A 144,179-nucleotide genomic window follows, 5' to 3' on the forward strand; every position below is an offset into this window, starting at 1 on the left:
TACTGTTTTGATATTCAGCCTCTCCTTTAATTAAAAATGGTTGTTGCATTCTGAACAATTGGTGAATTGATGCTGTAGGAAAAAGGACTTAATTGTCTGTAGTAGCAGGGTTCAAGAGCAAAAGGAATGCAGGGTGGAATCCTGCTGTTGATCCTTATCTCCCGAGAATGTGAATATGTGTGTGTGTGTGTGTGTGTGTGTCTGCTCAAGGGGGCTGGGGAAAGGTGAATCGGAAAGTGCATTTACCCTGAGACAGGCAATACATTACATTCTCTTCACCTGTGAGGCACTATGCAATCTAGGCAGGGGTGGGTCTCCTCAAATGTATGGCTCCTATCTTAGACAGGCCATCACGCACGCGCAAACACAAATGTGCAGCCGCATATTGAAAAGTGCAGCCATACAACCAGGTTTGAGCCTCTTGCAGTGTGTGGTCTGAACATTGAACATAATTACCATTTCCTCCTGCTACTCAAGGCTTGATGCCAATAAGCAGAATCATTAAAGCATGTCATAGTGGGAAGGTGGGCGTCTGAGCTGCTCTGCTACTCTGAAACCACAGCCTACAGACGTTTTTAAATGACATAGAGAGACAAAGGGTCTATTAAACACAGTAATTAAAGCCACCCGCTCTAGCATCACCATCACGTAGCTAATTTAATCTTACAACCCACAAAATAATTAATTATTGTCAATACAAACACACATATTCTCTATTTTGCCTATCAGGAAGACGGAGGTCTAACGGATGTGTGTGTGTTTGTGTGTGTGTGTGTATCTGTGTCGGTGTGTGTATCCGTGTGTGTGTTTGTGTGCAGGCGTGCATGTTTAGCTAGGTGAGCCCAGCCTGGGAGAACAGGTATAATTGGGTGTGGAAAAAAGGGAACCTTTTGGTCTCTCTCGCTAAATTAGATCAGACTATCTTCTCCTCTCCATTTCCCCCTCAGGCCTGTTATTATTGCTTTGATCACGTCGGAATCTACGATCGAGGAAACACGTATGACAGGCTAATGATTACGTGTTGAAAACAGCCCTCCTTTGATAGCATGAAAACCCCTCTCCCTCTATGCATTTTCTCTGGCCAAAATCTATTTAGCAGAGGAAAAAAGTCCCCACTAAAAGGGTTTGAGTGCTTTGGTCCACTGACACTCAGCAGTGGTTTAGCCAGGCCTGGGGATCAATGCCTCCTACAGTAAGTCATTAAGGCCCATTATTTCTATAAAGGGAAACAGGTGAGGAGAGAGAATGCAGAACCACATACACTCCGGCTCCAGCTAACCATAACCAATTGTTAAATGAGTTTCTAGCCGTCGATATCTCAACGCAAAGACATTGGGAGGTCTGCTGAGACAGCAGCACCACACTTAATGGAGCGTTCCATCTCCGCTTGAAAGCAGGTGTGAATCCGCAGTGCATGCTGCACCCCGATTATGTGAAGGCATAAAAAGGAAAGTTGGGGGAGCGGAAGATGAGACAGTGTTTTTGATCACGTCTGAGGGGATGAGAGTGGTTCCTTCTTGGCGAGGTCTAAGGGAATCTCTCCCTGGCTGTTGACTGCATTTAAAAGGTGCTAGCTGTTAGAAGACAGAATTTAAGAGGACCTCTCCTTCTCCCCTTTCCTCCATTCACCCAACCCCATCGGAATGAAATGGTGCCATGAATCTTGAAAAAGGAAAGACTGAAATATACTCCCTTCCTCACCCAGCTCATCTACTCCTCCCTCCCTCCCAACGTTTGCTTGTGAGGTGGCGAGAAGGAATGGCCCTCACATATGCTGCATTAGTTTATGTGTCGGGGGGCTAGGGTCAGTCTGTAATATCTGGAGTATTTCTCCTGTCTTATCCGGTGTTCTGTGTAAATTTAAGTAAGCTCCCTCTAATTATCTCTCTCTCCCTCTCCCTCCCGGAGGACCTGAGCCCTGGGACCATGCCTCAGGACTACCTGGCCTGATGACTCCTTGCTGTCCCCAGTCCACCTGGTCATGCTGCTTTTACAATTTCAACTGTTCTGCAAGTGGCTATGGAACCCTGACCTGTTCACCGGACGTGCTACTTTGTCCTGGACCTGCTGTTTTCGACTCACTCTACCGCACTTGCGGTCTCTAACTCTGAATGCTCGCCTATGAAAAGCCAACTGACATTTACTCCTGAGGTGTTGCAGTCTCTACAACCACTGTGGTTATTATTATTTGACCTTGCTGGTCATCTATGAACGTTTGCACATCTTGGCCATGTACTGTTATAGTCTCCACCCAGCACAGCCAGAAGAGTACTGGCCACCACTCAGAGCCTGGTACCTCTCTAGGTTTCTTCCTAGGTTCTTGCCTTTCTAGGGAGTTTTTCCTAGCCACTGTGCTTCTACATCTGCATTGCTTGCTGTTTGGGATTTTAGGCTGGGTTTCTGTACAGCACTTTGTGACATCGGCCGATGTAAAAAGGGCTTTATAAATCCATTTGATTGATATGGGACTGGAAAACACCTCTTCACAGGACTCAGCTTGTGTAACACATTACTAAGGGAGACAATAGGCTTCTGAAACCATTATCTGTAATTTAATTTATTAATTAATTTAAGGCAACAACAAAAATTAAAACAATTTATTGTCTTGAATATTTTCCTTTCACCCTCTTTACTCTTACCATTATTGCTGAATAGAAACAATCAATGCATCTCTTTCTAGAAATCATTATATGACTGCTACAAAATAACATGATCCATTGGGTAGGGCTGAGTCCTGTTCACAACTCAAGTCATATTGATTAGGTCAACGGTCACCTTCTCCTTTAACATTAAGACTTGTCTCTAGATCATATCACAAACAAAACACACACACACACACACCCTCTGTATGTGAATATTGAAAGACATGATGGAGTATGACATAGTACTGCGTGAAGTTAGTCATCAGGAGTCAGGACTGTACTGTCTGTGCAGATTGTCTCTGGGGTAATGAGGCGTGGTATTAGAGAATGCTGACACTGCACAGAGGACTATTACATACAGGCAAAATACACTTTGATTTTCACCTAGCATGTACTCCGCAGCTCTCACAAATTAATAATGTGTCAATGCTTCATCTGATGGATCTGACAAACACACACACAAGAGGAGGGTGTGGGGAGAATTTGAAGGAGAGGTAGAATAAGAAGAGGAGAGGAGATGAGAGGTGAGTGCTAGGTTGTGTTTATACGTCAAGGAAGATTTTTGAGACACCTGTAATACATTTCCCTTTAGAGTATAAAACAGGAACACCCACCTTGTACTGTACATTCTATATTCCTCCTCTGATCTAAGTCCTGTCACCAGTCAACTTTTCTATTTTCAAGACTGCTTGTCAAAACATAATATACAAAAGAAATTAAAGTAAAGCACAGCGTGTCACATTCAGGATTTCATGTTCTATTCCTGACCTCAGCTGGGTTTTAGCAGGAACTCAGCCGCTACGCTTTCCTACCCACAGTCCTCTCTAAGCCAAGCTCACCAGCCAAGGATCTGATTGGGTGTGAAAACTGAGCCTGACGGAAATTGATTGCATGGATGTCATGCTCCTCAATTAAAATAGTTATTGTAGTTTTAAAAGTTCTGAAAGCAATAAGATCCATTTTGTTACACCACCAGCAGCCTTCTTCAAGGTCACTCCAACGTCAGCAGACATGAAGAGGAAAGGAGACTCTCTCTAGTGTTGGTCTCCTGGACAGAGGTAGGAGGAGAGAGAGGAGTGGGAGGTGATTTGTCAGGGGGCGTGTCCCATTGAGGATCCGGATCTGCCCTCTCCGTAGTCCCTGGGGTCTCGTCTCGGCTCAGGGAGTCTGATGGAACGAGACACACAAGAACATCTTCGTGAGAAGAAAATCTCTCTCTCTTTCTCTCACACACACAAACACACACAGACGCACAAACTACATGTCACCAATCAAATCTTAATTTTGACATTTTGTATAGAAATCTTTCTACTTAGTGGCTGTCGAGTGACGCAGATAAAGTGATTGCCAAATTGGTGGAGCCTGTAGCAATCAGATAGAGTGTAATAGATTCCATTCCACTGGGGACAGGCTGCACTAATCATATCCCTTAATTGGACAACGTTCTGAGGGTGATAGAACGACAGAACCGAGAGAGAAGGGAGAGGAAAAATACATAGTTCTCCCCTCCTGCTCTCATCCTCCTCCTCTCATCCCTCCTCTTACGTCTCCCCGTCCTCCCTGAGAGAGAGAAGACAAGAAACAGACATACTCCTCCTCACGTCTGCACACTTATCCTCCTCTTTTTCTCTATATCCTTTCCTCCCTTCCTTCTACCCACTTCCTACTCTTCCCCCTCAAACGTTTTATATCCCCACTCTGCTAACTGATCTTTCTCTGTACTTCTAACCATTCTCTCTTCTTACCCCCTTTCCCCTCCGAAAGACCACATCTCTGCTGGCGCTTACTCTGTCTGATTCCAAACATCCCTCTCTCCCCTCTCTCTCCTATCCTCTCTTGTTGGGATCTGGTCAAAGAGCCTATCCTCTGTTCTCACTTCTTTTAACAACCTGTACCAAGCATTCCTCTGTCCTTCCTCCCTCTCCTGCTCCCCAGCCTTAGACTGAGGTGCTGTCTCAGGCAGCAGAGCACCACATCCATTAACCAGGAGCAGGCATGCAGCTATCTCTGAGCCCTACTAAGCCCACCTCTGTGTGTGTGTGTGTGTGTGTGTGTGTGTGTGTGTGTGTGTGTGTGTGTGTGTGTGTGTGTGTGTGTGTGTGTGTGTGTGTGTGTGTGTGTGTGTGTGTGTGTGTGTGTGTGTGTGTTTGTTTGTTTGTTTTGCTCTGCAGTGTGTGTATGTATATGTGAGTGTACATGTGAGTTTGCTCTGCAGTGTTTGTGTATGTTCTGTTATGTGTATGTGCATACTTCTCTTCTGGCTGCAGATACAAATACCTCTGGTTCTGCACCTCAACACACCTCTCAGCCAACAAGGGCACCTCATCAAAGAGTAGACACTCAAACAAACACACATATGCACACGCACACACAGACACACACACACACCATTCCCCCATGCCTGACATGAGGGGGAGAAGCTGAGTTAAGGGAGAAACTCAGAAAGGCTTTTTTGTGTTAGGCAAATTCATCTTTTATCTCCAGTCAACCAAAAAGTCTCCCTGCTGTTTGACATAATTACAAATATATTTACATGGCTCCCCTACGTTGATAAATGAACTATTTCTATTGCAATTGTCCTGGCTCAGCCCTAGGAGCCATGGATGTAATAACGTATACAGTATATTCTACCCGACCCACAGGAGAGGCCATTTTGTCTAGAGAGAAAGAGAGAAAGCAGGGATAGAGTTAACATGGAAGAAATGTCAGAATAAAGAGATAAATATTCCCTACAAGGTTAGAATACCTCTTTCTTTTTACCTGTCTCTCTCTGTTTCTCTGGAAATGCACACATGCACATGCACGCACACTTCCCCATCGTCTCTCTCTCTTTCTCTCCAGCTCTCTCCACCACCTCTCCATCTCTCCCTCCGCTCTGCCCTGGTTAGAACAGTCGAGTTGTGGGGAAATGCTATCTTAAAGAGGACTTCCGGGTTCTTACCAGCCATTTCTTATTTATGGGCTTTAATGTAGTCGATGCATTATTGATCACAGCCAATCATTTCCTCCTCCCCTTGCTTGTGACCGTGGCCCATGGATAGGGGGCAGGCTGAGCTGAAAAGCCCAATGTGGAGGTCACTGCAGAGTCTGGGGTTGGGACAGTCCTGGGGCTCCTGGGTGATGGACGGAGAGATGGGGTCTAAATGGATGGGGTCGGATGTGTATCTTGTGTGAGTGTGAGAGACAAAGCTGAGAGAGAGAGAGTGCTGTGGGGGGAAAAATTAGCTGAAAGTGTCAAACGTCTCCAAATCGTACTAATATCCACTGACTGGTTAAATTGGAAATGCCTAGCCAGTCACCCCTAAAACGAACCCATCACTCATTTTGGAAAACTTTAGGTGCCCTGCGAGGAACCAGAGAGTAGGATCAAGCACCATGTTGCCGACACACTTTTCTCTCTCTGTTCTTTTTCTGGCGTCGTTGCTGAGGTCTATAGAGACAGACAGAGAGGGAATGAGGGAGGGAGAGATGCAGAGAGGGAGGAGGGGAGCGAGCTGTGCCCTGATTGAGTTTGAATTCCCTGCTCTTGGCCTAGAAACGCAGGGCTTCTAAGTCATCTTCCGGAAATGCGCCCATCACGCTCCAGCCTTGCCTCCTCAATCTTGTCACAAGTGTAGAGAGGAGTAGGCAGGATGCAGTCGCAGGTTTAGAACTACTGAGATAAATTAAAGCACCATATAGAAAAGCGGGACGAAACCCAAAGTGCAAAATAATAAAGTACTCAGGAAAAACTAGGAGAGATTCCTCTCAGGAAAACAAGCAACATATACAATGACTGAGTATATATACAGTGATAGAGTGGGGGTTTGGAACCAGGTGTGTGTGTAATGATGACGAGACAAGTCCGGGGTTGATGAGTGAAGGGCGTTTGCCAGCAACAGGTTCGGCAGCAAATAGAAGGCCCGGCGATGTCTTGACTTCCACCGAAGGTAGTCCCTCTCCCTGTTCAGGCGGCGCTCAGCGGTCGGCGTCGCCGGCCTACTAGCCATCACCGATCCTTTTTTCCTTTTCTGTTTGTTTTGTCTTTGGTTCTTTCACACCTGGTTTCATTTGCCTTAATTTCTGTGTGTATATATTTACCCTGTTGCCTGCCTAGGTTTGTGCAGGATTGTTTTATTTTGTGATGTAGCTCGGTGAGGTTGTGCCCATTTTTTTTGTTTCACGCATTAAATAAGAGTGTGTTATTTAGGAGCTTTGTTAGTTCCTCCTTGCGTGAGGAACGGGTGTCTCTGTTGTCGATGGCGTTTGACTTTTGGATTGTGCCATACCTGTATTTGGTGGACTTGCCTATTAAAAGTACGCATCTCAGACATCTCTGCTCTCCTGCGCCGGACTCCTTCACCTACCTCCTAACGCAACATTGTCACAGGCGACGCCTGAGCTGGACAGGAGGGGGAACCAAAGCGAAGGCTGGTGTGACAGTACACTCCGATCCTCTGGGTCATGCACCCGGGACAACGCATCGGCCTTGACGTTCTTAGATCCCGGGCGGGAGGAGAGGGTAAAGTCAAACCTGGCGAAGAATAGGGCCCACTTGGCCTGACGCGGGTTCAGCCTCGCTGCTCGAATATACTCTAGGTTCCGGTGTTCCGTCCAAACCAGGAATGGGTGTTGACCACACTCCAGCTAGTGCCACCATGTTTTCAGCGCCTTCTTGACGGCCAGCAACTCACGATCCCCCCATGTCGTAATTCCGCTCCGGGGGAGACAGCTTCCATGAGTAGAAGGCACATAGATGGAGTTTAGGTGGCGATCCAGTGCGTTGGGAGAGAACAGCCCCTACTCCAACCTCGGAGGCGTCTACCTCCACGAAGAAGGGAAGAGACGGGTCAGGATGAGCCAGAACAGGTGCGTTCGTAAAACGTTCCTTTAGCGTACGGAAGGCTTCATTGTCCTCCTCAGTCCAGTGCAGCTGTCGTGAACCTCCCTTCAGGAGAGAGGTGAGAGGGGCCACCACTGTGCTGAAACCCCAAATAAAGCACCTGAAATAATTGGCAAAACCTAGGAAGCGCTGCACCGCCTTTATGTTGGATGGAACAGGCCACGACCATACTGCACTGACCCTCTGCTCATCCATCTCCACTCCCGCGTTGGATATCCGATAGCCCAGGAAGGAGACCTCCTGCTGGAAGAAAAGGCACTTCTCCACCTTGGCGTACAGGCGATACCCTATCAGCTTCTCCAAAACGGACCTGACATGAGAGACATGTTGCTTGCATGTAGTGGCGTACACCAAGATGTCGTCTATGTACACCACTACACAGCGATCCAACATGTCTCTAAACACCTTGTTAATGAAGGATTGTAACACCAAGTGTGCATTTGTCAGGCCGTAGGGCATTACCCTGTATTCATAGTGCCCGGTGCTGAAGGCGGTCTTCCATTCATCCCCCTCTCTGATGTGCACCGGGTTGTAGGCACTGCATAAATCCAGTTTGGTAAAGTACTGAGCACCGTGCATCTGTTCGATCACAGTGGGTATGAGAGGCAGGGGATAACTGAATTTAACAGTTGCCTTATTCAGCGTCCGGTAATCGATACGGGGTAGAGACCTCCGTCCTTTTTCTTCAAGAAAAAGAAGCTGGAGGAGGCCGGAGAGGTGGACGGACGGAGGAATCCTTGGGCAAGTGCCTCCTCGACGTAGACCTCCATGGCTTTGGTCTCTGCATGCGAGAGACGGTAGATGTGCCCCCGCGGGAGGGTAGAACCAGGCAGTAGGTCGATAGTGCAGTCCCATGGGCGATGAGGGGGCAGGCATGTGGCAAGAGTCTTCAAAAAAGCCACCTGTTGGTCCCGGTATTTCTCAGGGATAGGGACGTGGGTGGCCTGGTCCGGACTTTCCAAAGATGCGGCACAGATTGACACAGAGACACCTTCCCTGACACTCCTGCAACCAACCCAATAGCCTCCTCTCTGTCCACGATATCCTGGGGTTATGCAACTGTAACCAGGGGAAACCTAAAACTACGGGGTATGCAGGAGAGTCTAAGATGAGGAAAGTGATGCGTTCATGGTGGTTGTGAGCAACTGTGAGGGAAATGGGAATTGTGGTCTGGCACACCAGTCCTGTTCCTAGGGGACGGTTGTCTAGGGCATGGACTGGGATAGGGGGTTGTAAAGGGACTAGAGGAATGTGTAATGATAAGGCCACTGACTGGTCTAGGAAATTGCCTGCAGAACCTGAGTCCACTAGGACAGGACTCAGTGGGGGGCCAGGATAGTCCGGGAAGGTGACAGGAAGGAGGACGGTCTGGGTGGACAGAGAAGATCAAGGCACGTCCACGCCTACCTGGGAAGGTGCAGGAGCGCTTCTTGGCCTGTCGCTTCCTCGCCTGGTTCTCCTTCTGGGACATGTGTTCCATTGTGGTCCGACTCCCTGCAAAAGGAGCAGAGACCCTGTTGATGCGTTGACGTTCCTCTGGGGAAGGTGCATTGTGCCCACTTCCATGAGCTCAGTCTCGCTGGAGGTTCCTGGGAGATACTCAAAACCCTGGGATGGGGGACGGCATCCAGGAGATTATCCAGGCGGATGGCCATGGCGATGAGCTGGTCCAGCGTGAGGTCCTCATCGCAACAGGCCAGCTCGGTCTGGATGTCCGCCTGTAGCCCGCTGCGGAAAATTATCAACAGGGCCTGGTCGTTCCATCCAGTGAACGCAGCTACCGTCCCGGAAATCCAGAGCATACTCAGATGCTGTCTTGCCCCTGGTGCAGATGGAGGAGACGCTCATAGGACTGCAATTCTAGTCCGTCCCTTTCCCAGACTACGTGAGCCCACTCCAGAGCCGGGCCTGTCAGCACCGAGATCACCAAGGCCCCATGGCCCTCTCGTAGGCCGTCCCGGCATAACGGGCAAGGTGGAGGTCCCACTGCAGGAGAAACCCCCTAGCTGGCGTGCCATCAAACCGCTACGGGAGGGGCAGGTGGACGTTGCTGATTGGACTGGGTGATGTAAATGGTGGTGGGGTGGCTGGAACGACCACATCGAGCTGGGAAGGTGGTGGTGTTGCCTGCAGGTGGCGTACGGTCCGGAGCACCTTGTCCATGGCAGTCCCGATGTGCTCCAGGCACGAGTCGTGGTATAGGCGCTTCACTCCGATAGCGGAGAGGTTGGGATGTCCTGCTGCTTCCTGTTCTGTTGGGTCTGTCATTCTGTCACAAGTGCAGAGAGAAGTAGGCAGGAGGCAGTCGCAGGTTTAGAACTACTGAGATTTATAACCTCACTAGGGTATGTGAGACGGTAGCGTCCCACCTCGTCAACAGCCAGTGAAACTGCAGGGCGCCAAATTCAAAACAACAGAAATCCCATAATTTAAAGTCCTCAAACATACAAGTATTTTACACCATTTTAAAGATACACTTGTTGTAAATCCAGCCAAAGTGTCCGATTTCAAGAAGGTTTTACGACGAAAGCACCACAAACGATTATGTTAGGTTAGAGCCAAGTCACAGAAAAAGACAGCCATTTTTCCAGCCAAAGAGAGGAGTAACAAAAAGCAGAAATAGAGATAAAATGTATCACTAACCTTTGATGATCTTCATCAGATGACACTCATAGGACTTCATGTTACACAATACATGTATGTTTTGTTCGGTAAAGTTCAAATTTATATCCAAAAATCAGAGTTTAGGCGGGATGCTACAGTCTCACTTGGCAAAAAGCCAGAGAAAATGCAGAGCGCCAAATTCAAATGAATTACTATAAAAATTACTATAAAAATCTAACTTTCATTAAATCACACATGAAAGATACCAAATTAAAGCTACACTGGTTGTGATTCCAGCCAACATGTCAGAATTCAAATAGGCTTTTCGGCGAAAGCAAACGATGCTATTATCTCAGGATAGCACCATTGTAAACACAGAGAGAGAAGCATATTTCGACCCTGCAGGCGCGACACAAAATGCAGAAATAAAAATATAATTCATGCCTTACCTTTGACGAGCTTCTGTTGTTGGCACTCCAATATGTCCCATAAACATCACAAATGGTCCTTTTCTTCGATTAATTCCGTCGATATATATCCAAAATGTCAATTTATTTGGCGTGTTTGATCCAGAAAAATACCGGTTCCAAATTGTGAAACGTGACTACAAAATATCTCAAAGGTTACCTATAAACTTTGCCAAAAAATTTCAAACTACTTTTGTAATACAACTTTAGGATTTTTTAAAATGTAAATAATCGATAAAATTGAAGACGGGATGATCTGTGTTCAATACAGGATTAAAACCAACTGTAGCTAGCTTTCTGGTCACGCGCTTCTAACAAACAGGACACTTCGAGTGACCCTCCTTCAAGATGGCCGTACTTCTTCATTACACAAAGGAATAACCTCAACCAATTTCTAAAGACTGTTGACATCCAGTGGAAGCGGTAGGAACTGCAAGAAGGTCCCTTAGAAATCTGGTTTCCCAATGAAAATCATTGAAAAGAGAGTGACCTCAAAAAAAGATCTGAATGGTTTGTCCTCGGGGTTTCGCCTGCTAAATAAGTTCTGTTATACTCACAGACATGATTCAAACAGTTTTAGAAACTTCAGAGTGTTTTCTATCCAAATATACTAATAATATGCATATCTTATCTTCTGGGGATGAGTAGCTGGCAGTTGAATTTGGGCATGCTTTTCATCCAAAATTCCCGAATGCTGCACCCTACCCAAGAGAAGTTAAGGAGAAGTGGATCTAACATTCCATGTATAACACTTGATCTTTGATCAACATTTATTATGAGTATTTCTGGAAATTGTTGTGGCTCTCTGCAAAATCACCGGATGTTTTTGGAACTACTGAATATAACGCGCCAATGTATACTGAGATTTTTTGATATAAATATGAACTTTACCGAACAAAACATACATGTATCGTGTAACATGAAGTCCTATGAGTGTCATCTGATGAAGATCATCAAAGGTTAGTGATTAATTTTATCGTTATTTCTGCTTTTTGTGACTTCTGTCTTTGGCTGGAAAAATGGCTGTGTTTTTCTGTGATTTGGCGGTGACCTAACATAATCGTTTGTGGTGCTTTCGCTGTAAAGCCTTTTTGAAATCGGACACTGTGGTGGGATTAACAACAAGATTAAATTTAATATGGTATAAGATACTTGTAGGAATTTAAATTATGGGATTTCTGTTGTTTGAATTTGGCGCCCTGCACATTCACTGGCTGTTGTCATATCGATCCCGTTAACGGGATTGCAGCTATAAGAAGTTTTAACATCACAAACAGCTCTGAGACATGGACCGACCGAGAGGGAAAGTGGTAGAAGGAAGGAGAAAGGGAGAGAGAGAGAGAGAATGAGAGAAAGTATGAGTGATGAAGAATGAGTGCGGGTTAGCAAGAGAACAAGAAAAGAAAGAGTTAGTCCACCCACATAAAATAACTAAAGTTTACTATAGAATATTACAGTACTTACTATAAAATGTTGTAGTAAACTGTACTATACTGTAGAATACTATACTACACACTGTAGTATCCCCCAATCATGTGTAGTATTTAGTATATAATTTTGCAGTATACTGTAGTAAATACTACAGAATTGTCCACGATAACACTGCAGTCCGCAAAAACACTATATTTTTTAAACTATAGTAAATACTACATTATTCAATTTGCATATACCCTGCCCATTCCCCTCCCCCATATCCCAATTTGTGCAACCCATAACTGAGAAACTTACATGCCAAGTATATTTCATATTGTGTTCCCTACAGAAGCCCTGAACTCTCCATTCAGAACCCAGTCCTACCTACAGGCTATGGAACATTTGCTCTTTTATTCTTTCTCCAGTAGGTTTCCTCAAGGAGAAAGCCACCCACTTCTACATCAAAGATAATAAAACACTTTAGTAAATGTACCCCAAAAACACTACAGTAAATCCTATCAGCGCTGCAGATTTTGCAACAAAGAGACAGAATCATGAGATCACTTGTTTTGGTACTGCCCTTATGTAGCTTGTTTTTGGTCGCAGGTTCAGGAATGACTGAAGAATTGCAACATTTACCTGGAGCTAATTCTGCAAATAGCACTCCTGGGTGTGTCTTAATCCATTATATAACACTCTTAGCAAAAATGTTTATCTGTAGAAACTATGAGAATAGAAAGCTTTTCGAACTTTTCTAAAACATCACAGCACAGTTGAAAAAAGATGGCAATTAGAAATCAAAATTGGATGACCTTCAGAGATAAATGGGAGGGGTTGAGGGTAGCTGAAGGGTGCGATTAAAAAACAGTAAATTCAACAGTATACTGCAGTAAATACTACAGTATTCACTATTGTGTTTTTGCAGACTTCAGAGGCACTATAGTATTTTTTACATTGGGCAGATGGCGGTCCCTTGTGGAAAACGAAAGCAGGGGTATGATGGGTAATTTGACTTATCACAGCGAACGCTCCACTGGGTCTAATTGACCATTGTCCTGCAGGACACCATCTCTCTTTTCCTCTCTCGGTCTCTCTCTCTTCCTTTCTCTGTCTCTCTTTCTCTCTCCTTTCCTCTCTCTTCCACTCACCATCCCAATCTCTCTCTCTTTTCTGGTTAATGTCAGTAGATCAGTCCTCCACCATTCATCCGACAGCTGTTCTGTGGAAAATGTGTAATTTAGAAATGGCCCCTGCTCATCCACCTGTCCCTGGGAAACCCTGTGCCAGTCCCCAGCACTTTGTACTGCAATCATCCTACCATGGAGAATATCAGCTGGGGATGAAGTGTGATGAGAAGAAATGCAGAGTGGAAGGAGTGGATGGAGGGAGTGAAGGATGGAGGGAATGAGTGAGAGAGAGACATGGAAAGGTGGAGAGGAAGAGAAAAAAAGATCACAGCTTCACATGAAGCCTGGGGAGGAAATGGATTCTCTGTCAGAGTGATTCAGAGGAAGCAGGAGGAACTGCAATAATGTAAATTGGAGATTGTGTGTGTGTGTGTGTGTCTGTGTCAGCGCGTAGAGTTTCATATGTTGAAAGGGAAGAGAGGATTTTGTAAATGTATGCTTCCACCACATCACCTCTAGATAAGAGCTGTGAATAGCTATTCAGTAAGTGGATCTTTCTACATACAGCTGTTATTGACGTTGGAGTGTCTATTATAAACTGAAGCGGCTTGCTGAGGCAACCTTCCCCGACCTGACAGGGAGTGAACACCTGCCGGCCAGTCCACTCACTCATCATCATCTCACTCTTCACTTCACAGCAGCCACCACACATACACATACTGTATACACACACACGCACCCACGCACACACCCACTAAAATAGAGACAAAGACAGAACAGAAGGCCTAATAAAGCTGTGAAACAAAGCCGCAGAGGGAAAAAAGACATGAGTAGAGGTACTACTCCATGATAAAGGAGATATCAGCGCAAACCATTCAGAGCGTTGCTTGACATAATTCCCAGAACATTCTTTTCAACAATTCCTTTGATAAAGCTATCTGAAGACTGAGTTGCAGTAGAGAGAGAGAAAAAAACAAAAAGCTATCTAGCCACCAATCACATCCTGAATCTACAAGGAGAGTCTCAGAAACATGACTTTAGGCTTCAGCGGTGATTAGGGTCTGGTTTCAATGACGGACACTTTTGGCAACTTCAATAAGGGTAAAAAAAATACATCTGGGGTGGGTCCTCTTCAGACAGACAACTCTCCCAACAAATCACAAGGCAGACATGTCAGAACATTGCGAAATGCAGTTATTAAAATACTAGGGTTGGAGCGAAAACCTAAAGGACGATAACTCTCCAGGAACAGGGTTGAGGAGCCCTGCTCTATGCCAATTGACGTTCTATTACTACAGACATGTTCAGCTGGAACATTTGAAAATTGTGGGAGGCAACCCAGATGGGAGCCTGTCATATGATGTAACACATACAGTATCAGTCAAAAGTTTGGACACACCTACTCATTCAAGGGTTTTTCTTGATTTTACTATTTCCTACATTTAGGAATAGTAGTGAATACATCAAAACTAGGAAATAACACATATGGAATCACGTAGTAACAAAAAAAGTGTTAAACAAATAAAACATATATTTTATATTTCAGAGATTTCAAAGTAGCCACCCTTTACCTTGATGACAGCTTCGCACACTCTTGGCATTATCTCAACCATCTTCATGAGGTAGTCACCTGGAATGCATTTCAATTAACAGGTGTGCCTTGTTAAAAGTTAATTTGTGGAATTTCTCTCCTTCTTAATGTGTTTGAGCCAATCAGTTGTGTTGTGACAAGGTAGGGGTGGTATACAGAAGATAGACCGATTTGGTAAAAGACCAAGTCCATATTCTGACAAGAAAAGCTCAAATAAGCAAAGAGAAACGACAGTCCATCATTACTGGCATGCCACACAACTGATTGGCTCAAAAGCATTAAGAAGGAAAGAAATTCCACAAATTAACTTTGAACAAGGCACACCTGTTAATTGAAATGCATTCCAGGTGACTACCTCATGAAGCTGGTTGAGAGAATGCCAAGAGTGTGCAAAGCTGTCATCAAAGCAAAGGGTGGCTACTTCGAAGAATCTCAAATCTAAAAAATACTTTAATTAGTTTTAACACTTTTTTGGCTACTACATGATTCCATATGTGTTATTTCATAGTTGTGATGTCTTCACTATTATTCTACAATGTAGAAATTAGTAAAAATAAAGAAAAAAACCTTGAATGAGTAGGTGTGTCCAAACTTTTGACTGGTACTGTAGATGTATACCAATCTATTTTACTAGCCATGTTATCACAGCAATATTGATACTGCTTTCCCTCATACATACATGTATACAGTACTGTACTGTTAATGGTGACTGAAGTCTATTCACTCACAGGGCCAGGAGAACATCTTCTCATAGGTAAATAATGCACCTATGATTACACTGGCACGGTGCGTGTAAGATATAATCTGTTCGCTACAGGCAGAGAAGCGGAGGGTGCTGCCGCTTCTTATAACCTGTAGTTTACATTGCAAGTGATTGATGTGAGCAAAACGCTGCTGAGTACAGTAGGGAAAGTATCCATATCTTTATCTTACTGATCCACAGCCTCCAGCGGCCCTGATTCCAGCTCATGTTCATGCATGCCATTACGTAAAAATGTACATTATAAAATTCACTGGATACTACCACTCACTTGCCCAAGAAGATATCCATGCAATCTACCCACCACGTGTAGCATACAATAGCCTGAATATGCCTCTGTGTGCTACCGGCTCTAAACCACAACGCTGGAACACATAAGGTCAGTGATGTGGAATTAAATCAAGCGTAGTTGATGTTCATCCAATCTGAATAATCATTGAGGAGATAGATTGTGTGTATTAGTAGCAGTGTTACAGCTGTTATCCACCAAGAGCCAATTTCCTGTGCGCGTCGACAATGTACACACCTGCCTTAATTGTTTACAGGAATGAACAAAGAGACATTCTGATAAGAGCATTAATCATGGTAAAGAGTCAATCTGACATAGGTTCATTTAGTGCTTTATCAATCACTGTTGCCACAGAGGCAATTGAGGAGAGTTGCATCGAGAAATGCTGCCGCCTGCGTAGGGCGAAGAAATAAAATCGCTCATTAATTAGTAATGTGAAATAAAAATTGGGGCTAAACAGAACGACACAAAGCGGCCTAGCGGCTCGGCAGGGAGGGATGTTTGTGTAGCACGTGTCACGTGGCTGATAATTCCCCCATAAAGCCATTCTTCACAGACATGTAAATAGACGATAAACAATTAGAGTACATCCTGGGCTGAGCCTGCGCCTGCCTCCTATACCACCTCCAGAGTCTTTAAAGTCCTATTAGCCGTCATTAGTTTCTAAAGAGCTTCCTATAGAAGAGGGGAGAGAGAAAAACAACATAAAAGTGGAGGCCTAGGTATAAAAAGAGGAGAAGGAGGAGAAACAGGAGAGAGAGAGAAGTCTCTAGTGGAAGCTATGGAGCAGGCCTGAAAAGAAGATGCCATTCGTTTCATTCTCCTCCATCATTCTATCAGGGGCCAGATGGAGAAATGGAGCATATCAGTGCTTACAGTAATAATGTAGTTTAATGTAGACCAATGTGTCGGGATCCCCCAAGCAAGCAGCCTGCAGAACACACCAGACAGACAGGCAGGCAGGCAGGAAATAGGGAAGTGAAGGACCCAAAACAACCAAGGCCTTGCATAGTACTGGAGCCCTCTGTGTTCACGATGCACTATAAAGACTTGTCCCCAGAGTGTGCAATGCCGTTTGGTCCTGGGTTTCATTGGGACTGCATATGGGAACAGGGCCTGGAGTAGTATGGTATTGTACCACTCACCACCTCCCAGACGATGACTGTAAGTTGCGTCCCAAATGGTACTCTATTCTCTATATAGTGCACTACTTTTGACCAGAGCCTCATGGACCCTGGTCAAGAGTACTGCACTATAAAGGGAATAGGGTACCATTTGGGACACACCCGATGACTGTAGAGTGTAGAGTCCCACCCTATGTCAGAGGGTAATAGAGCAGAGGCTATAACCAGCTTGGACAAGTCACTCCTATGGAACTGCTGAGAGGTCACAGAACGGTCACACTGGGTTCTGGAACATTGTGGAAATGATAAGCTGTAGCACATGGTTGAATGGAGAAAAAGTTATTTGGAGTGACGAGGGGGTCATGGGAATTCCAATGTGACCAAGTGCCGGTGTCGCAGCCCAATGCTGCCAACTGTGTTGTAGTGTAACCGTAGCATTTGATCACAACATTAACCATTTAGTTATAGCAGAGATGGACCTTGATTAGCTGAATCAGGTTTTTCGGAGAAGCACTGGAACAAAATCCTTCACACTCAGTTAGCGCTCCCTGAATGTGAGTGTTTGTGTGGGCTGCACACCTGAAATGGGTGGCAAAACGTGTCAGAAGAAAGTCTTATGCCAATCAGGAGTAAAATAAAGTATTTGGATCTTTCTGCGGTTAACTTTGACATTTCTACCGAGGAGAGCAGAGTTTGGAGGAATCTGTCTTTTCTCTCCAGTTTCTTGCCAAGGATCCAAACTTTAAACCAGGTTTATTTTCCTCATCTCAGTTGAAAAAGCCTCTTTCTTCACTACTTCTCTAAATATATCTTAAACTTCTCTCCAGAAAGTTGGAGATTCAAGGACAGCTGAGAGAAAAACAGCATGGAGATAAACTTGTATCTATCCCTCTATTAAACCACACCTCTGTTGTGCTGAGAAATCAATAGCTAACAGGGGATAAATAACAGTAAAACCATCCCCCATCCCCACACTCCCTCCTCCTCTCCTCTTCTCTGTGCTTATAAGAGCCATCAATCTTGCTCTACTAGAGGGGAACTCCCCCTGGTGTGATATGAATATCAGGCCCATGTGATGTATGTTATGAGATGTATAGGCGCCGGGCCATTATGAAGAGTGACTGGTCACAGCGCCCTCCCGCCCACAAACATGGCACGCACTTACTCACGCACTCACTCACTCACGCACGCACACACGCACTCACGCACACACACACAGAGAAAGGGTTAAGCAGACTGGCACATCTGACTGGCACAGATTACTGGCGCCACCACCATTGGAGAATCACCCAGGTGCCGAGGCAAGCTGTCCGGGAATGTTTCAGAATGCTGTCTGAGTGTGCTCTCTCGGCGCGATGTTATGGAAATCACTTTCTCACCTTCTCTCCCTTCGTCAGAGATGGAGAGATGGCAGAGGCACATATGGTAGCAGAAAAGGAGGAGAGGGAGAGAGTGTGGCGGAGAAGTGACAGCCTGGCTATTAGGCAAAGCCTTCTGTCATGTGAACACTCCCCCCATACAAGTCCTGTCATCCACACATACATAGCCCTAGTCTGAAGGACACACAGGAAGCCTCTACCATCTTCTCTGCCTGCCTGTGTGCTGCTGTCTAAACGTTCTTCTCCTGATAAATGTCCCCTGTCCCTCAGTTCCACATGTCCTCTGATAAATATATATTTTTTAATCGACTGACAGAATTTGCCCTGAATACTAACCACTGGGGATATCATTGATTACATAACTTTTCATGTTTGAGCATACAATCAGTGCCCTCATAATGAACCAGACAGAACAGAATAGAGCTGTGAGAATTTGTGTATGCCTGGTCCCAGTGTCTGTGGTTCCTGTAGTAGTAGCTGAGACAGGAACAGAAAGAGAAACATGCAGAGACACTGCCACTGGGGCCTGACAGCTCCACAGTGTTAGCTGCTAGCTGGATGACTAATAAACTTTTATGTGTGCTAATGCATCTTGTAAAGCGTCTGTCATAAAAGCATGCCAACTCCTGGAGTTAAACCCCCCGATGATATTTCAGGATAGCACTAGACAGAAGGCAATTGAAGTGTTTTGGGAAATCCAGTGGCCTGTCCATCCATGCCTGTTAGTAAAAACACATCCCTACTACCAGGGCACAACCACATAAATACCTTCAGTGGAGGCTAGGGGGGAAACAACGACGCTGTCATTTAAATCAGTCCAAGTCCACAGCAACCAGAAAACATTCACATCTACAGTATAAAAACTACCACGATAACAACCTCCTTCTCACCTCAAACATGTCATTCAAACGAAGAAAAACTAATCAGCAATCTGCCTCAACAGCCCCGCTCAATCCAAAGCTGGAAAAAAACAACACACAAAGTGAAAATAGTAAAAAAGAAATAAGCTGTCTGGATGTTTGACTAGTGAGAGGATGTGTGCTATGTGGTGTGCATATTAACACACCCTCTATAGCAGGGTAATTAAGAACTGGCCCCTCCACTCGCTCTACTCCTCCCTGCCCCTACATTCCACTCAAGGTTGCCTTCTCCCTCCACCGCCGAATACTGATGCTGAGGTGGGAGGCAACACAACGCCACGGCAACACATAAATCGCCACTGCGACAGCGACTGTCGGGAGGCTGCTGAATTAAACATGCCATGACAATCGTCACGCTGTCCCTCTCTCTCTCTGGACGGAGGGAGGGAGGAAAGGAGAGGAGGGACAGAAGTCTTTGGCCTTTCTACCCTGCTGAAGTGTGTGTTGTGATGTCACGCGATTCGGCGGGCCCCTGCCTGCAGTGGGACGGGAGTGGGGCTGCGGCTGGGGGATGAGGGGTTGTGATGTGACACTGCGGTGGTGCTGGGTGATAATGTCGCTCTGCTGCTGCCGCGTTGACAGGTCATTCGAGGGGCTGGAGTTTGATAAGCAGCTGATTCATCAGCCTTTGTTCAGCTCATCGCTATCACCCTCCAGCATCTCCACTGAGCTGACACCAAACCTAGAACACTACCCCGGGGTGTCAAGGTTTGTTGCACTGTGTGTTTCGATCGGTCGCAGTGTGTGTATGTGTGAGTGAATGTGTGTGTGAGAGAGAGAAATCGAGAGAGAAATTGAGAGAGAGAGACAAAGAAAGACAAAATATGAGCATGAACACTCCAGTAGTGTTTGTGCGTGTTGTGTTCAGTCTTGTGACTGTTTGCATGAATAATGTTTCTGTGTGCTGTAACTTCTAGAGTGTGTATGTGTGGGAGTACGCTCTACAGAGATACAGGGTGGCAATCTGCTTTGGGAAGCACACCGGCACTCAAAGAAAGAAAGGAGAGAGAGAGATTGTGCACTTGCTTTTTTCTGTATCTGTTTCTGTACGTGTGTGTTTTCACAGACAAAAGAAGAGGGAGTGTTATCCCCAGTTACTGAGTGCCCAGTTATTCCAACTTTAAAAAACTCTCTGTCCCAGAAAACACTAAAGCAGACATTGACTGTCTTTTCACAACCAATAGGCCTGCTTTGTGTAAGACCCACAGTTCTACCAGCCTGGAGACTTAGACTGCTACACTGACCTTTAGCTGCTAGTTGAAATGGATGCTGTACGTAGCCAGTGCTCCGCTCCGTGACGATGATGACCCTGCCTGGTCTCGTCACGCTGTAACAGAATGCTTCCCTCCAGATGTTGACTAGTCAAACTACACAGAGAATCACAACACATCTGTGTTCTACGATATACTGCTCCCACCTTCGCCTGCTGTCTACCTCTCTCTCTTCCTGGGGGGGGGGGGGGGGGGGGGGGCAAGATAGGCCACGAAACCAAATGAATGGTTTAAACATATTTTAAATAGTCTACACACGCAAATGACAAAACACATTAACAATTGTTCAATTTGGTTTCATGGCCTGCCAGCAAACAAGAAAACGATCATCCAGAGGCGGTGCTCCTAGTAGCCGGGGACTTTAATGCAGGGAAACTTAAATCCGTTTAACCAAATTTCTATCAGCATGTTAAAAGTGCAAGCAGAGTTTACTTTACTCCACACACAGAGTTGCATACAAAGCTCTCCCTCGCCCTCCATTTGACAAATCTGACCATAATTATATCCTCCTGATTCCTGCTTGCAAGCAAAAATTAAAGCAGGAAGCACCAGTGACTAGATCAATAAAAAAAAGTGGTCAGATGAAGCAGATGCTAAGCTACAGGACTGTTTTGCTAGCACAGACTGGAATATGTTCCGGGGTGGCTCCGATGGCAATGAGGACTACACCACATCAGTCATTGGCTTCATCAATAAGTGCATCGATGACGTCGTCCCCACAGTGACCATACGTACATACCCCAACCAAAAGCCATGGATTACAGGCAAAATCCGCGCTGAGACAAAGGCTAGAGCTGCCGCTTTCAAGGAGCGGGACTTTAACCCGGAAGCTTAGAAGAAATCCCGCTATAACCTCCGATGAACCATCAAACAGGCAAAGCATCAATACAGGACTAAGATTGAATCATACTACACCGGCTCTGACGCTCGTCGGATGTGGCACGGCTTGCAAACCATTACAGACTACAAAGGGAAGCACAGCCGAGAGCTGCCCAGTGACACAAGCCTACCAGACGAGCTAAACTACTTCTATGCTCACTTCGAGGCAAATAACACTGAAACATGCATGGGAGCATCAGCTGTTCCAGAAGACTGTGTGATCATGTAAGACCTTTAAACAGGTCAACATTCACAAGGCCGCAGGGCCAGATGGATTACCAAGATGTGTACTGCGAGCATGTGCTAACCAACTGGCAAGTGTCTTCACTGATATTTTGAACATCTCCCTGCCCTAGTCTGTAATAACAACATGTTAAAGCAGACCACCATCATGCCTGTGCCCAAGAACACTAAGGTAACCTGCTTAAATGACTACCGACCCGTAGCACTCACGTCTGTAGCCATTAAGTGCCTTGAAAGGCTGGTAATTGCTCTAATCAACATCGTTATCCCAGAAACCCTAGACCCACTCCAAATTGCATACCACCCCAACAGATCCACAGATGATGAAATCTCCATTGCAATACACACGGCCCTTTCCCACCTGGACAAAAGGAACACCTATGTGAGAATGCTATTCATTGATTACAGCTCAGCGTTCAATACCATAGTGTCCTCAAAGCTCATCAATAAGCTAAGGACCCTGGGACTAAACACCTCCCTCTGCAGCTGTATCCTGGACTTCCTGACGGGCCACCCCCAGGTGGTAAGGTTAGGCAACAACACATCCGCCACGCTGAACCTTAACATATGGGCCCCTCAGTGGTGCGTGCTCAGTCCCCTCCTGTACTCCCTGTTCACTCATGACTGCACGGCAAGGCAATACCATCATTAAGTTTGCCGATGACACAACAGTGGTAGGCCTGATCACCGACAACGACAAGACAGCCTATAGGGAGGAGGTCAGAGACCGTGTGGTGCCAGGACAACAACCTCTCCCTCAACGTGATCAAGACAAAGGAGATGATTGTGGACTACAGGAAAAAGAGGACCGAACACTCACCCATTCTCATCGATGGGGCTGCAGTGGAGCATGTTGAGAGCTTCAAGTTCCTTGATGTCTACATCACCAACAAACTAACATGGTCCAAGCACACCAAGACAGTCGTGAAGAGGGCACGATGAAAACTATTCCCCCTCAGGAGACTGAAAAGATTTGGCATGGGTCCTCAGATCATCAAAAGGTTCTACAGCTGCACCATCGAGAGCATCCTGACTGGTTGCATCACTGCCTGCTATGGCAACTGCTCGGCCTCTGACCGCAAGGCACTACAGAGGGTAGTGCGAACGGCCCAGTACATCACTGGGCCAAGCTTCCTGCCATCCAGGACCTCTATACCAGGCGGTGTCAGAGGAAGGCCCTAAAAATTGTCAATGACTCCTGCCACCCTAGTCATAGACTGCTCTCTCTGCTACCGCATGGCAAGCGGTACCGGTGTGCCAAGTCTAGGTCCAAGAGGCTTCTAAACAGCTTCTACCCCCAAGCCATAAGACTCCTGAACACATAATCAAAAGGCTACCCAGACTATTGCCCTCTCTCCCCCTCTTTTACACCGCTGCTACTCTCTGTTAACTTCTATTCATAGTCACTTTAAAAACTCTACCTATATGTACATATTACTTCAACTAACCGGTGCCCCAGCACATTGACTCTGTACCGGTACCCCCCTGTATATAGTCTCGCTATTGTTATTTTACTGCTGCTCTTTAATTACTTGTTACTTTTATTTCTTATTCTTATCTGTATTTTTTGAAACGGCATTGTTGGTTAGGGGCTCGTAACTAAGCATTTCACTGTCAGGTCTACACCTGTTGTATTTGGCGCATGTGACCATTTGAGTCAAACAGTTGTACTGAGCTCACAAGGCCACAGTACAGTACTTGGACTTGGTAGGAAGTGTAATACTTGGTAATATATTGGATACCACAAGCTTATCAGCAAGAGCATCCCTGGAGGCAGATACAATGCAATGTGCAACACAGGAGAAGATAGCAAACTGTTTATACCACCGTACACACTGGAGTTTGCTGTCAGACTAACCTATTGTTGTTGTTTTGTGCACTGGAGCCCTATGTGATACTGTATGATTCACTAGGCTTGCTCCCATTTTTCATCCCCTATTCCTCTATATTACTGCATGCCCAGAAAGCTACAATCTCCCCCATTTTACCATCTCCCCTCTTTCCCTTCTCTGTTCTGAGTTAAACAGGATCTCATCTTCTTGAATACTTAAAGCGGTACGCTCTTGATCCCCTTGTTAGATAGTTGAAGTACATCCTCTCCTGGCTCCTTTTCAATGTCACCAGAAAACGCTGAGGATAACTGCGTTCAAATGAATGAGTAGGCAAACACGGTGTGTTTGACACTGACAAACCGACAAACACACTCAGAAATAGACAATCCATTATTTACAGACACTATATGCTTATTTCATTTTATTTAACCAGGAAAGTTCACTCAGTACACTTCCTAAGATCACAGTCCTGGTACTACAGTATACTAGTCTGCGATTGGTACAGATGTATGATCTTAATTTGAGCCAGTTTGCTACAGCAGGAAAATAATCATGCAGCAACAGAAAATGTGAATTATTATGTGAATTATAATTAATGGACTTTTTTGTCGGGGTTAATACATTTTTTGTAAGGGAAAATACAAACTTCAGAAACCTTTTAAAACCTCAAATACACTATTAAATGTTAAATGTCCTGCATTGTAAGAAAGTTATCCTGCAACAGGGTGATCAAATTAAGATCCTACATCTGTACTGGGGGTGATGGTCAATGCAGAAAACAACACCAATATTGTCCAGTATTGACTTCAAATACACGGGCTACTGCTAGGCTGTGTGTTGTTGTAAGTCTTCCTATCTACAACTGAACTCAACCAGAGTTATCAGGCAGCTAGTCCACAGCAACATCCATTATAGAACCAGACACTGTCTGTTGCATCTTTTATGAAAAAACATTATCTTAGATCATTTTTTTGACGTGGGAGAACACATTTTTATGATTCAGATTGTACCATTTCAGAAACTCTATTCATCTGAAAAGCTTTAATTTTGCAGCACTACCATTTCCATTTAAAGGCCCACGTCTGTAGAGGGGAACAAAATACAAAACCATAATGTGCGGGTTGCTATGGCAACTCCCAACATTAAATTGCGATGGTTATCAGAAGCTTTCTTGTTGTAAAATGACCTTTTATGTATTCCAGTGAATCCCTGAGAGATAAAAAAAACTGACCATTAGTCATCTTCTAAAGGAAGACATGAAAGATCACACACACATGCACATGTGCATAAGATATGTGTCTTCCTTAGGCTGCCTTGTTGATGTTTTTTGATAGTGGCCCTCAGAGTGAGTACTGGTGACATGAGCCTTAAGAAGTGTGTGCGCTGTGTCTTGTACATGTGAGTTTTTCAATGAATAATGCATGTTTATTCGTGGCGTGATATTCAATGAGCGGTGTTTGTGTGTGTGAGTATTTGTGCATGCACAGAGAACGAAATGAAAGGTGTTAAACCAGTGTGCATGTTAGTGTGCACATGCCAGTGTGTGTGTGTATGGTGTTAGCAGGATAGTGCAGTGTGAAAAGTAGAATGTGACATCCACAGTCCCACAGGAGTGTGAATAAGAGAGGAGAGGAGTGTGAGGTGGAGGAGAGACACATGATCCTCCATCACCAACCACAGCAGCTACCTGGGCCCATCTATATATATATATATATATATATATATATATATATATATATATATATATATATATATATATATATTTATATTTATATTTATATATATATATACACACACACACACACACACACACACACACACACACACACACACACACACACACACACACACAACATACACATACCAGCAGCACTTACTAAAACCCTGTTGGCTGATGTTAAATAGCCTATAGCCACTTAAGTGAGGGCATGTTGATTATACCGCGGCATACAGCACACATGTGATGAGGTGGGGAGAATGGAGTGATGAAGGAGGGGAGGGGGAGAGAGAGTGGGAGGCCGCAGTGCCTTTTCTTCTCTCTGGGTAATGTAAATATTTCACTGTGTTTCCATCTCTGGGGTCCATTCCCTGTCCTCTACCATTTGACTCCTCTCTCACTCCTCTCTTTCTTCCCGTCCTCCACTGGTCTGTTTGACCATCTGAAGGGCAACTCATCTCAACACCACACCCTTCCTTCTCCTGACCCTGGATGTGTTGACTGAACTGAACATCAGGAAGGGAAGGCCAGAGAGCTCCAACTTCTTCTCCATGTACAGCCTCCATCAACAGAACCAGACCTCAACCAGAAAACTACCAACAAACCATCCATTCAACCAGAACACTACTAACTAACCATCCATTCAACCAGAACACTACTAACTAACCATCCATTCAACCAGAACACTACTAACTAACCATCCATTCAACCAGAACACTACTAACTAACCATCCATTCAACCAGAACACTACTAACTAACCATCCATTCAACCAGAACACTACAAACTAACCATCCATTCAACCAGAACACTACTAACTAACCATCCATTCAACCAGAACACTACTAACTAACCATCCATTCAACCAGAACACTACTAACTAACCATCCATTCAACCAGAACACCACTAACTAACCATCCATTCAACCAGAACACTACTAACTAACCATCCATTCAACCAGAACACTACTAACTAACAATCCATTCAAACAGAACACTACTAACTAACCATCCATTCAAACAGAACACTACTAACTAACCACCCATTCAACCAGAACACTACTAACTAACCATCCATTCAACCAGAACACTACTAACTAACCATCCATTCAACCAGAACACCACTAACTAACCATCCATTCAACCAGAATACTACTAACTAACCATCCATTCAACCAGAACACTACTAACTAACCATCCATTCAACCAGAACACTACTAACTAACCATCCATTCAACCAGAACACCACTAACTAACCATCCATTCAACCAGAACACTACTAACTAACCATCCATTCAACCAGAACACTACTAACTAACAATCCATTCAAACAGAACACTACTAACTAACCACCCATTCAACCAGAACACTACTAACTAACCATCCATTCAACCAGAACACTACTAACTAACCATCCATTCAACAAGAACACTACTAACTAACCATCCATTCAACCAGAACACCACTAACTAACCATCCATTCAACCAGAACACCACTAACTAACCATCCATTCAACCAGACCACTACTAACTAACCATCCATTCAACCAGAACACTACTAACTAACCATCCATTCAACCAGAACACTACTAACTAACCATCCATTCAACCAGAATACTACTAACTAACCATCCATTCAACCAGAATACTACTAACTAACCATCCATTCAACCAGAACACTACTAACTAACCATCCATTCAACCAGAATACTACTAACTAACCATCCATTCAACCAGAACACCACTAACTAACCATCCATTCAACAGGAACACTACTAACTAACCATCCATTCAACCAGAACACTACTAACTAACCATCCATTCAACCAGAACACTACTAACTAACCATCCATTCAACCAGAACACCACTAACTAACCATCCATTCAACCAGAACACTACTAACTAACCATCCATTCAACCAGAACACTACTAACTAACCATCCATTCAACCAGAACACCACTAACTAACCATCCATTCAACCAGAACACCACTAACTAACCATCCATTCAACCAGAACAATACTAACTAACCATCCATTCAACCAGAACACTACTAACTAACCATCCATTCAACCAGAATACTACTAACTAACCATCCATTCAACCAGAATACTACTAACTAACCATCCATTCAACCAGAACACTACTAACTAACCATCCATTCAACCAGAACACTACTAACTAACCATCCATTCAACCAGAACACTACTAACTAACCATCCATTCAACCAGAACACTACTAACTAACCATCCATTCAACCAGAATACTACTAACTAACCATCCATTCAACCAGAATACTACTAACTAACCATCCATTCAACCAGAACACTACTAACTAACCATCCATTCAACCAGAATACTACTAACTAACCATCCATTCAACCAGAACACCACTAACTAACCATCCATTCAACAGGAACACTACTAACTAACCATCCATTCAACCAGAACACTACTAACTAACCATCCATTCAACCAGAACACTACTAACTAACCATCCATTCAACCAGAACACCACTAACTAACCATCCATTCAACCAGAACACTACTAACTAACCATCCATTCAACCAGAACACTACTAACTAACCATCCATTCAACCAGAACACCACTAACTAACCATCCATTCAACCAGAACACCACTAACTAACCATCCATTCAACCAGAACACTACTAACTAACCATCCATTCAACCAGAACACCACTAACTAACCATCCATTCAACCAGAACACCACTAACTAACCATCCATTCAACCAGAACACTACTAACTAGCCATCCATTCAACTAGAACACTACTAACTAACCATCCATTCAACCAGAACACTACTAACTAACCATCCATTCAACCAGAACACTACTAACTAACCATCCATTCAACCAGAATACTACTAACTAACCATCCATTCAACCAGAACACTACTAACTAACCATCCATTCAACCAGAACACTACTAACTAACCATCCATTCAACCAGAACACTACTAACTAACCATCCATTCAACCAGAATACTACTAACTAACCATCCATTCAACCAGAACACTACTAACTAACCATCCATTCAACCAGAACACCACTAACTAACCATCCATTCAACCAGAACAATACTAACTAACCATCCATTCAACCAGAACACCAATAACTAACCATCCATTCAACCAGAACACCACTAACTAACCATCCATTCAACCAGAACACCACTAACTAACCATCCATTCAACCAGAACACCAATAACTAACCATCCATTCATGGAGAGAATGATCAAAACAACAACAAAATAGGTAGTTGGATGTGAGGCATTACAGCTCAGACTGTGTGTGTTTAAATAAATGTCCTGCTGTTAGTGTGTGTGTGTTTGAGAGAGAGCGAGAGCGAGAGGGAGAGAGTAGGAGAGAGAGATAGTGTTTGTGTTTAAAGGCTCTGGTGAGAGCGATAGCCCTTAGCCCTCTTATCTCAATTCTCTGAGGTAACGCTACTTCTCCTCAGGTCCTATGCATGATAAAAACAGAGGTTGTGTATGTGTGTGTAGGTCCCATGCATGATAAAGCAGGAGAGGAAGTCAGGGGATGTTTCATGGCTCTAGAGACAGGGACAGAGCAGAGAAACGTGACAGAGTGGAGGAATAAGTGGAGGGACCTGCTATCATCATTAGAAGTGCCAGACACCCCAGAGTGCCTATCATATTAGTGTGATTACATTGCATGATTTATATGCTTGCCAAGCCTCCCCTGCTAAGCAGACTTTATGCACATCACAGTCCCGTAGCTCTTTGACACACATACTGTATGTCCTTTGTACCTGGAGTGGTTGCTTAAATGGAGCAGTGTTGGCTAAACAGGGTGTGAGCCAACGCACTTTAAAAGCTCCACCACAGCAATGCCTTCTGGTGAATATATATTTTTTATTTTATTTAACTAGGCAAGTAAATTAAAAACAAATTCTTATTTACAATGACGGCCTAGGAACAATTTGGGTTAACTGCCTTGTTCAGGGGCAGACATACAGATTTCTACATTGTCAGCTCAGGGATTCGATCTACCAACCTTTCAGTTACTGGCCCAACGCTCTAACCACTAGGCTACCTGCCGTATATACAGTGTACAGTGCCTTCTGAAAGATTTCATACCCCTTGAGTTATTCCACATTTTGTTGTGTTGAAGCCTGAATTCAAAATATATTATATGTATTTTGTTTCTCACCCATTTACACACAATAACACATAATGCCATAGTGAAAACAAGATTTTTTGAAAATGAAATACAGAAATATCTCATTTACATAAGTATTCACACCCTTGAGTCAATACATGTTAGAATCACTTTTGGTAGTGATTACAGCTGTGAGTCTTTCTGGGTAATTCTCTAAGAGCTTTGCACACTTGGATTGTACAATACTTGCACATTATTCTTTTAAACATTCTTCAAGCTCTGTCAAGTTGGTTGTTGATCATTGCTAGACACCCATTTTCAAGTATATTTACGTCAAAACTGTAACTAGGCCGTTAAGGAACATTCAATGTCTACTTGGTAAGCAATTCCAATGTATATTTGGCCTTGTCTTTTAGGTTATTGTCCTGCTGAAAGGTGAATTTGTCTCCCAATGTCTGTTGGAAAGCAGACTGAACCAGGTTTTCCTCTAGGATTTTGCCTGTACTTAGCTGTATTCCTAAAAAACACTGTAGACCTTGCCGATGAGAAGCATACACATACCATTTAGCCACCACCATGCTTGAAAATATGAAGAGTTGTACTCAGTGATGTGTTGTGTTGGATTTGCCCCAAACATCTTTTTTTTTTTTTTTTTGCAGTTTTATTTTAGTGCCTTATTGCAAACAGGAGGCACATTTTGGAATGTTTTATTCTGTACATGCGTCCTTCACTCTGTCATCTAGGTTAGTATTGTGGAGTAACTACAATGTTGTTGATCCATCCTTAGTTTTCTCCTATCACAGCGATGAAACTCTAACTGTTCTAAAGTCACCATTAGCCTCATGGTGAAATCCCTGAGCGGGTGTCTTTGTTGTATCTTTGTTGTATCTTTGTTGTGTCTGAGTGTATTGATACACCATCCAAAGTGTAATTAATAACTTCACGTTTCTCAAAGGGATATTCAATGTCTGTTTTAAAAAATATATATTTAATCTACCAATAGGTGCCCTTCTTTACGAAGCATTGGAAAACCTCCCTGGTCTTTGTGGTTGAATATGCGTTTGAAATTCACTGCTCAACTGAGGGACCTTAAAGATAATTGTATGTGTTGGCTACAGAGATGATGTAGTCATTCAAAAATCATGTTAAACACTATTATTGCACACAGAGTGATCCCATGCAATTTATTATGTGACATGTTGAGCAAATGTTTACTCCTGAACTTATTTAGGCTTGCCATAATTAAGGGTTTGAATACTTATGGGTTATTGTGTTTAGGCCAGTGATACAAAATCGCAATTTAATCAATTTTAAATGTAGGTTGTAACAACAAAATGTGGAAAAAGTCAATGGGGTGTGAATACTTTCTGAAGGCACTGTTTGTAGAAGTACATTTCATCCCTCGGGGCCATCGCTCAGTGATGTCATTGACAGCTAAAAAGGGATACAATGATATATAACCCAGAAAAAAAAGAAAAAGAGATGCTGTAAGTAGCATAACTGCAATGGAAGACACAACTGTCAACCCAACCCTGTAAAACAACACATTTCCCTGAACCTATGCGGTGTATGTGACAATAAAATGTCGTATCTTATTAAAATTAGAAAAGTTTCCCAAATCTTATATTGGATAAAGCTGGTATATTCTTTGACTGGATCTCATTGTTTTCTCTTCTCTTTATTTATAGACTGTATCTGATTGAACCTTTAATATGGAAAGACACCACACAGAACAAGGGGTGGAGAAAGATGAACGGACAGAAAGAGACAGAAAGAGAGAACGATTATAACATGAAACGGGAACAGCTTGTGACGCAAGTGTTCCTGATCCTCTGCAGCCTTGATCGAGGAAAAGCTCAAGATTTTTGAATAATCCCAGAATATTCTATTAGGGCATTCTTATTCCAAAACTCTGAATGGGGAGATCTCAACTACTGAATAGAGGGAGCCGAAGAAAGAAAGCATTCCAAGTGCCATAGGCCTCAGTGAATGTCCTGCCTCTGTCTTTATCAGAAAACTAACAGAAACCTTATCCCTAAGGACAGACTCCCTAAACGCCTGTCTGTCATCACTTGCAACTCACACAGTGTGAAAAACATCTTAAAAAGACAAGCAATTATCAACTTTTAGAGACAGATAGACTCGATTGATTGGAATGTTTTATTTGTTTTCTTAAAAAAAAAATCCCCCTTTCTTTCTTTCTTTCTTTCTTTCTCCCTCTCCTCCCTCTCCCTCTCCCTAGGTCATGGAATTGATCACTTCTCCGCAACAGGTAACACTCATTGATTCTTGTTTTAATCCATGTCCTAGTTTGAGGCATAGACAAAATGGCACAGTTCTAAGCAATCTTGTATCTACTGTACTGTATACCATTTCAAGACAACCCCATGGCTATTTGATATAGAGGGTTATCTACTGATCATAGCATGTTTGTATTAGAGACTCAGTCTGATCTGAAATACCACAACTGTGGCCTGGGACTGATTCATGTAAATGTTAGAAGTTTGATTTAGAAAATGGATCTGATTGTAATTCTGGCTTCTCAGACCAAAGCATACATTTTGATAATTACTGAGAATTGGTTAAAAAAGTCTGTGCCAGACTCTGATGTGTCTCTGAATGGATATAATGTTTATATATCTGACAGAGCTGGCAGAGGTGGGGGTGTCGCCATTTCATAAAGAACAACTTGAATGTTGCTGTGTGTATTACCACCTCGGTCCCCAAGCAATTTGAATATCTTGTCCTAAATGTGTGCCTTGGTAATAATGCCCAACTAACGTTAGTGGGAGTTTATCATCATCCCTCAGCCCTCCCAATTGCTCTTAGCAAATAGCTTGACTTGCTGTTTAACTATGCTAAATCTGAATGATTAATATTTGATGATCTTTACCTGTATTGGTACAAATAGACTGAAAGATATTTGTACTGAGCTAAATTTAACTAAACCAACCTGTCCCAACTAAACCAGCCTGAAAAATATACTATTTTGGAAATCATACTGACAAACGCCCCTGTTTGCTAATAAACTCAGTGACCAGTGACCATTGTCCCATTGCCTGTAAAATATCCTAAATCATGTCGGCGCATTTTTTATTTTTTTAGGTTCAATGAGCAACCATCCCTGTATGACCTGCGGTTGTATGATGGGAGGGTGTGTCCTCAATCTCTGATTCGGATCAGGCCCTTAACTCTCTGTTAACTCGCTTGTAGATTAGCATGCCCCATAGAAAATATTAAGGTTAATAAAGGACCGATCTAAATCCCGCTTCACGCATTAATTGTCTGAGAGATTTCATGAAAGAAACTTAGCTTGGGCCAAAGCTAGATTGACTGATTCTACCTCTGACTGGCAGTCCTTCAGACATTTGAGAAATAGATGTCTTACTCGGGTTAGAAAAGCATCACAGTGCTAGAGGGGTCATTACAGAACCTGGTTTGATCCCGGGCTGTATCACAACCGGCCGTGATTGGGAGTCCCATAGGGCAGCGCACAATTGGCTCAGGGTTGTCCGGGTTAGGGGAGGGTTTGGCCGGGTGGGATTTACTTGGCTCATTGCGCTCTAGCGACTCCTTGTGACGTGCTGGGGACCGGCAGGCTGACGTCGGTTGTCGGGTGAACAGTATTTCCTTCGACACATTGGTGCGGCTCGCTTCCGGGTTAAGTGGGCGGGTGTTAAGAAGCACGGTTTGGCAGGTCATGTTTCGGAGGACGCATGACTCGACCTTCACCTCCCGCCTCCCCAGGAAATGGGCATCAACTAACCGGTGCCCCCGCACACTGACTCTGTACCAGTACCCCGGTAAATAGTCACGCTATTGTTATTTTACTGCTGCTCTTCAATTACTTGTTACTTTTATTTCTTATTCTTATCTGTATATTTTTGAACTGCATTGTTGGTTAGGGGCTCGTAAGTAAGCATTTCACTGTAAGGTCTACACCTGTTGTATTCGGCGCATGTGACTAATAAAATTTTATTTCATTTGAGCCCATTGGGGAGTTGCAGCGATGAGACAAGATCGAAATTGGGGAGAAAAGGGGGTAAAATACAACTAAAATATATAAACTCCTCTCACTGTCAACTGCGTTTATTTTCAGCAAACTTAACATGTGTAAATGTTTGTATGAACATAACACGATTCAACAACTGAGACATAAACTGAACAAGTTCCACAGACATGTGACTAACAGAAATGGAATAACGTGTCCCTGAACAAAGGGGGGGGGGGGTCAAAATCAAAAGTCACAGTCAGTATCTGGTGTGGTCACCAGCTGCATTAAGTACTGCAGTGCATCTCCTCCTCATGGACTGCACCAGATTTACCAGTTCTTGCTGTGAGATGTTACCCCACTCTTCCACTAAGGCACCTGCAAGTTCCCGGACATTTCTGGGGGGGAATGGCCCTAGCCTTCACCCTCCGATCCAACAGGTCCCAGATGTGCTCAATGGGATTGAGATCCGGGCTCTGCGATGGCCATGGCAGAACACTGACATTCCTGTCTTGCAGGAAATCATGCACAGAACGAGCAGTATGGCTGGTGGCATTGTCATGCTGGAAGGTCATGTCAGGATGAGCCTACAGGAAGGGTACCACATGAGGGAGGAGGATGTTTTCCCTGTAATGCACAGCGTTGAGATTGCCTGTAATGACAACAAGCTCAGTCCGATGATGCTGTGACACACCGCCCCAGACCATGACGGACGCTCCACCTCGATCCCGCTTCAGAGTACAGGCCTCGGTGTAACGCTCATTCCTTCGACGATAAACGCGAATCCAACCATCACCCCTGGTGAGAAAAAAACACGACTCGTCAGTGAAGAGCACTTTTTGCCAGTCCTGTCTGGTCCAGCGACGGTGGGTTTGTGCCCATAGGCGACGTTGTTGCCAGTCCTGTCTGGTCCAGCGACGGAGGGTTTGTGTTCATAGGCGACGTTGTTGCCAGTGATGTCTGGTGAGGACCTGCCTTGCAACAGGCCTACAAGCCCTCAGTCCAGCCTCTCTCAGCCTATTGCGGACAGTCTGAGCACTGATGGAGGGCTTGTGCATTCCTGGTGTAACTCTGGCAGTTGTTATTGCCATCCTGTACCTGTCCCATAGGTGTGATGTTCGGATGTACCGATCCTGTGCAGGTGTTGTTACACGTGGTCTGTCACTGCAAGGACGATCAGCTGTCTGTCCTGTCTCCCTGTAGCGCTGTCTTAGGTGTCTCACAGTACGGACATTGCAATTTATTGCCCTGGCCACATCTGCAGTCCTCATGCCTCCTTGCAGCATGCCTAAGGCACGTTCACGCAGATGAGCAAGGACCCTGGGCATCTTTCTTTGGTGTTTTTCAGAGTCAGTAGAAAGGCCTCTTTAGGTTCCTAAGTTTTAATAACTGTGACCTTAATTGCCTACCGTCTGTAAGCTGTTAGTGTCTTAACGACCGTTCCACAGGTGCATGTTCATTAATTGTTTATGGTTCATTGAACAAGCATGGGAAACTGAAGTTATTTGGATTTTTAGGAATTAGCTTTGAAAGACAGGGTCCTGAAAAAGGGACGTTTCTTTTTTTGCTGAGTTTAAATATATACATTTTAAAAAGTCAACATACTTCTTGAATTGTATATCTGAGAGTGGTGGAAATTCTGCTAAATTCTGGAAAGTGGTAAAATCTTTGAAACAAAACTCACCCACTAATTTCCCCAGCAGGTTGTGACAGCCTTTGGTCCCATAACAGTTAAAAATGAAATGTATGGTGCTTTTAATGACCATTTTGCCTCAGCTGGTCAGCTATTTCAAAGAATAGTTTCTGAAAACACCTCAAGTTATTCACCTCTAAACAGATAGCAGAGAATGATGCACTTCCAGGCTCTGACTCTTTTTTCTTCTTCATTTGAACCATTTGATGTCAATGAAGGGCCTTGCAAAAAATGTATGTAAAAAAAATCATAGGAGCTGATTCGCTTAATCCCTTTTTACTGCAGCTTTCTGCCCCCTCATTGTCAAACCTTTGACCCACATTTTTTGTTTGTTTAACGATTGCTTCTGGTGCTATCCCTAAGATCTAGAAGGCAACGAATGCTCTTCCCCTTCACAAAGGCGGGGATCCTTCTGACCTATATACTGTAACTACTGCCCAATTTCTAAACTATCTTGCTTTGCTCAAATATTGGAATCACAAACACTCAGCTAATAACTTTGTTAATTTCTAATTATATTATTCATGTGCACCAGTCTAGTATTATACCTGGACATAGCAATGTTTCAGCAGCTATGTTTGTCTTAAATTATGTGTTAAATTGCTTAGATCACAGGCATCAGTGTGCTGCCATATTTATAGACCTATCCAAAGCCTTCGATAATGTCGACCATCCCCTACTCATTCATAGGTTGTCTGAAATGGGCCTCGACCAGGCGTCTTGCAAGTGGTTTGGGAACTGTCAGACAGGACACAATGTGTGCTTTCTGATGGTGTCAAGTCAAGTTACCTCGATATTACTAAAGGTGTCCTGCCGGGGTCGATTTTGGGACCTGTCCTCTTTAATATTTATATAAATAATATTGGTCTATCTGCAAAAACCTGTAACATTCATCTGTATGCAGATTACACATATGTATGCTATTGCACCTACTGCTGACCAGGCTATGTTAGAGCTGCAATCTGATTTTGTTGCCTTGTAGAAAGCCCTTGTTGATTTACAATTGGTACTTAATGTAGGAAAAACTAAATAAATGTTGTTTTCTAATTCTCGTAGAAATATTTAATATGGTTTACACATTAAATTTAAAAAACATACGGATGAGCTAGTTATGAAGAGAGTCTATTGACGCACCCGTGTGTCAATCTAAGTAACACAATAAAAAAAACTATCAAAATGTGTCAGTTTAAACTAGAGAGATGTTTTTTTGCATGGGCTGCTTCTCAATCCACCACATCTGCCTATTTCTGCATTCCACATCTGCAGTGGAAGGTGGCTGAGCTACAGGATGTTTGTCAGAACATGAGACATCCCGAAAATCGGTATTCTCATGAAAACTTCTGTAGCGTCTGAACGGTTTGGCCTACAAAACTAATGTGACCAATCTATGGAAAGATAAGACTCCCACGAACACGATGGATCCGTTTTGCTCTACGACTCCCACAGTTGTCACGGGACTCGTCAGAAGGTAACCCATACAAATGAATGGAAGTATGGAGGTAGTTTTGTGCCAACAAAAATAAGGGTTTAAATATGTGTAGAAAAAACCCCACAAATATTTCCTGAGCTTTCTTATACCTCCTAGATATAGGACAGACACTACAAAACTTTATTCCCTATGATTTATTTTTTCACAGTCCTTTTTTCCACTTATGAATGTGTTATTCAATGCGTTTCTATGGGTTATAATACTAAACGCCAAATTAAATATTTTATCAAATAATTGTTATACCTGCAGCATCCTATAATTCAAAATCAAATAGCTAAATGATCCATGGTATGACCATCTTAAAACAATTCCTCTCTCTAAACAACAGGAAGCAGGTTGTAAAGGCAACCTTTCTGCCAGCTCTTGATTATTGTGACACCATTTATCAGAAAGCAGCAGCCACTACTCTAAAACCCTTGGATATAGTGTACCATAGCGTGCTTCGCTTTTTCACAGGTGATAGGTTTAATACTCATCACTGCATCCTTTATCAGAAGGTCGGCTGGATTACTCGAAATTCCCGTAGATCACTTACTTTCTCTCTTTTTGTTTCCAAAGCTCTGCTGCACCAGCTTCCAACATATCTTACTTCTCTGTTAAAGTATAGAAATAGGAGGCACCAAACCCGCTCACAGGGTTGGTGAACTCTTGAGGTCCCTCATGCCTCTACCAACCTAGGCAAATCAGCCTTTAGTTTTAATGCCCCTCCATAACATACAAATCCCTGGTGCCAATAGGGCAGCTTAGAACGCTGATGTGGAAGGAATTCACTGAGGTTTGCGAGTGTTTTGGTTGATTGTAAGAATTTATTTGTGTTGTTGAATTGTAATGCATCTGTAACTGCTGCATCTGTAGTTTCTTTTTTGCTGTTTTATTGAATTATAATGTTGATTTGTGAATTGGTTCTTCTCAGGGCACCATTGAGATTGAGACCCTGGTCTTAATTGGATTCCCCTGAATAAATGAAAGTTAATACATAAATACAAATCTTTCTCTCCCATTCTTCCTCCAATTAATTTTCTCCTCTCCACTGCCTCAATCCCCATCTTCCCAAGCTTGTAAACTAACCCTTCAGACAATAAAAATATTTGCATTCCCTCCTCTCCCCCAGTCACATTCCTCCCTTTCTCATCCCTCTATCCTCGTCCTTATTGTATGATGAGTTCATTATGTTTTATACCAGTCATTATCTGATGTCTTTATCCAGGCAGGGAGCTGGGCTGGATTCTGCAACCTAGGCGTTTTATGAAGATGGAGAAAGGTGGTGTGTGTGTGTGCGTTCATGTGTGTCTGCGCATACTTTTATGTGTATGTGTGTATGTCTGTGTGTGTGTGTGTGTTAACCTTGACCAAGGGCATTGCAGAAGCGTTATGCCACCCTGGGGTCCCAAATTGCAGCCATCTGGTCTGGAGTAGAGTGTAGTGGATTGTGCTTGGGTCTCAGTATTACCATTGGCAGGTTAAAGCTCCTACAGGCCCTGAGATGGCAGTTATACTGGGCTTCTCCATGACTGGGTCAGGGCCGTTAAAAACAAAACACTAGAATCTGCAAATATCTACAAATACTGTATATTCCTCCAAAATAAATACTCAAACTCCTATATTTATTTGTTACACTGGCTTTTTCAGTCATAAGGAGTGTAGCAGAGCAAGGCAATGCAGGCTGATGTTAGTGTGTATTCAGTTTCCCCGTCATAGCTGTTATTTGGTTATTTTTGTTATCATTTATACATACGTTCTGAAAATCCAACAACATTCCAAAGATAAAACACTGAGCACTCTGTTATTTTTCTAAACTTTTAGCTTAAAGCTTGTAGGTGTCTGTCTTATCAGACATTTTCTTCTTTAACCATTATTCACCCAGATAGTACCTTTCAGATAAAGCATTTCTTTCCCACCCGAGATGCTGAGGCTGACATTTGCACAGCTCTGCCTGTGTCTCAGACCATTACTGAGTGTGTGTATGTGTGTGTGTGAGAGATGTGGTGAGGTGGGAAGCCTGACATCAAGGCCTGGAGAGACACACACCATAGGGACAGGACACAGCAGGGGGTGATGGGAAGGCAGCCGCTCCGGGCGAGCGACTCCTGAAAGCCATGTCAGTGTCAGGGGATCAATATGTGTGTGACTGGGTAAAGGCTATCTGTTACACCTACTGTTTTACACACTGTCTCACAAATAAATCTACACACACCGCCTCACACACTAACATACACACACACCGTCTCACACACTAACCTACACACCTCTACAAGTGAGACAGACAAAATGACAGTCAGACAAATGAACTAGAGGATGAACAGATGGACAGAGATACAGACAAGTAGACAGGCATTCAGGCAGACAAGCAGGCAGGCAGGCAAGCAGACAAGACACAGACCTTTCACACGACTACCTTCTAGACAAGCTTAGTACAACACAGCCCATGCTGCCTAAGCACGGTTGTTCCACCAGAGGGCTTGGGTTGACCCCAATAATCAAACTACAGCTTGACCACACACTAGTGGACATTGTGTCTCTCCATTTGCCCAGCCTGGCCCGGCTTGGCCCAGTGACCAGTGGAGCGGGATGGGGCAGGTCACTGCGTGGCCGTGTGATTGGAGCAGGGAGATCGTTACTTCTCTGAGCGTTAAATTCCAGCGGGCATAGAGATTAGAGCAGCTAAATGCTGGCTGGGCTATGGATGTGACACACATAAGGCGCATTCATAAAGTCTCTGCTAGGTAAATCCCTGCCTTATCTCAGCTCACTGGTCACCATAGCAGCACCCACCTGTAGCACGCGCTCCAGCAGGTATATCTCACTGGTCACCCCCAAAGCCAATTCCTCATTTGGCCACCTTTCCTTCCAGTTCTCTGCTGCCAATGACTGGAACGAACTGCAAAAATCTCTGAAGCTGGAAACACATCTCCCTCACTAGCTTTGAGCACCAGCTGTCAGAGCAGCTCACAGATTACTGCACCTGTACATAGCCCATCTATAATTTAGCCCAAACAACTACCTCTTCCCCTACTGTATTTATTTATTTATTTATTTTGCTCCTTTGCACCCCATTATTTCTACTTTGCACATTCTTCCACTGCAAATCTACCATTTCAGTGTTTTACTTGCTATATTGTATTTACTTCGCCACCATGGCCTTTTTTTGCCTTTACCTCCTTTATCTCACCTCATTTGCTCACATTGTACATAGACTTATTTTTCTACTGTATTATTGACTGTATGTTTGTTTTACTCCATGTGTAACTCTGTGTTGTTGTATGTGTCGAACTGCTTTGCTTTATCTTGGCCAGGTCGCAATTGTAAATGAGAACTTGTTCTCAACTTGCCTACCTGGTTAAATAAAGGTGAAATATATATATTTTTTTATAAAAACAAAAATTGGGCAGACAGCCAAACATCAAGGTTTGTACGGTTTATACAAACCATCACTGTTAGAAATCAAATGCTATGCTCGAAGCTAGAGGAACTAATGTGTTAATTAATGTATTGTTTATAACATTGGTTGCGTGTCGAGATAGAATGTTGGTTGCATGTTGTGTTTGTCCGTTAGCCCAGGTCTTTGGAATACAAGTATGATTAAGCTTAGCCCCGGGATAAAAAATGCTTGTTTGAACACAGGCTAATCTAGCCCAGGGCTAAGAACAATGCAGTGTGAAAAGGTCTATACAGGACTACAGGGGAGGAGGAGAGGAGATACAATGTTCAAATCAAATGTTATTTGTCACATACACATGGTTAGCAGATGTTAATGCGAGTGTAGCGAAATGCTTGTGCTTCTAGTTCCAACAATGCAGTAATAGCCTAACAATTTCACAACAACTACCTTATACACACAAGTGTAAAGGGATGAAGAATATGTACATAAAGATATATGAATGAGTGATGGTACAGAACGGCATAGGCAAGATGCAGTAGATGGTATCGAGTACAGTATATACATATGAGATGAGTAATGTAGGGTATGTAAACATATAAAAGTGGCATTGTTTAAAGTGGCTAGTGATACATTTTTTACATCAATTTTTCCATTATTAAAGTGGCTGGAGTTGAGTCAGTATGTTGGCAGCAGCCACTCAATGTTAGTGGTGGCTGTTTAACAGTCTGATGGCCTTGAGATAGAAGCTGTCTCTCGGTCCCTGATTTGATACACCTGTACTGACCTCGCCTTCTGGATGATAGCGGGGTGAACAGGCAGTGGCTCGGGTGGTTGTTGTCCTTGATGATCTTTATGGCCTTCCTGTGACATCGGTTGGTGTAGGTGTCCTGGAGGGCAGGTAGTTTGCCCCTGGTGATGCGTTGTGCAGACCTCACTACCCTCTGGAGAGCCTTACGGTTGTGGGCGGAGCAGTTGCCGTATCAGGCTGTGATTCAGCCCGACAGGATGCTCTCGATTGTGCATCTGTAAAAGTTTGTGAGTGCTTTTGGTGACAAGCCGAATTTCTTCTGCCTCCTGAGGTTGAAGAGGCGCTGCTGCGCCTTCTTCACCACGCTGTCTGTGTGGGTGGACCAATTCAGTTTGTCCGTGATGTGTACGCCGAGGAACATAAAACGTACTACCCTCTCCACTACTGTCCCATCGATGTGGATAGGGGGGTGCTCCGGCTGCTGTTTCCTGAAGTCTACGATCATCTCCTTTGTTTTGTTGACGTTGAGTGTGAGGTTATTTTCCTGACACCACACTCCGAGGGCCCTCACCTCCTCCCTGTAGGCCGTCTCGTCGTTGTTGGTAATCAAGCCTACTGCATGGTCACGCAGTCGTGGGTGAACAGGGAGTACAGGAGAGGGCTCAGAACGCACCCTTGTGTGGCCTCAGTGCTGAGGATCAGAGGGGTGGAGATGTTGTTACCTACCCTCACCACCTGGGGGCGGCCTGTCAGGAAGTCCAGTACCCAGTTGCATAGGGCGGGGTCGAGACCCAGGGTCTCAAACTTGATGACGAGTTTGGAGGGTACTATGGTGTTAAATGCTGAGCTGTAGTCGATGACCAGCATTCTCACATAGGTATTCCTTTTGTCCAGATGGGTTAGGGCAGTGTGCAGTGTGGTTGCAATTGCGTCGTCTGTGGACCTATTGGGGCGGTAAGCAAATTAGCTCAGTTACCTTAGCTTTCTTGGGAACAGGAACAATGGTGGCCCTCTTAAAGCATGTGGGAAGAGCTGGGATAAGGATTGATTGAATATGTCCGTAAACACACCAGCCAGATGGTCTGCGCATGCTCTGAGGACGCGGCTGGGGATGCCGTCTGGGCCTGCAGCCTTGCGAGGGTTAACACATTTAAATGTTTTACTCACATTGGCTGCAGTGAAGGAGAGTCCGCAGGTTTTGGTAGCGGGCCGTGTCAGTGGCACTGTATTGTCCTCAAAGCGAGCAAATAAGTTGTTTAGTCTGTCTAGGAGTAAGACATCCTGGTCCGCGACGGGGCTGGTTTTCTTTTTGTAATCCGTGATTGACTGTAGACCCTGCCACATACCTCTTGTGTCTGAGCTGTTGAATTGCGACTCTACTTTGTCTCTATACTGACGCTTAGCTTGTTTGATTGCCTTGCAGAGGGAATAGCTACACTGTTTGTATTCGGTCATGTTTCCGGTCACCTTCAAGGACTGGAGAAAGAAGTGTGTGTGTGTGTGCGTGCGTGTGCGTGCGTGTACGTGCGTGAAAGAGATAGAGAGAGCATGCACGTTTACTGTACAGGTGAGTCTGAGCATGGATGTGTGTGGTATACTGATCCCTGTAAACCCACTGTAAAACCACCTGAGTGTGGGGATTTGAAAATGTATTTTTTTCTCCCTGCTCTGCTAGATGCTGAGAATGTTATTAATCAGACTTACCTTGGCCTGGCCTCAATGTTGCGCTGCTGAAAAAGACAAGGGAGACAGCAGTTTTAATACAGGGGCCAATAACACAGAGGTGCTGTAGCTACACAGCTGGTATGCCTTCACAAATCAAAAGCTATTCACAGACAGTTCTTTAATACATTCACACTGTAGGAATATGTATATACTTACTATATCACTACCTGTAGATGACGTATACTACCCAAGGAGAAAAAAGGGTTTAAGAAAGTGTCTGAGTATGAGTGTCTGTGTGATACTGGCTTTGAGACAGTGCCTTAATGACAGCTTTACAATGTGACTTAGTAAGCGTGTGACCGTGTTACTGAGTGACTGTGAGTGTGAGACAGTGGCTTTCACATATCATTGTGTCACATAAGAGGAGAGTAAATTAATACAGCGGTGGAGCTCTACTCTGACAGTAGACACTGTTCACACTTTAATTAGCAGCCACCAGCCCAGACACCAGCTAGTGGAGGACCACAGAGACTAACTATACAGCACTGTACTGTATCTTCCCTCAAAGGGCCCTGAGCCGCTAACGCCATCGCTCTGCTTTTCATTAAAACAAGACAACAGAATACTGCCATATTTCTTCCCACTTAGTTCCCACTTCCCACTTTCTTCCCACATCTCATTGGAATAGATGCAGAATTCAAATGAATTCAAAAGGTGAATGTAAAAATAAGAACATATTGTGAGGCCGGGTGGTATTTAGTTTACTATTAAACAACTGGTGGGTCTAATCCTGAATGCTAATTTGTTAAAAACACATTCCAGTCAGTGTCTATTCCACAAGTTACCACCGGATAAATCTATGACGTTAAAATGCCTATTTACTCTGTTCCATCTGACTGGATAATCCACTGTCTCATCAGCCCAGCCAGGCAACGTATAAACTTCATCTCCACTATAAATAGCATCTAGACGTTATCTCACATTTCTTTTATACTAACATTTCGTTTTCAACAGTGGAGATTTGTATAAACCTTGCTGTTTGTCTCTCCAACATTTGCAACAGTGTTTCAATATTCAAATTCGATCTCTAGCTGTCCCATAGTAATGAGTCGGGATGAGACAGACAGGCAAGCAGCTTTTCTCAGCCAGTCGAAATCATGAATCAGCATCATTTTTATGGATATATACAAAGAACTATCAATAGAAAACAGGTCATATGAAACGAAGTGTAGCTAGTTTGCTGTCTTTCCAGCTTCAGTTTGAAGTGATTGTGTTCGCTGTGTTGTTGGCTAGCTCCTCTGAACAACAGTGTCCTGATGAGATAGCACATTTTCTACAACAGGCGAAAACGCGCATCATTAGCTCATTGTTATGGATGTATCCAAATAAATGTCACTAGAAAACAGCTTAAACAAATGCAAATGCAGCTACTTTGCTGTTATTCTGGCTGCACTGTTTGACGTGACTGTAAGTTAGCCGTAGTTGGCTAGCTAGAAAGCAAGGGATTAGAACAGTGTCTCGGGCCTAACAAAACCTGTACCAATATATCCTCCAAACACCGGCTTCTCTGGCATTATCACTTAATTGTAACCCAGGTCCGATTAGGTGAAAACATACTGTAGAATGAGTGGTCTACAGTGATGGCAGTAATTGTTCAGTCACTATGAGCTTTACTTTCTAGACTATTGGTTGTCTAAGATCAGCCCCTCTGCCCCTCACTGTGAACCAGGTCAGGACCAGGTTAGATTTGGTTATGGACCAGGTCAGGACCAGGTTAGGTCTGATTCAGGACCAGGTTAGGTCCAGTTCAGGCCTGGCAACACAGTCCGCACACCTGGCATTTAATGATTGACTAATGGCTGATTGGACCAGCTGACTATACACTCCTCTGCCAAACTCATACACACACACACACTTGCTCACACAGAAATGTGGACACTACTGTAACTTGCTTACACAAACAGCCACACACATTCTAGTACGCACAATAACACAGACTCATGCGGGAGCAAACACACCTCACACAATTCAATGGAATGTGTTTCTTTGTGTATTGATGCACTGGGGCATGTGAAAAAGTCAGTGTGCATGACTGTCTATCTGTATGGGTGGAGGCATTCCTTCCTGTCTGTGTCACTCTTGGAATACGTGTGAGTGTGACAAAAATGTGTATTTCAGAAAGTCTAATCGGTGGCTGTGTCAACACGATTATGTGCACTGTACACACATAGAGCAAATACATTTTGGTACTTTCCTGGCAGTCTGTACAGTACAACGTAAGCATAGGTAAATGAGTGTGTGTGCTCGTCCGGATTTACTCTGCTATGTGTGTGTGTGAAAGTGTGTTTGTTCTCTGACTATTTGTGTATGCTACGTGAGGTGATGTGTGTGCGTGTGTGTGTGTGTTCTGTGAGACAGCCTGAGAGATGGTTTCCTCCGGGGTGACAGATAAGTGCTCAGTAATCATGGTGTGTGGTGATTGGAGGGTAAACACAGCGGCGTACGTCTGTACAGCTGCTTACCTACTGCCCGCACCGCTCTTTATTGATTTAATGACAGATCTGTAGATTACACTGCAAAACAGGAGCCCATGCATTTCTGTAATACATAACAAATGGCCCATTCTTTATCAGTCTTGCCTCTAGTTAGACTAACTGCTTAGCGAGCACACACACACACACACACACACACAACTGAAACTCGCTGGAGAATGATTAGATTGTGTGTATAAGTTGGTGTTAAGGGCTTCTTTCTATCTCATTCTCCATTTCGTATCTCTTGCACACACACCCTTTTTTATTTGTACCTAATCATGTGCACGCGTGCACACACACACAATGAAATGTTTTACATCAGCAGATGTCACAAAGTGCTTATACAGAAACCGAGCCTAAAATCCCAAAGAGGAAAGAATGCAGATGTAGAAGCACGGTGGCACACACACACACCCACCCACCCACCCACACACCCACCCACCCACCCACACACACACACACACACACACACACCCACCCAAGTGCCACTGTAGGAGCTCAGACAGTCTCTCTCTTGCTGTCTCTCTCTCTCTCTCCTCGATGTCTCCAAGACACAGCAGGCATTGCTCACTGCAGCAATGACTTCCATGAGAGAACAAACAAGGCAACCATCACCATCCAATTAGGGACTTAATGAACTCGGCCTACCACTGGCCCATTTCTCAAACCAGGAAACCAATCTGCAGGCCGGCCACAGCCATTAATACAGCCCACCTTCCCTCTCTCCCCGACTGCCTGACTGGGAGCCTGAAGTAGTTAAACTATAGCAGGTGAGTAATGGGCCAGCAGGATCTTTTAATATAACCCTGTAAGTAATCAGAGCCTTCTCTTATTAACTAGTATGAGTGAGGAGGAGTGTGTGGAGAAGGGGTGTGTGTGCATGTGAGTGAGAATACAAGCACAGTTCCAGTTCCTGACATTTCTCTTTGCTTATTTGAGCTTTTCTTGCCATAATATGGACTTGGTCTTTTACCAAATCGGGCTATCTTCTGTATACCACCGCTACCTTGTTACAACACAACTGATTGGCTCAAACGCGTTAAGAAGGAAAGAAATTCCACAAATTATCTTTTAACAAGGCACACCTGTTAACTGAAATACGTTCCAGGTGACTACCTCCATGAAGCTGGTTGAGAGAATGCCAAGAGTGTGTAAAGCTGTCATCAAATATATTTAGATTTGCTTAACACTTTTGTGGTTACTACATGATTCCATATGTGTTATTTCATAGTTTTGATGTCTTCACAATTATTCTACAATGTAGAAAATAGTACAAATAAAGACAAACCCTTGAATGAGTAGGTGTGTCCAAACTTTTGACTGATATTGTATGTATGTCTTTGGTTTGCAGTTGAAAAAAACTATCTGAATAATTTACAAAATGTTAGCTTATTCCAAACATTTGACTGGTACTGTACATTACATGACCCAAAGTATGATGCGCATTAATATGTAGTTGGTCCCCCGTTTGCTGCTATAACAGCCTCCACTCTTCCGAGAAGGCTTTCCACTAGATGTTGGAACATTGCTGCGGGGACTTGTTCCATTCAGCCACAAGAGCATTAGTGAGGTCGGGCACCGATGTTGGCCGATTAGGCCTGGCTCGCAGTCGGCGTTCCAATTCATCCCAAAGATGTTCGATGGGGTTGAGGTCAGGGCTTTGTGCAGGCCAGTCTAGTTCTTCCACGCCGATCTCGACAAACCATTTCTGTATGGACCTCGCCTTGTCCACAGGGACATTGTCACGCTGAAACAGGAAAGGGCCTTCCCCAAACTGTTGCCACAATGTTGGAAGCATAGAATCGTCTATTATGTCATTGTATGCTGTAGCCTTAAGATTTCCCTTCACTGGAACTAAAGTTAACTACAGTTAGCGTTCTCCTGGCATCTGCCAAACCCAGATTCGTACGTTGGACTGACAGATGATGAAGCGTGATTCATCACTCCAGAAAACGACATTCCACTACTCCAGAGTCTAATGGTGGCGAGCTTTACACCACTCCAGCCGATGCTTGCCATTGCGCATGGTGATCTTAGGCTTGTGTGCGGCTGCTCGGCCATGGAAATGCACTTCATGAAGCTCCCGACGAATAGTTGTCGTGCTGACATTGCTTCCAGAGGCAGTCTGGAACTTGGTCGTGAGTGTTGCAACCGAGGATGATATCTACGTGCTTCAGCACTCGGTAGCTGAGCCATTGTCTCTCCTAGACATTTCCACTTCCCAATAACAGCATTTACAGTTGACCGGGGCAGGTCTAGCAGGGCCGAAATTTTACAAACTGACTTGTTATAAAGGTGGCATCCTATGACGGTGCCATGTTGAAAGTCACTAAGCTCTTCAGTAAGACCATTCCACTGCCAATGTTTGTCTATGGAGATTACATAACTGTGTGCTTGATTTTAAACACCTGCCAGCAACAGGGGTGGCTGAAATAGCCAAATCCACTCATTTGAAGGGGTGTCCACATACTTTTGTATATATAGTGTATATACTGTACAAAAATATAAACGCAACATGTAAAGTGTTGGTCCCATGTTTCGTGAGCTGAAATAAAAGATCCCAGAAATGTTTAATACGCACATAAAGCTTATTTCTTTCAAATTGTGTGAGCACATTTGTTTACATCCCTGTTAGTGAGCATTTCTCACTTGACAAGATAATCCATGCACCTGACAGGTGTGGCATATCAAGAATCTGATTTAACAGTATGATCATTACACAGGTGTACCTTGTGCTGGGGACAATAAAAGGCCACTCTAAAATGTACCGTTTTGTAACACAACACAATGCCACAGATGTATTTTGAGGGAGCATGCAATTGGCATGCGGACTGCAGGAACGTCCACCAGAGCTGTTGCAATATAATTCAATGTTAATTTCTCTACAAGAAACCGCCTCCAACGTCGTTTTAGAGAATTTGGCCCTATGTCCAACCGGCCTCACAATTGCATACCACGTGTAACCTCGCCAGCCCACAACCTCCACATCCGGCTTCTTAACCTGCAGGAATGTCTGACACCAGCCACCCGGACAGTTTATGAAACTGAGGAGTATTTCTGTCTTTAATAGAGTATTTTTGTGGGGACAAACTCATTCTGATTGGCAGGTCCTGGCTCCTCAGTGGGTGGGCCTGGCTCCCAAGTGGCCTATGCCCTCCCAGGCCCACCCATGGCTGCGCCCCTGCCCAGTCACGTGAAATCCATAGATTAGGCCCTAATGAATTTAATTGACTTATTTCCTTATATGAACAGTAACTCAGTAAAAACATTGAAATGGTTGCATGTGTGTGTGTGTGTGTGTGTGTGTGTGTGTGTGTGTGTGTGTGTGTGTGTGTGTGTGTGTGTGTGTGTGTGTGGGTGTGGGTGCGTACGTGTGTGCAGTCAGAGGACATACACAGCTACACTTAAGCCCTTGGCTATGCAGTGCTAAACATGTTTACATCTAAGAACCCACCATAGTTTTACACAAGCTGCTTTCCAATAAAAAGAAGCTTGTATAAACTGATTTTACCCCTCTACACTTCATACCAATCAACATGAAGCTGCCTGCTATGCCTTTCAGATATCCTAGTGTGATGGGTCAGTTATAAAGTCTTTGCTGCTTTACCCCCCAATGATTAAGGTTATTATATTAAGGGATGGTAAACAGATCCAAGATCAGTGCCTATAGTGGTAACATCTACCTTGACCATGGTGGTGTATAAGGGAGAGATGCCTCACCGCTGGTCTGGGGCAAGGGCCAGGTGCTCCTCCCTGGACTAGGGCTGCTATTGCGGCCCCAGGCTGTGCCCCGGCCTGGTCCAGCTGGCCCAGCTGCTGTGTGATGCAGGCCATCTCCTCCTGGAGCCGCTTGGTGTGGATGGTGATCTCAGCGATATTCTCAGCGGCGGCGGCAGTCAGGAAGGCTTCCTTCAGGTCAACCAGGTGGAGGGTCCTCTTCTCCTCCAGACGAACCAGCCGATAGAGGTCATCAAACTGACTGTTGACATACGCCTCCAACTGCTCTGTAGACATCTGAAGAGACAGAGGGAAGGAGAAAGAGAGAGAGATATGGTAAATATTTCAGTTCAAATACTTTTGGAGATGGAAGGAGAATGTGAAGAAATTAGAGGAAGAAGAGGAGGATGAGAGGGTGCAATAGTCTCATTGACAGTCTACAGACACACGCACATTATTATAAATTAATGTTGTTTTTGTCAACAACACTTGTCGCATTCAAATGGTCTATAGACATGTTATTAGACGGACTATAAACCAGCCTTAAGATGGAAACGAAGGTGAGAGGGAGAGAGTGTGTTAGGAAGATGAAGGAAGAGAGGAAGAAGGTCAAATATGGAGAAGAAGGTGAAGAAAGTGAGAGAGAGTTCAGTAAGGTGAGGAGATACATTACTGTCATTTCAAATGAACTCGAATGAACTACCTTTGTAGGATATAAATGATTGAGATATAGACCTAAAACCGGGAAAAGAGACAGAGACGTAGAGAGCCAGTGCATAAATGTAGAAGTAAAAGAGAGACGAGGAGATTATAAAATAACAGAGGATGATGGGGTAAAAGACTAGAGCCAGAAGGTGACAGAGAGAAGGAGGAACACAGAGCGACAGAAAGATGAAGAGAGAGAGGGATAGAGAGAGAAAGACAGAGATTTCACTTTTTTAATGATCTATTTCACTTGCTTTGGCAATGTAAACATATGTTTCCCATGCCAACAAAGCCCTTTGAATTGATTTGAATTGAGAGAGAGTGAGAGTGAAAAGGGGATGGGGCCTCAACCTCCTATTTTTCTCTGTTTCTCGCTCTCGGAGTGTCATATTAATGATCTTCCTCTCTCTCTGTGCAGGGCCGGTTCAAGGCATAAGCGACATAAGCGGTCGCTTAGGGCCCCCGGTCGCTAGGGGTCTCAACTTACTGTTGAGAGTAAGAATAGTAGAATACACTAGGTGCAATTTCAAAATGTGGTAGTGCATCAGCAGTTTTTCTCTTGTCATGTCAGTCAGTGACAGTCACTCAATTAGTCATGTCAGCTATCACTTTTTAGATTGGTAGTTAGTCTAGCCAGCTATCTAAACTTGTAGTAATCATGGCCGAATACCGACCGGGCATATAGGAGCAGGATAGCATTTTTCGTAGTGAATCTTGTTCTAGAGGCAGCTCTGCAGAACGGTCACTAGCTGGTACAGCCACAAAGTCACAAAAATATGTTTTTAAACCTTAACCACACTGCTAACCATAATGTCTAAATAAGACCAAAATTGGACTTTGCAGGTGGCCTATCTCAGGGGAAATCACTCAGTTATGCCTCCAGGACAAGACTCATGACAATAAGTATGTGCCCAGGGGCCCTTACCTCCAGGAGGCTCCTATTGATTTTGTTAGTCATTCTCCCTCAGATATCATATTAACATGGCATAAGTCATTGCAAAATGTGTAGAATTGCAGTAAATTAGCTGTAAAACTGCAAGTTGTTTATCTCTGCCCCATGGTACAATGAGTAGAATTGCATGAAATGTGTTATATAACTGCTACATTTTCTCTCCGCCCCATGGCAAAATGTGTACTAGAATTGCAGAATACTTCCATTAAAATTACAATATTTTTCTAAACTAAACATTCACCTTGAAGAGAGGGGCCACAAATGTTTTGCCGCAAGATGGGGGGGGTCTCCCAACCAAATCTCGCTTAGGGCCCCCAAAAGCCTAGAGCCAGCCCTGTGTCTGTGCCATGTGGTTGCTACCTGGCTGCAGCCTGGCATGGCGCATCTCCTCCCCAGGCTCTCCTCCATGGCTCCAGTCTGCAGATAGAGTCTTCAGAGCCCCTCTGCCATGCCATCTGTTTGGCTTTCAGGGCAATTGAACTGCCTACTGGGACTCCCTTTTAATCCATTTCCCATCTCCCAAGGCAGCCGAGTTCTCTTTAGCTATGACTCATTAGAATATGACACCTCCACTAGCAGGCCCCTCACTGGGATGCCTCTGCCTCCAACACAACACGACAATGTAGATGGTGAAGCGTTGAGGAGACTTTGGGGACCAAAGTCTTGTCAGTTATTGGCATTTCTGCACAAGCAATCAGATTCTCCAAATTACTCCCTAACTCAACAAAGAGATGTAACATTTTTGATTCACTTCCTTCATATGGGGGGAGTTGAAAAATGTCCATCATTCATTCTGATTCCAGGCGATCCAATCACAGCAAATTAGTAGGCACAGAACCAGTGTACTGATTCTAGAAGTTACTTTTTCTGTCCCAATACACCTATTGGCGGGTAATTCCATGGCAATGGAATTACGCTTTGGCTCTGATTTTTCACTTTGGCATACATTTTAAACAAAAACCATTGATTTCAAAGTTTAACAAACTATAAAACTCTATATGGGTTCCCGAGTGGCGCAGCAGTCTAAGGCACTTCATCTCAGTGCAAGAGGTGTCACTACAGTCCCTGGTTCACATCCGGCAGTGATTGGGAGTCCCATAGGGAGACGCACTGGCCCAGCGTCATCCAGGGTAGGCCGTCATTGTAAATAAGAATTTGTTCTTAACTGACTTGCCTAGTTAAATAAAGGTTAACAAAAAATACACAAGGACCATCTTGAATAACTTACACAGAAAATTTCACAAAAACACAGTTCCTGGAAGAACTGTGCAGATGTAAAGTTTGGTAACAGAGTTACAGTAAAATATCCCTCAGTTGTTTTAATGCGACCACGTTTTCCAAAAACGTTTAAGTATACAGTACCAGTCAAAAGTTTGGACACACCTACTCATTCCAAGGTTTTTCTTTATTTTTACTATTTTATACATTGTAGAATAAAAGTGAAGACATCCAAACTATGAAATAACACATATGGAATCATGTAGTAACCAAAAAAGTGTTAAACAAATCTAATTGCATTTTTTATTTGAGATTCTTCAGTGGCCACCCTTTAACTTGATGAGAGCTTTGCACACTCTTGGCATTCTCTCAACCAGCTTCATGAGGTAGTCACCTGGAATGCATTTCAATTAACAGGTGTGCCTTGTTACAAGTTAATTTGTGGAATTTCTTTCCTTCGTAATACATTTGAGCCAATCAGTTGTGTTGTGACAAGGTAGGGGTGGTATACAGAAAATAGCCCTATTTGGTAAAAGACCAAGTCCATATCATGGCAAGAACAGCTCAAATAAGCAGTCCATCATTACTTTAAGATATGAAGGTCAGTCAATTCAGAAAATTTCAAGAACTTTGAAAGTTTCTTCAAGTGCAGTCGCAAAAACCACCAAGCGCTATGATGAAACTGGCTCTCATGAGGACCGCCACAAGAAAGGAAGACCCAGAGTTACCTCTGCTGCAGAGGATACGCTCATTAGAGTTACTAGCCTCAGAAATTGCAGCCCAAATAAATGCTTCACAGAGTTCAAGTAATAGACACATCTCAACATCAACTGTTCAGGGAAGACTGCGTGAATCAGGCCTTCATGGTCGATTTGCTGCAAAGAAACCACTACTAAAAGACACCAATAATAAGAAGAGACTTGCTTGGGCCAAGAAACACGAGCAACGGACATTTGACAATTGAAATCTGTTCTTTGGTCTGAAATTTCTTTTTGATACTGTCGCAAAGCTAACTAAAAAGCAGCATTCCCCAAGTGAGGATGGCTTTCACTTCAGCAGTAATAAATTCATGAACTTCTTTGAGGAAAAGATCATGATCATTAGAAAGCAAATTACGGACTCCTCTTTAAATCTGCGTATTCCTCCAAAGATCAGCTGTCCTGAGTCTGCACAACTCTGCCAGGACCTAGGATCAAGAGAGACACTTAAGTGTTTTAGTACTATATCTCTTGACACAATGATGAAAATAATCATGGCCTCTAAACCTTCAAGCTGCATACTGGACCCTATTCCAACTAAACTACTTAAAGAGCTGCTTCATGTGCTTGGCCCTCCTATGTTGAACATGATAAATGGCTCTCTATCCACCGGATGTGTACCAAACTCACTAAAAGTGGCAGTAATAAAGCCTCTCTTGAAAAAGCCAAACCTTGACCCAGAAAATATAAAAAACTAATCGGCCTATATCGAATCTTCCATTCCTCTCAAAATTTTTTGAAAAAGCTGTTGCGCAGCAACTCACTGCCTTCCTGAAGACAAACAATGTATACGAAATGCTTCAGTCTGGTTTTAGACCCCATCATAGCACTGAGACTGCACTTGTGAAGGTGGTAAATGATCTTTTAATGGCGTCAGACTGAGGCTCTGCATCTGTCCTCGTGCTACTAGACCTAGTGCTGCCTTTGATACCATCGATCAACACATTAGTTTGGAGAGATTGGAAACCCAAATTGGTCTACACGGACAAACTGGTTTAGATCTTATCTGTCGGAAAGATATCAGTTTGTCCTCTGACAAATCAACTGTACATTTCGGTGTTCCTCAAGGTTCCGTTTTAGAACCACTATTGTTTTCACTATATATTTTACCTCTTGGGGATGTCATTCGAAAACATAATGTTAACATTCACTGCTATGCGGATGACACACAGCTGTACATTTCAATGAAACATGGTGAAGCCCCAAAATTGCCCTCGCTAGAAGCCTGTGTTTCAGACATAAGGAAGTGGATGGCTGAAAACTTTCTACTTTTAAACTCGGACAAAACAGAGATGCTTGTTCTGGGTCCCAAGAAACAAAGAGATCTTCTGTTAAATCTGACAATTAATCTTGATGGTTGTAAAGTCGTCTCAAATAAAACTGTGAAGGACCTCGGCGTTACTCTGGACCCTGATCTCTCTTTTGACGAACATATCAAGACTGTTTCAAGGACAGCTTTTTTCCATCCACGTAACATTGCAAAAATCAGAAATGTTCTGTCCAAAAATGATGCAGAAAAATGTATCCATGCTTTTGTTACTTCTAGGTTAGACTACTGCAATGCTCTACTTTCCGGCTACCCGGATAAAGCACTAAATAAACTTCAGTTAGTGCTAAATACGGCTGCTAGAATCCTGACTAGAACCAAAAAATGTGATCATATTACTCCAGTGCTAGCCTCCCTACACTGGCTTCCTGTTAAGACAAGGGCTGATTTCAAGGTTTTACTGTTAACCTACAAAGCGTTACATGGGCTTGCTCCTACCTATCTTTCCGAGTTGGTCCTGCCGTACATACCTACACGTACGCTACGGTCACAAGACGCAGGCCTTCTAATTGTCCCTAGAATTTCTAAGCAAACAGCTGGAGGCAGGGCTTTCTCCTATAGATCTCCATTTTTATGGAATGGTCTGCCTACCCATGTGAGAGACGCAGACTCGGTCTCAGCCTTTAAGTCTTTATTGAAGACTCATCTCTTCAGTAGGTCCTATGATTGAGTGTAGTCTGGCCCAGGAGTGTGAAGGTGAACGGAAAGGCTCTGGAGCAACGAACCACCCTTGCTGTCTCTGCCTGGCAGGTTCCCCTCTCTCCACTGGGATTCTCTGCCTCTAACCTTATTAAAGGGGCTGAGTCACTGGCTTACTGGTGCTCTTCCATGCCGTCCCTAGGAGGGGTGCGTCACTTGAGTGGGTTGAGTCACTGACGTGATCTTCCTGTCTGGGTTGACGGGGTTATATCCTTCCTGTTTGGCCCTGTCCGGGGGTATCATCGGATGGGGCCACAGTGTCTCCTGACCCCTCCTGTCTCAGCCTCCAGTATTTATGCTGCATTAGTTTATGTGTCGGGGGGCTAGGGTCAGTTTGTTATATCTGGAGTACGTCTGTCTTATCCGGTGTCCTGTGTGAATTTTAGTATGCTCTCTCTAATTCTCTCTTTCTTTCTCTCTCTCGGAGGACCTGAGCCCTAGGACCATGCCTCAGGACGACCTGACATGATGACTCCTTGCTGTCCCCAGTCCACCTGGCCGTGCTGCTGCTCCAGTTTCAACTGTTCTGCCTGCGGCTATGGAACCCTGACCTGTTCACCGGACGTGCTACCTGTCCCAGACCTGCTGTTTTCAACTCTCTAGAGACCGCAGGAGCGGTAGAGATACTCTTAATGATCGTCTATGAAAAGCCAACTGACATTTACTCCTGAGGTGCTGCACCCTCGACAACTACTGTGATTATTATTATTTGACCATGCTGGTCATTTATGAACATTTGAACATCTTGGCCATGTTCTGTTATAATCTCCACCCGGCACAGCCAGAAGAGGACTGGCCACCCCTCATAGCCTGGTTCCTCTCTAGGTTTCTTCCTAGGTTTTGGCCTTTCTAGGGAGTTTTTCCTAGCCACCGTGCTTCTACACCTGCATTGCTTGCTGTTTGGGGTTTTAGGCTGGGTTTCTGTACAGCACTTTGAGATATCAGCTGATGTACGAAGGGCTATATAAATACATTTGATTTGATTAGATTTTTGGTTTTTGGTTCCAACTGCTGTCTTTGTGAGATGCAGAGTTGGTGAACGGATGATCTCCGCGTGTGTGGTTCCCATTGTGAGGCATGTAGGAGGTGGTGTGATGATGTGGGGGTGCTTTTCTGGTGACACAGTCTGTGATTTATTTAGAATTCAATGCACACTTAACCAGCATGGCTACCACAGCATTCTGCAGTGATATGCCATCCCATCTGGTTTGACCTTAGTGGGACTATCATTTGTTTTTCAACAGGACAATGACCCAACACCTCAAGGCTGTGTAACGGCTATTTGATCAAGAAGGAGAGTGATGGAGTGCTGCATCAGATGACCTGGTCTCCACAATCACCTGGCCTCAACCCAATTGAGATGGTTTGGGATGATTGGACCGCAGAGTGAAGGAAAAGCAGCCAACAAGTGCTCAGCATATGTGGGAACTCCTTCAAGACTGTTGGAAAACCATTTCAGATGGAGCTGGTTGAGAGAATGTCAAGAGTGTGCAAAGCTGTCATCAAGGCAAAGGGTGGCTACTTTGAAGAATCTAAAATCTAAAATATATTTTGATTTGTTTAACACATTTTTGGTTACTACATGATTCCATTTTTGTTATTTCATAGTTTTGATGTCTTCACTTTTATTCTACAATGTAGAAAATAGTAAAAATAAAGAAAAACTCTTGAATGGGTAGGTGTATCCAAACTATTCCAATCTGTAAGTGGTTGAACTTATTTCACCCGTTATTGAGATGGTTGTTCCCATTTAGATGGTTTAGGTAGTCTCATATAGTAATCTTCTCTACCTTCGCACCCATTCTAACTGAGTTGTGGGTGATTTTTTTTCCAATTGTTAGCTATACTAACTGTGGCTGGATTCCAATAAGAATGATATACCACTTTGCAAGCCAGAAAAATGTGACTTGCCAATGTGGCCTGCAAACTAGGAGTTTCAGACCACTGTGTTAGGGTAAAACGAGTCTGTTAAAGTATGGTATTGTAAAACAAAGTAATGTATAGTCATAAATAATTACATTTTTATGATAAAATATTGACTTAGGCACTCACTTGGGGAAGGCTACAAGACTGAAAGCCATCAAATGCTACAATCATGTCTCTGTCACTAGCAAACACAGTCATGGGTGGTACTGGTACCTCCAAAATTCACTCAAAAGGCACCATGGGAAATAAATATGGAAATAAGTCTTTACACCTTAGTGTTAAAACAACAACCCAAAACGAGTTACTAATTCCCTAACACTGAGAAAGTGTAACAGCATCAGCTCTAATGAAGTGTTAAAGGAGAAGTGTTTTTTAAAACCAAATCTACATTTTTTATGTAATTGGCATGTTAGAGAAGGGTCCAGACACCTTTTGTATATTGAAATAACGGGGTGCTTCCACACACTTGTAAAATCTATGCCATGGTGTACTGAAGCTGTTCTGGCAGCTTGTGGTGGCCCAACGCACTATTAAAACTTCTTATGGCTGCAAGGCAAAGTGTTGAGTAGCCAGTGAAATCGTGCCCATTTCAAACGGCCTCCTACTCAAATCTTGCTCGTACAATATGAATATTATTATTCTTTTTGGATAGAAAACACTTTCTAGTTTCTAAAACAGTTGGAATTATTTCTCTGAGTGAAACACAAGTCCTTCTGCAGCACTTTTCCTGACCAGGAAGTGAAATGTCAGAAATCTATGCTCTTTTCAATCTGATGCCTATACATGGTCTTAACACCTAGGAGTCTGCTGACAGTCTATACGCCTTCCTATTGGTGTAAAGAGGATGTCAGAGAAGAAATTTTTTTGCTCCTCTTGGTCTGTGGTGGAAAAAAACCTATTTCTTTGACCTGAGCGCCCACTTCCGGTATTCTGAAGGAAGTGGGATGGACTTCTGTTTTGCCTTCCTAACGAACGGCTAACGTCTCCGGCTCGAATTTTTTTGGATATATGTGACCATATCATCGTAATGTATGTTTTTTCAATATAGTTTAATCAGATTATTGAAACTTTATTCGGGAGTTTTGCCGTGTTCCGTCGTATGACTGTGTTTACGTTGGGCCACGGCTACTGGAAATGGTAAATGAACAGGGATATTTCTCATTCTGAAACGAAACAACGACTCATCTGGACAGAGGACGCCTGTTTCAACATTCTGATGAAAGATCAGCCAAAGTAAGACTCATTTTATGATGTTATTTCATATATCTGTCGTGCATGTGAACGGGTCGTGGGCGCCCAAATGTGTCTCTCTATTGTGGCTACGCTAATATAGCGATACATTTTGTTTTCGCTGTAAAACATTTAATAAATCGGAAATATTGTTTGGAATCACAAGTTGCCTATCTTTCAATTGCTGCAAACTATATATTTTTCGGAAATGTTTTATGATGAGTAATAAGCTATTTGACGTTGGTGTCTGTTGGTGTCTGTAAATATTATGGCTGCTTTCGGTGCACTTTCTGATTTGTAGCTGAAATGTAAAATATGATTTATACCTGAAATATGCACATTTTTCGAAAAAAAATATGCTATACAATAAATATGTTATCAGACTGTCATCTGATGAATTTGTTTCTTGGTTAGTGGCTATTTATATCTTTATTTGGTCGAATTTGTGATAGCACCTGATGGAGTAAGAAACTGATGGAGTTAGAAAAGTGGTGTCATTTGCTAACGTGGTTAGCTAATAGATTTACATATTTTGTCTTCCCTGTAAAACATTTTAAAAATCGGACATGTTGGTTTGATTCACAAGAAGTTTATCTTTCATCTGGTGTCTTGGACTTGTTAATGTGTGAAAGTTAAATATTTGTAAAAACTAGCTTTTGAATTTCGCGCCCTGCACTTTGAGCTGGATGTTGTCATATTGTGGGCGGTGTCGGGCTTGCAGCCCAAACAGGTTAAGACATGTTGGTGTTTCCTTTATTTTGGTAGTTACCTGTAGCAGCAAGCATACATAGAGACTGGAGAAGCTGGATAGGGGAATCGGCTTGAGTCGCGCAAAACGGAATTTAACCTGTCTGGCTCTGGCGTTCCGCCAGCGGAACTCCTCCCACATTCCACTGAAAGCGCGAAATTCAAAAGATATTTTTTAGAAATATTTAACTTTCACACATTAACAAGTCCAATACAGCAAATGAAAGATACACATCTTGTGAATCCAGTCAACATGTCCGATTTTTTAAATGTTTTACAGCGAAAACACCACATATATTTATGTTAGCTCACCACCAAATACAAAAAAGGACAGACATTTTTCACAGCACAGGTAGCATGCACAAAGCCAACCTAACTAACCAAGAACCAACCAAACTAACCAACAAACAACTTCATCAGATGACAGTCTTATAACATGTTATTCAATAAATCTATGTTTTGTTCGAAAAATGTGCATATTTCAGGTATAAATCATAGTTTACATTGCAGCTACAATCAGAAATTGCACCGAAAGCAGACAGAATAATTACAGACACCAACGTCAAATACCTAAATACTCATCATAAAACATTTCTGAAAAATCAATGGTGTACAGCAAATTAAAGACAAACATCTTGTGAATCCAGCCAATATTTCCGATTTTTTAAGTGTTTTACAGCGAAAACACAATATAGCATTATATTAGCTTACTACAATAGCCTACCACACTACCGCATTCATTCATCAAGGCACGTTAGCGATAGCAATAGGCACGTTAGCGATAGCGAATAAACCAGCAAGATATATAATTTTGACTAACCTTGATAAGCTTCATCAGATGACAGTCCTATAACATCAGGTTATACATACACTTATGTTTTGTTCGAAAATGTGCATATTTAGAGATGAAATCAGTGGTTATACATTGTGCTAACGTTGTGCTAACGTAGCATCTTTTTCCCACAACGTCCGGATATTTTTCTGACACTTTTTCTGACACACATATTCTGACCAAATAGCTATTCATAAACATAACTAAAAAAATACATGTTGTATAGGAAATGATAGATACACTAGTTCTCAATGCAATCGCCGTGTTAGAATTCTAAAAATAACTTCATTACGACATCCAGCTTAGGTATAGCGAGAGAGTACCCAAAAGCTGGGCGCAAACGACTAGTTCACATGTACGACAGATATATGAAATAACATCATAGAATGGGTCCTACTTTTGCTGATCTTCCATCAGGATGTTGTACATGGGGTCCTTTGTCGGGAACAATTGTTGTTTGGTTTTAGAACGGCCTTTTTCCCTCTCGATTTAGCAAGCACACTTGCCAAGTGGCACGAATCTCTCCATCGTCAACAAACGGAAGAGAACGGAACACGGCAAAACTCCCGAAAAAATTTCAATAATCTGATTAAACTATATTGAAAAAACATACTTTACGATGATATTGTCACATGTATCAAATAAAATCAAAGCCGGAGATATTAGTCGTCCATAACGTCAGCTTATCAGAAGGCAAATCCAGGTCCCTCCTCGCGCTCTCCAGAAAACAGGAAACTGGTGACACGTCATGCCAAGAGCTATGATTCGAGTCCAGATCAAGTTACACACTCAATTTCTTCTCTCACTGCTTGTCGACATCTAGTGGAAGACGTATGAAGTGCATCTAAACTAATAATTATCAAGGACTTTAATAGGCAGCCCCTAGAACAGTGCATCAATTTCAGATTTTCCACTTCCTGTCAGGAAGTTTGCTGCAAAAGGAGTTCTGTTTTACTCACAGATATAATTCAAACGGTTTTAGAAACTAGAGAGTGTTTTCTATCCAATAGTAATAATAATATGCATATTGTACGAGCAAGAATTGAGTACGAGGCCGTTTAAATTGGGCACGATTTTCTCCCAAAGTGAAAACAGCGCCCTCTGTCCTCAACAGGATAACATTGCAGATAAAGTTTGGAATGACACAATTTCATGTGTACAACATCTAAAGACCTGCATCACTATACTGAGAGCTTTGCTGTTTCTAAAACGATGTATTTGGGTGTTTTGGGAGCCTTTGTTCATGTTTTTTCGGGACCCCATGCTACATAACAAGGTTTCTCAAAAACGTGAAATCACAAAAAAGGTTTCTGGACCCTTCCATAACATACCATTTACATAAAAAATAGAGATCTGGTTGTAGAAAATATAACTTCTCCTGTAATTAAAGTCGGAATATGTAACACCCATATTAGTTTATCAACCCTTAGAAAACTATTAGTTTAAAACTATTTGAGATGGTCAAATATACTTTCTAAGAAAGTTTTCAAATTTAACACTGTGTGTGGTGAAATTCCGATCGCAAATTTGCTGTGGACATGTCATCAATCTGACACGGTGACACATTTTCTCACCACCTCTACTATCCTCCAGGGCCTCCAGTGAACCCCCATGCCCTCTGCTGCTGGGTCCCTACAACTCCTGCACCAGAGGGGATGGGGTGCACTCCTAGCACTGGCCCTCTGTTTATGGAGCATGGCCCTCTGCATTTGGACCTCTCTCCCTGGTAGTCCTGATAGTGAGAGGGGAGGCAGCCATGCGTGCTAATCTTACACTGGAGCAGACTGAGGCCTCCAACTGGAGCCACCAGGGGAAGGAAAGAAAGAAAGAAAGAAAGAAAGAAAGAAAGAAAGAAAGAAAGAAAGAAAGAAAGAAAGAAAGAAAGAAAGAAAGAAAGAAAGAAAGAAAGAAAGAAAGAGAAAGAGAGAGAGCGAGAGTGTGTGTGTTTGTGTACAGGGCTCAACAAGGGGAGGGGGGAGGGAAAGAGATAGAGAGGGCACTGGCAAGTGTGTGGGCATTGGGCCACTGCCTCTGAGGCTACACAAAGACAGACAACGACTGTTTGGTATCAAAATGTTAAAGACGGAACGGCTCTTTGGTATCAACATGTTACAGAGAAGAGTTGTGATCTGTGTTTGACTAAATATAGCAAATTTCTTAAACATTGGTAATGAGAGAGAGTGCTGTGCACATGACTGCAGAAGTCTATACAGTGTACACTCCAATGAAATTGACAACGGACAGTGGCTCCTTTGGGGTTGGAGATTCAGAACGTGGTGCTACCAATTAGTACTGATAGAGAATGCTAACAGAGCCAACACTCAGAAATAGACCAAAACAAAAGACACAACCAGCTAATCATGCCATTTATAAGAAACAGGAAAACATTACCTACTTAGCTCCAAAACAGCTAAAGCCTGTATATGTTTACAATTTTATTTAACGATCACTTGAACTCATAGTCATGCATAAATTTGAAATCTTTAGTATACATATGCCCTAACGGCTTCGGAAGATTAGAAAACATCTAAGTCCTGTACACTCAGGGATGGGCAAAAATAACAAAATACATTGATCTTAAGGGTATTTAGTAATTGCATTAAAATTAAAATTAAAAATACTTTTGAAATGTATTTAATTAAAATATATGTATTTTAAAATATAGGAATACATTTTCAAGTAGCCGGCCCGAGCAGCAACAACATTCTCAGTAACGGCTACAGAAATGTTTTACTTGCCATGACTGTGATATGTTGTTGTTTATCAACCTTGGTTGCACTGTAAGTCACTCTGGATAAGAGTGTCTGCTAAATGACCAAAATGTTAATGTATATGTGAAAATGAACATACCAAAATAAACTACAAAGCACACTGGGTATTATTATTGGCCTTGTTTCAGGGTCATGTCTAGATGAGATACAGCTTAACCTAATTCTCCTAACCTGCTATGTTAATTCTCCTAACCTGCTGCGTAAGTTCCCCTAAATCTGCCAAGAAAAGTACATTTTTACAAAAGCTATATCCCTTCTATGCAAAACCTTGTTTCAGGGCGGAGCTCATAAGAATAATACTCTGCATGCTTTGCGATTGTCCATTTTTCCATACGCATTAAGTCAATTTAGCAGACACAGCTTACTGATCACTGCACCTGTACACAGTCCATCTGTAAATAGCCCACCCAACAACCTCCTCCCCATATTGTTTTTTAGTTTTTTTGCTCTTTTGCACCCAAGTATCTCTACTTGCACATCATCATCTGCACATCTATCACTCCAGTGTTAATGCTAAATTGTAATTATTTCTCAACTATGGCCTATTTATTGCCTTCTACATTTGCACACACTGTATATAGATTTTTCTATTGTGTTTATGACTGTACGTTTGTTTATCCCATGTGTAACTCTGTGCTGTTGTTTTTGTCACACTGCTTTGCTTTATCTAGGCCAGGTGGCAGTTGTAAATGAGAACTTGTTCTCAACTGGCCAACGTGGTTAAATAAAGGTGAAATAAATCAAAACGAAAAAATAACACAACATAGTGCCATAGTGACTTCTGATACCAATGCAAAGTGAAAGGGGGGCAAAAAATGGTGAACCACTATAAAACAAGTGGTATAGAAAAGTATTTGGTATTTTGAAAATACTAATTAGAGTTCTCGAAAGTATCTTGTTACAAAATACATTGGAGTGTAGTTCAGCCCAGCGTAAAATACTCAGAAGTAACTGAAATGCATATTTAAAATACATACTGCGCATCTCTGTGTACACTTGTTATGAAACTTTCTGTGAAGGTCATCTCCTCCCATATAGGTCCTGCTGGTGCTCATCCCCAGTCCCAGGGTCTGTGTAATGTTTGTAAAAGGGCTAAAAAGCATTAATGGAACATTAGGAGCAAATGACTTTGAACTGTCAGTCCCTCCCTCTGGCAACAATGGCCCCACTCCAAATGAACACTTTTCCAGGGAGATCCAAAGCCCCATTCTGCACTCTCGCTCTCTCCGTTATCGGCGTTTCTCTGCCAGCAATCAAATTCTCCAAATTACCCACTAACTCAACAGAGGAGAGGTAACATGTTTTATTTACTTTCAGTGGCGTGTATTCATGGATGCCAAGGGAAGCCAGGCTTCCCCAAACAATTGACTGTGTTTCATAATTTTCCTTCAATTCACAAGAGGCTGAATGTATCTCACTGGAGAAAGCATCCAAGCGAGCGAAAAAATTGCCACTCTCTGTATGTGTAAATCATCTATCTGATGCTGTCTGGTCAAAAGTAATATGACATTATTGCCACCCATAGCACTGAATGCAAGGGAAGCCAGCGAGCAGTTGGCCTCCCTTGATAAAAAAAAAAGTATAAACAGCAAATCAGCGTTGAGCTAAACTAAGTGAGCTCAACTGTGAATGGTCCTGGCGAACCCCAAAAAAAGTGTCAAGGGAAGCCACTTTGGATTTGGCTTCACTCCAATCACATCACATTGAGAGCAAAGAAAAATCTGATTCTGATCCAACCATAAATTCTTACATTGTGCCCCTGGCCTGAGAGGATGGTAAAATATGTAGCTAGATGTAGTAGGCTAATGTTTACTAACTGGCCTGGCGCATTGTTGTCCATGAAAGAAATTTAGGCTTTCAAGCAAGAATTTTAGCCAGGTAGCCTAGGACAACAAAAAATAACAGTGTGTACTGTATGACAGAGTCATAGACCGTTTTGTCAACATGAACGAGCGGAGGATGGCAATGCCGTTTCTCTACAAGTAGGGTGAGTCAACATGTTTTTCCACCTGCACAAATACACACACACACACACACACACAGAAATCAGAACCATGGACAGCCACATCATAGTTAGCTTACGTTGATTGGACTAAATCGTTTTTGCTATCTTTTAGGTGATTTAATGATGTTGAAGTTGAAATGGGGCTGGCATAGTCAAGGCAGCTCCTGTTTTCTTTGCGACTTGCGGTAACGTCCCGTGGTTCTAACAATAGTGGTTTAGTAGTCCGAAAATGTCAGAAATATTAACTTGCTTGGCCATGCTGTAGGTCATGTAACTGTTTGTTACATTCAATATGCTTTGTGGACTTCACCAGACAGAGGTTACTCTCCGGTTTTGTGATGACACAGAGATGTGGTTGAATTTATTCTGCCACTGTGTCTTCTTATTGTCTTGGTGTTAGGCCTATATATCACGGTCGCAAGGCATATGAACTAACAGGATATAGAGCAAACAACGCAATTATCACAACACATAGGTTGTAGATGGGCTTTTTTTCTGGCTCCCCAGTGATTTTACTCACGCACTGCTACTGTTTACTTTCACCCTTTTTTACTCTAAAGTAATGTAAACAGGGGGAAAGCAAGGGAGGGAGAGAGAGGGCCTGTGGCATTCTAACGGCAGGAGTTTCAATGCCCTGCGCCTTTCACGGTTGTGAAGGAAAGTCAGGTACAGTGAGCTCCTGGGCAATGATACATACGGTAATGCAATTAAAATGCTGTGAAAGGAAAGAAAGAAGGACAAAGGGAGGGAGAGGCAGAGAGAGAGGGAAAGATGGAAAGAGCAGGAGAAAGAAAGAAATAGTTAGTTTTTCCCATGCATTTCTGTCTGTTCCTGGCCTCCCTGTGACAGCTTTAATGTGTACTTTTCTAGATTTTCTGAAGCAGGGAAAAGGGATGGAGCCGGAAGGTGTGTGTGTGTGTGTGTTCGGTGCTCCTAATATGGGCCCTGTCTGAAGCGAGCGAGAGGCAGCCAGCAGCACCACCCCAGCAGGCATTGTGCCACTGACTGCATTAAGCAGAGGAAACAGTAAATAAAATATGAGACAGAGGTAAATATGCTGACTACCTGCTGCCTAGATCCCCCCCGGTTAACACACTGTTACCTGCTCTCAGAGACAGACACATAGACACACATGCAAGCACACACGCACACGCACACAGGAAGGTTGGCAGGCAAGCAGGCAGGCAGTTAAGCCTAAATCATAGTCTAGAGACGCTGAGAGCAATAGTCCAGCAACCCTTTGTGACATAGCTATGTGGCTCTGACACCACCATCCGCGAGGGACGCACAGCCCGAACGCGTACCTCTATACAATTCCCAACCAACGCATCTCCAGTACACGGCTTCTATTCATTTGAATGTGTTGACAGTTGAAAAAATTGCTTGAGCTGTGTGTGTATTACTATCCTCGTAGGTACCGGAAATCCCCAAAAGTCCCCACAAGGATCGAAAAACAAGAAAATACACAGGTCCCCAAAAGGACAAACGCTATTTTAAGGTTTTGGGTTAAGGTTAGGGTAAGGGTTAGGTTTAGGGGAAATCAATTTTATGTCCCCACAAGGATAGTAAAATGTGCGTGCTTGTGCGTGTGTGTGTGTGTGTGTGCGCATGCAAGGAGGTGAGTGGATAAAAAGGTTGAACCCCTAACTGTTGTTTACTTGAATTACATTCCCTCTACTTAATTGTGTACTCTGCCTCAGGTATGGGGATTTGAATCTGCACGTCTCTGAGCCCATATCTCCATGCGCCGCAGGGGGATGGTACTGTACACACACACACCTCTTCTCTTGCTAGACTCACTTTACCATGCTAAAGTTACATATTTTCAAACTTCCCCATCACTCACACCCCCTCCCTCTGCCACCGGTTGACTGCACTGTATCAGCTTGCAGTCTTGTATAATGAGAAGCTGTGACATTCGAGAGCGTGGAGAGGACACAGCGACAAATCCATCTAATGGTTCCTGACATGTCAGCCTGTGAATAAGGAGGGAAGTGGATTTTCCTGAACACGCCACACCTCTCTGGTGGGAGTACAGAAGACAAAAGGTCCAGGAAGGCCTGGGGGCAGCGGGAAGGCCTGGGGGCAGCGTTGATATGTCAGTATGATAAATTGCCGGGGCTGGGGCTGCCCATAAGGGTATTACCTTTTCAAAGGGTGTTCAAATGAACCTGCTAGATTATGGTGCATGGCTGCAGGTCAGCTCTCAGCGGGAGACAGAGTTATGTAACGACACAGCAGAGCGTTAGGCCTGCAGGGTTCGCTGGGGGTCCAGGTACAACACTGTCTATGGTAAATAAATTAGACCTGGCTGGTTAGCACTGACCTAACTCCCAGACACGCATGCACACCGTTTGATTTCCAGTGACTGTGTCCCCACACTAACCTATCTGGGCAGGAATTACAGCTATCCTTTACAAGGTCGACCTGGAATAGTGAAAGTCTATTTCAGTTGTTGTGTGTTTTAAATTGGTCTACCTGAGGTAGCTTGTCGAGAGGGACTACAACTTAGCCACCTGCCAATCCCATAGGCTACTGTGGGAACCAATATCACTAAAGGAAGCTCTACTAATATCACTCTATTAACAGGACCCCTGCCAAATAACCTACTCCATGTCAAACATGCATGTTCAATAACTTGCACTAAACAATAAACTACCTAGAGGAAGACCTACAGTCACTAGCACTGTATGAAAGCAAGCCAGGACTCTGTACTATGTCTCAGCAGTAAACAAGGATGTTGTGACGATATCTTGTCTATAGTCCTGCTCAACAGAGCCATATATGTGTGTCTGGGAGGAGATGAAGACAGATTTAGGTGGTGATGTCATAAATCTCTAGGTTCTTAGACAGGGAGCCAAATGGAAGCCCTCCCAGTGAAAGGAACACAGTGAATAGATGGGAATAATTGGCTCTCATGTATACCCCCTCTGTCTCATTTAGGATGTAATCTCTGTGTAATCCATCTTTAGCTCACGATAGATTGATATTTCATACTGCCACTGATGGGATTCGTTGTTATAGAATTTGAAGGAAAAGAATCATCAGACGTACTCGTTCAAAGCAATGTTCCGAGGTAGAAACACCATCGGCCATATTGGAATGTTAGTTGTAACAGTTTGGTTGTACTGACCTCAGGGTTGGTCCACTTGGTCTTGATGTGGTCAGCCATGTTCTGTGTGCAGCCCAGCAGGTCGTAACCCTCCCTGCTCTGGAGGAGAAAAAAGACACCACAGAGACACAGTCAAACCATTTGAAGTTGGTTTTTAAACTTTGTCAAATTCCATCACTCCTCAGCTTAATCTTTTATCATTCTAAATATTCCTCAGAGGAAAAATTCTGACAACGATTATCACACTTGATTCATGACTAATTGGTACTACAATGATAATGTGTTAATTCAATATATATATATTTAAAATTGTAATTTAGCAGACGCTCTTATCCAGAGCGATTTACTCAGTAGTGAGTGGATACAATTTTGTACTTAATCATCATTGTCCTGATAATATCCTGCTAATGTCATGATAATTTCCTGCTAATGTCATGATAATGTCTTGATAATGTCCTGCTAATGTCATGATAATGTAATGATAATTTCCTGATAATGTATGCCTGAGTATAAATGTGGCAGTGATAATGTCCTTAATAACGGTCACCAAAATTGTTAAAAGGTTTTAAAAACAATTCTAATAAACGCAATAGTTGGACAATGGATGAAGATACTTCAAACTTTTAGAATGTTTTAAATGCATCAGATATTGAACGAATTATAGCACATAAAACATTTTGCTGGCACAGACAAATAATTAATGGAGTTCAGGGATTTTGATGAAAATCCTGGTATTCAATGTATTGTCAAATTTCACTTATTCTTAATGCACTCATATATAAATGTTCTAAATGGTATCAGGTATTTGTTACAATATTTTGTGTTAGAATATAGAACAGTATATGTGCCTAGTTAGCATAAATACAATGGGTTCATTTGAATATATTAATAAAGTAACATAAAGGGGTGGAACAGGGCTGCAACCACCAAACACTTGCTCTGTCTAGGCCTACCTGCACTGTCTAGACTGCCTCATTAAACAGTTCAATGGGATTGAAAATGTAAATCGGTATAATCCCCATAATCGGCATAAAAGTTATTATTTATCATGAAAGGGCCATAAACAATAACTAGTAATGTTGCATACTCAAAGAAAGGTTGCTATCTCACCTTTCTGGTAAAATGTTTTATAAATTGCTGAGGTGGAGTCACTTTTAAGGACATAAGTTCAAGTACACAGTACAAATATGATGTACAGTATGATGTATTTCCTATTCAATAAAACGATGAATAAGGCTTGAATTTACTTATAAGCTTTCTAAATATAGCATAATCAAATTATAAAATGATTAACTATAAGATTTCACCTTCCTTATAATTGTAAAATACATACTTGTATCTGTAGTATTAGAGCATATTTTCTAAAGGTCTCTCTTGATCAAAACATCTGCCCCCGTCGATGTGAAAGTCTCACAGAGCTCTAGCTTGGCTTCCTGAACTCGTAGGAACTCTCCTTCCATCTCATATTAACTTAGATGTAAGGTCCCCAACTCTACATCGTAGCCACTGACATAGATTTATAGCCATTTATCTAAAATAATCATAGATTTAAAAAAAAAAATAGACTTTCTGTTTGTCATAGACGACAAGACTAAAAGCTCTGACGAAGAAAACAATAAACACTTTTCAGTGAGAAAACAGAAATCCACTTTGAGTAAAAATAAAATATAAAACACTTACATTCTCAAAGATGTAGCCTACAATGCAATGCTTGTCATCATTTTAAGGAGAACAAAAATGACTTAGCCTACATTTGAACACCAACACAGAAGCTTCAGGCATCTTCCCAATTAAGTAGCCTAGTTTTGTTGTTAGCTAGGGCCCATCACTCACAGCCCACCTTTTCCAATGCATTGTGGAAAAGTGTGCATCTAATTCTACTAGATGAAGAGCTGGAATGAGTATAACATCCTGGCATTTAAACCTTACTCGATTTTCGAAATGTTGCATGCTATTAAACATTCTATTTTTGCATACTGAGAATACACCATGTGTAATTGCGTTGTTTCCCTATTCGTTGATTTCGGTAGCGCATCCCCATATCTAATTGATCAGCTGTGGTCAAAGGCAAAATGAATATGACATGCGGGCATTTAAAGTATACTCAATTTTGGAAATGCTGCATACTTTTTAAAAACATAATTTTTTTCTCATACTCAAAGGGATACTATTTAGGACACGAGTATGGGTATTCATTGACCCTGAGAAATGCAAACTATTTGACTGGAAGGAGAAATATTTGTGCGCTGCAGGAGCTGTACTATGCTCTCTTCCGGGACAATGTGGACCAACCAGAGTTCCAATGCCACAATTTTTTACTTGCAGAGGACTATAGAGAAGAAGTGGCTACTCTTAGCAAACACATTAAGAATTTACACAATCTACTGGGGAAAGCACTCCCGCCTACCTACTCCTTGTCTACTCCCCAGACTGCACACTATTCCGATGTGCTGAGAGTATCACCGCCATGTCAACACTCTTTGACTGAATGGCAAATGCCTTCCAGGGACCCTTCCTAGAAGAAGTCTCCCACTTTGCTAAAAAATGGAGCAGTACCATCGCTTCTGATGGATTTATTTTTATTTCACCTTTATTTAACCAGGTAGGCCAGTTGAGAACAAGTTCTCATTTACAACTGCGACCTGCCCAAGATAAAGCAAAGCAGTTCGACACATACAACAACACAAAGTTACACATGGAATAAAGAAACATACAATCAATAATACAGTAGAAAAATCTATAAACAGCATGTGCAAATGAGGTAGGATAAGAGAGGTAAGGCAATAAATAGGCCATGGTGGCAAAGGAATTACAATATAGCAATTAAACACTGGAATGGTAGGATGTGCAGAAGATGAATGTGCAAGTTGAGATACTGGGGTGCAAAGGAGCAAGATAAAGAAATAAATACAGTATGGGGATGAGGTAGATTGGATGGGCCATTTACAGATGAGCTATGTACAGGTGCAGTGATCTGTGAGCTGCTCTGCCAGCTTGTGCTTAAAGCTGGTGAGGGAGGTAAGAGTCTCCAGCTTCAGAGATTTTTGCAGTCGTTCCAGTCATTGGCAGCAGAGAACTGGAAGGAGAAGCGGCCAAAGGAAGAATTGTGCTTCTACACCTGCATTGCTTGCTGTTTGGGGTTTTAGGCTGGGTTTCTGTACAGCACTTCGAGATATTAGCTGATGTACGAAGGGCTATATAAAATAAACTTGATTTGAATTGGCTTTGGGGGTGACCAGTGAGATATACCTGCTGGAGCGTGTGCTACGGGTGGGTGCTGCTATAGTGACAAGTGAGATGAGATAAGGCGCAGCTTTACCTAGCAGAGACTTGTAGATGACCTGGAGCCAGTGGGTTTGGCGACGAGTATGAAGCGAGGGCCAGCCAACGAGAGCATACAGGTCGCAGTGGTGGGTAGTATATGGGGCTTTGGTGACAAAACAGATGGCACTGTGATAGACTGCATCCAATTTGCTGTTGGAGGATATTTTGTAATGACATCGCCGAAGTCGAGGATCGGTAGGATGGTCAGTTTTACGAGGGTATGTTTGGCAGCATGAGTGAAATAGGAAGCCGATTCTAGATTTCATTTTGGATTGGAGATGTTTAATGTGAGTCTGGAAGGAGAGTTTACAGTCTAACCAGACACCTAGGTATTTGTAGTTGTCCACATATTCTAAGTCAGAACCGTCCAGAGTGGTGATGCTGGACGGGCGGGCAGGTGCGGGCAGCGATTGATTGAAGAGCATGCATTTAGTTTTACTTGCATTTAAGAGCAGTTGGAGGCCACGGAAGGAGAGTTGATGGCATTGAAGCTCATCTGGAGGTTAGTTAACACAATGTCCAAATAAGGGCCAGAGGTATACAGAATGGTGTTGTCTGCGTAGAGGTGGATCAAAGAATCACCAGCAGCGAGAGCAACATCATTGATGTATACAGAGAAGAGAGTCGGCCCGAGAATTGAACCCTGTGGCACCCCCATAGAGACTGCCAGAGGTCCGGACAACAGTTCCTCCGATTTGACATACTGAACTCTATCGGAGAAGTAGTTGGTGAACCAGGCGAGGCAATCATTTGAGAAACCAAGGCTGTTGAGTCTGCCAATAAGAATGTTGTGATTGACAGAGTCGAAAGCCTTAGCCAGGTCGATGAATATGGCTGCACAGTAATGTCTCTTATTGATGGTGGTTATGATATTGTTTAGGACCTTGAGCGTGGCTGAGGTGCACCCATGACCAGCTCTGAAACTAGATTGCATAGCGGAGAATGTACGGTGAGATTCGAAATGGTTGGTAATCTGTTTGTTACCTTGGCTTTCAAAGACCTTAGAAAGGCAGTGTAGAATAGATATAGGTGTGTAGCAGTTTGTGTCTCCCCCTTTGAAGAGGGGGATGACCACGGCAGCTTTCCAATCTTTGGGAATCTCAGACGATACGAAAGAGAGGTTGAACAGGCTAGTAATAGGGGTTGCAACAATTTCGGCAGATCATTTTAGAAAGAGAGGGTCTAGATTGTCTAGCCCGGCTGATTTGTAGGGGTTCAGATTTTGCAGCTCTTTCAGAATATCAGCTATCTCTTATTCTCCATGGACTTTACAGTGTCCCCGAACTTTTTTGAGTTTGTGCTACAGGATGCAAATTTCTGCTTGAAAAAGCTTGCCTTAGCTTTCCTAACTGCCTGTGTATATTTTTTCCTAACTTCCCTGAAAAGTTCAATATCACGGGGGCTGTTCGATGCTAATGCAGAACGCCACAGGATATTTTTGTGCTGGTCAAGGGCAGTGAATGATTTAGTGAATGTTACTGTCACCATTCCTACTCCCCAACCATGGAAGCCGGCCACCTGCCGTAGAGCTAATGGAGGGAAGCAGCCTGTGGTGAGCGGGGCTTCTTTGGCATAGGGAAGGCTAGTTGTTGAATCCAGTTGTTGAACAGCTTTGCCCTCCTGGCTTTGGATGTTCCAGCTATCCTGACTCCTTCCCAGGGCGATTCTGCATCGGATTCTTCCTTCAAATCAAATTTTATTTGTCACATACACATGGTTAGCAGATGTTAATGCGAGTGTAGCGAAATGCTTGTGCTTCTAGTTCCGACAATGCAGTAATAACCAACAAGTAATCTAACCTAACAATCCTTGGACTCGGATCACCGGACCTCGAGGGTGTCTGACACACTGGCTCCTCAGTCAGCCACATGGGTTTTTTTACGTTGTAATCGGCAGCTCTATGGTGAGAAACATCTCGGTTCCTTTGGCAAAAACATTTCGTTGTCCTGGGGCTCGGGTACAGGACATTACTAGGCTGCTTTCTACCATTTTACGCCAGGACATGGGGGCTGTCGCTGTCATAATCCATGTGGGATTTAATTACATTAGGATGGCTAGCTTGGAATGTCTGATACTGGATTGGAACTGATTGGAACTCTGAAAGACTCCAATAAACATCCAATTATCTGAGTCATGGCAGCAAAAGATTCAGCAGGTTGCTGGCACTACAATACTGGCTACGAGTCTACTGTAGCTCTGTTGACACCTTTTGGAAACAGATGTTTTACAGAAAGGATGGGGTCCATTCAAAATGATCTTGGTTTCTGGACCCCGTTATTTCAACGGTTTTGCTGAGACATTGATTTATCAACACCAAGTCCCGCTTAGGTAATCCCAATCATAAATTATCGTCATACTGCTGATCCTTCTGACTTAGATAACTACCGTCCAATTTACAAATGATCTTGCATTTACAAAGTTTAGAATCCATGACTAACTTTCCCTGACTAGCTAAGACATGGTTTTACTTCTCACTCTATTTGTAATGTGCACCAATCTGGTGTTAGACCTGGACATAGCACAGTTTCAGCTGCTACACTTGTTTTAGATGACGTGTTAAATTGCTTGGATCATAAAAATAATTGTGCTGCTGTCACGACTTTCGCTAAAGTCGGTCCCTCTCCTTGTTCGGGCGGCGTTCGGCGGTCGGCGTCGCCGGCCTTCTAGCCATCGCCGATCCACCTTTCATTTTCCATTTGTTTTGTCTTCCCACACACCTGGTTCCAATTCCATAATTACATGTTGTGTATTTAACCCTTTGTTTCCCTCATGTCCTTGTCCGGAATTGTTTATTGTAAGAGTTTGGGCACGTCATGTCTGGCGTGCGAAGGGTTGTTGTCCCATTGTATATATTTATTGTTTTTGTTCACGGTGATTTTTATTATTAAACTGCGCCGTTGTAACAGTCTTTTCTCTCCTGCGCCTGACTTCTCTGCCGCCAGTACGCACTCATTACAGCTGCCTTAGTTGTAGACCTTTCCAAGGCCTTCGATACCATTGACCCTCACATTCAAAAGTTGACTGATATAGGCCTGGATCAGGCTTCTTGAAAGTGGTTTGAAAATGATCTGTTAGACAGGACTCAATGTGTGATCTCTGATGGTGTTACATCTAGTTGCCTGGATATTACAAAAAGTGTACCGCAGGTGTCGGTACTGGGACCTGCTCCCTTTACAACGTATATAAATAATATTGGTCTATTTGCTAAAACTTGTAATATTCATCTGTATGCAAATGACACTGTTATGTATATCATTGCCCCAACTGTTGACCAGGCTATGTTAGAGCTGCAATCTGACCTTATTACCTTACAGAAAGCTCTGGTTGGTTTAATACTTGTTGGTAGACGAGAAGCAGGTACAGGGAGTGAGCATTTAATAGCAACAGACATGGAACAGGACAGGACAGCGTCTGGACATGAACACACAACTACATTAATGCTGACACAGGGAACAAACGGGGGAGCAGACAGTTATAGACGGGGCAATCAACAAAGGGAAGGAGTCCAGGTGAGTCCAATGAGCGCTACAGCGCTTAATGATGGTGACAGGTGTGCGTAATGAAGGGCAGCCTAGCACCCTCAAGCACCAGAGAGGGAGAGCAGGAGCAGGCGTGACACTTGTACATAATGCAGGCAAGACCTAATACACGTTGTTCTCCATAGTTCTCAAAAGGACGTTTCAGATGGACTACCTATTTATTAATTGGATGGTTCTCCCATTGATCAGGTTCCCGACTACAAATATCTAGGTATTTGGATTGACAAGACCTAATGTTTAAAAAACATACAGATAAGCTAGTTAAAAAGCTAAGATTTAAAGTGGGCTTTTTTTTTTCATAGATCTTGCCTCTCCCTAAATAGCAGGAAGCAGATGGTACAGTCAACCTTACTGCCCGTTCTTGTCTATGGTGATTCCATTTATCGGATTGCAGCAGCCACTACTCTTAAACCTTTGTATGCCGTCTACCATACCACCCTTCGCTTTATCACTGGTGACAGTTTAAATACGCATCACTGCATCCTGTATCAAAAGGTTGGCTGGTCCTCATTATAAATTCATCTAGGTCACTTCATTACTCCCTCTTTATTCACAAAGCTCTACTGCACAAGCTTCCAACATACCTCACTTTGTTGTTGAAGTATGAATACATGAGTTACAAAACATGTTTGCAGGGTTGGTTAACTATTGAGGTTCCTCGGGTCTGCACTGAATTGGGTAGATCCGTTTTTTTTTTTTATGTGCCCAACTGCTGGAAAAATATGCAGATCTCATTGAAATGGGATGTTCTGGTGCCGCTCAGACAGTTTAGAGTATTGATAGAAGACCTGGTAGCTGAGAGATGTAGATGATATCTATGATTGTATTTTGTATATTTTGTATTTTAACTGTCGCTTGTATTCTGTAGAATGTGTAAATTGTCAAATGCAGGGCACCCTGTTGAAATAAAGTTAAATAAAATAAAGAAATTCGGACACGGCCTATGTATTCCATTGAGCCCATTTAAGCCATTACTGGGTTGTTTGAGACAGGTCATTACAAAAATGTCCGCGGTTGGAACATTAATGGGAAAAAACGACAGACAAGCAAGAGTATGAAAGAATCGCAGGAGTGAAATGAAAGCAATCAATCCAGCAAGACGTGACAAGTGGATTTTGCATAACTTAAACGCAGGAAATAGATGGCTGAAAAAGACAGATCCTCAGGTGGGTGGGACATTCACGTTGCTAATGTCATCTCTACTCCCTCCGTAGTCAAGATGATGATGTGTCATTCTCGCTCCATGATATCTCCTCTGCCCACAGAGAGCAGTTAGTTAGTCGGTGAGTCACGGGACAGGAGGGGACGGGCTGTAAAACTTCTGCATTAAAAAGCCATCTGGAAAGGAAGCCATGACGCAGGAAGGAATTGATTCCTAGCCAAACAGACACGGGAATATATTCCAAACACATTATTAATAGGGCTGGATAATTGGGAGAATTTGTCATGATGTCATTGTAGCTGTCCCATGACGGCATACATTATTATTATTTTTTAATTATTATTATTAATACATGACATCATTATGTGTTAAACATATGGAGATACTCTGCTCTACTCTTCTAAAGCCCTAGTGTGTTGACTTGAGGTGCTGTATAAGTGCCTCAGCTCTATTAGTGTACTACTATCATTTGAGATTCCTCAGCTCTATTAGTGTACTACTATCATTTGATATTACTCAGCTCTATTAGTGCACTACTATCATTTGAGATTCCTCAGCTCTATTAGTGTACTACTATTATTTGATATTACTCAGCTCTATTAGTGTACTACTATCATTTGAGATTCCTCAGCTCTATTAGTGTACTACTATCATTTGATATTACTCAGCACTATTAGTGTACTACTATCATATGATATTACTCAGCTCTATTAGTGTACTACTATCATATGATATTACTCAGCTCTATTAGTGCACTACTATCATATGATATTACTCAGCTCTATTAGTGTACTACTATCATATGATATCACTCAGCTCTATTAGTGTACTACTATCATATGATATCACTCAGCTCTATTAGTGTACTACTATAATTTGATATTACTCAGCTCTATTAGTGCACTACTATCATATGATATTACTCAGCTCTATTAGTGTACTACTATCATTTGACATTACAGATACATAAACAATATTGATTGTATCGTTTCTCCTATACTGTAGGGGATGTATTGTGATGTTATGTAGATCATATACAGTAGAGGGCACAGAATGAGTCACATACAGGCTGTGTCACTGTGCTGTATGCTCTCTCACCATGAAGAATACCTTTGCAGTTCAGCTACTCAAGGACAGAGGTGGCTTAGATATCTCACTCCCTTTACAATGGAATGTAAGTTTAGAACTCTTTTGCTTTCATTTGTTATGCCATGACTGTGCTTATATGTTATATACGGTGGGAATGTGCTTATATCTATGTCATACATGGTGGGACTGTGCTTATGTCTATGTTATAAACGGTGGGACTGCTTATATCTATGTTAGCACCTTCAGAAAGTATTCATATCCATGCACTGCACAACACGTCACTTCCTGTTGAACACTCTTTTCCATATTATGTCTATTTCTGATCAGCTACCCAGGAAAGGGCTGAAAATAGCCCTTATGAATATATGTAACCTTAGAAATAAGGTTAATGAAATCAATAACTGGCTAACATCAGATAACATTAATATATTAGCTATTTCTGAGACTCACTTAGATAATTAATTAGATAATACAGCAGTAGCAAAACAAGAATATTGCTGTATGTATTCAGAGCCATATGCTTCTAATGCGTAGAGAAGATCTCATGTAAAGTGTTTAAGTGTTTTGGTTGCAGCTTCACTTGGCACATCTAAAGCCCTTTCTTTTGGGGTGTTGCTATAGGCCACCAAGTGCAAACAGTCAGTATCTAAATAATATGTGTGAAATACTTGATAGTGTATGTGATGTAAACAGAGAGGTCTACTTTCTTGAGGACCTGAATATTGACTGGTTTTCATCAAGCTGTCCACTCAAGAGGAAGCTTCTCACTGTAACCAGTGCCTTTAGTCTGGTTCAGGTTATTAATCAACCTACCAGGGTGTTTACAAACACTACAGGAACAAGATCATCCACACATTTTTACTAATACTTTAGAACTTTGTTCCAAAGCTATAGTCATACCCATTGGATGCAGTGATCACAATAGTGGTTATATCTAGGAAAGCCAAAGTTCCAAAAGCTGGGCATAAAATAGTCTACAGTATAAGAGATCACACAAAAGATTTTGCTGAGACTTTTATGTGGATGATGTTAAAAATATTTGTTGGTCTGATGTGATTAATCAGGAGCATCCAGACACTGCACTTGATGAATTTATGAAATTGCTTCTTCAAATTATTGAATTTAAGAAATTGACTTTCAGAACTGTTAAGACTCCATGGATTGATGAGGAAATGAAAAACTGTATAGTTGAAAGGAGTGGCTAATAAGACTGGCTGACTTACTGCAACTTGAGAAATGAAGACTAAACTCAACAAAAAGAAGAAGAAACTGTATTATGAAGCCAAGATAAATGACATAAAAAAATCTTCAATTGAAACTATGGGGAGGAAGACATTCAACTCCACCTTTCATTGAATCACATGGCTTATTGATCACAATAGCATTTGATGTTGCCAATTTTTTTAATTATTATTTAATTGATAAAGTGGGCAAACAATGAACAGTGAGCCATCGTACTCATGCATAAAAAAATGAATAATGAAAGAAAAGCATTGCAAGTTTGAATTTTATAAAGTTAGTGTGGGAGAGGTGGAATTTTTTTTTCTTATCAATCAATAATGACAAACCTCCTGGCATTGACAATTTAGATGAAAAGCTATTGAGGATGGTAGCTGACTCTAGCTACTCCTATCGGTCATTTCTTTAATCTAAGCCTAGAGGAACGTTTTTGTCCTCAGGCCTGGAGGGAAGCAAAAGTAATTTCGCTACCCAAGAGTGGTAAAGCCGCCTTTACTGTTTCTAACAGCAGACCTATGAACTGTTGGAAAACATTGTGTTTGACCAAATACAATAATATTTCTCTATAAACAAATTAACAACAGACTTTCAGCATGCTTATAGAGAAGGACATTCAACATGTACTGCACTGACACAAATGACTGATGATTGGTTCAAATACATTTATAATAAGAAGATTGTGGGAGCTGTACTGCTAGATTTCAGTACAGCCTTTGATATTATTGACCATAACCTGTTGTCGAGAAAAATGACGTGGTATGGCTTTTCAACCTCTACCATATCGTGGATTCAGAGGGTTTTCTTTAATGGAAGCTTCCTTATTGTCAAACATGTAAAGTGTGGTGTGCCGCAGGGCAGCTCTCTAGGCCCTCTACTCTTTCCTATTTTTACCAATGACCTGCCACTGGCATTAACTTCTTTGGGGTAGGGGGCAGTATTTTCACGTCCGGATGAAAAGCATGCCCAGAGTAAACGGCCTGCTACAAAGCCATAAAAGCTAGAATATGCATATTCATGAAGCTGGTTGAGAGAATGCCAAGCTGTCATCAAGGCAAAGGGTGGCTACTTTGAAGAATCTCAAATAAAATCTATTTTTCATTGTTAAAAATTGTTTGGGATAGGGGGCAGCATTTTCACGTTTGGATGAAAAGCGTGCCCAGAGTAAACTGCCTGCTACTCAGTCCCAGTTGCTAATATATGCATATTATTAGTATATTTGGATAGAAAACACTCCGAAGTTTCTAAAACTGTTTAAATGATGTCTGTGAGTATAACAGAACTCATATGGCAGGTGAAAACCTGAGAAAAAATCCAACCAGGAAGTTGGAAATCTGAGGTTGGTCGATTTTCAACTCAGCTCCTATTGAAGATACAGTGGGATATTGGTAATGTTGCACTTCCTAAGGCTTCCACTAGATGTCAACAGTCTTTAGAACCTTGTCTGATGCCTCTACTGTGAAGTGGGGCCGAAGCAGAGAGGAATGAGTCAGAGGTCTGCCAGTAGCCACGAGCTGACCATGCACGTTCACATGAGAGTTTGCTCCCGTTCCATTTGCTTTTCTGAAGACAAAGGAATTCTCCGGTTGGAACATTATTTAAGATTTATGTTCAAAACATCCTAAAGATTGATTCAATACATCGTTTGACATGTTTCTACTGACTGTTACAGAACTTATTGACATTTCGTCTGCTTTTAGTGAATGCGCTTCGTGACTTTGGATTTGTTTACCAAACGCGCTAACAAAAGTAACTATTTGGACATAAATGATGGACATTACCGAACAAAACGAACATTTCTTGTGGAAGTGGGAGTCCTGGGAGTGCATTCCGACGAAGATCAGCAAAGGTAAGTGAAGATGTATAATGCTATTTATGACTTTTGTTGACTGCATAATATGGCGGCTATATTTGTGTCTTGATTGGGCTCTGAGCGCCGACCTCAGATTATTGCATGGTTTTTGCTCTTTCCGTAAAGCGTTTTTGAAATCCTACACAAAATTCCATGCATAACAGTTGTATCTTTTAGCAATGTTTATTATGAGTATTCCTGTAAATTGATGTGGCTCTCTGCAAAATCAAAGGACGTTTTGGAACTTCTGAACGTAAGGCGCCAATGTAAACTCAGATTTTTGGATATAAATATGAACTTTACCGAACAAAACATACATGTATTGTGTAACATGAAGTCCTATGAGTGTCATCTGATGAAGATCATCAAAGGTTAGTGATTCATTTTATCTATATTTCTGCTTTTTGTGAATCCTCTCTTTGGCTGGAAAAATGGCTGTGTTATTCTATGAATAGGCACTCACCTAACATAATCGTTAGGTTTGCTTTCGTCATAAAGCCTTTATGAAATCGGACACTGTGGCTGGATTTACAACAAGTGTATCTTTAAAATGGTGTAAAATACATGTATGTTTGAATTTGGCGCCCTGCAGTTTCACTGGCTGTTGAAGAGGTGGGACGCTCCCGTCTCACGTACCCTAGAGAGGTTAAACAAAGCATTTGTGTCCATGTATGCTGATGATATCTATGTTATAAACGTGGTACTGTGTTTATATCTATGTTATAAATGTGGTACTGTGTAATGCCTCTGTTACAAATGTGGAATTGTGCTTATATCCATGTTATGAATGTGGTACTATGATTATATCTGCTACTGTATCTATCTAATAGAACTCAGATGGTTTTCTTTAATGAAAGCTTCCTTAATGTCAAACATGTAAAGTGTGGTGTACCGCAGGGCAGCTCTCTAGGCCCTCTACTCTATTTGTATCTGCCACGTGGTACTGTGCAATATCTATATTATAAATGTGGCACTGTCTAATATCTATGTTATACATTTGGTATGGTGTTCATATCTACATTATAAATGGACATTTCCCCTCTGCTTCTCCCCCTATGGACACCCCCCCCCCCCCCCCCCCACTGACTTTTACTCTGCCCCCACTCCAACAACATTCATCAATATGTCTATTATAGTTTTTTAATTACTTTTTTTTTTTCACTTGGTCCCCACATCCCCTAAATAGTCTTTACTCTGCCTCCACCCCAATGGACATTCATTTATTCATCACTGCTACAGTTATGTTGTACAGTATATAGTGCTATTTCTATATTTCTATTGATGTTGTTTTTTTATTACCCTTTTCCTTATTTTATTTCACTTTGTCTTGCATGTTGGAGCGCAGAGCCTAATATTTTTACTATACCGTGCAATCACACCTGCAACCCTATACATGTGACTATTAAGCACTCAATCTCTGAATCGGAATCTAAATAAACAGGTAGTGATCATGCTCAATGTGAAGTCACTGCGAGTCCGCCTAAAGATACAGTGCCTTCAGAAAGTATTCATACCCTTTACCTCTCACCCATCTACACACAATACCCCATGATTATAAAGTGAAAACATGTTTTTGGCAATTTTAGCTAATTTATTGAAAATTAAATACATACATATCTAATTTACATAAGAATTCACACTCCTGAGTCAATACATTGTAAAGCACCTTTGGCGGGGATTACAATCATTTAGTCATCTTGGGTGTATTGGTATCAGCTTTGCACATCTGGATTTGGGAATTTTCTCCCATTCTTCCTTGCAGATTTTATTTCTCAAGCTCTGTTAAGTTAAATGGGGAGTGGTGGTGAAGAGCAATCTTCAAGTCTTTCCACAGATTTTCAATGGGATTCAAGGCTGGGCTTTGGCTGGGCCACACAAGGACTTTCAAATTCTTGTTTTGATGCCATTCCAGCATTGCTTTGGCTGTATGGTTGGGGTCATTGTCCTGTTGGAAAGTAAATCTTTGGCCCAGTCTAAGGTTGTTTGCACTCTGAAGCAGGTTATCATCAAAGATTTAACTTTATTTGGCTCCGTTCATTGTTCCCTCCATCCTTACCAGTCTCCCTGTCTCTGCCGCTGAAAAACATCTCCATAGCATGATTCTGCCACCACCATGCTTCATGGTAGGGATGGCGTTAGACGGGTGATAAACTGTGTCTGGTTTTCTTCAGATGTAGTCTTTGCTTTCAGGCCAAAGGATTACATTTTTGTCTCATCAGAGCAGACTCTTTTGTCTTATGCTCTCAGTCTTTCAAGTGTCTTTTTGCAAACTCCAGGCGTGCTGTCATGTCCAATAATCAAATCAAATGTTATTGGTCACATACACATGGTTAGCAGATGTTAATGCGAGTGTAGCGAAATGCTTGTGCTTTTAGTTCCGACATTGCAGTAATATCTAACAAGTAATCTAACAATTTCACAACAACTACCTTATGAATAAGAATATGTACATATAAATATATGGATGAGTGATGGCTGTGCGGCATAGGCAAGATGCAGTAGATGGTATAGAGTACAGTATATACATGTGAGATGAGTAATGTAGGGTATGTAAACAATATATAAAGTGGCATTGTTTAAAGTGACTAGTGATAAATTGGATGTAATAAATGTTTAATTATTACAATGGCTAGAGATTTGAGTCAGTATGTCGGCAGCAGCCACTCAATGTTAGTGATGGCTGTTTAACAGTCTGATGGCCTTGAGATAGAAGCTGTTTTTCAGTCTCTCGGTCCCAGATTTGATGCACCTGTACTAACCTCGTCTTCTGGATGATAGCGGGGTGAACAGGCAGTGGCTCGGGTGGTTGTTGTACTTGATGATATTTTTGGCCTTCCTGTGACATCGGATGGTGTAGGTGTCCTGGAGGGCAAGTAGTTTAACCCTGGTGATGCGTTGTGCAGACCGCACTACCCTCTGGAGAGCCTTACGGTTGTGGGCGGAGCAGTTGCCGTACCAGGCGGTGATACAGCCCGACAGGATACTCTCTATTGTGCATCTGTAAAAGTTTGTGAGTGTTTTTGGTGACAAGCCAAATTTCTTCAGCCTCCTGAGGTGTGGGTGGACCATTTCAGTATGTCCGTGGAGTATATGCCGAGGAACTTAAAACTTTACACCTTCTCCACTACCGTCCCATCGATGTGGATAGGGGGATGCTCCCTCTGCTGTTTCCTGAAGTCTACGATCATCTCCTTTGTTTTGTTGACGTTGAGTGTGAGGTTATTTTCCTGACACCACACTCCGAGGGCCCTCACCTCCTCCCTGTAGGCCGTCTCATCGTTGTTGGTAATTAAGCCTACCACTGTAGTGACGTCTGTAAACTTGTTGATTGAGTTGGAGGTGTCATGGGTGAACAGGGAATACAGGATCAGCAGGGTGGAGATGTTGTTTCCTACCCTCCTACCCGGTTTCCTACCCCCTGTCAGAAAGTCCAGGACCCAGTTGCACAGGGCGGGGTCGAGACCCAGGGTCTCGAGCTTAATGATGAGTTTGGAGGGTACTAAGGTGTTAAATACTGAGCTGTAATCGATGAACAGCATTCTTACATAGGTATTCCTCTTGTACAGATGGGTTAGGGCAGTGTGCAGTGTGATTGCTTCGTCTGTGGACCTATTGGAGCGGTAAGCAAATTGGAGTGGGTCTAGGGTATCAGGTAGGTTGGAGGTGATATTTTTTATTTTAGAAGAAAAAAAAATACCCAATTTTTCTCCCCAATTTCGTGGTATCCAATTGGTAGTAGTTACAGTCTTGTCTCATCGCTGCAACTCCCGTACGGACTCGAGAAATGCAAAGGCCGAGAGCCATGCGTCCCCGGAAACACAACCCAATCAAACTGCTTCTTGACACAATGCACATCCAACCCGGAAGCCAGCCGCACCAATGTGTCGGAGGAAACACTGTACACCTGGCGACCTGGTCAGTGTGCACTGCGCCCGGCCCACCACAGGAGTCGCTAATGCGCGATGAGACAAGGATATCCCTGCCGGCCAAACACTCCCTTACGGAGGGTCCGGACGACACTGGGCCAATTGTGCGCCGCCCCATGGGCCTCCCGGTCGCGGCCGGCTGCGACAGAGCCTGGGCTCGAACCCAGAATCTCTGGTGGCACAGCTAGCACTGCGATGCAGTGCCTTAGACCACCTTGGGTGGAGGTGATATGATCCTTGACTAGTCTCTCAAGTACTTCATGATGACGGAAGTGCGATAGTCGTTTAGCTCAGTTAACTTAGCTTTCTTGGGAAAAGGAACAATGGTGGCCCTCTTGAAGCATGTGTGAACAGCAGACTGGGATAGGGATTGAATGAATATGTCCGTAAACACACCAGCCAGCTGGTATGCGCATGCTCTGAGGACGTGGCTAGGGATGCCGTCCCGGCCGCCAGCCTTGCGAGGGTTAACACGTTTAAATGTTTTACTCACGTTGGCCGCGGTGAAGGAGAGCCCACAGGTTTTGGTAGCGGGCCGTGTCAGTGACACTGTATTGTCCTCAAAGCGAGCAAATAGGTTGTTTAATTTGTCTGGGAGCAAGACGTCGTTGTCCGCAACGGGGCTGGTTTTCTTTTTGTAGTCCATGATTGACTGTAGACACTGCCACATACGTCTCGTGTCTGAGCCGTTGAATTGCAACTCTACTTTCTCTCTATACTGACGCTTAGCTTGTTTGATTGCCTTGCAGAGGGAATAGCTACACTGTTTGTATTCGGTCATGTTTCCGGTCGCCTTGCCATGATTAAAAGCAGTGGTTCGCGCTTTCAGTTTTGCACGGATGCTGCCATCAATCCAAGATTTCTGGTTGGGGAAGGTTTTAATAGTCAACACGGGTACAACATCACCGCTGCACTTGCTAATAAACTCGGTTACCAAATCAGCATATACATTAATGTTGTTGTCTGAGGCTATCCGGAACATATCCAAGTCACCGTGAACGAAGCAATCTTGAAGTGTGGAATCCGATTGGTTGGACCAGCATTGAACAGACCTGAGCACGGGCGTTTCCTGTTTTAGTTTCTGTCTATAGCTTGGGAGCAACAAAATGGAGTTGTAGTCAGATTTGCTAAGGAGGGCGAGGGAGGGCTTTGTATGCATTGCGGAAGTTAGAGTAGCCATGATCCAGAACGCTGCCAGCCCGGGTTGCGCAATCGATATGCTGATAAAATTTAGGGAGCCTTGTTTTCAGATTAGTTTTGTTAAAATCCCCAGCTACAATAAATGCAGCCTCAGGATATATGGTTTCCAGTTGACATAGAGTCCAATGAAGTTCTTTCAGGGCGGTCGAGGTGTCTGCTTGGGGGGGGGGGGGGGGGGGGATATTCACGGTTGTGATTATGATCTAAGAGAATTCTCTTGGTAGATAATGCGGTCGGCATTTTAATGTAAGGAATTCTAGTTCAGTTGAGCAAAATGACATGAGTTCCTGTATGTTGTTATGATCACACCACGACTCGTTAATCATAAGGCATACACCCCCGCCCTTCTTCTTACCAGAGATATGTTTGTTTCTGTCGGCGCGATGCGTGAAGAAACCGGGTGGCTGTACTGACTCTGATAACTGGTGAAGTGGCGTGACGTAGAGACTGTTGTCCTTCTGGCAAGTTCTCACATCTCAGCCCAGGAACTCTGTAGTTCTGTCAGAGTGGTCATTGAGTTCTTGGTCACCTCCCTGACCAAGGTCCTTCTTGCCCGGTTGCTCAATTTGGTCAGAAGGCCAGCTCTAGGCAGAGTCTGGGGATATTCTTCACTGTGCTCTTGGAAACTTTCAACACTCTAGAAATGGTGTTATACCCTTCCCCAGATATATGCCTCATCACAATTATTTCCTTGGACTTCATGGTATAGTTTTCATTCTGAAATGCACTGTCAACTGTGGGACCTTATATAATTGGCCACAGGTGGACTCCAATCAAGTTGTAGTGACGTCTCAAGTGTAACGATTCTCGTCCTCTTCGTCTGAGGAGTATGAAGGATCGGACCAATATGCAGCGTGGTAAGTGTTCGTCATATTTTAATAATAAACTGAACACTACAAAATACAAAAATAACAAAGTGAATGAAAACGAAAACCGAAACAGTCCTGAATGGTGACACAAACACAAACCCAGGAAACAACCACCCACAACCAAAATGGGGAAAACAGGCTACCTAAATATGATTCTCAATCAGAGACAACGATCGACAGCTGCCTCTGATTGAGAACCATATCAGGCCAGACATAGAAATACAACAACATAGAAAACAGAACATAGACTACCCACCCCAACTCACGCCCTGACCAACCTAACACAAAGACATAAAAAGAAACTAAGGTCAGAACGTGACATTTCCTTTAATCATGATGATTAAAGGAAATTGGATGCACCTGAGCTCAATATGCTGTGTCATAGCGAAGAGGTGTGAATACTTACGTAAAAGAGATATTTCTGCATTTCAATTTCACTAACTTTTTTTTTTAAATCTAAAAACATCTTTTCTCTTCATCATTATGGGTTATTGTGTGTAGATGGGTGAGATTTTTTTAATATTCATTTTGAATTCAACATAATGTTGAATAAGTCAAGTGTTAAGAATACTTTCTGAAGACACTGAATGCGTGAAGGATGTGCAACTCACCTTCTGCCAGACGTAGGCCTCGCGCAGGGTGATGATCTCATGTTCACGGTGCTCCCCCTGCACGGCACACACCACACAGATGACCTTCTCGTCAGCCTTGCAATAGAGAGTGCCCTCCTGGCCGTGCTCCTTACAGCGCAGCCTCTCCACTGTCACTGTGTCCCTCTTACTAACCCCCTCTAGAGCCGCCACTGCCTCTTCATCGCCATCTTCATCATCAACCTTCCCCTTCCCCTGGTCTCTCTCTCCTCCACACACACCGTTCTCTTGTATCCCAGCCCCACCGCATGCCGCATTTTCCACCACCCCTGGCTCTGTCGCAGGCCTCATTCCCTGTACCCTTTCCTCCCCTGCCCCCTCCCTTGTGTGTCTGGCCCTGCCCAGCCGTTGGGACTGGGACTGGGGCTGCAACACTTCCTGGCCATAGGGCATTAGCTGGTGTCGTGTGCTGCAGGCGTGTTTCTCGGCGTGGGCAGGGCAGAAGGCGAAGCTGCAGGTGTGACACACCTGGGTCGCCGGCTGGGCCTCGTCAGGCTCACACGCATCACATGACCCATCCATCTGCGGTAGCTCGTCCTCATCAGGTCCTCCACTTCCTCTCCAGGGTTCCCCTTGGTCTGTCATTGTAGTGGGTCTGAGTAGGGTGAGTAGGGGGGTAAGTGAAGGACACCCTGTGGGAGAGATGAGTGGTAGAGGACAGGGTATATAAATAGGTACTTACTTGACCTAAGCAAGAGTAACAAGTTGTAGGGACTACTGTCAGAGGAAAAACAAAACACATCCCTTTCAAAGGTACTGTACCTGCCAAAGTTTACTGCTTTTGTCTGCAAACACACCCCTCTTTGTTTGCATACTTTTCCCCACATACACACACTGTAGATACACACACAACTGGTGAGAGTGCAAACCTGCATTATCTAATGCAACTGGTGAGAGTGCATACCTGCATTATCTAATGCATACACACTCTCTTTCTCTCCAAGCTCCTCCTCTTTCTGTCCAGCATTAGGGACAGACCATTTCATGCTTCAATCATTTTGTTTTTCTCTCCTCTCCCTCCCCCTTTCATTTATTTCACTCTACGGGAGAGCATTTTAAGAATGGAGGCTACCCACGCTGCCTGCCTGACACACACAGCAGAGCCTGAGCTGCATACAAAACTATGTTTTGTGCTCTCTCTCTCTCTTTTCCTCTCTCGCTCCGTGGGGGCCTACCTCTCCTGAGCACAGCTTGGCTATTCTCTCTCCTTTCTGACACAAACAACCACCAACTGGGCCTCACTGCACATAAAACTCCCCCTACTCTTCAATTCTCTTCTCCACTCTGCTATCTCCATTTCTCTGACTCTTTCACACACCGACACACACACACTCTCTCTCTCTCTCCCCCCCTATGGGGCCTACCCGTGTGAAGCTCGGTTCCCAATGTGTACTCACTGGTATATCTGTGAGGCAGGCTCTGCAGTTTTGTTCGCTTTCTGTCACTCTTTGTTTCTCTCTCTGCTGCGGAGAGCACAGCCAGTGATGACGTTAGCTAGCTAGCACTTCCTTAGCACAGCTGCCCTGCTCTCTGTGCTCTAATTTGCTACCTTTCACTTCACAGTTGAAGCTGGCTGTATTCACTTCCTTGTTTTCCTCAGCTGCTGGGTATTTTTTTCTCTCTTTCTCTCTTTACTTCCTGGTTCTCTAGTGGCAGCCGGAGAGAGAGACACACAGAGGTGGGAGAGAGAAACTGATTTGACAACCACAACAAAAGGCAGAGAGAGCAGCCTGCTAGCAAACACAGACAATGCAGCAGGATTAGTAGGCTTGAGAGGGAGAGGAAACAAACTCTTCCACTGTTCTCCTCCTTAGAGAGAGCTAAGAGGCTATTGAGCTGAGCTCCACATAAGCAGCAGTGTTTGGTGTTTGGCCAGTGAGTGCTGCATTCTACTCTATGGTGAAACATAAATAAGTTTTACAGTCTAAGCTGTAATCACAGTCTGGGTCTCGCTGGATGCGGATGAAGATGTTTTGCCAATTGAGCAGCTGAAAGACCAATTGAATTGACTGTAATAAAAAAGCACTTCACGTTCTCATATAAAAGTACACAGCTGGACAAGCCTCTCTGCAAGAGAATAAACAGCAGAGGAAAAATAACAAAACAACAACAATTTAGTACATTGACTTGATTCTAATTACAATATACCCCAAATACAATTACACAATGAGCCCAAATTATACCCATTGTCCAAATCTTGGGCAATTTGCACTGGAAAATAAAGAAAAATCAATGGTAAAATAAAGGGGTTTAATTTCAAAGAAGGTAAAACACGGGGTCTCCCAGAGAGAGTGAAACTATGCAGAGGGGTTAGTCAGAGCTTTAATTGATATGACAAGACCACCTACTCACTAAACCCTGATCAGATTATTCCATTCTTTTTCTTGACCCAGTGAGCCACGTTGTTTGGAGAGAGATGGAATCTGGAGTCAATATAAGGTTGGGTGGGTATCTAATACTGAGCGGGATTTGGCCATTGACTTAGCAATGCGATATGTTACAGAACAATAGCTACCTTTACTGATCATTCACATGGAAATTATTATTTTTCAGGTCAACACATGACAATACTTTACAGCGACAAATTCACAAAATTCACAGATATAGCTCGTCAACAAACGTTAAAAAAATCTACAGATTTCGGGATCATGCATTCCATCTCTAATTGGTTCCACCCAAACCTTGATGCAGCTAGAGGGAGCAGTGATGTTCCAATGAGGTAATTACCATCAGCCCATGCTAAATAGTTTCTGGCCAATTAGCGGGGCCATTGACTTGATTCTAATTACAATACAGTAATCCCTCGTTTATCGCGGGGGTTACGTTCCGAAAATGACCCGCGATAAGTGAAATCCGCGAAATAGAAAACTTTTTTTTTTTTTTACAATTAGCAACTATTACATGTATACAAATACAGTGACTCACGTGTAGGCCGTTTCGTCGACATTATGGGTTTAGGAGATGTTCGAAATTACAAGATAATTTGGCCAACTTAATGTAAATTTGCCAAGCTGTTTTATGTACGTACACATAACTGCACGAGACGACAAAATGATAGCACAATTCGTAGCATGTTTTGATACAAGAAGCGGGAGTGAGTTTTTAGCGAATCAGAATGCAGAGCACAATGCACCAAAAAAAAAAAAAAAATGCATTATGAAAATCCGCGAAATAGCGAATCCGCGATAAGTGAACCGCGAAGTGGCGAGGGATCACTGTATACCCCAAATACAATTACACAATGAGCCCAAAAGCAAATGTGAAACAAACAAGTGTTTTTTATGTTTCACACTTGTTGTGGCTCACAGTTGTATAATGAAAGTAAAGCCACAGTAATACAATACTATACTGCAGTTTAGTAAAGTCATTTCCTATAATAAAGATTCAAGCACACAAAGACCAAGAATGAGTGGGATGTTTTGGCCGACAGACAGAGATGGACAAGACAGACAGAAAACATTTACCTACTGCGTCATCTGTAACATTGTGGTATTGGCATGAAAGATCAGAATCTGTCTTGGGCAGAGAATACCAAACAGCATCGCAAACACTTCTAGCTTCTTCTTCTTCTCTCTCAATGGCTGTCCCTCTCCTTTTCTCTCTCTCTCGTCTCTCTTTCAGAGTCACAATATCTCTCAAATCAGGTCGATAGTTAATAATAAAGAAGCATTTCTTCCACGTCCATTGTCCTCTAAGAGCGGTTGTAATGTACAACCTAGTTTGTTCTCCTGTTCATGCATCTTGGTTGAACTGAGAGGTACAAAATAAATGTTACTCTCTCATCTCAAAGCAGGTCAGTTCCTGGGCTGCTCTCTTCCAGCACAGTGCACCCTGCGTCTGTTATAACACCGTGTCAAATCAAAAAGAAGAATCAATATGGTTTCAGAAAGTAACTCAGTGTCTGGACTGGTGGTGATCAGCTGGGTCTGTGTGGAGGGAGAGAGGGACTGCTGTCTGGTCAGAGATAAATTGAGAGGGGGAGATGGAGAGAGACAAGGGGACAGGGGGGATGAATGAGAAATGGAAGGAGAGACATATAGAGAGGAGAGAGATATTGATACATAGCGGGAGAAATACAGTTTTAGATAAAAGGTTTCCAAAATGGTTCTTTGAGGAGGGATAGGGTTCTTACCAAGAACGTTTTTGATCAGAATAACCCTTTTTAGAAGACACAGGTTCTTTGTAAGGCAAAGGGTTCTACCTAGAACCTTTAACATCCAAATAACCGTTTTTGAAAGATAGGGTTCTTTGAAAGTCAAGAAGGATTCTTTGGAAGGCAAGAAGGGTTTTACATACAACCATATATAATATTTCCCAACATGCTCTATCGCAGGGAGATTTTCTAAATTGTTTGTTATACTGTAATATCTGTGTTTTTGCATTGATTGGTTGATTAATTTGACGCTACGCAAAGACTAATCCAATCTGTTAGTAATTGGATTTATTGCACCCGTTAGTTAGATGGTCGTTTCAGTTTAGATGATTGAGGTAGTCTCAGTATTCAATCTTCCCTACCCTGGCAGTCGTACTGAATGCAGGTTGCGGGTGATTAACAATTCCACTTGTTGGATATCCTATCTCTGGCTGGATTCCAAAAGGAATTACACATCACTTTGGAGGCCAGAATAATGTAGCTTGCAGGCCTGATGTGGCCTGTAAACCAGGAGATTCCTAACACCCCTGGGTTAGGGTTTAACTAGGCCCTCAAAGAAAGGCCTTACAGTATAATTTATTGTCATAAATAATTACATTTGAAAGGCTAATAAGGTTGGTGGAACTGTTCATTGAGGGTTCTATGAAGAACCCTCCAAAGATAAAAGGGTTCTTGATAGAAATCTTCATAGACAGTTCTAGGAAGAACCTTTAGATGATAAAATGGTTCTTGGTAGAACCCTTATAGAGGGTTCTAAGTAGAACCATATACAGGGGGTTATTTGAAGAGCCCTATAAAGAGGGTTCTACATAGAACCCTCCGCAAATTATTCTACCCAGCACCAAAAAGGGTTCCCCAAGGTGACAAACCGAAGAACCCTGTATGGTTCTACTTAGCAACTTTTTTATCTAAGAGTGTAGAAGAAACAGAGATGGAAAAAGAGAAGGACAGACAGAAAGAGACAGAAAGAGACAGAAAGAGAGAAAGAGAGAGAGATTATAATGCCAAAGGGGGACATCGGCTTGTGACGCAAGTGCTCCTGATCGAAGAAAAGCTCAAGGTTTCAGAATCATCACAGAATATTCTATTAGGGCATTCTCCATCCAAAACTCTGAACCAATTTTCTGCTGAATCAAACATTACTCAAACTCCCTAATGTACAATGTTCAAATACAGTGCCTTGCAAAAAAATTCACCCTCTTTGCCGATTTTCCTATTCTGTTGTATTACAACCTGTAATTTAAATGGATTTTTATTTGGATTTCATGTAATGGACATACACGAAATAGTCCAAACTGGTGAAGTGAAATGAAAAAAATAACTTGTTTCAAAAAATGAAAAATGGTCCGTGCATATGTATTCCGCCCCTTTGCTATGAAGCCCCTAAATAAGACCTGGTGTAACCAATTACCTTCAGAAGTGACATAATTAGTTAAATAAAGTCCACCTGTGTGCAATCTAAGTGTCACATGATCAGTCACATGATCTCAGTATATATACACCTGTTCTGAAAGGCCACTGAGTCTGCAACACCACTAAGCAAGGGGCACCACCAAGCAAATTAAGACCAAGGAGCTCTCCAAACAGATCAGGGTTGGGTTATAAAAAAAGATCAGAAACTTTGAACATCCCATGGAGCACCATCAAATCCATTATTAAAAAATTGAAAGAATATGGCACCACAACTAACCTGCCAAGAGAGGGCCGCCCACCAAAACTGACGGACCAGGCAAGGAGGGCATTAATCAGAGAGGCAACAAAGAGACCAAAAATAACCCTGAAGGAGCTGCAAAGCTCCACAGCGGAGACTGGAGTATCTGTCCATAGGACCACTTTAAGCCGTACACTTCACAGAGCTGGGCTTTTCAGAAGAGTGGCCAGAAAAAAATAAGCAAACATGTTTGGTGTTCGCCAAAAGGCATGTGGGAGACTCCCCAAACATGTGGAAGAAGGTACTCTGGTCAGATGAGACTAAAATGTAGCTTATTGGCCATCAAGGAAAACGCTATGTCTGGTGAAAACCAAACACCTCTCATCACCCCGAGAACACCATCCCTACAGTGAAGCATGGTAGTGGCAGCATCATGCTGTGGGGATGTTTTTCGTCGACAGGGACTGGGAAACTGGTCAGAATTGAAGGAATGATGGATGGCGCTAAATACAGAGAAATTCTTGAGTGAAACCTGTTTCAGTCTTCCAGAGATTTGAGCCTGGGACGGAGGTTCACCTTCCAGCAGGACAATGACCCTAAGCATACTGCTAAAGCAACACTCGAGTGGTTTAAAGGGAAACATTTAAATGTCTTGGAATGGCCTAGTGAAAGCCCAGACCTCAATCTAATTGAGAATCTGTGGTATAACTTAAAGATTGCTGTGCACAAGCGGAACTCATCCAAATTGAAGGAGCTGGAGCGGGTTTGCCTTGGAGAATGGGCAAAAATCCCAGTGGCTAGATGTGCCAAGCTTATAGAGACATACCCCAAGAGACTTGCAGCTGTAATTGCTGAAAAAGGTGGCTCTACAAAGTATTTACTTTGGGAGGGAATAGTTATGCGCGCTCAAGTTCTGTTTTTTGTCTTATTTCTCGTTTGTTTCACAATAAAAAATATTTTGCATTATCAAAGTGGTAGGCATGTTGTGTAAATCAAATGATACAAACCTTCAAAAAATCTATTTTGGTTCCAGGTTGTAAGGCAACAAAATAGGAAAAATGCCAAAAAGGGGGTGAATACTTTCGCAAGCCACTGTATGCTCTATAGATTTCTTATGCAGTCAGATTGAAATCAATCAAAATACTGTACATACTTATGGCCTATAGCGCATTAATTGCTGTACTGCTTTGATGTACAGGGAGAAATTGTGAGAACTCTGCACACACTCTATTTATCTATTTATCTCACTCTTTCCATCTCCATCGCTCTCCACTCTCCTCAGCTATACTTCCGTCCCTCACAACACAGGCTATAGAAACACAATGAGCAATGCTAAGAGTGCTCTCTTTTGAAAATAAAATACCTCCTACTTGTGACTCTATTCATCGCACACAAAAGCCCCTGATGCGAGGCTGGAGAGGAGACGAGGTGGAGAGTGTCTGCTTTATACAATGATGGAGAGGTAACACACAATGCATGTAGGCATGTGCATGTGTGTGTGTGTGTGTGAGATTGTGTGTGTTGATAGTGTCAGGCACAATCTGGATGCAACTTCCAGCTCTAAAGTTATTATTAGTAATGTTGGTGATTTCACATCACCAAAACTCTTCACTAACAGCTCTCAGGCTACTTCATGAGACTGAGAAAGCTTTCATCTAATAATTTCTCCATTCCTTCTCTTATAGTAAAACAGGATCGATGCCCAGGTTTAGTGCATGCTTTCTCCCAATAAGTCATCTTCTAAGCCAGGGCTGTAGCATGTATGTTATCATAACCTTGTCGTTTTATCAACAATTGTCGTTTTATATAGCTTAATAACACAAGATAGATATTGGTCTCCACTAGGCTTCAACTATTTAGCTGATCACAAGACCTTAACTAGCTGAATCAGATATGCTAAATTAGGGTTGGACTGAAAACCTACAGGACAGTAGATCTCCAGGAAGAGGGTTGGGCAGCCCTGGTCTAGGGTATCCGGGAGGATGCAGTTGATGTGAGCCATAACCAGCCTTTCAGAGTACTTCTTGGCTACCGACGTGAGTGCTACGGGGCGGTAATAATTTAGTCAGGTTACCTTCGCTTCCTTGGGACAGGGACTATGGTGGTCTGTTTGAAACATGTAGGTATTACAGACTTGGTCAGGGAGTGGTTGAAAATGTCAGTGAAGACACTTGCCAGTTAGTCCACGTATGCTTTGAGTACACGTCCTGGTAATCTGTCTGGCCCCGTGGCTTTGTGAATGTTGACCATTTTAAAGGTCTTGCTCAGATCGGGTAACATCGGTTATCACACAGTCATCCAGAACAGCTGGTGCTCTCGTGCATGCTTCAGTGTTGCTTGCATTGAAGCGAGCATAAAAGGCGTTTAGCGTCACCGGGCAGCTCGGGTATGGGTTTCCCTTTGTAGTCGGTAATAGTTTTTATGCCCTGCCACATCTGACGAGCGTCAGAGCCGATGTAGTAAGATTCAATCTTAATCCTGTATTGACAATTTGCTTGTTTGATGTTCATTTGAGGGCATAGCAGGATTTCTTATAAGCGTCCGGATTAGTGTCCCGCTCCTTGAAAGCGGCAGCTCTAGCCTTTAGCTCGATGCGGATGTTGCCTGTAATCCATGGCTTCTGGTTGTGATATGTACGTACGATCTCTGTGGGGACAACATCGTCGATGCACTTATTGATGAAGCCGATGACTGAGGTGGTATACTACTCAATGCCATTAGATTAACCCCAGAACATATTCCAGTCTGTGCCAGCAAAACAGTCCTGTAGCATAGCATCCGTGTTATCCGACCACTTCCGTATTGAGAGCTTTGTATGCATCTCTGTGTGTGGAGTAAAGGTGGTCTCAAGTTTTTTTCCCTTTGGTTGCACATGTGACATGCTTGTAAAAATGCGGTAGAACTGATTTAAGTTTGCCTGCATTAAAGTCCCCGGCCACTAGGAGCGCCTCTTCTGGATGAGCATTTTCTTGTTTGCTTATGGCCTTATAGAGTTGGTCGAGTGTGGTCTTAGTGCCAGCATCAGTCAGTGGTGGTAAATAGACGGCTACAAATAATATAGATCGATAGGCAGCTTAAACTTGTTGAATTCAACCATTATTGGGTTCAAATACACTTTTAGATTTGTGAACAGCCATCTACATCAAACACAATCTGTAAGGCGCAAATAGCAAAATGAGAGAGCAGCAGTGTGATTCACATCAATGTGCTATGTAGATATCAATAATAAGTGAATTCCGTATCGCCATAGACTACACCACTGCTGTCATCCTGACCTCCAAGCTTTTATTCAAGTTGGATAATCTTTGGATGTCAACAGCAGTCGCAGCATTGGAAGACATAACTTGGACTGTAGCCTACAAAAGCCTATTTCTGCTCTTTTCCCACAATCCATCAAACCCATTTGGGTGTGTCATCATTGTGGTCTCTGACTTGTGGTCAGACTCTCTCAGGTGGAGAAATTTTAACTTGCGCCTTTTTTCAATGATGATTTGAATGTCATTAAGAAAACAGAGAAGTGTCAAAGTTTATTTTTCTGAATGTAAAAGTAATCATTGAAGTAAACATCTAGTTTTTCAAAAGTATCTGTAATCTGTTTACAATATTTTTGCTGGTATCATAACGGATTACAGTTACTATTTTTTATTTACATGTAATCCGTCACTCCCCAACCCTGACAATGCTTGTCAAATAGATAAATCGCCCTTAGTCTGTTCAAATCAAATGTTATTTGTCACATGTGCCAAATACAACAGGTGTAGACCTTACAGTGAAATGTTTACTTACAAGCCCTTAACCAACAATGCAGTTTTAAGAAAAATAAGTATTAAGTAAAAAAATAGATAAATAAGAAATATTAAAAGAGCAGCAGTAAAAAAACAGTAGTGAGGCTATATACAGGGGGCACCGGTTAGTCGAGGTAATATGTGCATGTAGGTAGAGTTAAAGTGACTATGCATAGATAATAAACAGGGGGGGCAATGCAAATAGTCTTGGTAGCCATTTGATTAGCTGTTCAGGAGTCTTATGGCTTGAGGGTAGAAGCTGTTAAGAAGCCTTTTGGACCTAGACTTGGCACTCTGATATCGCTTGCCATGCAGTAGCAGAGAGAACAGTCTATGACTAGGGACTCAAAAAGGACTAGGTTGTTGTGATGAACAGAGGGCGAACATATCTTGAAAGACAATGGTTGCAGCATCTTTTAGGGAGTGGTAATGAGGAGACCAATAATGGTTGCAATTGATGGTTTAATGAGACATCAGCTGGCTGTAATACGGATGCTGCCTTTTGAGGCAACATTTCTAGGCAGAATGTCCAAATTGGCATTTTCCAATCCCATGTATGCCTCGCCGGGAAAGCTCTCCCATAACACCTTGCGGTGCAGGCAAAACATTTTTTTCTGAATTAATGGTGGACTGCTTGGGATAACATTTTCCAGAAAAATAAGGAATAACTTTTATTTATTTATTCACTAAGTTATGCTAAAATGTTTTACTTTCATACTAAATGTGAATTCAAACCTTGAGTAAATGGTGTTTATCAGCCCTTTATCAAGCTAGCTAGCTAGCAAGCGATCTCATCCTGCTTATTTGCTGTTTAGAGATGAACAACACATCATAGATTCAGCAATGTGTAAATTGTGAAGACCCAGACAGTTTTTAAATTATGAATTGGTGAATTTGCTAGCCAGCTGAAGACATGTAGCAAACAGTTTTTACCCATTTGTTTTCAGGGACTAAAGCGGGCAGCTGATCGTGTTCCAGGTTGAAGGACATCTCACCCTGAAGATGTAAAGAACTTGTTGTGAACCTCCCAGCCACCAGGATAATCATGATAGGATTATGCAACATCACAATGTTATCATGCAGATTTCTCAGGACATTTTAATTTATGAAATTATTTCTGTCCCAGGGGATTGCACTGTGTGCAAGTATTCAATATAGACCACAATTATTTGAATTAGGTGTTAGTGAAGGGCTGGAACCAAATATGTAAACTACTGTCCTGTGTATAAAAACATATGTGGCTGTCATGTCTAAATTGCCCTCATGTAATGAATACGTTTATGAATGTTGGAGGTTAATCTCCTTGAGATGTCCCTCACTTGGGAATTACTAATTTTGTACAATGGACTATGTTTTAAGGACTCATGCACAGATAAAGGAAAACCAATAAAAATGTTAAGAGTTATTCAGAATTACAAGTGGTGATGTCTCCATGTGTTTCTGGTGTTGAGGCCTGGGCATCCGGTAACTGCAGTTCATCTGTCCAATCCCCTGCAAGGAGAGAGAAAGGCATCAATAGTATTACAATGCTGTATTAATTTCATTATATATTCTTGTTTGATATGCATTTATATAATCATATTGGACATATTATCCTTTATCACATGCCAGTATTTGTTTTGTGTCCAATGCATTTAGTTTACATTAGGATGAAGTAGCCTAGGCCTTCTAATCTAGATAGATTGCATCATATCACCTTTCAATATTAGTTATCAACAAATATGAAACCATGTTTTTTGAACATCGGTGTCATTTAATGCACGGTGGGATAGTTGTATGAATTAATCACAATGCAATCCTACTCATTAGGAAAAAAACAGCAGCTCTAATGAAATATTAGCTTCACAGTGAAACTCCACTATTCTCAGCCTGGTCTCATACACTAGACGTAACATAGGAAATGTAAATCCGGAACACTCAAATTAAATCAAAGTTTATTAGTATGATATGTTACGTTTGGTATGTTTACATAAGACAGAAGGTTATTTAAGGCAAAAACGAAAGTAGAGTAGTTGGTAGGCGTATAACACGAAGGTTAACATTTTTACATTTTAACAACCACTTACTACTTTTTAACTACTTTAAAATGATTTAGCATATTAGTTAACCCTTCCCCTAACCTATCTCCTAACCCTAACCCCTAGCTTCGCTAACGTTGGCCACCTAGCTAATGTTAGCCACAACAAATTGGAATTCGTAACATATTGTAGGTTTTGCAAATTCATTATATATTGTCCGAATTGCAATTCGCAACATATCAAACGAATTGTAATTCGCAACATATCATACAATTGTAATTCGTAACATATCATACGAAATGAATGATGGACATCCACAAATACAATACGAAACGTAACATATGAGACGGATTGGAGTGTGCTGATTTTAGAATTTACTATGTTATGTCTACCCCTGAGTCTAGGTTGCTATTCTGGCTATTATTCATTCCTAAACTTATTTATCCATAAACAAAATTGTAGCCTATATGAAATCATGCTTACAATCTTAGCTGTCATGTCCACAACGATTGAGCAGCAGACCAAGCAATATGCGAAAGGAGGACCCTATACTGTAGGATAATTATTCTGGTCAGTGTCAACTTCATTCATTAACAGGTAATGAGGAGATCGATTCTGTTACTTGTTTACTTGTTATTTGTGTCAGATATTTCCATTTTGGGATAGTTTTTCATTGAATTGCCAGCACTAGTTGCTCACGCTGCTAAAGTGGCTACAATGTAAACAAACGTCTGGCGCTCGAAGGAATGTGAATGCGTTATCACACGATGCTGCCTTCAAATCCCGTTCCAAATGGCAATAACCTACTGGAAAAATACTGCATACTAAGGTAGGTGCCTTTGGAGGCAGATAGGTAGCAGCCTTTTGATTGGTTAAATAATAACAGTATGCTACACCAACAATAGTTTCCATTCATACAAAGTGTCAAAATGATTCCCCAGTACTGGGCGCGAAAAACTGATGTTCAGAGCAAAAGCAAGCTGCTCAGACCACTGCACTATGTCAGTTCACAATGCTCTATTAAGCCATGAGAATACTTGATGATACTTAATTATATGAGCTCGGTTGGTTTGCAGAGCCTTCCCCAAACCATAGCCCCTAGTTACTGTACTGCATTGTAAAGCCTACAAATATTGCTTCCAGCTGTCCCATGGCGGCGATTATACATTTTAAATATTTATTAAAATCCTCCTGCTGCAGGATTATTTTCCTCCAAAATGGTTCATATTAAGATCTGACATCTGTAGCAGATCGGAAGGCTAGGAGTCACAGTGAATTGGTGTGAGAGAGCTGCTTGGCAAAAAGTTGGAAGTCTGAACCTACTGACTAAGACACAACATGATACTAAGACACAACATGATACTAAGACACAACATGATGGAGCGCAATCATCTTCTCCTACACATATACACAAGTTAGAGTCGCAACCCCCAAAATAATAAAATATAACATCCCAAATCACTAACAATATCCTCTGTTAATCTGTTTAAAACATTTATATTTTGAGAGTATGTATGGTACAGTAAAACAATATACTACAGTGAATCGGTTGACACTGGCATCTATTTGATTGACGACACGATTGAGACAATCAAAAAACTGTTGGAATGAAACTGTATTTATTCACGATGATTCATTGAGTATCTACAGTACAATAATATAGACAATAGCTCCTGTCACTCTGTAGCTCAGCTGAAAAGCATTTCCTAGTTGCTGTCAAAGCTTGACACCTAGCCAGCTGTCTGAAAACTGAAACTGAAAGGAGATGTAAGCTGGTAAACATCACCACTGTCATCAGCCTTATCAAAGCGGCTTTATATCAGTCACTTTCCCTATCAAAGCTAATCAACTGGTCTCCTGGTCCCAGCTCAGAACAGCCGTCAAGACAGGGAACAAACACAGACTCATTTGTCCACTAAGGCCAATATTTGATGTTTTCTCTGCTCAAAAGGGTTGAAAACAAACCAGTCATCCAAAGGTTGAAAGTGTGCCCTGTTTTCCAATGACGTCAGAGCCTAATCTTTTCCCCTTCTGTTCCATCTCTCATGCTCTTGGCTCCAGCTGAGCTCCGCTGAGCTGCAAACGAATTGCTAGCGATTGATTCATCTACGGTTCAGATCCAGTGCCACGTCAGACAGACAGACACGTAAATAATCAGATACATCGGTGACGCACCGTCAGAGCCCTGGCGAACGCAGTCCTGTCCCGCGGCCTCGTTCCATCCCGCTGGAATTAAAGGGCTACCTCTTATCAGCCCCCTGCACACAGGCTGTCCCCACGGTAACCGTCTTCCACCACCAATCCGAGGGCAGCGATGTGCATCCACCGGTTTATAGCCGGGTCGGCGCTGGCCTGGTTTTGCTCACTGCTGCAGAACTGGCCTCTATCTATCTGGGGAAACAAGAGAGAGTTATTTAGAGCCAAACAACCCACTCAGCTAATATTATGACATTTGTTCTGCCCTCTAATATCTGCTTGTTTGGATTTCCGTTTCTGTTTGTGCTCGATCTCAAGAGATACTGTCAAGTTACAATGCCAATCCGCTTAACTTCAAAACACTTATTTGAACAGAAACGTAGGTAAGCAAGGTTCAAACAGATATTGTCCTTAATAGATGATGTTGACTACTTTTTAACAGAATAGTTCCCAAAAGAAATGTGAAGTTACAGTTAGTTTACTGTAGCCTCTGGGCTTGTTAAGGCCTTATGCTCCACAGGGAGCAAAGAGGAGTAGCTCTAAGTAAGAAAATACTGTTGCCTATGTTGTCAAGCACAATTCTGTCCTAACACAACTTTTAATCCTGTTAAGATCAGCAGAATAGAGACAGAAACAATGTGACTGCCAGGAAAAGCAGGGTATAAAAGTCCTAACCCAAACACAATGGGGATTTGTCTGAGACTGTCACGTCTTGGCAAAGTGTACAACGCTGGAGGCATCCGCTGCTATAGTGTATCAGTGATTCATCTGAGGCGGGCAAGTCTCTGCCTGTTCCTTCCCTGAGTGCTGCTCTAGTCATCCCTCATACTTACTTACTCTCCCTTCTCCACTGAGCCTGTGCTGTGAATGCCTCCACTCACAGTGCACATATTAGGGCATGATTAGCAGACTGTTTGTTCCATTCTCACGTTGTTACACCACATCTGGAATGCTCACAGTGATGACATCATAGCAGAGGACACAGAACAGATCCATGGACTCCTCCTAACAATAACACCCAGTATTCCCCTCTCACCAGGGTCTTAACCGTGGGTGCAGGGCCCAAAATTGCCCTCTGAGTGCCCACTACCCTGACGTATGCCATCCTGGCTTTGTTGTGGCCCTGGGGGGCTCCAAGGACAGACTGTCCAGCCAATCGGCCCCAGAGCCAGACCTTGCCAAAGCCACCTCTGGCCTCTCTCCTCCAGGCCTCCTGCCTACTTTCCCTCCCTCCCTCCTCTTATCCTTCTCTTTTCATACTGTATCTAACCTTCAAACTTGTCCCCATTTCAGCACTCTGTTCAGCTTGGTGTGAAGCTCAGAGAAGCTTCTCTTAATAACTGTCAATCAGAGGTCAGCAGCATCAAAATATGTTATGTTCTCTATAAGAGAAGCAGGGGGTTCGGAGAGGTGGAGGGGGGTTGCTAGCATTTGGTACAATTGTTCAGGTAATTACAGTACCAGTCAAAAAAGTTTGGACACACCTACTCATTCAAGGGTTTTTCTTTACTTTTACTATTTTCTACATTGTAGAATTATAGTGTGGACATAAAAACTAATAAATAACACATATGGAATCATGTAGTAGCCAAAATATTTTAGATTCTTCAAAGTAGCCACCCTTTGCCTTGATGAAAGCTTTGCACACTCTTGGCATTCTCTCAACCAGCTTCACCTGGAATGTTTTTCCAACAGTCTTGAAGGAGTTCCCACATATGATGAGCACTTGTTGGCTGCTTTCCTTCACTCTGCGGTCCAACTCATCCCAAACCTTCTCAATTGGGTTGAGGTTGGGTGATTGTGGAGGCCAGATCTTCTGATGCAGCACTCCATCACTCTCTTTCTTAGTCAAATAGCCCTTACACAGCCTGGAGGTGTGTTGGGTCATTGTCCTGTTGAAACGCATGATAGTCCCACTAAGTGCAAATGAGATGGGATGGCATTTAGCTGCAGAACGCAATGGTTGCCATGCTGGTTAAGTGTGCCTTGAATTCTAAAAATCAGACAGTGTCAACGGAAAAGCACCATCACACCTCCTCTTCCATCATTCACGGTGGGAACCACACATGCAGAGATCATCCATTCACCTGTCTCACAAAGACACGGTGGTTGGAACCAAAAATCTCACATTTGGACACATTAGACCAAAGGACAGATTTCCACTGGTCTAATGTCATTGCTCGTGTTTCTTGGCCCAAGCAAGTCTCTTCTTCTTATTGGTGTTCTTTAGTAGTGGCTTCTTTGCTGCAATTCAACCATGAAAGCCTGATTCACATAGTCTCCTCTGAACAGTTTATATTGAGATATGTCTGTTACTTGAACTCTGTGATGCATTTATTTGGGCTGCAATTTCTGAGGCTGGTAACTAATTAACTTATCCTTTGTAGCAGAGGTAACTCTGGGTCTTCCTTTCCTGTGATGGTCCTCATGAGAGCCAGTTTCATCAAAGCGCTTGATGGTTTTTGCGACTGCACTTGAAGAAACTTTCAAAGTTCTTGAAATTGTACGGATTGACTGACCTTCATATCTTAAAGTAATGATGGACTGTCATTTCTCTTTGCTTTTTTGAGCTGTTTTTGCCATAATATGGACTTGGTTTTTTACCAAATAGGGCTATCTTCTATATACCACCCCTACCTTGTCACAACACAACTGATTGGCTCAATCGCATTAAGGAGAGAAATTCCACAAAGTAACTTTTAACAAAGCACACCTGTTAATTGAAATGCATTCCAGGTGACTACCTCATGAAGCTGGTTGAGAGAATGCCAAGCTGTCATCAAGGCAAAGGGTGGCTACTTTGAAGAATCTCAAAAATAAAATCTATTTTTCATTGCTTAAAACTTGTTTGGGATAGGGGGCAGCATTTTCACGTTTGGATGAAAAGCGTGCCCAGAGTAAACTGCTTGCTACTCAGTCCCAGTTGCTAATATATGCATATTATTAGTAGATTTGGATAGAAACTCTGACGTTTCTAAAAAACTGTTTGAATGATGTCTGTGAGTATAACAGAACTCATATGGCAGGCGTAAACCTGAGAAAAAATCCAACCAGGAAGTGGGAAATCTGAGGTTTGTAGTTTTTCAACTCTTTGCCTATCGAATATACAGTGTCTATGGGGTCAAATTGCACGTCCTACGGCTTCCACTAGATGTCAACAGTCTTTAGAACCTTGTTTGATGCTTCTACTGTGAAGTAGGGGCGAATGAGAGGGGATTGAGTAAGGTTCCTCCCAGAGTGCAATGAGCTGACCATGCACGTTCACGTGAGAGTTAGCTTGAGTTCCATTGCATTTCTGAAGACAAAGGAATTCTCCGGTTGGAACATTATTGAAGATTTATGATAAAAACATCCTAAAGATTGATTCTATACTTCGTTTGACATGTTTCTACGAACTGTAATATGACTTTTCTGACTTTGTCTGAACTAAGCGATCGGGCATTGAGCATTTGGATTACTGGGCTAAACACGCAAACAAAAAGGAGGTATTTGGACATAAATTATGGACGTTATCGAACAAATCAAACATTTATTGTGGAACTGGGATTCCTGGGAGTGCATTCTGATGAAGATCATCAAAGGTAAGTGAATATTTATAATGCTATTTCTGACTTCTGTTGACTCCACAACATGACGGGTATATGTTTGGCTTGTTTTGGTCTCTGAGCACCGTACTAAGATTATTGCATGGTTTGCTTTTTCCGTAAAGCTTTTTTGAAATCTGACACAGCAGTTGCATTAAGGAGAATTATATCTATAATTCTGTGCATAATACTTGTATCTTTTATCAAAGTTTATTATGAGTATTTCTGTAAATTGATGTGGCTCTGTGCAAATTCACCGGATGTTTTGAAAGCAAGGCAAAAATGTAAACTGAGGTTTTTGGATATAAATATGAACTTGATCGAACAAAACATACATGTATTGTGTAACATGTTGTTCCGGCAGTGTCATCTGATGAAGAATATCAAAGGTTAGTGATTAATTTTCTCTCTATTTCTGCTTTTTGTGACTCCTCTCTTTGTTTGGAAAATGGCTGTATGCTTTCTGTGACTAGTTGCTGACCTAACATAATGATATGTTCTGCTTTCGCCAAAAAGCCTTTTTGAAATCGGACACTGTGGATGGATTAACGAGAAGTGTATCTTTAAAATGGTGTCTAATACTTGTATGTTTGAGAAATTTGAATTACGAGATTTCTGTTGATTGAATTTGGTGCCCTGCAATTTCATTGGCTGTTGGCGAGCGTTCCCAGACTGTCACGCCCTGGCCATAGAGAGGCTTTTATTCTCTATTTTGGGTAGGCCAGGGTGTGACTAGGGTGGGCATTCTAGTTTCTTTATTTCTGTTTTGGCCGGGTATGGTTCTCAATCAGGGACAGCTGTCTATCGTTGTCTCTGATTGGGAATCATACTTAGGCAGCCTGTTTTACCACCTTAGTTGTGGGTAGTTCTCTTTGTTAGTGGCCTGTATAGCCCTAGTAAGCTTCATGTTCGTTTTTGTTGTTTCTTGTTTTGTTGGATTTAACATAAATCAAAATGTACACACTTTGGTCCAGTCATTTCCCTGATGACGTTCGTGACACAGACAGGTTAACACTTTTTTGGTTACTACATGATTCCATATGTGTTATTTCCTAGTTTTTATGTTTTCACTATTATTCTACAATGTAGAAAATAATAAGAAATAAAGAAAAACCCTGGAATAAGTAGGTGATTCCAAACTTTTGACTGGTACTGTATATATTTGAAGGTGAAAGAGAATGACATAATGTCCACTCAAACAACACAACGCAGCCTGAAGCAAACCCAACAGAAGAAAAGGGAGGATAGAGGGATGTGACTGATGGAGAGAGAGAAAGAGTCAGAAGGGAAGGGGAAGGTGAGTGAAAGAGAAAGGAAACAGGACGAGAGAATATGGGTAGCAATAAAAAGAGTAAGGGGTGAGTAGAAAAAGAAAGAGTGAAAGGAGGAAAATTCCATTTTCTTTGTGTCTCTCTCTCTCCCTATCTCTCTACAGCTTTCTCTCCGTCTCCCTGTGTCAGTGTCCAATATCAACTTCTAAAACAATTATTGAACTGCCGTAGGGGGAGCAGAGAGCACAGTCAGCAAACAGACCTGGGAAGAGTACCTGTCACAGAGAAAAGAGGAAGAGAGTAGAGAGGGGTGAAAGAAAGGATAGGAGGAGGGGGAGGAGGGAGAACTGAAGAATCATCATAAAAATGTAGATTTAATGAAAGTTAAGCCTCGTATTGATTCGGCTGACAGTTAACGTATGAATGTGTGTGAGAGAGAGAGAGTGTAAGCGTGTTTGTGTGTGTTCTCTAGCTGTATCTTGGGCGTCTTTGGAAGAAGACAAAACTACTCAGGGCGAAAGCAGATTATGAGATTAAATATAAATAAATAACTATGTAAATGAATGCACTAGTAAAATGGGTTAGAAATCATTTTGCTTAAGGTTGTTAAAGGACTGTGTGTGGATTTGCATCCTCTCAGTGTGTGTGTGTGTGTGTGTGTGTGTGTGTGTGTGTGTGTGTGTGTGTGTGTGTGTGTGTGTGTGTGTGTGTGTGTGTGTGTGTGTGTGTGTGTGTGTGAGAGAGAGAGATGATGACGACTTTGTAATGGGATCTCTAAGAGGTGGGAAATGAATCTCCTAATCAGTGCACGGCGCGTTAGCTTAGTAATGGCCTCTAGGTGGGGAATTACCTGCAGAGCGTCTCTGCCCCCAATGACTTTGCCTTTTTCCTCTCATTTACTGTAGCTGAGCAATGACTGGACTGCCCTGCCTAAGACTGTATGGCCAGTCAGCAGTCAAACCAATCTGGGATAATAGAGTATAGTAAATCTCCCATGCACGCTATTATTTTAGAGTAACACTGAAAGTAACATCAACAATGGTATAATCATATAGGAGTATAGGTCTTGTTTTGTTATGAGACTGCTCTTGTTTAAATGGCAGGAGAAAGGTATTGTGGTACTTTTAAACGTTTTATTTCACTGTTTCAAATGGATGGAAGTAACATACTGTATGCATTGCAGACTTGGTGTGTATGAGTGTGTGTGCATGTGTGTTTACTATATGTGGAAATAGTAAGGAGCACTCAACACCCAACATATGGCAGCAGATGTGAGAGGGTGTTTTGAGTGTGTGAGAGAGAGAGAAGTTTATAGGCACCCAACACTTTGCACAGCAGATGTCACATTCTGTCTGGCACAATGATCTGTGGGGCTGCTCTAGTTATATCCTCCTCTCTGTCACCACACACACAAAGTCCATGAGTGTGCTCTTCTCCAACACAGAGGGAGTAGGTAGGATGCTGGGGCTCGCAACAGGAGAGAGAGAGAGCTGGGAAAAATATTGAGCAAGACAGGTAGAAAGAGAGAATAAGAGACATATAGAGCTGGGGGGGAGAAGGAAGGACAGGTTCCCAAGTAAGCAGAAAGGGTACAGGAAGAGGTGAGGTTGTTGGTTTACAAACTCAGGGGTATGGTTAACAAAAGCTAGGGTCACAAATAGAAAAACTAGGGGTTAACTAAAATTGGAAAGAGGGGGTTTACAAACCAAAGCTGGGAGGGGGTTCTCAGTCCAACTCAAACACAGCAAATGCCTGCCTGGTCTCAGGGCTGGCAGGCCAGACTGGTGCTTTGAGAGAGAGAAAGGAGTGACTGTGTTAGAGAGAGGAGTGAACAAATAGAGTAGGGACAGGGGGACGGGGGCTGTGCCTTTCGGAGCCCCAGCTAGTGAGAATAGCAGCCATTTTACATCAGCTTGTTCCCTTCCACTTTAATGACAACAAGAGCTGGGAACAGAAGGAGGAGAGGAAAGTCTAAACGGGTGTTAATAATGAGAGAGGAGCAGATAGAAAAAGAGCGTGAAGAAGTGTAATGTGGAAGTGATGACACAGCAACAAATGTTTCATGTCTCCACTCACATGGACAAAGACATTGTAGTAGTTCATGTGTTAACCACCAGATAGGAACAGATACTGTAGGGATGAGGATGCAATGGAAGGCAGCATGGAGCCTTGACTTGGACTGCTCTTCTTCTTATGTGAGTGGAACAATAGCCTGATTACAAAAGCTTAACAAGATGCACAGTGTGGCCAAGAGGATTGTGGGGATTTTCTCTACCTCTCTTTATCTCGCTCTCTCTTTCTTTCTTTATTTCTCTCTCTCCATCTCTGTCTGTGTCTGTCTGTGTCTCTGTCTCGCTCTCTGTCTTTCCTATCTGAATCTGTGTCGCAGTCTTAACGGTCGGGCAACCACTGCATGTTAAACGTTCTTTGTTTGTAATCAATCAGCACAAAATGTTACAAGAGCAGAACAGGGTTTATTATAGCAGCGGCTCAGAAGAATGACACCAGTCTGCACATCCATCAACTTCACACCACAGGGCCCTGCAAAATAACACTCCCTATTCACCAACCATGGCACATATAATGGGCGTGGGTGTCCTATAACATGGCAGGCAAAGTCATGCAAAACAAATGCAAATATCATTGGAGAAGACATTTGTCTAAGAGCAGGTTGAATACCTTATGCAGGTGGAATAGAAGACTCTAGAAAGGCAATCGGTGAAACGTTACCTCTTCTGTCATTTGAAAAAGCTAAGTCCCCATTTCAGATAACTGCTAAGCTCTGTCACAAGCATTCGTCTGAGTAACAAACCAATTTCAGTAGGACATGTTTTCCCCATGATTTGGGGCCTGGCCATACCACAGTGAAACATGCTGAGACCAAAGAGAAGAAGAGCATGTGTGTGAACACTCCAGCTATCAGACTGAGAGAAAGAGAGAGAGAGAGAGAGAGAGAGAGAGAGAGAGATAATGAAAGGAAGAAAAAACAAGAGGCTTGCTTGACTTTGAAGTGGCCCTTATCACCTTCCCTCCCTCCTCCTTCACCCTGTCCTCCCCCCCTTCTCCCTCCCCATCCTCAGTGAGTCATATATCTGTCTCCTCACTGTCAGGATGCCTCTGAAGTTTAGGAATGTCTTCCCTGGATCTGAGGCCCTGTGAGTCATGGGAACACCTGGAAGGGGGGAGAGAAATGGAGAAGAGAGAAAATGCGAGGGTGAGGGAGGGTTAAGGTTAATCCACTCATCCTAACACCTATCTAGGGCACTTTGTTGACAGAGAAGGAGCCTGATGGATTGGTTCTGGTATTCATCCGTGTCTAGTTTGGGAGAAAAGCGTTCGAACTCTAGAATGAGTGTAGAAATATGGCCCTGTCCAGCAGTGACATCAGAGGCGGAGGGGGGCGAGGTTGAGTGACGGGAGGGGCGGGTTTTAGTGGAGTGGGGGTTAATAAAACAGAACATGGGTGATGTCGCACCCTGTCCTAGCTACAGTATATCGTTCCTGCACAGCAATGCTGCATTCCTAAAGTCTGCATGCTCCACAGTCATCCATCTGCCTGCCTCCTCCAGCCCACGGCAGGCAGCCTGTCAGCCTCAATACACACCAGGCAGATGTGTACGTGAGTGTGTCTGTTTGTGCGTGCGTGTGTGCATGTGTGAGTGAGAAAGAGTGAGAGAGAATGACAGTTGCTAACAGAGGGAAAGAGATACTGTATGTTTGTGTGTTAGTGCAAATGCTTGTGTCTGTGTTTATTTTTGTGTTGTAGCATGGTGCATGTGTATGTGTGGTATACTGTAGGTGTATACGTGTGTATGAGTCTATTTGTGCTTTAGGGTCTAAAGTGAAGCCATGAGGATGTCATGGCCACTGAGCACTGTTGCTCTGCAGAGCCACTATGACAGCAGAGTGGAGTAGACATAAATCAATGGGTGAATGGATAAATCACATTTACTGCTGTATTTGTCTTTGCAGGGGATGTCTGTTTTCCTTCTCCCTGTCTTGCACTGCCTAACTGTATGCCATCCCCTTTCCTGATGAGAGAATATAAAACAATTGGCTCTTTTAGTCAATCTCCAGGTCATAAATTCTCACTCCCAGGGCACCATTAAATATTTTTTTCCTTCCGGTAGAAAGAAGAGAAATTTGAAAGTCAAAAGCGAGAAAAATGTACAAAATTAAATGACACCAAATGAGGGGAAAATGGAGGGAATTCATCCAGCTAGCAGAGAATGTCAGGACCACCGCACATGTAGAGAAAGAGTAAGTGGTAAGACAGATTTAGATTCAGTTTCAGTGGCATTGATTTTGCAGGAAGGTGTCTCTGTAGCCAGCCTGCATGATTAGTCCCCCCAATCAATGGCTCCACAGAGAATCTCTCACTGGCAATATTTCCAAAGGCCAAACGAGCCTAGGAAATTAGAATGAAGAGAGATAGAGAGAGAAAAATGAGAGAGAGAGAGAAAGAGAGGATAAAGAGTGGGAGAGAGAAAGAGAAGAGAGACAGAAAATGAGAGGGAGGTATAGAGACAGAGCGTCCCATGTTACAGAGAGATAAGGACATGGTCCCACAAAAGAACACCACTTATATGTATTGTCTGCCAGCCAACACGCCTGCATTGTTTGTTTGCTATAATGGCTGGCCTGCTGTAATTCTCTGGGTGACACTCCCTGTCCCTGTCCCTGCACCTCTATTTGGACCTTCTGAGTGTTCAATTTAGTCAAGAGGAAAAAACCTACACTTTTTCCCCTCTTCAACATGTTTTGTTGTAGTGTGGGTGTTACATGGAGGATTCACTCAAGCTACAAAAGTGTATATCCACAGGAAAACGTCCAAATTTCCCCCTCTCTTGTGTTTGGGTAATGTGAGGGTGTTCTGATGTGAAGTGTTCTGAGTAAGCAGATAGGACAGAGAACGGAGCCCTGTAATTGTCTCAAACAGTGATTCCTGTGGCTCAGGGTGTGGGAGACCTCAGCCTGGATGTCAGAACTGTGATTTGAGGTGATTCAGAGTCAGAGATCAGGGTTTATTGCAGATGTGCAAGGTTTGGAATGCATGCAGAGAGAAACCTGATGTTGAGGCTTTACATGTCTGGCCAACAGTTGGCTAGCTTCAGAGCTATATACATGTATTTCCTCTTGTAGAGGTAGAAAGGATGTTCTAGATTTATGGAAGTATAGTCTTGAAATATACAACACTATTCCCCTTACCTTCATGTTTTATAGTTTGCTCTTTCACTTTATATCAATATCTCCTTATGCATCTACCTCTTCTTCAGTATGGTGTGTTGCTGTGACCTGGGCACCCTTTAGAATGAGACCCTGGTCTCAATGGGTTTTCCCTGAATAAATAAAGAATACGTTTAAAAAACAAAGAATGTAAAACGATGGCATGTCCCTGCATGCTGTAAGGCACTGATACTGACACAGACTCAGCCCATAATGCTTCACTCCTGTCTGTGTACAATAAGCTGATCCCCTTGGTTCCGTTCCAAAAGGTATTGGATCTCAACCTGACTGACTGACTGACTGGTCAGCTATGCAGAGCTTTAATCATCTCAATGTAACACTGCGCCATCACTGGCCCAGGCGAGCCGGAGCATGTGTAGGCTACAACAGCCTAGTACGGCACAAAGCTCGATTTACATAGAAATGACCAAATTACCAAGCACAGGCACCAGCAAATGGTTCCATCATTCAAAGTGACTGAAAAATAGTAATGACACACACACCTCTAATACGCTAAAAGCCGTGAGCCAACACTAACATTCAGAAAGGCCATGGAGCTATGAAGGGAGGAGAGGGAAAGTGCTGAATCAGCGATGTGCTGGTATTTTGTCATCAAGTGCCACATATCCCCTTGCCCTTCTCTGTATCGATTCTCTCAGTACTCAGCAGTGATGTGGACAAAGCTCTGATGTCACAGTCAGGGCACACATAATCACGAGTCCCGCTAATCATACTCAAATGTCATTGGCATGAACAATGGCAATTTATTTTCCATTTCCATGCCTCTGAGCGCCGTCCACCTCCATGGTCTTATTGTGTATGGGGTGGTTGTGTTTCTGTATTTCGAAAACGTCAGGCATAAGGTGAGTACAGGTTTGTAGTGTGTGGTGTTACGGCTGCAGATGAGCTGCCTGTTGTATTTAGAAAGGTCACAGCCTCCCTGGTGTTATGCAAGCGGAACCATATGTCCGTCCAGCTCATTCAGACCGGCCAACATTTAGAAAGCTGCATCACTTGCCTTGCACCATGCAAATCCTAAACTCACACTGCACTGCATTAGCATAGAACTATCTTGATTAAGAACACATGCCCACAGCACAGCCCAGGTGGGTCTGAAGGAGCCTCACTCAAAAGCCAAGTGATAGATTATCTCTATGAATGCGATCAGTAATTCTTCCCCCTCTGAAAAACAGTCATTTCCATAAGCCTACTAATTCACATTTACATAGAGATGAAGCCTTATGCTAATGACCAAACTCAGTGTGCTTGAAACAGGCCTCTGTAGAGGCTGCACTGAGGCTTCAACAAGCTTCACCCAGAAGATTACACAAATCTGCCAGCCACGTTATTCAGGAGCCAGGGTGGGTTTTCACTCAATGAGAAGGAAAAGATGAGAAAAGAAAGAGGGAAATGCTGGGACAGCACCTAGTCCTGACATGGAGGAGCTAATGTCATGCTTGGCTGCATCAAGGAAGCAGATAAACAGGACAGGATGTTAATACACAGGAGATGAGTAATTGCAAGGCTTGCAAATGTAAAATTAACGTGTGACCTTTCTCTAACTTTCTCTCTCTCTCTTTTCAATGAAAGAGAGGAGTTTGTACACAGAAAGCCACCCAGCTATTGGCACCAGTGTTAATTTGCTAGATGTTAGAGAGAGAGAGAGAGAGAGAGAGAGAGAGAAGGCTACAACCAGCACATAAAGTAGAGATAAACTACAGATATATACTCGCGTCTTGTCCAATGAAAACCACATAATGTATTGGCTATTATTTGAATAATGTATAACACCCCGTGCTTAATTTATAAATCGGGAGGTCCCGGAACACATAGTGTGCGAGAGAAATGGGGGGGGGTACTCTGAGGTACCGGAACACATTGGGAAAAAAGTGTCAAACACAACGCAAACAGCGCAGCAGAAAGAGTAAACCGCCAAGTAGCCTACTATCTTTGGTGTTGAAACGGACAGCACTCTCCAAGGTGCTGATTAATTCAACGCATTTTAGACGTCACTGCAGTATGCCCACATACTTTAGTATAGCTGCGGGTCTTACAAAAGTTTTTCTAGACATCAATGTACACCAAAAAAATGTTGACGACTTTGCAGAACACCCGTCATATGCATATGCACACATACTGAGCTGTTGGGCTTACAAGACCCGAATTTCATATAATTTTAAAGAAATCAATGTAGCAGTAGAACAAATTGTACAATATCGGAAAATAACTTCAAATAAAATAAATCAATGTAGGCTAGAGCAGAACACACATATGAGAATATATAGGCCTCCTGCCTATGTGATAATATGAAGCACATATTCCGATTACCTTCACAGTACAACAAAAAGCTCGTAAAGAAAAACAATTTCCTACCTTAGTTTTCAAAACCTTCCACAATGGGGGCGGCAGGTAGCCTAGTGGTTAGAGCGTTGGGCCAGTTAGCGGAAGGTTGCTGGATTACATCTCCGAGTTGACGAGATAGGAATCTTGTACACAGAAAGCCATTCTCGTCAATTCTATTTAACTCCTGAGAGTCAATTTCTTGCTCAAAGCCATGAGCGGGCTGTGACGTTTAGCCTCCTTTTAAGGCTGTTCTGAAGACTCTGTCTGTAGTGTATATTTTTACTCATTTTGTGTGTTAACTATAAGGCCTACTAAAGAGTGGAGGTGCCGGTGGTGATGCTGAACTGGTGAGATTAGCAGCGCTGCTAACTAAAGCATCGCCATCAGGAGCAGTTTGACCCTCAATCTTCTCCTCCAGCACTGACAGTTCTCTGGCTCGTTCTGGGTTCGATTCACAAACTTTCTCTGGATTTTTGGACTTGAAAAACGTAATCAAACTCGAATGCCTTTTCTTTTTAATTTTTAATTTGGCTTTCCCACGATTCAAATTCAGTAGGGAGACGACTAGGCTACGTAACGTGATTACGTAGGACCTCTTCACCAGCTGACCACCACTACCAAGACCTATGTCAAGATCAGTTACTTACCCCACCGGCCCTCCCATAATCTTTATGTACAAATAAGAGAGCAGGTCTGGAATCAGAGTGTCAGGATAGGATGATTACAGAGAAGGATCACCGCGGTTTAACATTATGTTTTTTCTGGTTGGCGGGAGAAATAGCGAGGAGGAATCTTAATTTAACGCTGATCGATTTTATTAGAATGTCTACAGTGCAAACCGTGAAACAATTCATAAATCATGCCGCGAGAGGTACCAGATATGGTCAAACAGATGCAGGGACAAATAAAGTCAAATCTGAGAGGTGCCGGATCTTGTTTCCGTGATCTGGCTCAAATTAAGCACTAATAACACCCAAATGGTATTCAACTGTAAATGATTCGTCAAATTAAAAATCAGGATTTTCTGCAGGCTGTTTACAGTTTATAAATTTCTCTGTAAGCGATGTACTGTCTGTAGCCCTGTGTATTACACGTTTTATTTTTCAAAACAATGCATTGACCTGTATGTAGCACATTACATAACAAATAGACTGGAATCTGCACGTGAAAGGCTTGAGGTTTAATTTGTAAAGTTGGCCTTTTATCTGACAGATATAAAGCTGGGAGGACATATCCTATTATCTGACAGATATAAAGCAGGGAGGACATATCCTATTATCTGACAGATGTAAAGCAGGGAGGACATATCCTATTATCTGACAGATATAAAGCTGGGAGGACAAATATATTATCTGACCTACAGTATTTAAAAGCTGGGAGGACATATCTATTATCTGACCGATATAAAGCTGGGAGGAAATATCCTATTATCTGACTGATATAAAGCTGGGAGGACATATCTATTATCTGACCGATATAAAGCTGGGAGGACATATCCTATTATCTGACAGATATAAAGCTGGAAGAACATATCTATTATCTGACCTACAGTATATAAAGGTGAGAGGACATATATATTATCTGACCGATATAAAGTTGGGAGGACATATCCTCTTATCTGACCGATATAAAGCTGGGAGGATATATCTATTATCTGACTGATATAAAGCTGGGAGGCATATCCTATTATCTGACCGATATAAAGCTGGGAGAACATGTCCTACAGGAACGTGTTTATCCTTCTTTACTGTACAATGTTTAATTTACAGTACCAGTTAAAAGTTTGGACACACCTACTCATTCAAGGGTTTTTCTTTATTTTTGCTATTTTCTACATTGTAGAATAATAGTGAAGACATCAAAACTATGAAATAACACATATGGAATCATGTAGTAAGCAAAGAAGTGTTAAACAAATCAAAATATAATTTAAATTTGAGATTCTTCAAAGTAGCCACCCTTTGCCTTGATGACAGCTTTGCACACTCTTGGCATTCTCTCAACCAGCTTCACGAGGTAGTCACCTGGAATGAATTTCAAATAACAGGTGTGACTTAATTTGTGGAATTTCTTTCCTTCTTAACGCGTTTCAGCCAATCAGTTGTGTTGTGACAAGGTAGGGGTGGTATACAGAAGATAGCCCTATTTGGTAAAAGACCAAGTCCATATTATGGCAAGAACAGCTCAAATAAGCAAAGAGAAATGACAGTCCATCATTACTTTAAGACATGAAGGTCAGTAAATCTGGAAAATATCAAGAACATCGAAAGTTTCTTCAAGTGCAGTTACAAAAACCATCAAGTGCTATGATGATCAAGTGCTAATACCTATTTTTTACTCTAATACCTATTTTTTACTTAAAAATTGCACGTTGGTTAGTAAGCATTTCACTGTAAGGTTGTATTTGGAGCACGTGACAAATACACTTTGATTTGATTTGACGAAACTTGATCTCATGAGGACCGCCACAGGACAGAAAGACCCAGAGTTATCTCTGCTGCAGAGGATAAGTTCATTAGAGTTGCCAGCCTAAGAAATTGAAGCCAAATAAATGTTTCACAGAGTTCAAGTAACAGACACAGCTCAACATCAACTGTTCAGAGGAGACTGCGTAAATCAGGCTTTCATGGTCAAATTTCTGCAAAGAAACCACTACTAAAGGTCACCAATAAGAATAATGGACTTGCTTGGGCCAAGAAACACGAGCATTGGATATTAGACCAGTAGAAATCTGTCCTTTGGTCTGATGAGTCCAAATTAGAAATGTTTTATTTCAACCACCTTGTCTTTGTGAGATGCAGAGTACATTTTACATTTACATTTTAGTCATTTAGCAGACGCTCTTATCCAGAGCGACTTACAGTAGAGTGCATACATTTTATTACATTTTACATACTGAGACAAGGATATCCCTACCGGCCAAACCCTCCCTAACCCGGACGACGCTATGCCAATTGTGCGTCGCCCCACGGACCTCCCGGTTGCGGCCGGCTGCAACAGAGCCTGGGCGTGAACCCAGAGACTCTGGTGGCGCAGCTAGCACTGCGATGCAGTGCCCTAGACCACTGCGCCACCCGGGAGGTTTGGTAGGTGAACAGATGATCTCTGCATGTGTGGTTCCCACTGTGAAGCATGGAGGAGGAAGTGTGATGGTGTGGGGGTGCTTTGCTGGTGACACTGTCAGTGATTTATTTAGAATTCAAGGCACACTTAACCAGCATGGCTACCACAGCATTCTGCAGCGATACGCCATCCCATCTGGTTTGCTCTTAGTGGGACTATCCTTTGTTTTTCAACAGGGCAATGACCAAACACACCTCAAGGCTGTGTAAGGGCTATTTGACCAAGAAGGAGAGTGATGGAGTGCAGCATCAGATCACCTGGCCTCCACAATCACCCGACATTAACCCAATTGAGATGGTTTGGGATTAGTTGGACTGCAGAGTGAAGGAAAAGCAACCAACAAGTGCTCATCATATGTGAGAACTCCTTCAAGACTGTTATAAAAGCATTCCAGGTGAAGCTGGTTGAGAGAATGCCAAGAGTGTGCAGAGCTGTCATCAAGGCAAAGGGTGGCTACTTTGAAGAATCTAAAATATATATCTTTTTAACACTTTTTTGGTTAATACATGATTCCATGTGTTATTTAATAGTTTTGATGTCTTCATTATTATTCTACAATGTAGAAAACAATCAAAATTAAGGAAAACCCTTGAATGAGTAGGTGTGTCTAAACTTTTGACTGGTACTGTATATTAAAAACACAAAAAATGTTGATTTAAAAACAGGATATGTCCCATGTTAAATGGAATATGTGAGAAAATACCGGTTGACACATTTTCCATGATATATATCACCACCAAAATCAGTCAGTCTTGACTGCATATTTCCTAAAGAAGTTTTCTAATTAAATACCAGTGGAGGCTGCTGAGGGGAGGAAGGCTCATAATAATGACTGGAACGGAGCAAATAGAATGCCGTCAAATTACGTGTTTGATGTATTTGATACCATTCCACCTATTCCGCACCAGCCATTACCACGAGCCTGTCCTCCCCAATTAAGGTGCCACCAACCTCCTGTGTTGGATACAATCTCTTTTTCAAGAGACACCTGGTCCAGGATGATTGAATGAAAGAATGCTCTAGTATTAAATGGTGAGAGGATATAGACTAGTTGTTTCAGCCATGATTGAATGAGAAGATGCTGGAGTACAATGAGAGCAGCAGACCAATGTTATGGAAGATTACAGGGCGGATGTAATCTTTTCCATAATTGCTGAGTGCAGCAGGTTGGCCAGGCACTGAAAGAATGGACAACAGCTGGAGAGCTGTATGAGTGTTCCCCAGTGAATGATTTACTCTGACAGAGCCCTGCACAAACCAATTCCCCCACTCCACTCAACTCCACCATACAACTGTGCCGAGCTGCACGGCCATCAGATCTTAGGGAAATACACTGCTCAAAAAAATAAAGGGAACACTTAAACAACACAATGTAACTCCAAGTCAATCACACTTCTGTGAAATCAAACTGTCCACTTAGGAAGCAACACTGATTGACAATACATTTCACATGCTGTTGTGCAAATGGAATAGAGAAAAGGTGGAAATTATAGACAATTAGCAAGACACCCCCAATAAAGGAGTGATTCTGCAGGTGGTGACCACAGACCACTTCTCAGTTCCTATGCTTCCTGGCTGATGTTTTGGTCACTTTTGAATGCTGGCGGTGCTTTCACTCTAGTGGTAGCATGAGACGGAGTCTACAACCCACACAAGTGGCTCAGGTAGTGCAGCTCATCCAGGATGGCACATCACTGCGAGCTGTGGCAAGAAGGTTTGCTGTGTCTGTCAGCGTAGTGTCCAGAGCATGGAGGCGCTACCAGGAGACAGGCCAGTACATCAGGAGACGTGGAGGAGACCGTAGGAGGGCAACAACCCAGCAGCAGGACCGCTACCTCCGCCTTTGTGCAATGAGGAGCACTGCCAGAGCCCTGCAAAATGACCTCCAGCAGGCCACAAATGTGCATGTGTCAGCATATGGTCTCACAAGGGCTCTGAGGATCTCATCTCGGTACCTAATGGCAGTCAGGCTACCTCTGGCGAGCACATGGAGGGCTGTGCGGCCCCACAAAGAAATGCCACCCCACACCATGACTGACCCACCGCCAAACCGGTCATGCTGGAGGATGTTGCAGGCAGCAGAATGTTCTCCACGGCGTCTCCAGACTCTGTCACGTCTGTCACATGTGCTCATGTGCTCAGTGTGAACCTGCTTTCATCTGTGAAGAGCACAGGGCGCCAGTGGCGAATTTGCCAATATTGGTGTTCTCTGGCAAATGCCAAACGTCCTGCACGGTGTTGGGCTGTAAGCACAACCCCCACCTGTGGACGTCGGGCCCTCATACCACCCTCATGGAGTCTGTTTCTGACCGTTTGAGCAGACACATGCACATTTGTGGCCTGCTGGAGGTCATTTTGCAGGGCTCTGGCAGTGCTCCTCATTGCACAAAGGCGGAGATAGCGGTCCTGCTGCTGGGTTGTTGCCCTCCTACGGCCTCCTCCACGTCTCCTGATGTACTGGCCTGTCTCCTGGTAGCGCCTCCATGCTCTGGACACTACGCTGACAGACACAGCAAACCTTCTTGCCACAGCTCGCAGTGATGTGCCATCCTGGATGAGCTGCACTACCTGAGCCACTTGTGTGGGTTGTAGACTCCGTCTCATGCTACCACTAGAGTGAAAGCACCGCCAGCATTCAAAAGTGACCAAAACATCAGCCAGGAAGCATAGGAACTGAGAAGTGGTCTGTGGTCACCACCTGCAGAATCACTCCTTTATTGGGGGTGTCTTGCTAATTGTCTATAATTTCCACCTTTTCTCTATTCCATTTGCACAACAGCATGTGAAATGTATTGTCAATCAGTGTTGCTTCCTAAGTGGACAGTTTGATTTCACAGAAGTGTGACTGACTTGGAGTTACATTGTGTTGTTTAAGTGTTCCCTTTATTTTTTTGAGCAGTGTATGTTCTGCTCGAGAGGACCTCTTTTATAGGTTTTTATATTTTAACACACATACACTGGCAACATCTGCCTATCTCTCTCCTTGTCTTTCTATTGCTCTCTCTCTCTCTATCTCTCTATCACACACACAATCACACAGAGAAATGTGAAATCAGAACCAGCCTCTATAGATTAATGCAGTTGTGGGGATATACAGTAGATACATACAGTACAGATGCATATAAAAATAGATAACCCTCTGGGATAAAAATCATCATATAAAACTGTCCACCTCTTACACAATTCTCCCTCTGCCAGTCACGTAATCACATTCTATAAACGGCATAACCAAAACTCTGTAATTATATGCAACTGTATGTGTTATGAGTTCAATTTATTGTAAATTCATTTAAATTAGGAAATTAAATAGGCCTAGGTGCCTCTCCATCTTCCTGCGTGCCTTCCTACCTCTGTCTCTGCATGGAGGGTTAAACAGGGTAACCCTGCTCTGACCGAACCAGGCATAATGCCAGCTTGCCTGCCTGGCTGGCACACCACACAGTTCTCTCCCTTCCCTTCCTCTACCCCCCCCCATTCTCCGTGCCAGCCTGTGCCATCCCAGGTCCAGCTCTCCACCCCCCCACTCACTGCCCCTACATTACCTTGTCCCCCAGCCTTGGCCGTGCTGCCCAGTCCCAATCTCTACCCTCCTCTAGCCCACCAATCCCCTAATACCCTTGCACCTCTCTAGCTCCCCAACCTTGATCTGTGTCCCCATTCCCTGGCCTCCATCCCCCCAGTCTAAGCCCCATGATTTCTGCTAAGTCCTCGCACCCTCCAGTACCCCAACACGTGCTCTCCTACCCCACAGTCTGAGCCCCTTGATGTACCTCAGTCCCCTCTCCCTCCAGACCCCAGTCCGTGCTCTCCAGTCCCTCAATACCCCTGCCATGGTCTGCAGCCAGTCAACTGTGACTGAGTGACTCTCCTCTCCCCCTAGTAGGCACACAGCTTTATAATGAAGTCACTCACTGACGCACACAGACAGGAAGTGCCATGCACTGCGCAGCCATGAAGGAATGCCAGTTATGTCCGTCCACTAGCCCACGATGTGCACATGGCCACCTCTCTAAAGCAAGCCAGGCTGGATAGTCCCCTGGGATCTGGCAACTGAGGCCCAGTTGTTGCTCTGTGATGTTTTGTTGAGATGATTTTTGTGGAGGCTATTTACACTGAGTTGACATTCACAACTATGACATCTTTATTGAAGTGAATACAAAACAATATTGTTTGGTAGAAATTGCATTAATTGAATATAAAACAATTTATACTCCATTTATATATCAAATAAATTAGTATCCCTGTTTACAAATGACAACCTGACCTGTTGAAAAACAAAGAACATTATCTGAACAGCTGAGCTTCAATACACAGCTGTGTCTCACCAGCTCGCAGGATACTGGGTTGTGTGTGTGTGTGTGTGTGTGTGTGTGTGTGTGTGTGTGTGTGTGTGTGTGTGTGTGTGTGTGTGTGTGTGTGTGTGTGTGTTTATGGAGGTTCAACCTAGCCTCCTCAGGTGTGTCTGCATTGTGGGAGCCTCTGGAATGCAGACCAGAGAGATAAGATCTGTGTTTTTACCTATTCTCTCTATAGGCTCAGGCTCCATCCAGAAACAAACAACCCTAACCCAAAGCACTTCATGTAGATCTGAAAATATTAGATAGCTAGGTATAAGAAATATGGTGGTAGCTTGACCTAGGTTAGGAGGAAGGTTCGCCATATTGGATATAGAAGCTTCCAATACAATACTTTCAAATCCAAGTGTAGGATGTAGGGCTAGGGGTTGTTTTTGGATAGAGCCTCAAGACTACAGAGAGCAGAGCCTCTGCCAGCTTATAGTACACAACTGCCTGTGCCTGCCTGGCTCCCTGGCCGCCCTGTGACACAAACAGAGCATGAATAGGCCCAGAGGACGGCCATAGATGCCTGGCCCCTGCACCCTGCATGGCTAACTAGCTCACACGTCCAGATGGGTTTAATTAAAAAAAAAACTCTGCCATTAGCAGGGCCAATGAGGAGTTGCCATAATGAGGCCATGTCACATAGGGTGCTTGGAGAGTTCACTGCCTCAGTGTGGACAGTGGGATGGTGGTGGAATAGAGGGAAGGGGGCGGTAAGTTTTGTGAGGTTTGTGGCCAGTTGACACAAGCCAGACATTGAGTAAGATGGCGAACATGTGATCTGTTAGGAGCGGTTCTGACAAAAGGCTTTGATATCTGCCGCTAGTGTTATATAAATCCAATCCATTAGAAGTGACATGAGCCCTGGTGCAAAAAAAATACATTAAAAAAACAATTGAGAAAATACAACTTTTGTTTTCCATTTAGCTAACCACTGTAGACAGATGCTAGGCAGGGACATGGGTGGAGGAAGGGAGAGGGGGTGGATGGAATCATGGTGGGGTGCAAGTCTAGTTTAGGCATGCAGACCTAGGCTTAGTGTTGTTTTTAATCCCTCATGTCTGCAGCCCGTCGTAAATCTGCTGGAAGGTTGGTCCTTACCTCCCCCACATACCCCTCTGACTCCCTCTTCCCCAGAACACTGTTAAAATTACCTGTTTTCCCCCTCCACAGCAGTCAGTGCACTTATTGATCCCCCAAATCCCTATTACAGGACCTGCAAGCAGGCAGACATGCAAAGGCAGGCACCAGGGAGGCAGCTAGCCCTGCTAAAGCCTCCAGCTCCAGCTGCTCAAACCCCAGCCGCGTCTCAGGACGCTAATCGCTCCCTAATAGGGAGAAACACAGATCGATGACAGTGACACGCGTAGTGGACACCACGGGTTGTGTTTTCATAGAAGTCAGGATAAGGCACCTCATAGTGCATAAACCCTTCTCATTGTTAAAGTGAGGCTCTTTCCTAAGACCCCCTCCTCTCCCCTCCCTAACCCTACATCTGCCAGGAACAGGATGAATTCTGGAGCGCCCTGCAGCTAGCTATCAACAAAAGGTGTAAAAGGAACCAGATGAGATCAGGGATAGAAGGAGGAGATGGAGGGATAGAAAACCATTAGCTGGAAACCATTAGCCCTTCAAACATTTATCACTGACATCCCTATGATGTGCCTCCAGCATGTCTTGATAAGGGGATTACAGTAACCTGAAAGGTCACTGTGGAACTAATGAGAAAGAGACTCACTTTAGTTTGTGAAATCAAATAAATGCTGTGCTTCCAAGATGTAGCAGTTTATGTAACAATAACAAAAAAGGGGCCTCAGGTTAGCAGATGGATTTGGTCAGATGCCTTCACCTTGTCTGATGATAAAATTAACCCTTCAAATAAACTAATGAGGTGTCCATTTGTATCAAATAAATGCTGTGGCTCCATGATGTAATGGTCTAGGGAACAATAACAAAAAGGCCTCAGGGAAATAGATGGGTTAGGAACAGTGGAGGCTGCTGAGGGGAGGACGGCTCATAATAATGGCTGGAACGGAGCAAATGGAATGGCATCAAACCATGTTAAGGTGCCACCAACCTCATGTGGTTAGGAACAGTGAGGTCAAATCCTTTGTCTTACATTAAAATGAAACATTTAACAACTCTTTTAAAAAGTTTTACATGAGGCTGAATTCAAATAGTGAAGTCATCACCAGTAGTAGTTTTGTTAATACATTTGTCACGGATCCCTCTGGAACTTTCGTTGCGCACACCTGGCCCCTATTCCCACTGATTGTATTTGTATACAAAGTCTGAAGTTTACATACACTTAGGTTGGAGTCATTCAAACTCGTTTTTCAACCACTCCACAAATGTCTTGTTAACAAACTAGTTTTTGCAAGTTGGTGAGCATGGCACAAGTAATTTATCCAGCAATTATTTTCAGACAGATTATTGCACTTATTACTCACTGTATCACAATTCCAGTGGGTCAGAAGTTTACATACATTAAGTTGACTGTGCCTTTAAACAGCTTGAAAAATTCCAGAAAATGATGGCATGGCTTTAGAAGCTTCTGATAGGCTAATTGACATAATTTGAGTCAATTGGAGGTGTACCTGTGGATGTATTTCAAGGCCTACCTTCAAACTCAGTGCCTCTTTGCTTGACATCATTGGAAAATCAAAATAAATCAGCCAAGACCTCAGAAAAAACAATTGTAGACCTCCACAAGTCTGGTTCATCCTTGGGAGCAATTTCCAAACACCTGAGGGTACCACGTTCATCTGTACAAACAATAGTACGCAAGTATAAACACCATGGGACCACGCAGCCGTCATACTGCTCAGGAAGGAGACACACTCTGTCCCCTAGAGATGAACGTACTTTGGTGCGAAAAGTGCAAATCAATCCCAGAACAACAGCAAATGACCTTGTGAAGATGCTGGAGGAAACAGGTACAAAAGTATCTACATCCACAGTAAAACGAGTCCTATATTGACATAACCTGAAAGGCGGCTCAGCTAGGAAGAAGCCACTGCTCCAAAACCGCCATAAAAAAGCCAGACTACGGTTTGCAACTGCACAGGGGGACAAAGATCGTACTTTTTGGAGAAATGTCCTCTGATCTGATGAAACAAAAATATAACTGTTTGGCCATAATGACCATTATTATGTTTGGAGGAACAAGGGGGAGGCTTGCAAGCCAAAGAACACCATCCCAACCGTGAAGCACGGGGGTGGCGGCATCATGTTGTGGGGGTGCTTTGCTGCAGGAGGGTGGGGTGCACTTCACAAAATAGATGGCATCATGAGGCAGGGAAGTTATGTGGATATACTGAAGCAACATCTCAAGACATCAGTCAGGAAGTTAAAGCTTGGTCGCAAATGGGTCTTCCAAATGAACAATGACCCCAAGCATACTTCCAAAATTTTGGCAAAATGGCTTAAGGACAACAAAGTCAAGGTATTGGAGTGGCCATCACAAAGCCCTGACCTCAATCCTATAGAACATTTGTGGGACAGAACTGAAAAAGCATGTGCGAGCAAGGAGGCTTACACATCTGATTCAGTTACACCAGCTCTGTCAGGAGGAATGGGACAAAATTCACCCAACTTATTGTGGGAAGTTTGTGGAAGGCTACCTGAAACGTTTGACCTAAGTTAAACAATTTAAAGGCAATGCTAATATATACTAATATAGTTTATGTAAACTTCTGACCCACTGGGAATGTGATGAAAGAAATAAAAGCTGAAATAAAATCATTCTCTCAACTATTATTGTGAAATGTCAGATTCTTAAAATAAAGTGGTGATCCTAACTGACCTAAAACAGGGAATCTTTACTAGGATTAAATGTCAGGAATTGCGAAAAACTGAGTTTAAATGTATTTGGCTAAGGTGTATGTAAATTTCCAACTTCAACTGTATATGTGCCCTTTATTCACCATGGTGCTGTCGATTATTGTTACAATGTCCGTTGGTGTGTGTGAGTACCTGTGCGTTTTAGCTTTCGTGCCATTGTGGATTGCGCAGATGATTACGGGTCTCGTCCCGTGTGATAATCATTGTGAGTTTGTGTATTTATTCGAGGTACTCCTCGCTCTTTTGTTTTGGGATTCAACCCTGTGTTTTTGTTATGTGTTTGTTTGGTCTTCGTCCCCGTGCCTTTAAACGGCATGCCGTAATTTGGGCTAAATAACAAACCCTATTACTCATTCCTGCGTCTGTCTCCCGAATCCATTATGAAAACTTGACAACATTTACCACAAATAACTGTTAAAATAGCACCACCAAGACAAACCATTAATATTTGCACGTTATGATAATGTAAGATAGTTCTAATAAGCTTTTGATACATTCATCTGTTAAATGAATATTGAAGAAAAAAACGTATTACTTAAAATGACCATGAACAGCAGAAAATGTCCCAGATTGTGCCTTTAAAGAGAGCTTGGATAAGGGGAGGGGGGTTAGAGCTTTCAGTTGGGCCATGCCTAACGGTCTGCCTGTCAGAGAGAGACTCAGACTTCCCTGGTAACAGGCTCTGAGGGCACGGCATTTCAACAGCACAATGGGTGCACTGTAATGGACAAGGATGGGACAGGGCCCTTTATATGAAAACCCCAGGACTGCACACACAGAACAGGCACATTTTTGACCCATCATTGTACCCTGCTGAAGAAGGCTTGAACATGAAAAACGTGGTCTGACAACTTAAATTACAATATATTTAACAAAAAGACAGGAAGATTGGAATGTTACAATGCACATTGAATTAGTGAAGTAGATTGCAATTGTGAATGTCAAAAACTGGTTAACAGATACAGTATTCACATACTTACAGCATGTACAACAAATATGACTGGGTCATGACATTAAGACTATAGATACAATCATAAGACAACCAAATACATGAAAACAAGTGTTTGCTTTGAAAGTTGATTGTACAGTAGGCTAGAGCTTCTATAAAAGGATGAGACAGGTGACAAATTGTACATCACAAATGCATGTGTCAACAAATACTAAACTATTTAGGAGTAATCTATTAAGGCTTGGTTCTCATGATCAAGCAGTCAGTTTCTTATTGTACATATTAAAGACAATGCACCTTGCTCATAAAGATGATACAAAGTGGTTATTGTTAACCCCCCTGACACCACAATAGTTGATTCCTATTAATAAACACAACTGTGTATCAAACTGGAACGATTGAAGGCTGACCACTAAACCTAAATAGGTACAAAGATGCATTGGCTCTCATCCAGTGGAGGCTGCTGAGGGGAGGACGGCTCATAATAATGGCTGGAACGGAGCAAATGGAATGGAATCAAACCATGTGTTCGATGTATTTGATACAATTCCACCTATTCTGCTCCAGCCATTACCATGAGCCAGTCCTCCCCAATTAAGGTGCCACCAACCTCCTGTGCTCTCATCATGTTACTCTATTGCAGTTATCTTTTGAGGCTGGGTGAAAATAAATTATGGCATATCCTGCATGAAGCCCAAAAACAACATCAATATTTTATCCTGACAAATAAAGTAGGCAAAACATTGGTTCACACAAGAGGTAGTTCATTAAAATATTCAAAAACATTTCAACTGACGCACGTTAATCTGGTACAGGTGTGTGGTTACTGGGATGGGTTACTGATTAGCAGCACACGTCATTCTGTGTGGCAGGTGCGTAACACAGAACCATATATATGAGAGGAATCAGAAACACGCTCACAGCTGGTGGTATTCCTCCTTGCAATGCGATATGTGTTTGTATAATCTGTCTATTCGGTTCTGTAGTACTCTCGCGTGTTCGTAGGAGAGAAAACCTAATTCCGGAGACAAAGGTTCGCTGTCTCTGTACAGCTCGAGCAGCCGAGTCCTGGTGTCCCTGCGCCGGTGCAGTTCTATCACGCGCTGCGCTGTCCTCTTTCTGAACACAGACACGGAGCCCAAGACTGTGCTGTGGTACTTCTCCCACATATCAAGCACCCGGTATCCATGTACAAGCCCTGCCTCGTTGTCTATGAATACCAGGTCACCGCGGGGCGTTCTGAGCAGGTTGTTGGTCTCCCTCTCCATCACGCGCGAGTCCCACTGCAGGCTAAAGAGGTTGCTAACGAGCCTGTCGAAGTTAGCAGACAGGTAGTCCAATATTATCAGGTCGGTCCACTGCATTAACTCGAGCAACTCCGCAGTCGTCTTGTTCCCCAGCTCCCCTTGCAGAGGACGCAGCCCCTTGCTCTCCTGGCGCAGCGGAGCAGGTGTGACTACCCCGGTCAGGTTGGCGACCCACTCGGTGAGTGAGACCACCGCCCGCTCACTCCACTGTAAACCGCCAATTCTTCTCCTAACAGAAGCCCATTGTTCACTGTCAACGTTCAACTGGGCAAGGATGAGAGGCGGTAGATTTGTAATACCTAGCAAATTAGCCAGGTAATAAGTCAGCGTTTCCCCCTGCACCTGGTCCGCGTTTATTCCATAACGCACGCAAGCTTTGGCTCCGTCCGAAAAAGTGGCCAACTGATTGGATATTCTACCACAGCCCGGCTCCAGTCTGACTATGCGGTGTCCCCGGGCTCTCTCTCTCCAAGCCCGGGCATGTTCCTCACTGAAGCTGGCGGGAAGCTGAGCCTCCAGCCATTCACTCCAAAAAATACCCTCAACGAGCGAGCCAAATTTGTCCGGGACCCCTCTCTGTACTGACTCCTTGTTATCTACATTCATATGGTAATCTCTGCTTCCTAAAGAGCCAATTTGATCCCTAACACCAGTAACGTTGCGGACATCCAGTCTGCCCCCCAAGTGCAGTCTCTGTGCCACTGGAACAGCGAGCAAAGCACGGAAAGTTTTAGCGGAGATGTCCGGTGATGGCCCAACGTGAAAGGAGCTCGGTAACTGTAGCCCCCGTTTGTATCTCTCCAGCCGACTCTCCAGCCTGCTCCAGACGTAGAATACACAGGCACAAGTGCAGAGAAAGAGCAGTGCAAGTAAGTTCGCCGACACAGCCCTCATGTTTACTGACAGCCGCCCTTCCCTTTGTTGCGCAGAGACAACTCGCACAACCCCAACGGTAACAAGGTTCGCATCTCTGTTCCTCTTGGGTGAAATAAAATCCTTATCCGTCGATATCAGTATTTTATTTATCGGACGAGCTTTTTTTCAGCATAGCTTGTTTCCGAACGCGAACGGCTTTCTCTCTGCGTCTCCATCTCTCCGGTCTCCACTGGGTGAGGCTGGTTTAGTTTGATTTGTGTAGCTACTAGCTTCCGCTCAGAGATACTAGGCTGAGGAACACGTGACTCAGGTTGCGAGCTGGTAGGCGTACCATGGGAAGTGGTGGGTCCTATGGAAGCGGTACTTTGTGGACGTACACATCCAGAGGAAGTGCGGTTAGGCAACATGGGCACGATTCTGTCAGAATCAGACCAGCACTTTATTTAATTGTTTCAGGTTTGGAAATAAACAATTAATTCAAATTGTTCACGTGAAACGTATAATTACGAAAGAGTGCTCCTGAAACAAGTTTGAGACTTGATCCATGCAGTCCACTTAAATATCCTAAACCAAAAACGTAATATAGGCTAACATTTAAAGGTCCACTGCAACCATTTTTATTTCAATATCAAATCATTTCTGGGTAACAATTAAGTACTGTACTGTGATTAACTCAAAATTGTAAAAAAAAATAAACAAATAGCTTCTTGGCAAAGAGCAATTTCTCAAGTAAGAATTTTACTAGAACTGTTTGAGTGGGGGCGGAACTGAAAATGTGCTGTTATTGGCAGAGGTTTGGAACTCTTCCTTATTGGTCTTACTAAAGTAATATACTGCATGGCCAAAACTCCCTCACCAAAATAGGCTGACATTTCAGGGGGTCTTTTCAAACCGCTCAACACTAAGGTATTATACTTTTCTCAGTAACATTCCAACCTCCTAGTGTGGAAATAGATACTGAACAGCCAATCCAGAATTCGTTTTCCCCACAAAAAGGCTTTATTCCTGACAAAAATAATCCTCAGTTTTATCGTCTGTAGGTGGCAGATCTGAGATGATTCCCACAGGTGAAAAAGCCAGATGTGGAGGTCCTGGGCTGGTGTGGTTACACAAGGTCTGCGGTTGTGAGGCCGGTTGGATGTAATTCTCTAAAACGAGGTGGCTTATGGTAGAGATGAACATTCAATTCTCTGACAATAGCTCAGGGTGGACATTCCTCTAGTCAGCATTACAATTGCACACTCCCTCAACTTGAAACATCTGTGGCATTGCGTTGTGACAAAACTGCACATTTTAGTGAAGGTGCACCTGTGTAATGATCATGCTGTTTAATCAACTTCTGCATATGGCACACATGTCGGGTGGATGGATTACCTTGACAAAATAGAAATGCTCACTAACAGGAATGTAAATGGATTTGTGCGCACAATTTCAGCTCATGAATCATAGGACGAACGCTTTACATGTTGTGTTTAGATTTTTGTTCAGCATATTTAAAACACAGTAAATCACTTTTTTTGACTGCACTGGCCCTTTAACATCTATGCTCCCTTTTTAGTTAATTTATGACTACGACCTAAATATTCTTTCCTTGCTGTGACCTCAATTAAGTATGCTTCTTGCCTCATGCTCTAATGTATAAGAGCCTGTTTTCTTCACATATGGCAATGTAACATTGTGGATTGGCATTAGGCCTATAGGCTACTCATTGCACGCAAATAATTAAACATTCTGTGTGCTGTCTCTTATATGCCTTAGCCGGGTTTCCAATAGTGATGGAACTTAAAGGCGCTGCTTGGTCAATACGAGGTCTGTATTGGCCGTGCAGCATTTACGGTGATATGGCCTCTGCAGAAGTCAGGGCATTCTTGCACTTTGCCGAGCAGCACAGAACAGTTGTGAAGAAAGTAAGTTTGTTTGTACAGTCGTGGCCAAAAGTTGAGAATGACACAAATATTAATTTCCACAAAGTTTGCTGCTTCAGTGTCTTTAGATATTTTTGTCAGATGTTACTATGGAAAACTGAAGTATAATTACAAGCATTTCATAAGTGTCAAAAGCTTTTATTGACAATTACATGAAGTTGATGCAAAGAGTCTATTTGCAGTGTTGACCTTTATTTTTCAAGACCTCTGCAATCCCCCCTGGCATGCTGTCAATTAACTTCTGGGCCACATCCTGACTGATAGCAGCCCATTCTTGCATAATCAATGCTTGGAGTTTGTCAGAATTTGTGGGTTTTTGTTTGCCCACCTGCCTCTTGAGGATTGACCACAAGTTCTCAATGGGATGCCACTTAGTTATCACTTTTGCCTTATGGCAAGGTGCTCCATCATGCTGGAAAAGTCATTGTTCGTCACCAAACTGTTCCTGGATGGTTGGGAGAAGTTGCTCTCGGAGGATGTGTTGGTACCATTCTTTATTCATGGCTGTGTTCTTAGGCAAAAGGTATGTGGCAGGGTCTACAGTCAATCACGGATTACAAAAAGAAAACCAGCCCCGTCGCGGACCAGGATGTCTTGCTCCCAGACAGACTAAATAACTTTTTTGCTCGCTTTGAGGACAATACAGTGCCACTGACACGGCCCGCTACCAAAACCTGCGGGCTCTCCTTCACTGCAGCCGAGGTGAGTAAAACATTTAAACGTGTTAACCCTCGCAAGGCTGCAGGCCCAGACGGCATTCCCAGCCGCGTCCTCAGAGCATGCGCAGACCAGCTGGCTGGTGTGTTTAAGGACATATTCAATCAATCCTTATCCCAGTCTGCTGTTCCCACATGCTTCAAGATGCTCCACCATTGTTCCTGTTCCCAAGAAAGCTAAGGTAACTGAGCTAAACGACTACCGCCCCGTAGCACTCACTTCCGTCATCATGAAGTGCTTTGAGAGACTAGTCAAGGACCATATCACCTCCACCCTACCTGACACCCTAGACCCACTCCAATTTGCTTACCGACCCAATAGGTCCACAGACGACGCAATCGCAACCACACTGCACACTGCCCTAACCCATCTGGACAAGAGGAATACCTATGTGAGAATGCTGTTCATCGACTACAGCTCAGCATTTAACACCATAGTACCCTCCAAACTCGTCATCAAGCTCGAGACCCTGGGTCTCGACCCCGCCCTGTGCAACTGGGTACTGGACTTCCTGACGGGCCGCCCCCAGGTGGTGAGGGTAGGTAACAACATCTCCACTCCGCTGATCCTCAACACTGGGGCCCCACAAGGGTGCGTTCTGAGCCCTCTCCTGTACTCCCTGTTCACCCACGACTGCGTGGCCATGCACGCCTCCAACTCAATCATCAAGATTGCGGATGACACTACAGTGGTAGGCTTGATTACCAACAACGACGAGACGGCCTACAGGGAGGAGGTGAGGGCCCTCGGAGTGTGGTGTCAGGAAAATAACCTCACACTCAACGTCAACAAAACAAAGGAGATGATTGTGGACTTCAGGAAACAGCAGAGGGAGCACCCCCCTATCCACATCGACGGGACAGTAGTGGAGAGGGTAGTAAGTTTTAAGTTCCTCGGTGTACACATCACGGACAAACTGAATTGGTCCACCCACACAGACAGCGTTGTGAAGGCGCAGCAACCTCAGGAGGCTGAAGAAATTCGGCTTGTCACCAAAAGCACTCACAAACTTCTACAGATGCACAATCGAGAGCATCCTGTCGTGCTGTATCACCGCCTGGTACGACAACTGCTCCGCCCACAACCGTAAGGCTCTCCAGAGGGTAGTGAGGTCTGTACAACGCATCACCGGGGGCAAACTACCTGCCCTCCAGGACACCTACACCACCCGATGTCACAGGAAGGCCATAAAGATCATCAAGGACAACAACCACCCGAGCCACTGCCTGTTCACCCCGCTATCATCCAGAAGGCGAGGTCAGTACAGGTGCATCAAAGCAGGGACCAAGAGACAGAAGCAGTTTTTCAATCTCAAGGCCATCAGACTGTTAAACAGCCACCACTAACATTTAGTGGCCGCTGCCAACATACTGACTCAACTCCAGCCACTTTAATAATGGGAATTGATGGAAATTATGTAAAAATGTATCACTAGCCACTTTAGCCAAATCAACATAGATTTTAGATTCTTCAAAGTAGCTTGCCTTTGCCTTGATGACAGCTTGGCACATTCTTGGCATTCTCTAAAACAGCTTCACCTGGAATGCTTTTCCAACAGTCTTAAAAGATTTCCCACATATACTGAGCACTTGTTGGCTGCTTTTCCTTCACTCTGCGGTCCAACTCATCCCAAACCATCTCAATTGGGTTGAGGTCGGGTGATTGTGGAGGCCAGGTCATCTGATGCAGCACTCCATCACTCTCCTTCTTGCCACAAAATTGACTTAATCTTTTACCAAATAGGGCTATCTTCTATATACCATGCCTACTTTGTCACAACACAACTGATTGGCTCAATGCCATTAAGAAGGAAAGAAAGGCACACCAGTTAATTGAAATCCATTCCAGGTGACTACTTCATGAAGGTTGTTGAGAGAATGACAAGAATGTGCAAAGCTGTCAAGGCAAAGGGTGGCCCATGTTCTGAATTCTGTCGCTGTACATTTCAAAAGTGCTGAACAGTTATATTGACTACGTCCGTTGTCGCTCGCTCATTGTCTTAATCGAAATTACAGATTGCCTCATCCGCTTGTCGTCCCCTTATGCCATAGTTTGTACATCTCAATTGTCAGTAGAAACGACATTTGTTTAAGCAAGTCAGCCATATCACCTTTGTTTTTTTAAAAGGCAGTAAATGAGGCTAAATGAACTGTTTCGCTGCCAGAAAAGGCTCCGCTGAAAGCCAGGTTTAGCAGTGGTAAGGTGTTGGGACTCTGCTGTTGGGACATCTTTATGTAGGCCCTAACTGTTTGTGTGCACCGTTTTTCACCGTTATATTGCAATTAATGTATTGTTTAGTGTTGTGTAGTGGGTTTGCTGGCATGCATCCCACATTTTCTTTGTTTGCCCCACCAAGATTTACATGCTAAAATCACCACCGCAAACTATCAAAAAATAAATTAAATCAACCTGCTTTTCTGTAAAAAAAACATTCTAATCAGGTCTCTCCACATGCTCAAAAGACTGAGGGGGCGGGACATTTCCTAGCGACAATAGTCCTTGCAGTGCTTCTGTTGTGAAGTCTTGGAGCCCCAAAATATATTGATGTCCTGCTTCTTGGATTTCTTAGACACTTGTGCTGTACAGTTAATCAATGTGGCTATAAATGCCACAAAATCCACTTTTTTTTCTCAATGAGTATATCCAGATCACTCAATTGACTTAACACTAGCAACTGGTTACAATGCATCCACCGCCATATTGTCAACACTTTTGCCTCTTGCCCCTTCTACTCTCTTCACCGCCTCCATATAGGAGATCTGTTGCACAGCCCTGATCCTTGACACCTCGACCTCCTTCACCCTAACAGGACACTCAAGGAAGTCCAGAGTATGATTTCCCCCCCCCCCCCCCCACAGTTGCAATACCTCAAATATCCAAGCTTCACATATTCAGGTAGAGTCTCCTCAAACAACAATAATATCGATAGGCTTTTCTCCTTCCTTCCATTTACAATACAGGTGCGCTGACCACTCCTGGGATTTTCTGACTAAGGTACTCGTCATCTATATCCAACGAGACTCCAGCTATAACTCTTTTGACAGGCTTCAAAGATCAATACATGTTACTTCTGAAGTTAACAATTTTGCCAGATCCAGTGCAAGCTTCTTCTGTTCTTCATCAACACAACCAAAACAAGGTCGCTTGATTGAATCCACATTTTCCCACTGCGTTCTTCACAGTCCTTGATATTACAAATAGATTTCCAAATTGAATCTCCTTGTCCAAAAAACGTATTCCAATAAGAAATGTTCTTTGCCCACTGTTACTGTCACGCCCTGATCTGTTTCACATGTCTTTGTGCTTGTCTCCAACACCCTCCAGGTGTTTTCTGTTTCTGTTGCCAGTTCGTTTTGTTCCTCAAACCTACCAGAGTTTTCCCGGTTTTGTCCTTTCTGCTTGCCCTGACCCTGAGCCTGCCTGCCGTCCTGTACCTTTGCCCTCTACTCTGGATTACCAACCTCTGCCTGCACTGACCCTGAGTCTGCCTGCCGTCCTGTACCTTTGCCCTCTACTCTGGATTACCAACCTCTGCCTGCACTGACCCTGAGTCTGCCTGCCGTCCTGTACCTTTGCCCTCTACTCTGGATTACCAACCTCTGCCTGCACTGACCCTGAGTCTGCCTGCCGTCCGGTACCTTTGCCTGCCCATGTTCGAATTAATAAACGTTTGTTACTTCGACATTGTTTGCACCTGGGATTTACCTTCAAACGTGATAGTTACGTGACATCAGTGTCAACACATGAACACGTTCGAGGTTGTCGTTATTTCTAGCATGTTGAGCAGAAGGACAAATCTTAACATGATGCTTTAATTTCTGTGATAAGTAAATAATTGCACCAATGCATTCCATCCAAAAGTGAGTGTTCCTCAACAGTGAAACCCTTGCATTATGGAATAAGAGTTTGTCTTATGACCAGTTTAAGTGCATTTATAACCATTATTCAACCAAGCTTATTACAATTTGGCAAGCATGAATGACTATTTCAAAATTTTAACCATAAAAAAAAAGTTATGTGTCTAATAATGTTGAATTGAGTTGAATTGCAGGGACAGTGCTATCTGGGATCCTTGGGACGTCCCTAACCGTTACCTTAACCAGAACCCTTACTAAACCGTAACCTTAACTCTTACCTTAACCGTTTAACATTTTAACTTCAATGGGGTAGGGATGTCCCAAGGATCCTCAGATAGCACTGACCTTTATTGCAGAATTGAGTCAATGAGGTGGTCTGTTTTCAATTGGCTAACACTTATTACGTGGTTTGTGCAGGCTGAAATATGGTGCGTTGAGATGCTATCGGAAACTTTAACAAAGAGCATGGTAACAAGCCTTTCTTGTTACACCCCTGTAATTACAGACTGCAATTACCACCAGTTACATGTTATTACAGTGTAACTATGAATTATTACAATGCAATACAATACTTCGTACAGTGTAATTACATATGTAATTGCAATGTAGTGTAATTACATATATAATTGCACTGTAATAAGGACCCCTATAAGTGTTACCCATCTTGGTATACGTCGCTTGTTTGTATCAATTACAAAGACATTGGCAACTTTGTATTTGTAATCAACTTTGTTCTGAGGTTATCAGTGGTCACAGAGGGACAGATAAAACATATGATTCTATGTTTAGCGTTGATCTTCTGTGTATAAAGTGGACAAAGAGTGCAACAAAATATAAACGGCACACTTCGCTGTTCTACGAATGGTCTGAGGCAGGCGTTAGATTGCAAATGTTTTCAAGTGCAACATTAATAACAATGGATTTGGGGAACAGCTTGGATATTTAACGACGCTCGTACGAAGGTTCTAACAATTAACTTGCTTTTGGGTAACCGGGCACTAGTTATTTTCAAGTCCAGTCTGCGTGATTAGTACTTCTGCTGAATGCAGCTCATTTGTGTGGATAAGGAACCACTTCTCCAGGATAACACTGGAGCGTATTCCCTTTCGGCCTCCAAAGTGTCCTTTTGGGTGGTGGTATAACTTCCCCCCAAAATTATTTTTTAAATAGATATTTTTGTTATTGTTGTTCGGACCGCACTGCCCGCAAGTCGTCGCCAGGTTTGAACCAGGTAGGGTTTTTTGTCATGAATCTTGTTCTGGAGGCAGCTCTGCAGAGTGGTCACTAACTGGCACAGCCACAACATGGCGGAATTATAACGGTGGGATGGGGGGACATGTTCCCCCCAATATGTGACTTGTTTCAGGAAACTAGGCGTACGTCGCGCATCACTACTTCACAGGAGAGCCATTTGAACGTAATCAAAATTCAGTTTTTGGCAGAAATGCTTCTGGAACGTGTGAACTTTCATGTGCCTTAATAACAAATGTGTATGCCATCTGTAAATAAAATATTTTTTTAAATTATGAGCCTAGTTGGATTAGCTACAGAAAAAGGCTGCGACCTTCCCTCTAGCCATGATTGGCTGAGATAATGAGTAGGCTGGACATACCAAGAGATGAGTTCGGATTGGTCTGCCATGTAGCACGTTTCTGTCTATAACATGAGCTGGTCAATATGTGTAGGTAATCCTTTCTAATGCCGCTTTTTTAAAATATATCACGTAGTAGAAATGCATAAGTGTTGCGCTCCGCTTTGTGGAGAACCGAGTTTTGAAATAAGTGGAATTAGAGTATGATAGCTAAGGAGAAAAATCTGCCATTTGATTGCAAATATGAAGACGGAGTCAAAAAGAGAACACACAGAAGGTGGTTGTATAAAACACCTATCTCTGGATTGCATCTTCAAACTAAGGGAAACCATGGCATCCATGACAGAGAGGGAGAAGCGTCCATCCATGTATACGGGTAAGATAGTCTAGCTAGCTACATTTTCAGATATTACTGTCACGCCCTGACCTTAGAGAGCCTTTTTATGTCTCTATTTGGTTTGGTCAGGGTGTGATTTGGGGTGGGCATTCTATGTTTTGTTTTCTATGTTTCTTTATTTCTATGTTTTGGCCGGGTATGGTTCTCAATCAGGGACAGCTGTCTATCGTTGTCTCTGATTGGGATTCATACTTAGGTAGCCCTTTTTCCCTCCTTTCAGTGTGGGTAGTTAACTTTGTTTGTGGCACTATAGCCCTGTAAGCTTCACGGTTGTTTCTTTCGTTTGTTGTTTTGTTGGGGACATTTAAAATAAAAGGAAAATGTACGCTCACCACGCTGCACTTTGGTCCTCTTCCAGCAACGGCCGTGACAATTACATGTTTCTAATTTTGTCAGAATGTTGTTTTCATTTCAAGTTAAAGTGTACTGTTACCTAGTTAGCTAACGTTAGCTGGCTGGCTCGCTAGCTAACGTCATGTGTATGATCTGTGTAGTTATATATTATTTGTATATCAGAGCAATTTGCTTTGCCAGTTAGCTAACATTGAACCTGGTTGGTTAGCTACCTGCAGATTAATGCGGGGTGGTAATGTTATGAGTTGGGATTATGGTTCATATTTTATCTATCTAGCTATATGTCTAAACAAGACTCCACTATGCAAGTAACCATTTCAATAGAATGTTCATGATGTCACTGCGACAACTGTCGATAGACGTAGCTGGTAAATTCGCTCTGGCTATCTACTCCGATTTCAGAGCACTCTCTTCTGAGTGTGCCAGAGCGCCGAATAACTGATGAATTTACGCTTCTCAACACCCATTGAATATGGTCGGTGTCACTAAACGTTGGCAAAAAAAGCGTAATTAAATTGCTGCCAGCCGCACAGTTGCAGTCAGCAACACTCTGGATAACATAAAAACAGCCTAACCAGCTCTGCTTGGGTGAGTAAAATAGCATATGAACACGTGATAAGCAATGGTAAAATGTGCAGAATTGCAAGAAATGTGCTTTAATGTTCAACTTTGGGCACGAAAAACGCTCTGCCACTTTCAACATTTTTAAGCAGAAATGGGGTGTGCCTTTGGTGGTTCATCAATTAGTAATTCTGGCCATGCTCCCTGCAACCGACGTAGCTAGTTCGTTAGCTAAGCTAGTCATTTGTAACTAGCTAGTAAATCCTCCTGTATATGTTGATGCCATTTTACAGGATTTGTTTTGGAAGCAATGCGCATTCAATTACCTGGTATGATGGTGCATTGATCAGTTATACAGTTTAAAGATGTTATTTTAGCGTTTTTGCCCAAAGTTGACATTTAATGTAACTGTCCAGTGTTTTCAGATTTCTATAAAATATGAGCTATAATTAATTACAATTTGAGTGAAATCGTTTTCCCCAAAAAATTGTAATTACCTTTTTTCAAAAGGAGTTGACTTTTTTGGAATGGTGTGGGCATACCTCAACAATAGAATTGTGTGGGTGTATACCGTCATTAAAAATATTAATGTGAGTAGACTGCTGATTGGCCAGCTCATCCTCCTTAGGAGGATGTCATCATTCTCGATGAGGAAATAGGAAGCATTTTTGAAGTGTTTTCTCCAATTTAAGCTGTGGCCACATACGAGTATAGGATGAGTCAACAACATTGTTTGGGTATGAGTTAACAAAACATTTACTTTTAAAAGTGAGATTTTCACTTAAAGTCACTGGACTTTAAAACTAACATTCTCTCTCATCCTCATGGCAAAATGTGAAGAATAACATGAGATGAACTATACTGAACAAAAATATATGAGGATGAGCTGGCCAATCAGCAGTGTACTCGTATTAATATTTTTAATGACCTGTATACGCCCACACCATTCTGTTGTTGGGGTACGCCAACACCATTCCAACACAGAAAATAGGCTTTTTAACATACTTAATTCCACATTTTTGCAAGGAAAGTTATTTAACTCATATTGTAATACATTTATAGGTCATATTTCATAGAAATCTGGAAAGACTGGACAGTTACTTTAAAGGGGCGGGGCGGCAGGTAGGCTAGTGGTTAGAGCGCTGGACTAGTAACTGAAAGGTTGCAAGATCAAATCCCGAGCTGACAATGTCAAAATCTGTCGTTCTGCCCTTGAACAAGGCAGTTAACCCACTGTTCCTAGGCCATCATTGAAAAGAAGAATATGTTCTTAACTGATTTGCCTAGTTAAATAAAAGGTAAAAAAATAAATAAATTGACTTTGGGCAAAAAATGCAAAAATAACGTCTTTTAACTCCATAACTGATCAATGCCCAATCTTACCAGGTAGTTGAATGCTTAAAAACAAAATGGATGAATAAGATACTTGGCAACAGAAGTGCCGTTTCTTACCGATCTCTACAGCTTCTGTCCAAAAACAAATCCTGTGAAATTACATCAACACATACTGGCGGAGTTACTGACTAGCTACACGTGGCTAGCTTAGGTAACGAACTAGCTACGTCGGTCACCGTACGCATGACCAGAATGAAACATTGAAGAACCACCAAAAACATACCCCATTAGGAAAGAGAAGGAGTTTGACCATTTTTCGTGACCCAAGTCGACGGTTAAAACTAATTTCCTGCAATTCTACACATTTTGAAATTGCTTATGATGTGTTCATATGCTATCTGGGGGAGCCCCCAACCTGTAGGGTGCCCCAACCCTACAGAGGCATTTGGGGTATGAATTTTGCTATATGAATTCTGAAAGTATTTTTTTTCATGCGGGGGTGCCCTTTTCTATTTTGAGCACCTGCCCCCTGAAAGGTCTGTGCATGGCCCTCAGCGCAGGCCTATCTCAGACCTAATTAAGATGAACAGGGACGCACAATGGAAAGGACTTTATTTCTTCCCCCTACTCTTTGAGCCTGTCCCCACCATGCTTTATTTTTAGAATCTACGGGGGATCGCTGCAATTAATAATCTCTAATGTAGCATGGATGAGTGCACATACTGTACATCCAGAGATGGATGAATCTAATTAGCTCTCATCCACGTCCCCACTCTCTCACCAACTCTTTCTAATTCAAGCCTCACTTTTCACAGCCAGTCAACTCTGTATTCTGAATTTAAGTTCTTAATCAAATTAATTGGGTCATTTTTACAGTAGCATGCTGGCATACCAAATTGCCTGAGTCCAGAAGAACACAGCTCCAGACTGAATGCTCAATTACCAAGTCTAAAATAGCCAGGAGTCCAGCCACGCATTGCACAGCACGCCATGCTGCTGATCATAGGGTTTACTGTCTCCAGACAATGCTTACATTCACTGGACATATTGGCAAGAGGCAGGGAGGCGAGGAAGAAGACACATATGACTGCTGCCTGTTGTTGATGTCGGTTAGCATGACTCTGGGAGAGGGGAAGATAATGAACAACAGTGTTCATAAGAAATGATGCCACTTTAATAATGACATGAGATTGTCCTTCTGTTATTCTGAGAGAACAGGACCTGTGGGCCAGACAGCTAGTTGCCCCTTATTACTTTCACTTCTCCAGTCCTGGCAGATCAGGCAAAGCTTATACATAGGATGTGTAGCCGGTTTTAAAGTGTAGTATTGGCATTTCGTCTAGTGGGTGTGTGCTGTGGAGGACTGATTTGAGTCTGGTTTGACCAAATTGTGTTGACTGGCCCTGCTCCACTCCGCAGCAGTGTGGTGTCCCGTTCTCCCAGAAGTGCAGGCCTGCGTGTTCAGATATCAAGCCTATCCATTTCCTGCCATGTGTTATTTCCAGGACACCGTGCTTCTGAACCCCCGCCTCCCTCCCGCATTCCTCCTTTATTCCTCCCTCTCTTTCCTCATAAAAACGCCAAACCCCAAGAGGGCTGTATAACACTGGCCCCGGCCACTCTGCTCCAATCACCTCCCTCGTGGTGACTGCCAGTGCACGATCCCAGCTTAGCCTGGCCACCCGTCTGGCCACACCACACTAGCTGTGAGAGCTCAGGTTCTCTGTGGTGTCTACCTACCTCTGGGAGGAGACAAACAAATGAGAGCAGGAGAAAGCACACCAACCAGGCTGCTGTCATTCCGTCTAAGGTTTGCCCATGCTGAGGCATAACTCAATGCTCTCCCTGACGTGGCCCATCACTGGTTGCAGGGCTGAATAATGAATGGACAGGTCTTCCATTAGTGCGGAGAGCAGCCATCATTTCACTGGGCCTGACAATTACTCGCGCTCAGGGAGTTGGGGACACACTGGGCTCAGTGTGAAGGAAGGAATTCTGCTTGGTCTACTGGTGTCTGGTGTGATGATACCTATAGTTTAAGAGTGAGTGTCTCTGTGTGCATGAGGAGGAGGCATTAATGTGTAGGCTATGTATTTGAGAGAAATTATGTAGATACTGTAAGGCAAAAAAAATAAAAGAACATGGATAGGGAAATATATATACACATATACACCGAGTGTACAAAACATCAGGAACACTTTATAAAAATTTAGTTGCACCTCCTGTTGCCCTCAGAACAGCCTCAATTAGTCGTGGCATGGAGTCTACAAGGTGTTGAAAGCGTTCAACAGGGATGCTGGCCCATGTTGACCCCAATGCTTCCCACAGTTGTGTCAAGTTGGCTGGATGTCCTTTGGGTGGTGGACCATTCTTGATACATACAGGAAACTGTTGAGCGTGAAAAACCTTGCAGGTCTGCAGTTCTTGACACAAACCGGTGCGCCTGGCAGCTACTACCATACCACGTTCAAAGGCACTTCAATCTTTTGTCTTGCCCATTCATCCTCTGAATGGCACACATACACAATCCATGTTTCCATTGTCTCAAGGCTTAAAAATCATTCTTTAACTTGTTTCCTCCCCTTCATCTACACTGATTGAAGTGGATTTAACAGGTGACATGAATAAGGGATGAGAGCTTTCACCTGTATTCATCTGGTCACTCTATGTCATGGAAAGTGCAGGTGTTACTAATGTTTTGAACACTCAGTGTATATCTTTTTGTAAAACTTTATATTTTTTTATTTCTTTAATACTAATAATACCCACCGTTCCTACACTTTGGGGTGGGGAGGCATAGAAGAAAATTTACAACTTAAATTACTATCGGTCCTTCACTATTACATTTTGTTATTGTGTGATTGCACTTGTTGTGTATATAGAAAATAATTATAAAAACTGATAAATACTAATGGTTAGCATAGATGCTGGAATTAGCACCATACAAGACTATCCCTGACATCCCTATACTTCCAATATTTCCAAGATGGCATAGCAGTCAGATGTCCTTTGTCCTCGTCTTTACATATTTTCTTCGCATATCTTTTTATATATATATTTTTTTCTTCTAAAAACTCAACTTCATAACACTCTCCTGCAACCCGCCTCACCAACTTAAAAAAAAAGTATTATTCACAACAGAAGCTAGCCAGAAGCTAGCCAGTTCACTGGCTAACGTTAGTATTCAGCTAACCACGGTTAGCGGTCATCAGCTATCCTTAAGCTCGAAAAGCTATCGCCAGTTTTGCATAACGCGACTCCGACCAGAGCATACCGGACCTATTTTCTCTCCATATCCCCGGATTTCTACCGCAAGCTGTGGACATTTACACCTGGAACTTGCAGCTAGCTAGCTGCTATCCGAGTGACTATTGGCTTATGTCGGTCCCGGAGCAAACATCAATTATTCCAGAGCTAGCCAGCTGAAGAGTTTCATCAGCCACTCCTGGGCTACAATCACCTATCCGGACCCATTTTACTGCCGATACGGAGCCCCACAAGGCCTTCACGACTGGACTACCGACGTTATCTGCCCGAGGGAGTTATCCAACGGGCCCCTCCGTCGCAACGTATCCTGAACGCCCATCTGCGGCCCGCTAATCGTTAGCTGTCTTATCGGCTGCTATCTGAATAGGTCTATCAGACAATTTTCTTGGGTCACTATATATAATTTGCCAATTGGATTGGTCCCCTCTACCACACGGAACCCCACTAATCTACCGACGGAAACACACGAGGTGGCTAAAAACAGACCTCCATCCTTTGCCAACTTGCTACCCACGGCCCGGCTAGCTGTCTGAATCACCGTGACCCCAACCAACCTCACTACTCACTGGACCCTTATGATCACTCGGCTAAGCATGCCTCTCCTTAATGTCAATATGCCTCGTCCATTGCTGTTCTGGTTAGTGTTTATTGGCTTATTTCATTGTAGAGCCTCTAGCCCTGCTCATTATACCTTATCCAACCTTTCAGTTCCACCACCCACACATGCAATGACATCACCTGGTTTCAATGATGTTTCTAGAGACAATATCTCTCTCATCATCACTCAATGCCTAGGTTTACCTCCACTGTATTCACATCCTACCATACCTTTGTCTGTACATTATTCCTTGAAGCTATTTTATAACCCCCAGAAACCTGCTCCTTTTACTCTCTGTGGACTTCCTAGACGACCAATTCTCATAGCTTTTAGCCATACCCTTATCCTACTCCTCCTCTGTTCCTCTGGTGATGTAGAGGTGAATCTAGGCCCTGCAGTGCCTAGCTCCACTCCTATTCCCCAGGCGCTCTCTTTTGATGACTTCTGTAACCGTAATAGCCTTGGTTTCATGCATGTTAACATTAAAAGCCTCCTCCCTAACTTTGTTTTATTCACTGCTTTAGCACACTCTGCCAACCCGGATGTCCTAGCCGTGTCTGAATCCTGGCTTAGGAAGACCACCAAAAACTCTGAAATCTCCATCCCTAGCTACAACATTTTCAGACAAGATAGAACGGCCAAAGGGGGCGGTGTTGCAATCTACTGCAGAGATAGCCTGCAGAGTTCTGTCCTACTATCCAGGTCTGTACCCAAACAATTTGAACTTCTACTTTTAAAAATCCACCTCTCTAAAAACAAGTCTATCACCGTTGCCGCCTGCTATAGACCACCCTCTGTCCCCAGCTGTGCTCTGGACACCATATGTGAACTGATTTTCCCAGAGCTCGTGCTGCTAGGTGACCTAAACTGGAACATGCTTAACACCCCAGCCATCCTACAATGTAAGCTTGATGCCCTCAATCTCAAACAAATTATCAATGAACCTACCAGGTACCACCCCAAAGCCGTAAACACGGGCACCCTCATAGATATCATCCTAACCAACTTGCCCTCTAAATACACCTCTGCTGTTTTCAACCAAGATCTCAGCGATCACTGCCTCATTGCCTGCATCCGTAATGGGTCAGCGGTCAAACGACCTCCACTCATCACTGTCAAACACTCCCTGAAACACTTCAGCGAGCAGGCCTTTCTAATCGACCTGGCCCAGATATCCTGGAAGGATATTGACCTCATCCCGTCAGTAGAGGGTGCCTGTTTTTTTTTTTTTAAATGCCTTCCTCACCATCTTAAATAAGCATGCCCCATTCAAGAAATGTAGAACCAGGAACAGATATAGCCCTTGGTTCTCCCCAGACCTGACTGCCCTTAACCAACACAAAAACATCCTATGGCGTTCTGCATTAGCATCGAACAGCCCCCGTGATATGCAGCTTTTCAGGGAAGTTAGAAACCAATATACACAGGCAGTTAGACAAGCCAAGGCTAGCTTTTTCAAGCAGAAATGTGCTTCCTGCAACACAAACTCAAAGTTCTGAGACACTGTAAAGTCCATGGAGAATAAGAACACCTCTTCCCAGCTGCCTACTGCACTGAGGATAGGAAACTATGTCACCACCGATAAATCCACTATAATTGAGAATTTCAATAAGCATTTTTCTACGGCTGGCCATGCTTTCCACCTGGCTACCCCTACCCCGGTCAACAGCACTGCACCCCCCACAGCAACTCGCCCAAGCCTTCCCCATTTCTCCTTCTCCCAAATCCAGTCAGCTGATGTTCTGAAAGAGCTGCAAAATCTGGACGCCTACAAATCAGCTGGGCTAGACAATTTGGACCCTTTCTTTCTAAAATGATCTTCCAAAATTGTTGCAACCCCTATTACTAGCCTGTTCAACCTCTCTTTCGTGTCATCTGAGATTCCCAAAGATTGGAAAGCAGCTGCGGTCATCCCCCTCTTCAAAGGGGGGGACACTCTTGACCCAAACTGCTACAGACCTATATCTATCCTATCCTGCCTTTCTAAGGTCTTCGAAAGCCAAGTCAACAAACAGATTACCGACCATTTCGAATCCCACCGCACCTTCTCCGCTATGCAATCTGGTTTCAGAGCTGGTCATGGGTGCACCTCAGCCACACTCAAGGTCCTAAACAATATCTTAACCGCCATCGATAAGAAACAATACTGTGCAGCTGTATTCATTGACCTGGCCAAGGCTTTCGACTCTGTCAATCACCACATCCTCATCGGCAGACTCGATAGCCTTGGTTTCTCAAATGATTGCCTCGCCTTGTTCACCAACTACTTCTCTGATAGAGTTCAGTGTGTCAAATCGGAGGGCCTGTTGTCCGGGCCTCTAAAAGTCTCTATGGGGGTGCCACAGGGTTCAATTCTTGGGCCGACTCTCTTCTCAAGGATGTCGCTCTTGCTGCTGGTGAGTCTCTGATCCACCTCTACGCAGACGACACCATTCTGTATACTTCTGGCCCTTCTTTGGACACTGTGTTTACAACCCTCCAGACGAGCTTCAATGCCATACAACTCTCCTTCCGTGGTCTCCAACTGCTCTTAAATACAAGTAAAACTAAATGCATGCTATTCAACTGATCGCTGACTGCACCTGCCCGCCCATCCAGCATCACTACTCTCGACGGTTCTGACTTAGAATATGTGGACAACTACAAATACCTAGGTGTCTGTTTAGACTGTAAACTCTCCTTCCAGACTCACATCAAACATCTCCAATCCAAAGTTAAATCTAGAATTGGCTTCCTATTTCGCAACAAAGCATCCTTCACTCATGCTGCCAAAAATACCCTCGTAAAACTGACTATCCTACCGATCCTCGACTTCAGCGATGTCATTTACAAAATAGCCTCCAATACCCTACTCAATAAATTGGATGCAGTCTATCACAGTGCCATCCGTTTTGTCACCAAAGCCCCATATACTACCCACCACTGCGACCTGTATGCTCTCGTTGGCTGGCCCTCGCTTCATACTCGTCGCCAAACCCACTGGCTCCAGGTCATCTACAAGACCCTGCTAGGTAAAGTCCCCCCTTATCTCAGCTCGCTGGTCACCATAGCAGCACCCACCTGTAGCACGCGCTTCAGCAGGTATATCTCTCTGGTCACGCCCAAAACCAATTCCTCCTTTGGCCACCTCTCCTTCCAGTTCTCTGCTGCCAATGACTGGAACGAACTACAAAAATCTCTGAAACTGGAAACACATCTCCCTCACTAGCTTTGAGCACCAGCTGTCAGAGCAGCTCACAGATTACTGCACCTGTACATAGCCCATCTATAATTTAGCC

General features: G+C 43.1%; 2 protein-coding genes across 6 annotated transcripts; both read right to left on the reverse strand.

The window, feature by feature from the left end:
- Window positions 1-2,530: 2,530 nt before the first annotated feature.
- On the reverse strand, window positions 2,531-87,222 carry LOC120066375 (tripartite motif-containing protein 44-like). 5 transcript variants are annotated; one of them, XM_039017700.1, is made up of 6 exons: window positions 87,032-87,222; window positions 85,596-86,266; window positions 66,809-66,886; window positions 48,509-48,802; window positions 42,294-42,316; window positions 2,531-3,809 (listed from the first exon to the last, which is right to left on the reverse strand). In XM_039017700.1, exons 2-6 carry the CDS (start codon window positions 86,217-86,219, stop codon window positions 3,734-3,736), a joined length of 1,095 nt encoding a protein of 364 aa, XP_038873628.1. In that variant the 5' UTR covers window positions 86,220-86,266; window positions 87,032-87,222; the 3' UTR covers window positions 2,531-3,733. The 5 variants fall into 5 exon arrangements, with proteins under 5 accessions (XP_038873628.1, XP_038873626.1, XP_038873629.1 ...); XM_039017698.1 differs by having other exon boundaries at window positions 42,294-42,319; XM_039017701.1 differs by having other exon boundaries at window positions 42,294-42,319; window positions 48,472-48,802.
- A 37,547-nt stretch (window positions 87,223-124,769) lies between these two features.
- Window positions 124,770-126,485, reverse strand: LOC120066803 (four-jointed box protein 1-like). The gene has a single exon (XM_039018275.1). It carries the CDS (start codon window positions 126,315-126,317, stop codon window positions 125,034-125,036), a length of 1,284 nt encoding a protein of 427 aa, XP_038874203.1. The 5' UTR covers window positions 126,318-126,485; the 3' UTR covers window positions 124,770-125,033.
- Between the last annotated feature and the right edge of the window lie 17,694 nt (window positions 126,486-144,179).

The sequence above is a fragment of the Salvelinus namaycush genome, chromosome 21, assembly GCF_016432855.1.
Source record: "Salvelinus namaycush isolate Seneca chromosome 21, SaNama_1.0, whole genome shotgun sequence".
NCBI classification, from domain to species: Eukaryota; Metazoa; Chordata; class Actinopteri; order Salmoniformes; family Salmonidae; genus Salvelinus; species Salvelinus namaycush.

Bases quoted from the DNA above. Each gene is read 5' to 3' on its own strand.
- LOC120066375 (XM_039017698.1), bottom strand. From the start codon at position 86,219: ATGACAGACCAAGGGGAACCCTGGAGAGGAAGTGGAGGACCTGATGAG. The intron at 66,887-85,595 runs GTGAGTTGCACA...TTTCTCCTCCAG, and splicing joins AGGCCTACGTCTGGCAGAAG to AGCAGGGAGGGTTACGACCT. The intron at 3,810-42,293 runs GTAAGTCTGATT...TCGTTCCATCAG, and splicing joins AACATTGAGGCCAGGCCAAG to ACTCCCTGAGCCGAGACGAG.
- LOC120066803 (XM_039018275.1), bottom strand. From the start codon at position 126,317: ATGAGGGCTGTGTCGGCGAACTTACTTGCACTGCTCTTTCTCTGCACT.